Source organism: Macrotis lagotis, chromosome X (assembly GCF_037893015.1).
Source record: "Macrotis lagotis isolate mMagLag1 chromosome X, bilby.v1.9.chrom.fasta, whole genome shotgun sequence".
Taxonomy (NCBI): domain Eukaryota; kingdom Metazoa; phylum Chordata; class Mammalia; order Peramelemorphia; family Peramelidae; genus Macrotis; species Macrotis lagotis.
The window spans coordinates 71,891,305-72,034,763 of NC_133666.1; the positions used below are offsets into that span (position 1 = coordinate 71,891,305).

General features: G+C 44.8%; 2 protein-coding genes across 9 annotated transcripts in view; both read left to right on the top strand.

Moving 5' to 3' along the window:
• The first annotated feature begins 34,270 nt into the window (after window positions 1–34,270).
• On the top strand, window positions 34,271–91,693 carry AMOT (angiomotin). Of its 8 annotated transcripts, none has more exons than XM_074207941.1 (14): window positions 39,595–39,682; window positions 47,847–48,016; window positions 49,676–50,684; window positions 56,512–56,950; window positions 59,805–59,949; window positions 62,093–62,185; window positions 66,571–66,716; window positions 79,406–79,555; window positions 80,345–80,535; window positions 83,012–83,080; window positions 85,799–85,921; window positions 86,507–86,739; window positions 89,431–89,916; window positions 90,365–91,693. In XM_074207941.1, the coding sequence occupies exons 3-14, from the start codon at window positions 49,735–49,737 to the stop codon at window positions 90,463–90,465; spliced, it is 3,126 nt and encodes a 1,041-aa protein (XP_074064042.1). In that variant the 5' UTR covers window positions 39,595–39,682; window positions 47,847–48,016; window positions 49,676–49,734; the 3' UTR covers window positions 90,466–91,693. The 8 variants fall into 8 exon arrangements, with proteins under 8 accessions (XP_074064048.1, XP_074064042.1, XP_074064046.1 ...); XM_074207945.1 differs by having other exon boundaries at window positions 86,507–86,655; XM_074207943.1 differs by having other exon boundaries at window positions 49,676–50,651.
• A 50,801-nt stretch (window positions 91,694–142,494) lies between these two features.
• The window catches only part of LHFPL1 (LHFPL tetraspan subfamily member 1), a 17,387-nt gene continuing 16,422 nt past the window's right edge, over window positions 142,495–143,459 (top strand). The window contains exon 1 of the mRNA XM_074202577.1: window positions 142,495–142,965. Coding sequence (XP_074058678.1) covers window positions 142,584–142,965 — 382 coding nt within the window. The 5' untranslated portion in view covers window positions 142,495–142,583. The remainder of the gene's footprint in view (window positions 142,966–143,459) is intronic.

A 143,459-nucleotide genomic window follows, 5' to 3' on the forward strand; every position in this document is an offset into this window, starting at 1 on the left:
CAAAGGACAATATAACTGTGCATACCCTTTGACCCAAGAGATAATAAGAAAGGAAAAAACCCACATATTAAAAAATTATGCATAGCAGTTCTTTTTGTAGTGGTCTTTGAAATTCAGAAATTGAGGGGATGCCCATCCATTGGGGAATGGCTGAACAAACTGTGGTATATGAATATGATGTAATGTCAGACATCATGAAAGGCAGACTACAGAAAAGCCTGGAAAGACTTGCATGAACTGATGCTTAGTGAAATGAGTCAGAACAAGAACGTTGTACATGTAAAGAGCAACATTGGGTGATGATCAACTTTGATGAACTTACTCTTCTCGGTAGTACAATGATCAAGACAATTCTAAAAGCCTTGTGATAGAAAATACCATCCACATCCGCAGAAGGAACTATGGAGTCTGAATGAAGATCAAAGTAGATCTTTCCATTTTTAAAATCTTTTATGCTTGATTTTCTTTCTCATGATTCTTCCCTTTTGTTCTTATTCTTCTTTCACAACATAAGATGGAAATGTTTCACATAGTTATACATGTACAATCTATATTAAATTATTCTATGTCAAAGGAAAAATGTGGCACTCAAAAACTCACAAAAAAATTGGGGAAAACTATCTTTGCATGACTTGGAAAAAAATACATAAATTTATTTTTAAAAAAGAAATTAACTATATTTGCTTAGGTGTCATTTCCTTATTCCTTCACTGTATAAAACCTATTAAAATAAAAGAAATGGATCTGAAAAAAAATATGAACCCAGAATTCTTACAGATCTTGGAGGCATCCAATTAAGTTCCTTCATTTGATAGATTCAGGAAACCAAGACCCAGAGAGGTAAGTTAACCTGTCTAAGTTTAGGCAGATAAGTGATGGTGGCAAGAAGAAAAAGAAATGGTGGAAAGTGGTGGGGGGAGGCAGAGATAGGCAGATAAATGAAAATTACAAGCAGAATAAAATAGCAAGATGGAAAAAGAGAAGGAAAAGGTAGACAAGAATAGAACAATGAGAAAGGGGAACAGGGAGACAGTTCTTCTATTTTCTCCCTAGCTTGGGTTCCCTCTTTTCTTTTCCACTGATGTCTTGATCTAAGACCTTCCCTTATAAAGAGGTCTCATCTTCATTTTGTGAGTTTATCTTTGTACCTATGGGCTCAGCTAATAGAATGGAAGTTCCCTAAGGGTAGGGAATTTCTGAACTTTAGCCTTTTCATGGTCCCCCTCCCTTTCCCAGGGCTTAGCATGGTACCAAGTACATACAAGAGACTTAAAAAATGTTTTCTCAAAGAAACACACTGAGAGAAAGACAAAGAGGAAAAAGAGTCAGATAAGACAGATAAAGAAGGAACGGAAAAGAGAGATGGGGAAAAAAGAGAGCAAGAAGTCCTTCCAGAATTTTGTAAGTGCCTACTATGTGCCAGAAACTGCATGAAACTTTGAAGCTATCAAGATCAAAGGGAAACAGGATGTGGCCAAACCCTTAAATATGAAAACGCATGTCACACCCCACAGTGGGAGCTGCTTCTTGAGGTAGTGCCAGGTCTTGAGGAAGAAGGTGACCACGGACAGAATGACCCTGAACCCGATGTGCTTAATAAAGCCAAACCTGGCTGCTCAAAAGACCTCAAGCTTCTGAGCCATTCAAGCAGTTCAGGCCAGGATCAATTGCTTTAGGCTATTTTTTGTCATCATAAGCTCATGTATTTTCCGTATATAGGGAGCCTGCTCTGGTTTACTCTTCCAGATACCATTATTCATGTCCAGGAGCTTTTAGAAAGGGAGGTTTACTTTGAAGATATCATGAGGACAATAGTGTAACAACTTCTCCCATAATACTAAGGGGACACACTCTCCCCTATCTCACCTCCATCTCTGGGCAGAGTGGGCTCAGTTCAAGCACAGCTTCCATAATGGCACTGTTCCCACCAAGTTCCTGTTCAAATGTATCATAGCCACATGAGTCCTGGACTCAGCTACCACTGAGCTGAGGCCACTCCTTGCTCTTTGTGGGCAGCAAAGCCAGGCTGCGTACATAGCCCAGTATAGACTAGTGCTCTTGGATTCCTAGAAGTTGATTCTCCCAACCCTTCAAAATTTACAAGATCAGACCCTTCAGAATCATCTCTTTCACCTAAAATGAAAAGGGACAAAATGGCAAGGACAAAGGACAATAGTCTGTTTCTACAAGGCTATATGTCAGCTTCAGAGGGTCAAAAAGGCCCAAGGCTTTTTCTCTTAGTAGCACTGGGAGCCATTAGCAAAGGAGTCAAAACACAAGAATATCTGGAAAAAAAGTTTGAGTTTAACTAAGCACCCCCAGGTTCCAATTCCATAGCTGTAGTCAATCAGAGGCTGCCATTCTCCAAGTGGTTGGAAATTACAACTAGTTATGGACTGTCTACCTGTGTTTATCTATTTCTCCAAGGTATTTCTAGTATTCCACATCATGACTCTACAGAAAGGAGTCTCCCTACTTTCCTTCACATGGGAAGATATCATCATTTGGGCAGATAGTTCTCCTCCTGGCAAGAGGCCATATGCCAGTCCCTACTATATGTCTTCTCAATATATATTTTGTAGTTGAGGAAATAAATAACATCTAATATCTGATATCAATTTTGACCATTCCTTATAATCAATGCTAATTCCTTAAGGGGGATAAGTTTTGTTTAAAAGATTTTCCCCTCAGAGTTCTATTCCAGTAAGGGAGGAAAGAGACAGAGAGCATGAAAAAGATTGCTTTTTAAGGAACAAAATAATACAGATGAATCCAAGACTCTGAGTCCAGATTCAGAATCCCATGAGAAGAGAACACCATGAAGAACCAATGTATGAGAGAGAGAAAAATAAAGAAAAAGAGAAAATGAAATAAGAAAATATAGTCGTATGTTAAAACTTTCCGGATGACAGAGAAAAAGAACTAAAATCCTAAACTGGTATTTGTAGTCTTCAGAGCCTAGGAAGGAACTGGAGCTTCCTCCTTCCCTTCCATCTTCCTTCCTTCCTTCTTAACTTCAGGTCCTGACTCCAGGACTGGTGCTCTATCCACTGCACCACCTAGCCATCCCCCTTCTTAATTTCACCAGTCCTCAGTCAAAATGCCCATCATCATGATGCTGTTGTTATCTTGGCTCCATCTTCTTTTTTTTTCCTTGTCAAAATTCTTTTTTTATTATAAACACATATTAATTATTATTCTTGATTAATCCTCTGCTTAATACTTTCTAAGGCAAGTTACAGTTTTGTTTTGTTTTGTGGATAACAAATCTTGATTTTTTTAAGGCGCTTACAATTTTTATTAAAGATATTATTTGAGTTTTACAGTTTTCTCCCAATCTTGCTTCCCTCCCCCCACCCCCACCCCACAGATAGCACTCTGTTAGTCTTTACTTTGTTTCCATGTTGTACCTCAATCCAAATTGGGTGTGATGAGAGAGAAATCATATCCTTAGAGAGAACAGAATTCTCAGAGGTAACCAGATCAAACCATAAGACATCTAGGTTTTTTTCCCAAATTAAAGGGAATAGTCCTTGTACTTTGTTCATACTCCACAACTCCTTATCTGGATACAGATGGTACTCTCCTTTGCAGACAGCCAAAAATTGTTCCCAATTGTTGCGCTGATGGAATGAGCAAGTCCTTCAAGGTTGAACATCACTCCCATGTTGCTGTTAGGGTGTACAGTGTTTTTCTGGTTCTGCTCATCTCACTCAGCATCAGTTCATGCAAATCCCTCCAGGTTTCCCTGAAATCCCGTCCCTCCTGGTTTCTAATAGAACAACAGTGTTCCATGACATACATATACCACAGTTTGCTAAACCATTCCCCAATTGAAGAACATTTACTGGATTTCTAATTCTTTGCCACCACAAACAGGGCTGCTATAAATATTTTTGTACAAGTAATGTTTTTACCCTTTTTCCTCATCTCTTCAGGGTATAGACCCAGTAGTGGTATTGCTGGGTCAAAGGGTATGCACATTTTTGTTGCCCTTTGGGCATAGTTCCAAATAGCTCTCCAGAAGGGTTAGATGAGTTCACAGCTCCACCAACAGTGCAATAGTGTCCCAGATTTCCCACATCCCTTCCAACAATGATCATTATCCTTCCTGGTCATACTGGAAAATCTGAGAGGTGTGAGGTGGTACCTCAGAGAAGTTTTAATTTGCATTTCTCTAATAATTAATGATTTAGAGCATTTTTTCATATGGCTTTGGATTGCTTTGATCTCCTCATCTGTAAATTGCCTTTGCATATCCTTTGACCATTTGTCAATTGGGGAATGGCTTTTTGTTTTAAAAATATGACTCAGTTCTCTGTATATTTTAGAAATGAATCCTTTGTCAGAATCATTAGTTGTAAAGATTGTTTCCCAATTTACTACTTTTCTTTTGATCTTGATTACATTGGTTTTATCTGTGCAAAAGCTTTTTAATTTAATGTAATCGAAATCATCTAATTGGTTTTTAGTGATGTTCTCCAACTCTTCCTTAGTCATAAACTGTTCCCCTTTCCATAGATCTGACAGGTAGACTAGTCCTTGATCTTCTAATTTGCTTATAGTATTGTTTTTTTATGTCTACGTCCTGTAACCATTTGGATCTTATCTTGGTAAAGGGTGTGAGGTGTTGGTCTAATCTAAGTTTCTTCCATACTAACTTCCAATTATCCCAGCAGTTTTTATCAAAGAGGGAGTTTTTATCCTGGTGGGCTGACTCTTTGGGTTTATCAAACAGCAGATTACCATAATCCTCTCCTGCTTTTACACCTAGTCTATTCCACTGGTCCACCACTCTATTTCTTAGCCAATACCAAACAGTTTTGATGACTGATGCTTTATAATATAATTTTAGATTGGGTAGTGCTAAGCTACCTTCGTTTGCCTTTTTTTTTCATTAAGCTCCTGGCAATTCTTGACTTTTTATTTCTCCATATGAATTTACTTACAATTTTTTCTAGCTCATTAAAGTAATTTTTTGGAATTTTGATTGGTAGAGCACTAAACTGATAGTTTAATTTTGGTAGAATTGTCATTTTTATTATATTAGCTCTGCCTATCCATGAGCAGTTGATATTTGCCCAGTTATTTAAATCTGATTTAATTTGTGTGAGAAGTGTTTTATAATTGTTTTCAAAAAGATTCTGAGTCTGTCTTGGCAAATAGACTCCCAAGTATTTTACACTGTCTGAGGTTACTTTGAATGGAATTTCTCATTCTAGCTCTTCCTGCTGTTTTTTGCTAGTCATATATAGGAAAGTTGAGGATTTATGGGGGTTTATTTTATAACCTGCAACTTTGCTAAAATTGCTAATTGTTTCCAGTAGTTTTTTAGATGATTTCTTGGGATTCGCTAGGTAGACCATCATGTCATCTGCCAATAGTGAGAGTTTTGTCTCTTCCTTCCCAATTCTAATTCATTTAATATCTTTTCTTCTCTAATTGCTGATGCTAACATTTCTAATACAATATTGAATAGTAGTGGTGATAATGGGCACCCATGTTGAACCCCTGATCTTACTGGGAATGCCTCTAGCCTCTCCCCATGTAGTATAATGCTTGTTGCTGGTTTCAGATAGATACTGCTAATTATTTTAAGGAACACTCCATTTATTCCTACACTCTCTAGTGTTTTTAATAGCAATGGATGCTGTATTTTGTCAAAAGCTTTTTCAGCATCTATTGATATGATCATATGGTTTCTGATAGGTTGGTTATTGATATAATTGAGTATACTAAGAGTTTTCCTAATATTGAACCAACCCTGCATTCCTGCAATAAATCCTACTTGATCATAATGTATTATCCTAGTGATGACTTGTTGTAGTCATTTTGCTAAGATTTTATTTAGGATTTTTGCATCTATATTCATCAGGGAAATAGGTCTATAATTTTCTTTCTCTGTTTTAACTCTTCCTGGTTTAGGTAGCAGTACCATATTGGTTTCACAGAAAGAGTTAGGCAGAGTTCCATCTTTCCCTATTTTTCCAAAGGATTGGAACCGATTGTTCCTTAAATGTTTGGTAGAATTCACTTGTGAATCCATCAAGCCCTGGAGATTTTTTTTAGGGAGTTCACTAATGGCTTGTTGAATTTCTTTTTCTGAGATAGGGTTGTTCAGGTATTTAATCTCTTCTTCATTTAACCTGGGCAACTTATATTTTTGTAAATATTCATCCATTTCACTTAGATTATCAAATTTATTGGCATAAATTTGGGCAAAATAATTTTGAATTATTACTTTAATTTCCTCCTCATTGGTGGTGAGTTCACCTTTTTCATTTATAATACTAGCGATTTGGTTTAATTATTTCTTTTTTTTTAATCAAATTGACCAGCGGTTTATCAATTTTATTGGTTTTTTTCATAATACCAACTTTTGGTTTTATTTATTAATTCGATAGTTTTTTTGCTTTCAATTTTCTTAATTTCTCCTTTGATTTTTAAAATTTCTAATTTGGTATTTGATTGGGGATTTTTGATTTGTTCTTTCTCTAATTTTTTTAGTTGCATGTTTAGTTCATTGATTTCCTCTTTCTCCAATTTATTCATATAAGCATTTAGAGCTATAATATATCCCCTGAGAGTTCCTTTGAATGAATCCCATAGGTTTTGGTATGTTGTTTCATTATTATCATTATCTAGGATAAAATGGTTAGTTCTTTCTATAATTTGTTTTTTGGTCCACTCATTTTTTAAGATGAGGTTCTTCAGTTTCCAATTTGCTCTGGGTCTATATCTCCTTGGCCCAGTATTGCATATGACTTTTATTGCATTGTGATCTGAGAAAGATGTATTCACTATTTCTGCCTTTCTGCAGTTGATCATTAGGTTTTTATGTCCTAGTACATGGTCAATTTTTGTATAAGTTCCATGTACTGCAGAGAAAAAGGTATATTCCTTCCTATCCCCATTCAGTTTCCTCCATAAGTCTACCATATCTAATTTTTCTAACAATCTATTTACCTCCCTAATTTCTTTCTTGTTTGTTTTATGATTTGATTTATCTAGATCTGATAGCGGGAGGTTGAGGTCTCCTACTAGTAGAGTTTTGCTGTCTATGTCTTCCTGTAATTCTTTCAGCTTCTCCTCTAAGAATTTGGGTGCTGTCCCACTGGGTGCATATATATATTCAATATTGAAATGACTTTATTGTCTATGGTACCTTTTAGGAAGATAAAGTTTCCTTCCTTATCTCTCTTAACACTATCTATTTTTGCTGCTGCTTTGTCTGAGATAAGGATTGCTACCCCTGCTTTTTTTTACTTCAGCTGAAGCAAAATATATTTTGCTCCAACCTTTTACCTTTACTCTATATGTATCTCTCTACTTCAAATGAGTTTCTTGTAAGCAGCATATTGTAGGATTCTGGTTTTTAATCCACTCTGCTATTTGCTTACGTTTTAAGGGAGAGTTCATCCCATTCACATTCAAGGTTATGATTACTAATTCTTTATTGCCCTCTGTGCTATCTTCCCTCTGTTTGTATTTTTCCCCCTTTCCCCCCCTTTTATCCATATTCCCCAGTATTTTGTTTTTGAATACCACCCCCTTCAGTGTGTTTACCCTCCTATATCACACCCTCCCCTTTCTTTCCCCTTTCCCTGTTCCCTTCCCTTCCTTTTGTTATTTCCCCTTATTTCCTCCACTCCCCTTCCCTTTCTCTGTCCCCCCTCTCCTTTTCCCCTTTTACTTCTTGAAAGGTTAGATGTTTTATAAGTTAACTGAGTATGTGTAGGTTGACTTTAAGCCAAGTCTGATGAGAAGAAGATTCAGGTGTTTCTCCTCTAGTCCCTTCTTCCCCTCTGTTACCATAGGTTTTTGTACCTCTTAGTGTAATGAGATTTGTCCCATTCTATCCCCTCCCTCCTCCCATCTCTTTCCTGTCCCCCCTTTTAGGGAGGTAGTGTATTTTTTTTAGATCATTCTATCTAAGTCATAGAAAATTCTGAGTGTCTGTCCATTCTAGTTCAGTATATTCTGTTGAATAGAGTCCAAATTCCTGAGAGTTATTAGAGTCTTTCTCCCCAGTGGAGTTAAAGCCAGTTACATCCCATTAGTCTCATGGATAGGTCATGGATGTCCATCATTTCTGGCTAGGTATATTCTCTCTGTTAGAGTTACATTTCTCAGGATTTATGAGAGTCTCTACCCCCCCCCCCCCATGCTGGGATATAGCCAGTTTCAACTTGCTGGATTGCATTTTTTTCCTTTTACCACCACCCCCCTTTTTTTTTACCTTTTCATGTGTCTCTTGAACCTCCTGTTTGATATCCAAATTTTCTGTCTAGCTCTGGTCTTTTCATCACAAATTTTTGGAATTCTTCCATTTCGTTAAATGTCCATCATTTCCCTGGAAGAGAAGGCTCAGCTTTGCAGGAAAGTAGATACTTGGCTGCATTCCAAGCTCCCGTGCTCTTCGAAATATCTAGTTCCAGGCCCTTCGATCCCTTAAAGTTGATGTAGCCAGGTCCTGCGTGATCCTTACTGTGGCTCCTTGATATTTAAATTGTTTCTTTCTGGTTGCTTGCAGGATTTTCTCTTTTATCTGATAGTTCTGGAGTTTGGCCACAACATTCCTTGGTGTTTTCATTTTAGGATCTTTTTCTGGTGGGGATCAATGTACTCTTTCAATAACTACTTTGCCCTCCGATTCCATGATGTCAGGGCAGTTTTCCATCACTAGATCCTGTAATATTAAGTCCAGGCTTTTTTTCTCTTCAGTGTTTTCAGGAAGTCCTATAATTTTCAGGTTTCCCCTCCTCGATCTATTCTCGAGGTCAGTGGTTTTGTTGATGAGGTATTTCACATTTGCTTCTATTTTTTCTATTTTTTGATTTTGTTTAACTGACTCTTGCTGTCTCGTGGAGTCATTAGTTTCTGTAGACTCAATTATTTTTTTGGGGGGAGGAGTTTTCTTCATTAACCTTTTCCAATTGGTCAATTCTACTTTTGAAAGAGCTTTCCATTTGACCAACTGAGGTTTTGAAAGAACTAATTTCTTTTTGCATTTGCTCATTTGAAGATCTGAGAGAATTGTTCTCATTTTGTAATTGTCCAATTCTACTTTCTAAGGTTTTGTTTTCTTGTTGCAAAGTATAAATTGTCTCCCCCAAATTTTCCAGTTCATTTTTAAACTCCTTCCTTATTTCTTCAAGGAAGTCTTTAAGTACTGGAGACCAGATTGTATTCTCCTCAGATGTTCCAGGTCTCTCTGGGTTGGGGTCTTTCCCTTCCAGGAATTTTTCTATGGATCCACCTTTCAGCTGACCCTTCTTCATTATGCTAAGACCTTGAGTTGGGTGGGGCTGGTTCACCTGGGCTTGGGATCTCTAAAGGCTTTACTGAGTGCAGTTTCTCTGGCTGGCTAGTAGGAGATGCTGGTTGCCCTCTCTGGGGTGTCTGTGACCTTGGTTGGGAGGCCTTCTCCCTTTGCTTGAGGGAGGGAATTGGAGCTATTGAATTCTTTTACCTTCAATCAATGGTGGGCTTTACCCTGGCCTGAGGTGATTCCTCAGCTGGGCTGGTTCTTTTGCTCACACACCTGGGCCTGAGGCAGAAATAATTTGCATTTGTTTGGGAGGAGGCCTCAGTGCAATGGAAGCGTGGGCTCAGAGTTTCTCAGACCTGAGGAGCCCAGGGATGGTGTCCGCAGCTCTCCTGCACCAGACCTCTCCCCGCAGCCCCTTCCCCAAGCTCCAGGGGGACAGCACCAACACCAGCGCCTCTGCTTCCCCATGGACCCAAGCCCCCTTTGTCCAGCCCCACCGCTGATCCAGCAGGTCCGGCTCTCAGGCCCTCACTCCCGGTTCCGATTCAGCTGTTGGTCTGGCTGATCTTCCCTGGGAGCTCAGACTCACCTGCCGGTACTCAGCCAAGGCTGCTGCGGGAGACAAATCCTGAGGTAGATTTTCCTTTCCTGGCTTTTCTTTCTGGGTTTCCTGGTTCGGATTTCTTTTAAGAGGTTTGTTTCATGTGATAGATGGGGAAGAGATCAGGAGACTTTAGGACTGTACCTGTCTTCTCTCCGCCATCTTGGCCAGAATTCGGCTCCATCTTCTTGAAGCCCCATCCTCTAACTTCAGGCAGACTACTTGACTTTCCTGTCCAATGACAATTCAAAAACTTTTACCACCATGAAAATACTACCAGAATACAACAGTCCTGGAAGACAGAGGTGAAATGACTTGCCCAGAGTCACACAGCTAGTGCATCAGGGGACTGATTTGAGCCTGGGTCTTCTTGTCTCCAAGTCCAGAGTTCTATGCATTTTGGCGCTATCAGTCACTTCCATGGGCATTGACCCAGTTGAAGCTTCCCTTGCCTACTACTTTAACTATTGAAAGAAATGTGGCTGAACTACTTGTCTCTTTCATTAGAGAGGCTTTAGCTCTCTCTCCCTTTCTCCTCTGTTTTATCTCTGTGCACAGAGGGGAAATTTCACATCTAGGTTTCTATGTTAAGTTTATTATAATCTACCTAGCTCTATGAAATCCATGTTCAATCATGACCAATGTGCTTCAGAATCATCTCTTTCACCTAATATTAAAAGGGACAAAATGGCAAGGACAAAGGACAATAGTCTTTGGTAAGTAAATGAAAATGGAAAGAGAAAGTGGCTAGTTTGCAGCAATACCAAGAATTGAGGTAAGACAGAGATTAATAAGATATTCAGATAACTAGGGACTCTGAGAAAGTTATTGTTTTATTAATATTTTCATAATCAATCATGTAATATTTATTATTTCTTGATAATTTACCTCATATAAACTCCTCAAGAGAGAAGTTATAATGATCAGAACAAGGGAGCTTCGGGTAAGCTTCCAATATGAAAGGGGAATTGGAGGACATAGTCCAAGAAGTGACCAAAGGAAAGGTTACGCTTCTGGGTGGCCCAGAGTGAAGAGAAAGGAGTGACTCCTAATGGTAGGATAAAGAGAGCAAGTAAGAACAAGTGTCTTGGTAACCTGGCTATACTCTAACATCTGATGCTTAGGGGAAAAGTATCAGAGAGATGAAGGCAAAGAAATCAAAAGAAACATAGAGAAATAATTAATCTGTTTTCTTTTAGAGAAACATTAAAGAATGTCAAAAAAGAAAGAATGAAAGATTAAGAACATAAAAGAATTTGATAGATTGACAGAGATAGAGAACCATACAAAGAGACAGAGATAGAGGGAGAGATAAAGAGAAAGACAGAGAGATAGAGGGACAGAAACAGAGAGACAAAGAGAGACACAGAAACTTGAGAGGCAGAGAAACAGAGACAGACATAGACAGAAGGTGACAAAAAAGAGCACTAAGAGAAAGGAGCTCTGCATGTTGCTATTTCTCTTAGTGTGAAAGAATGAAAGTCAGTTTGTAGAGGGCAAACTGAACCTAAACTTTCCAGGTCTTTTATCATGAATCTGAGAAGATGACCATCAACACTAGGCCTCATAAACTGGAAGCTCATGTAACACCAGGTAAATTTAAATAATGGGTGAACATTGGTCAAGCTGAAGATTTCTGAGAAATAAAAAGAAATTTCAAAGAGGTAAAGTCTGGGAGCCCCATGTTAGAGAAAGGCTCCCTGGGGGATAAGCAGGCAACTGAAGCAAAATATTTCACTCTTTTCTCAAGGCAAGAAGAACTGAGCACTCCTATGGCACTGGAAATTTAGAAGCTTGTGATGGATGATGAATGGTAATAAAAGAAGCAAAAGTTGGCATCCCAGATCCAAGAGATCATCAGGTCATCAGAAGCATTCTTTCTCCTGTGTTAGAGAAATTGGTGGCTGATGCAATGTGGATGCAGGGACTTTGTGAGAAAACATTTATTTTGGCAATAGTTTACCCTGTCAAATGGTCCATAGCAACACACACACACACACTTATACATAGAGATATACACAAATAGATATGTGTATCTATATTTACCTATAAAATATGTTTCAAAATGATATATATTTCAAAAAAAATCTATGTTTCAAAAACCTGTTTGGGGAGGCAATATTTTACCTACTATGGAAATAGGCTTGTGCTTCCTCCAAGATCACTCCAACTGCCCTTTATCCAAGGAGTGACCTGTCCCCTCATTAAGCCCCTGTTCCACAGAGTCAGCACTTATGGGCTCCACCTACATATTTCAAGTGCATACCCAGAGTTAGTGGAGAGAGTACTGGCATCATCTCTTAATGTGATATATCTAAAGTTGGCAGCCCTACTCAAGTTTCCATGGGCTCAGTTTAGCAAAGCTGGGGGCTCCTTAAGGCTCTGACCTTAGCCATCTCCTCTTAACTCTCTCTCACATGGCTCTCTATAACATCTATAGAAATGTCTCTAGAGAGGCAGCTAGATGGTTCAATGAGTAGGGCACTGGACCTGTAATCAGGAAGACATGAGTTCAAAACTCAGCCTCAGATTATTACCATATATTTGACCCTGAGCAAACAGTTAACTTATGTCTGCATCAGTTTCCTCATCTTTAAAATATGGCTAATAATAGCACCTACTTCCTAAGGGGGTTGTGAGGATTAAGTGAGATCATCTTTGTAAAGGGGTTGCTATATAATTGCTAGCAATTAGGATTATGATCATGGCTCTCAGATCTCAGTCATGAGCCTAGCTATCATATTTCCAACTACAATAATCAATCAATAAGCATCTATCAAGTGCCAACTCCAGGCCAGGAACTAGGGATGCAAAGACCCCACCCCTGAGAAGATTATAGTCTAGGCAGCCCAAGAGAATGTCTGAGAGGAACAGGGCCCAGGCTAAGCAAGACTACATGCCAAGCAAAGACCTTACTGTGATGGAAAGTAAGTGATCTAGAAGTCCAGAGGTGACCACAAAGACTTGGTCAGGTTAGAGTGAGCTTAGTTAAGTGATGGTGGTTGGAGGGTTTGGAAATGGAAGTGAGGAGGAAGAAGCATGTCAACTGTCACTTCTGGCCCTGGAGGTCTAAAGATGGACTGAAGTGGTGAGATGAGCATACTGCAATGGCTCTGGTGTAAGTTGATGAGGGCTCAACCCAGGGTGATCAGAAGTGTTATGGAGATGGAAATGACAGGACTGTCAACATTGGTTGGATCAATGACCATGAGCATGTTGGGTCAAGGATGGCACAGAGGTTTTTTTGGAGTATGTACATTCAGGAGGCTGGTGGTGGCCTTGACAGTAATAGGGAAAATCAGAGAGAGGAAAGAATTGATGGGGGGGGGGAGATATAATGAGCTCAATTTTAGACATGTTGAGTTTAAGACGTATATGAGACATCCAATTCCAGATATCTAAAAGCCAGTTGAAGATGTGAGACTGAAGGCCAGGAGAAAGGTCAGGATTGGATAAGTAGATGTTATAGAGATATTCTATATAGTAGAGATTCATCTACTTAGGAATGATAATTGAATCCATAGAGAGGAAAAAAGGAACAAGGACAGAAACTTAAGGAACCTCCACAATTATTGGCAGCCATGATGTGGATAAAGATCCAATAAAGAAGATAGAGAAGGACCAATCAGAAGTGTAGAAAGCAGACCAGGAGAGAGCAATGTCATGAAAATATAGAGAAAAGAAAGTATCAATACAGCAAAAAAATCAACTGGTACAGGGAGATTAAGAAGGATGAGAACTGAGAAAAGACCACATTCCCATTAGAGCTTTAGAAAGAACAGATTCACTTGAATGATGTCAGAAGCTAAATAGTAAAGAGTTAAGGAGAGAGTGATAGAAGAAGATATGAAGGTGCCACTTGTAAATGGTTTTCTCAATGAGTTTAGCCACAAAAGGGAGGAAAGATATGGGACAAAAGCAGGGATGAAAGGATCAAGTGAGGAATTTTTGAAGATGAGGGAGAAATGAGAATGTAGACAAGAGGAAAGGAGTCAGCAGACAGGGAAAGACTGGAGATAAATGAGAGAGTAAGGAAGAGAAAGGAATCAATATGCTGAAGAAGATGGGATGGAATGGGATCATGTGTTCATATAGTGTAGTATGTCTTGACAAGAAGGGTTGCCCTCTTGATATGAGAAATGGATGAGGAGGAGAGAATGGCAGAAGACATCTGGGAGATATAAGATGAGGAGGGGAGTCAAGGTAGCTTTTGGCAAATGACCCTTAATTTTTTCAGTGAAATAAGAGACCAGATTCTTAACTGAGACAGTGGAAGAGGAGGAGATATGGGAGGTTTGAGGAGAGATGAAAAGGTTTGGAGAAGTCTTTGTAGTGAGTGGGAGAGTGAATAAGTAAGGAAATATAAAAGAATTACCTTGCAGCAATGAGGGCACAGTTGAAGTTATGTAATATAAACTTGTAGTGGATCCAGTCAACCTAATTTTGTGAATTTTCTCCATCTCCATTCAGCAGTAGGTGAACAGAAACAAAATCAAAAGATGGTGGATGATGGGAATGATCCAATGCCAGAGTCCCCTACCTCAATCAGGGAGTCTGAGTGAAAGCAACTATTTCTGGAAAGGGTGACCAGTTAAACTGTGATTTTAGGAGGAAGACAAGCCTTACGAAGTATATCTTAAGATATAGGGATTGTGAAAGGAAAAGATTTCTGTTGAAAACTAGTTTTTTTGCCCCAGGCAGCAATGAACTTTCCCTCTTCAGATGTCAAATGTCAACCAAGTCATCTCTTTCTCATCCATTACATTCTTGACCAGTTGTCAAAAATTTAGGCCCCTCTTCCACTAACTAGACTATAAAATTTCCTGAGGGCAAGATTATCTGCCATGCAATCTATGTATATCAGCAGCAGAGTGTACTGTACCTGTTATATGCTTAATCATTAATGGTTCATGAATTGAATAGAATTTGATTGGCCCCATCCAACTTCTTTCCCCCTGTTAGTTGTTAGAATATATCATGGGGGAGCTGGGGAGGGGGGATGAGGGACAATGGCAAGCTGTTACTACTAAGAGAACTACAGAACAACCACAGGACCATGTGACCAAGACTCCATTTCCCAGAAGACTGAGATCTATGGACAGGAGGCATTTCATCATAAAGGAAAAGATGGTCATTCTAGGAAGAGAAAGAAGAGTGAAGGTGAGGGGGCTGTGTGGAACAAGGGGTTGAGATGCAGTATATGAGGAGTCTTGACTTATCAAGGGTGAAGAACTAAACCTTAGCAAAAGCAAGCATCAACTTCTGGGCAGCCTGCTGGTTCCAAGGTGAGACCACAGGGCAGGCAAGAATACTGGAGTAGCAGCTATAGAGTAGTGATGACCAAGAGCTTTAAGTGATGGCTTCACAGCTGCCAAGAGGTTATTTTCCCTAGTTAGCAGGTTGCAACCTGAATCAGGGTTCCTCTCTACTCTGTGCTGGAGAAGGGTGGAATCGAAATACACTCATTCAAGGAATGGTTACTGAGAAGGTTCCTAGTCTTCGTTTCCTTTTCCATTTCATTTAAATTCTTTGACCATTTTTTGACTGTGGTCTGCCTTGGTTTTTATGAGCTTGGTAATAACTGAGTATCTGGACCCAAGATGACTCAAAAAAGAGGAAGCAAAGCAAACAATCATTAAGCAAACTCCTACAATGTACAAATTCAGAAAATCTACCCCAGGAGTTAATGGCCTATTGATGCCTGATCTGTGGTGGAGCCCTCTAAGTTTGTCATGGTCTGATCAGCCACACTAGACCTTGACCCCAAAACAATGATGCCATGTGGAACCTCTTCAAGAACCAAGAACAACATTGAACCAAACATTATGTGCTAGTCTCTGTGCTAAACACTTTTTACAAATGTGATCTCATTTGATCTTTTCAACAACCCTATGAAATAGATGCTATCACTTTGTCAAGTGTACATTTGAGAAAACTAAAGCAAACAGAGGTTAAGTGACTTGTCCAAGGTCATACAGCTCATACATATCTAAGGCTGAACTTGAACTCTTGTCTTTCTGACTTAAGATCAGCAGTCTATCCACTATACCTCCAACTGCCCAGTTTTACACTGGGGTGGGGGCTTAAGTCATAATTGAATTGTTCTTTTTCCAAACTACCTCCAATTGAATACAACAATCCACAAAAATTTCACAGTGGATTGAAAATGGGCTCTATGATACCTGCAATTTATCTGATCATTCAGAGATAGAAGAGATCTTATAGGTTATCATCTTATCCAGCCCCTCCATTTTACCGATGAGGCAATAGAAACTTTGAGAGAAGAAAAGATTCACCCAAGATTGCCCTGATAGAATATTCCAGACTTGGATCTTGTCACCAAATCCCCTGAAATTACCTTGTCTTTGTTGAACTAGATTTGACCTCCCAAATTCCAAATGCCAAGACATTCCAGGTAAGACTCCAGATTATTGGTGCTTCAGTCAGAAGAGCTGAATACAAACCCTACCTCTGAAGCTTCTTATCTTTGACACCTTGAATGAGTCAATCTACCACCCCTATTTCAATTTGTTCATCTGTAAAATGAGAGCACTGGATTTCAGTAGTCTTTGAGAGTGCTTCCGAATTGATATTTGCTATCCTAAGCTTCTGCCCTAAGACTTAGCTCTAGCAATCAATGGCTTCCAATCAGCAACTTGTCTCGCAAGAACCTTCATTAGCCACCTTGCTACACAGACACCCTTTTCTATCCCCTAATTCTAGAACCATGAACCAAAATCAAATCAACTCTGCCATTGTTCTTGCATAGGGCATGCCAATCTTCTCCTCCCACCCAAAATAACCCTATTCACCATCAATTAATATTTTCCCTTTCTGGACCAAAGTGGCCTTCCCTGGATAATACTCTAGTTTGTGTGTGGTTTCCCTCCTTGAAAATGGAAACCTATCGTGGTTTTTTGCATTTAAATCCCCAGTGCCTAGTAGAGTGTTTTGTCCAAAGTGAGCCCTTCAGAGCTTTTTTATTTATTCATTCATTCATTTGTTCATTCATTCATTCATTCTTACAATTAGCTAGGAAAGGTTGATGAAGAGAGGAAGATGCTTAGTCAAAGTTACACTGGCAGGAAGCAGCCCAATGAAGTGAGGAAGATAAGGCCAGATGGGTGAAGGGTCTTTCCCAAGACTGCACAAGGGCTGGTCAAAAGGGACATACCATTCTAAGGGTCAAAAGGTCAGAGCATGAAAATTACTCTCTGGTTTCCATCAGAGTTTGTAATCAGGGTAAAAACATGCCGCAAATGCATCATACTATTGGGACAAAAACAGATGCATCCAAAAGCCCACATGGTCAGAGCAATTATTTCTGGCCAGCCCCCTTTCCATGTCCCAGTGGCCACAATATAAGATATTACTTTGCTGTCAACGTGTGTGCTCTGAGAAGAGCCAACTCCATTTGCTGATGTGAAAACAGAAGGAAGTGGGGGTGGAGGGGAGAAGTCTTTAAGAAAAATGAGCAAGGAATTTAAGCTACTCTTAAGAGGAAACTTTTTTCCTATTAAAAAAATGGAAGGATATTTGTCAAGCACTAATGACATCCTGCCAGTCAGACCTCCTTCACTTTCCCAGACCTTGTCTTTTTATTGTAAAAGCAGCTTGGAACTATTTCCCAAGCAACAACTTAGCCATCCAGCCGAAGTGTGACAGAAACGCTGACAGGTTGTTGGAGTTTTAATTGCAAGACCTTGGTTATTCCTCTTCCAGCCAACACTCACTTCCAAGTCAATAGAGCCTGGATTCATATAATGTCAAACACATGGTGGGGGCTGGGAAACAATTCCCAATGGCTTCCGTCAGCCAGACCCTAGCTTGACTTGCTTCTAGTTGGGGGGGGGGGGATGGTGAGGGGGGCTGGGGAAAGACTACAAGACTAGCACAACCAATACTGGGTCAAGCTGTTCCCATGGAAGCGGATCTTTGTCTCCCTTCTGCTCCCTATCCCTGTCCTAGGTATCCCAACCTCCCTACACCCTACTGAATCCATGGACAGTACCCAAAGTGACTGCTTAATGAACACATGAAGAGAGGGGTACATCACCAAGCTTCATCACACAAGATCTTTAGAGACCCTGTAAGGGAGACAGAGGTGACAATGTTGTCTTTGTTTTACTAGGAAGGCCATCAAGTCTCTGGGGGGGGGGGTTGCTGAGATTCACACAATTAACGACTGGCAGAGTAAAGGACATGAAGGCAGGCTTCATGACTCCCAACCCTATGCACTATATATACAATACTACCTTTCATGTTAGATATTATAAATTTTTGAGGCAAACAGGGTTAAGTGACATGCCCAGGGTCACACAGCTAGTAAGAGTTTAAGGCTGGATAGGAACTCAGATCCTCCTAACTCCAAGGTCAGTGCTCTAACCAATGTGCCAACTAGCTGCCCCAGCCATTATATTCTAATTTCTCAAGGGAGCAGAATACCATGTTCTCCATGAACAGCCTCTGAAATGGCCCTAGAGCAGGTGTGTCCCACCCCTCCAGTCGCATGCCATCCTCAAAACTCTGCCATGCAGCATTATTACATTTATTACTATACTCATTGATCATATGGGTTATTCTGTAGTCATAAATACATTTTCAATTCTATGTGTGGACCCTGACAAGTTTTGTTGGGTGAAGCAGCCCCAAAAAGCTAAAAGATTGGACATCTGTGTCCTAGAGTCTTCCCAAGCAAAAGAGAACCCTGAGCAATAGCCTTTATTATAGTGATTCAGGCCAAGGGGGAAGAGAAGGAGCCAGCAAATACCATCAAATAATACTGGAGAAAGCATGAACCACACCTACAAATGCATATATCACTTCTCAGTCTATCTTGGTTCTCTTCCTACCTCTCTAACAACTCCTCTGTCTTCTCTGCTGGCTCCTCCTCCACACTATGCCTGCTAACAATGAGGAGGCCCCCAGGACTTGAACCTGGGTCTTCTTTTTCCTTCACCCTGTACTTTCTGGCTTGGTGATCTCATCAGCTCCCCTAGGTTCAGTATCTCTGGTATCTCCTGAAACTCATGCTTGGCCTTCCCACATCTCCCTTCACTCCTCACTCCCATCACTTCTGGTCAGCCTGCTCATTGTTCTCTGCCCTCAAAGAGCTCATATGGGAGAGACAACATGGGAGTCACAATCCACATAGAAGAGATCCATCTCTAGTAGAAAGAGAAACAACACAACCAGCTACAGAGACTGGAAAGGTAGCATTCCAGCTACAAAGCCAGGAGGCAGGAGGCCCAAGTGAGGAAGGAGAACATTCCAAGTGCAGGGCCTGTATGAAGAAACGGAAACAAGAGATGGGATGTCCTCTGTGAGGAAGAACAAGAATGCCCAGAGTTGGATCCTAGAGTATGGGGAGACGAGGAAATGTTTTAAGAAAACTGGAAATGTAGGAAGGGGCTTTAAATGTCTTGGGGGTACTAGGGGATCCACTGGAGTTACTGAATAGCAAAGTGACATGTTTGACAGTCCCAACTATAGAGAGATTGAAAAAGAGGAAAATCCAAAAATGACTACCAGATTGGGCAATTAAGTGATCACTAATGTAGAAAAGGACCAATTATTCAGTACAGTACTGAAGGGGTAGGTGGTCCACAGGAAGCCTTTTTGTTCTGACTTTTTATGGCTTTGGATGCAAGACCTTTGGGTGTCTTTATTAGTGTACATAAAACTCCTCTGTTTCAGAACTTTGGCAAGGCCTAACGGGAACCAGTAGCTCTCTGTGGGAGAATGCTAGACACCCACAGTTCCATTGAGATGAAGTCAATGAGATGAAGAAATGAGAGGTCCCCAGAATTTCTTCAGGCCTTTGGAATGAGAAGGCACCCACCATGGGGGTAGGACCAACCCAGAAAATAAGTGGGCCTCCCATATCATCCCATCCCAACAAACTGACACAAAAGGGATTGGTTCAGTTGCCTGAGTTTTGTCAAATTCCTTTTCATCTCCCAGGTGGAGAATGATAATAATGCTGCACTGAGCATCCATTCCAGCCCTGGGGGTTTTGCCCTCTTAACTGTCCTTGAGCCAAGCATTTCATCTCTCCCCCCTGTCACACAAAGGAGTTGGGACTACATGATCTCCAATTGCCCTCTCAGCCTTGAATCATTGAGTGTTCTATTTACCCCTCCCCCAACCTATGACTGTATTCCCTTCCCACATCATAGGATTGCTCTTCCTGTACTTGTCAGTTGGGCCATTTGTTCCAAATTTCTTCCCATTCCATATTCTTAACTATTAGAGAGATGGAGGAGACTGGGGAGGAGAGGAGGAGGAGGAGAAGGAAGAGGAACTTGGTACCTTGATGAAAGGAAGATCTAATGGTCCAGGCTAGATATCATTGAAAGACCACTGGAGAAATATTTGGGACCAAAAGGAGCTATCCCCTCTCAGTAATCCCAGAAAATGACTATTGCCCAAATACCTAGAGGTTTCTGGGAAATTAAAAGATGCAATATGACTACATAAAAGTTATTTCCTTTAAAGGAGGGAGAAGAAGATGGGGAAGGGAAGGAGGAAGGAGAAAATGAAGGAGATGGAGGGAAAGAGAGACAGAGAGACATAGACACAGACCTAGAAAGATGCCAACCTGTATAACCAAACAAGAATTCCGTCTACATTCAACATCCCAGGAAGTTGAAAGTCAAATTTTCTATTGAAGTAAAGTCCCTTCTAGGCATCTGGGTAGTACATGGGATGGAGCTCCAGCCTTCCCTCCCTCCCTCCTCCCCTCCTCCATAATAAGGTGCTTGAGGGCAGGGACTAATTTCTTTTTTGTCTTTATATTCTCAGCCTCAAACAAGAACTAATATCAAAGGCCTGAACATTAGCAAAGTCCACCTGACTCCTATTAATCTCACTATAACCTCAGAGGTAGATTTGATTCAGTGTTATTATTTCCATTTTACAGATAAGAAAACAGAGGCTGGCAAAGGTTAAGAGATTTGCTCTTAGTCCCAGGGTCAATAAATAACAGAGGCAGAATTTGAACTCAGGACCTCTAAGTTCCAGGTTTCCAGTTCTAGCCATTTGGCCAAAATGCCTCTACTATTCTCCGTTCAACTGGGTTTATTATTTTTCCTATTTTCTACTTACTATTTCATCACTGTCTACTGGACTGAATAGACTGGGGGAATCTCTAAAATGCAGGAAGGAGGTAGCCAGTTCTCTGCCATCCATTCTTAAAGGTAGTAACTGGCTCCAGAGATAAGAGTGAGACTGGTGACCTTACATAGCTCTCCCCCATTTAAATCCAATTCACTTGCAAGTCATGGCATCACCTCCCTATAGTCATGTTCCCCTCGAGAAGGAAGAACAAACAAGAACACCAACAACCACCCTTCCAGGAGCAACCTTTCAATTGATATCTGGAGGTTTGGCCTGTTCTACTTCGTGGGGAAAAGGGGTACCTACCTTTGTGGCTGATGACTATTCTCCCTGAAATATACCCCATAGACAGTTGCCTAGAGATGCTACCTAGAGAAAAGGGTTGGGGGGGGGGGGGGGACAAAAGAGCTAAGGAAGGCCAGAGGACCAAATCCCTAAGATAAGAAGGATCAGAAATTGAAGGGAGCCCACTTACCAGGAGCCAGACATTTGCCACCAAGTGCAGAGAGAGCAATGTGGGAGATAGATGCTTTAAGTATGGAATGTCACATACATTTGCTGGCTTTCCTACTCTGTTTTGGTGCCCTATTTCTTTTGAAATCTGTTACCAGGAATGACTCTCTGGGTAGGAGAGGGACATATTCAGAAATAAATCACATACAAAAATAAAACATACAATTTCTTTCAGAAATAGAAAAGGGTAACCAGCCTTTGCTCCCTTGTGGCAGCATCTTGGGCCTGCCTAGAAGGTGACCAAGGTCCAGTAGAACCTTGGTTTACAAGTAGCCTGGTTTACAAATGCTTCACAGGTTGAGGGAAATTTTTTCACAAAATTTGTCTTGCAAGATAAACCAAAATTTTCAGTATGAGCACCGTGTTTGGACTTGAATGGCTTTTGAAGGGATGATACTCAGCTAGGGCAATGTTTTGTTGTTGTTCTTGTTGGGTTTTTTTTTTTTTGCTTTCATAGGTCAAACAAAGGAATACCGTCGTCTAATTGGCCCTCATTCAGCACTGACTGTACATGAAAGCAGTCTCATTCACTCTTTGTTTTTTTGTTTTTCCTTTTTTTTTGTGAGGCAATGGGGTTAAAGTTACCTGCCCAGGGTCACACAGCTAAGTAATTACAAAGATTTGATCTCAGGTCCTCCTGACTCCAGGGCCGGGGCTCTATCCACTGTGCCACCTTAGTTGCCCCCATCATTCACTTTTTTTTTTTAGATTTTTGCAAGGCAAATGGGGTTAAGTGGCTTGCCCAAGGCCACACAGCTAGGTAATTATTAAGTGTCTGAGACCGGATTTGAACCCAGGTAGTCCTGACTCCAAGGCTGGTGCTTTATCCACTACGCCACCTAGCCGCCCCTCCATCATTCACTCTTAAGAGTACCATTACAAGTATGTTAACATTTGTTTGCATAAAAGTACATTGCATAAAAGTTTACAATAGTGACTGATCTATAATATTTGTAACAATGGCCTCAATGAAGAAAATTGAAAAAGGAAGACACAAGAAGACCATTACATTGGAAATGAAAAAAGAAATCATTGAGAAACATCAACATGGTATGCATGTGATCAACCTTTCATGGTTTTATAACTAGTATGCATCTACAATCTGCACTATTTTGAAGAAGGATAAAATAAAGGCAGTTGATGCAGTGAAAGGGGTCACAAGATGATCAAAGCAATGGCCATGTGTTCTAGAAGATGTTGAAAAGTTGCTTTTCATGTAGAAGCAGTTGGCAGGTGATACTCTAACCAAGAATATTATATGTGAGAAGGCAAGGGCATTGCATGCTGATCTCGTTTCAAAACTGGTTTTCCTGATCTGTTTTGCTGTCTTATTTATTTTGAAATTTCTGTTACCAGGAATGGATAGGAGAAGGACATATTCAGAAACAAATCTCATATAAATAAAACATATAATTTCTTTCAGAAGTAAAACAGGGTAATCAGCCCTTGCTCCCTTTTGTGCTCTCAGGCCCAAGTTAGTCAGAGGTAGGAAGTTTCAAGGCTAGCCAAGGCTGGTTTGATAATTTCTAAAAGAGAAGTGGCATCCAATGTGTTGGACGGCATGATGAAGCCATGGGAGGTTTATCAGATGTGGGGGAAAAGTGCAACATTTTATTGGATGACATCACCCAAATGAGACTGGAGCAATGAGAGCCATGAATATTTTTCATGATAGTGCAATGTCACATTTCAATAACATTCTGAAAAAAACATCAAAAACAAGTATTGTTAGAAAGATTCCTATTCAGAAGCAAACATAACAAAAAAAAAAATCAGTGAGTCAAAACATGATAGTGATTCTAAAAAATGAAAAATAAGTGAAGGCAGTAGTCTTTCTTACTTTGAGTGAAAGTAGACTAAGAGAGAACATTCCAAGTAATAATCCTTCTTCCTTTTCCCTCTCCTCTCCCCACAACTCATCTCAAAGATGAAGTACTGGTTAATTTGTTTTATTTTCAGTTTATATTGTATATTGCTATTATATTTCAGGTGCATTAGGAACAAAAAACTTAAATTATAAATTATATTTATAAATTATAAATAAATTATAAATTATAAATCCATTTTTACATGAATATTTTTGGGGATGTGATCCCAATCATCCAACTTTACATTATTTCCTATGGGAAAAATATTTTGCAATATGAACAAATTACATGATGAACAGAATTTCAGAAAGAATTAAATTCATAAACTGAGATTCTCCTGAATTAGCCTAAGGTATGACTAATCCCCAGGACACTTGTTTTTAAACATGAATTCTTCCAGATAGAAAAATGTCTCAGGACACAAAAGACCCAGATATGACCCGTTTTTGACTGGGGAGTCAGAGCAGAGCCTAGATTCTGACCTTAAGATCTAGCAGGAGTCATTCCACCTCAGTTTCTTCAAGTGTCTGGATTAGTCCTTTTCAGCTCAAAGTACATATGTCTTTGAGGAAGAGGAATGTCAAGGAACTTCACACCCCAAAGGAAGATAGTCCAAAATATTGATAGCAATATCTTTGGTGACAAAAAACCTAGAAGCCAAGTATGTGACTATAGATTGGTCCATTAAATGATGTAAAGAAAGGGATGAATATAGAGAAGCATGGGAAAACCTCTATGAATTGATGCATAGTGAAAGCCAATAGTCAGAAAACAACAACATATCCCTTGATGACAACCATGTAAATGGAAAGAACAGTCACCCAAATAGCAACAGTGAATATTGCAATGTTCCAAAGAACAAACTCCAAAGGAGAAAGGAGAAAGAAGAAGATACTTCAGCAGAACTGGGGGTGGGGGAGGATGGGACAGGGGGGCAATTCATGGCTAGAAAGCCCTGCATAGATTTTCAGATTTTTTTTGAAATATTGATTGGTTTTGCTGGCTTCTTTTTCTCTTCCTTTTTCTTTAAAAATATTCCATGGGGTGACTTCCTTAGGGGGGGCAGGAGGGAAAGAGAGATACTGGGAGAAATTTAGACAATGTGAAACAAAAGGCATCAATTAAAATTTTTTAGAGTCCTAAAGAGGTAGCTGGGCTTTGTAAAGAGACCTGGGAGACTGGAATTCATTGGGGCCTCTTTCCTCCTCTCGGGATAAACCCTTAGAGGGGGGAAAGGGCCCCGTCCTTGACCCAGCCTGGGCACCAGGGAAAATGGAAATCTCTTGTTACCTTGAACTTTGCTGAAAGAGCTTAAGGAGGAGTGGGGGGTGGGGAGGGGCCTCGGATGTCTGGGAACATGAGGGTGAAATCCCAAATACCTGACAATGTTCATTTGTAGAAAGGGAACAAAGGGAGCTGAACTGCTGGGAAAAAAATAGGGCTGGAGGGTAGGGGGAAGGCAAGGCGCCTCTGCCCAAACCTCTAGGTCAACAGCCAGCCACACCCACACAGCTGCAGCCAGCTGTGTCCTGTTCTGAGGATGGGGTCTTGGAATCTGGTAGCCTAAGAAAGAGAAGAATTCAAGATTTCATGTTAAAGGGACTTTCCTATAGCCCAACCTTATTATGTTCCTCAGAGAAGGAAACTAATTCCCAGAGAGATAAAACAAGAGCCACTTGCACCAGTAGGAAAAAGGGGAATGAGTTGGGTTGGGAACCCAGGTAGTCTGATTCCAAAGCTGATAGTCTCCCCTCAAGCTCCTAGAAAAATATCTTGGCAGATAGGCAGGGGTGGCAGAGTAGAAAAGTTACCAGACTAGACCAGTACTAAAGACCTGGGTTCAAGTTGCAGCTTGGATGTTGACTATGTCACTTTGGGGAGGTCACAGGGTCATAGGATTCAGAGCTGAAGTGAACCTTTCCTTTTTTTACCCAGGAGGAAAGTGAGACTCAGTGAAGGAAAAGGATTTGCCCAAGGATTTGTGTGCCAAGCTCACACAGTCAATGCAGTGAGTGGAAAAGCAGGCATTCCACCCCAAGCCCTCATACTACTCCCTTCTCTCTTAGAGCCTAGTTCCTTGACTATCATAATTTCCAAGGTGCTGGTCAGCTCTGCAATACTTAGCCCTGAGTCCAAGTTTGAGTTCCAAAGCTAGGAGCTATTGGTACAGAAAAGACTGTCAGCTGAGTATAATGGAGAAGGTAGCCATAACAAACACCAGAAGAAACTTGCCCCCCTAAATATTTGGCCCCATTAAGTGACTGCTATGTGCTGGCCCTGACCTAGGAACTGGGAATAGAAAGCTCCCAAAGGGGAGCCACCATGATTTGAGAAAGACCTTGGTAATCTTCAGAGCTTCCACAGGAGGACAACAGGACAGTGAAGAGACCTGAGGCAGTGATTGAAGGAACCAGGGGTTCATGGCCAGGAAAAGAGAAAGAGAAGAAAGCAGGTAATAATAGCTGCTCTTAAGAATCTGAAAGATTAGGGGCGGCTAGGTGGCACAGTGGATAAAGCACTGGCCCTGGAGTCAGGAGTACCTGGGTTCAAATCCAGTCTCAGACAATAATTACCTAGCTGTGTGGCCTTGGGCAAGCCACTTAACCCCATTTGCCTTGCAAAAACCTAAAAAGAAGAATCTGACAGATTGTCATAGGCAACAGGAGCCATGGGGGCAAAGTACAAAAGATCCAGATTGTGGCTGGACATTAAGCAGCCTCAGGGAAGAGCCTCAATCAGACCCTGGCTGACTATTGCAAGGGTTCACCCAAAGGGGAATTGCTTTTCGTGAATATGTTGGACTGGGACAACACTACTGAGGTCCCTTCCAAAATGAAGGCTGTCTATTTCCAAAGACAAGCCTGAGAACAATAGGCAAACACAGGCAGAGGGCTTAAGGAAACATTTGAGGGGGAACTAACAAATAGAGGAGCAGAGGCTATGCCCAAGAGCTGCCCTCAGAAGGAAAGGAAGAAACCTGAACCATACAGAGGTCAATTTGGAGGGAGGGTATTCCAGGCCTGGGGGGGGGGGGGAGTTGTAGGATAAGGATCAGCAAAAGCATGGAGATGGTGAAGGCACGTCAAATTCAAAGAACAGCAATTCGGCCAATTCTGCTAGGATATGGAGCATATGGAGGGAATAATGAAAAAAACCCCTGGAAAGTGGGTTGTAACCATATTGTGGGGGGTCTGAAATGTCTGGGGAGCCTGGATTCAACCATGGAGGCAACAACATAGTATTGTCACAGCTGATTTCTGAGCAGAGAAGTGGTGTGGGCAGCCACAGAACCTCAAAAGAGGATTGTATGAAAGAGGGATGGGGAGCAGAAGCAGGAAGAACAATTGGATCCAATGCAACTCAACAGCCCCTATTACAATAGTCTGAGAGGCCATGAAGGTCAGAACAAGAATGGCCGACATGTGAGGGGAAAGTAGATGCATATGGTGGAAGTCACATCCAAAAGACTTTGCAACTTGTTCAAAAGGAGGAGGGCAAAGGCGGAAGGAAGATACCTAGTCTAGGGAGCCATCTGTATTGAAGAGGCCATGGAACTCAGTGGAGGTGATGAGGGTACAAAATGGGAAACTGAATGGTAGAAAAAAGGGCCAGGACAAAGTGGCCCTCGGCTAGCCTACAGGATCAGGAGAATCTAGTAAGGGAGCCTGGGAAAGAGCAGGAAGCCTAGTGGGAGAAAGAAAGAGAAAAGTATGATATCTGGGAAGCCCAGGAGGAAACAGCATCCAAGAGGGGGAAATGGCCAACAGTGAAGAATGTAGTGGAAAAGTCAAGGTCAAAGGTCACAGAGAGGCAGGTGATTTAGCAACCTGGAAAGAGTTGGAAGCAGCCAGTAATGCCAGATTTCAAGATAACCTCTTCTAATGAGGGGCAACAAAATGGAAGAAACCAGTAGAGGCCCTACTTTCTTGATCACAGTCAGGGCGCATGGCTGAACAGAGAATATTCTATTGGCAAAGCTGTGTGAAAAGACCACTTTCTTTTTGAGACTATGGGACAATTTCTTTCTTGGAGCATCTGGAAAAATGGTTTGGGAGCCCCTGCTGACTTGACTTGGAACAAGACTGATAAATGAGTTTGTGGTCAATACCCTTGCCCAGAACTCCAGCTGGTTAAATGACTGAACAATTTGGTGGAACCAAGGGTCACATCACAATCCCAGGGTGACAAAGTTCCACAAGGACTTCCTGAGCATTGGTGGACAGGAAGGTCACCTGTGTGGCAGTAGAACCTATTCTAAAAGCTACCACTTACAGGCCCCCTTGAGACTCCTAACATGGGCATCCTTGTCCCTCAAAGCCAACCTCATGAATCATCTCAAGTACATGAGATCCAGCCCTTCAATCACCTGAGCTGCAGCAAACAGGGCAAATAGTTGCTCAGATTCTACCAGACCTGAAGAGATGAGAGCATCAACTTTATCTCAGGGCAGGCTTTGCCTTAACCACTAAACTGGATCTTTCATCACACACAGTCTAGTATGGCCCTTGCTTTTATATCCTTTTCCTAAACTTTTCCTAAGCTCCTGTACTCTGAGCTCTGAGTTTGGGCCTGCTTTTGAAATCTGACTCTTCTGCTTCCTTCAATAAATCCCTTGGCCTCAGTTTCCTCATCTGTCAAATGAAGTAAGTCCCTTGAGCTACAAAGTAAAAGGGTTGGACTAATTGGCCTCTAAAGTCTCTTCCATAATTTTCTATAATCTGGTTACTTCAGATGATCTCTGAAGTCCTCCTAGCTCTGACTCTAAGTCCCTTCCTCTTTCTAGATCTGTTTCCTTTTCTGAAAAATGAGGCTGTTGGCCTAGTTGGTGGTCAAGTTCACCCATAGCTTAACAGCTCATGACCTTGATCTCCTTGAGAACAGGGACTTCGTCTTCACCTTTGCATTCTCCTCATTTGCTCAGCTTAGCCTTTGCAACACAAATGCAAACATTGAATATTTTATAATGTAGCTTATCATCAGTCCGGATTTCAATACAAGTTACAAAAAAGGGAGCTAGCAACATTGTAAAATAGACTGTGTTTGCCTCCCCTGTTATACGTGTTTTTCCCCTGGCTCCAAGTGCTGACCTATCTAGGCTCTGGCACTCATTAGCTGAAAGACCTTGAGAAGCTGAGCAGCCGCTCTGAAAATCCCAATGGCCACCTGTCAAGTGGACAGGATAAACTTGCCTTCCTTCCCTCCCAGGGCTAGTGTGAGCACGGAACCTTCCGGAGGCCCTATCAAGGAGAGCCCTAGAGCCTCCCTACTAATTGTGTGCATTTCCAGCTTTGAAAGATCCAGGAATTCTGCCCTTCCCCTCTCCCACCTGCAACTCCTTTTAGGGATTTGTTTGGTTTTTTCATCATCATTTATTTCCTGGAGGTGTCCATCCCCTCCCCCCTTCCACCTCAGGGCTAACAGGCTTGGCTGGATGCTCACCTTCCCTACTCTTGCCTGGCTCTGTTTAACCTCAGATTGGGGCAAATAACCCTTCCCCAGAGGCCAGCTAGCCTGGGCCTCCTCAAACTGCCAGAGCAGACATGCTATTTAGGTAAACTGAAGACAGACCCTCTTCCAAGGCAAGTCCTCAGGGACCCACATCACCCAGAGGTGAGCCCAGGTTACTCCTGCAGGTGCTTGGGGACTAGCCTGCAGGCAGCTGCAGCTGTTTTACTTCCAGAGTGGAGGGGGGGCTACCCCCCCCAGGAACTTGGCTAAGCAATATGGCTCAGGAAACACCAATAGAATTCCCACATTGCCATTTTCCACACATGGATCATGCTTCTAGCTTCCTGTGTCTGGACCAGGCGTGTGTTCATGGGAAAGGGGGAAGGGGGCTGGGGCTAGGGAAAGAGATTGAAAAGGAAGACCAATTGAGTCAGTGCTGGGATCCCATGTATCTCTCTTTGTCCTTTTCCTGTCTAAATAAAGCTGTTATTTTCGGGTCAATTGGTCTCAGCATGGGTTGGGCAGGATAACCTGTCCTGGAGAAGTCCTGCTCACACCCCTCCTGGGGTCTATTGGAAGTAGAGGCCGGGGAAGATGCCTCTTCACTGTTGTCTGATTCCCTTGCCTCAGCTTTAGAATGTATTTGAGATTCTTTTGTTCACGAGGCAATTGGAGGAAGATGTGCTAATTTCGGACTCCCTGGCAGCTGGGGGTGGGAGTACCATACAGTCTCAGCCACTGAGATTTGGGTCTTTCTTCACACAGGAAGTAATCCAGGCTGGGAAGCCCCCAATTCAGAGGCTCTGCTTCACAGTTTGCTGAGTTTAGTCTTAGACTGGGCAGGTCCTCAGCCTTTCCCCTATCGAACCTTGCTTTGACTTTACAGGCAGGTGGATAGTAGACTGTTATTTCCCAGAGGGATGGCTATATCTTAAAGCTACAGATATAATGGGGGTGCTGCCCTAATGTACCTGAGAGTACAATTTTTGTTAGGAAACTGTCATCTCCCCTTCGGCAAGGGCTCAAATCACAGCCCCGCCACTTTCCAGAGCCTGGGCATTCTTGGACAAGTTTCTTTCCCTCCCTGTAAGGGGAGGGGGGGGGGGTTGGGGCAGATGAACTTCGAGGTTCCTTCCATTCCCAAGCCCTCAAATTTTGGTTTGTTAACCCAACACAGTCTGGTCCCTGACACCTGGAATCCAGCCCCATCATTTGAGAGCAAAGAAAACAGAGACCCAGAGACAGGAAAAGGTTTGCGGATGGTCTGCCACTAAGGAGTAGAGGAGTCAGATGAAGTACCCCAATTCTCAGGCTCCAAATGGGCCCTGTGCCCATGTTGTCTTATGTTACTAAATCCAAAGAGAGATTGTCAAGCCCATCTCCTAAAGAAGTGGAGAGCTTGGGGAGGGCAAGGGCCAAGTCTGATTGGGCTTTGTATCCATTCTAGCCCTGGGAGGCTCTCAATAAATATGTGCAGGTGATAGACAGGCAGGCAGAGCAGCCCCCTGGATGAGAGACAGGCTGAGTGGAGAAATTCAAGCAGTAATTTAAATACTCAAGTGTTTTCTCTGGGAAAACAAGTTGAGCTTTGAGAGAGGAGAGGGGCCTCAGGGTCCCTGGGCAGAGAGAGCTAAAGAAAGGACTTGAGAGCTTCTGAGGATTGGGAATGCAGAAGATGGGGCTGGGGCCCCGTGGATCCCAGGGACTTTGCTAGATTTACTTCATATTGCTCTCGGTCTAGTCAAACTGGCCTCCTAACTATGCTGGGACTCAACCAGCCATCTCCTACCCTTGGGCTTTCACCCAGATTGTGTCTCTTGCTCTTCACCCCAACCCTGGCCCTCAGAGATTCCCTCCCTCCCTTTCACGCTCAACACCAGTTGGTCAATCTCTTGCTCCCATCGTCACAGAGGATCAGACCCACAGTAACAGTTTCATGAACACCCAATGACAGATGGTTATACCCTCCTCTAGCTAGTGAATTCAATCTCCAGGGGGATGTTGCCTTGCACTTCATTATTTGTATAGACTTGGGTTCCATGGGACATGGAGATTTGCACATCAGGAGACCATTAATAAATGATTGTTAGATTGAAGCAAGAAGGAATTCTGGAAAGTCCTCCAAATAAGTATCATTTTATCTGTAGTCCCAGTGCCCTTGCCTCCTGCATCTGAAGATGCTGTGGAGACCTCAGGGTCAGCCCAGGACTTCCAGACCTCAAGGTTGGTGCAGCACCCAGGTGTCCAAAAAGGAGGTGGGTTGTTGCCCCTTTGCTTGCTTGCCACAAGTCAAAGCTTTAGCAGTCACGGGGATTGCTTCTCCAGGACCACCTTCCTACAGCATTCTCTTTGGATTTTTACCACTGCAGTATGAAGCAGGGATTGTTAGCTTCAGCTGGTACACCAAGCAAGCGACTCCCAAGAAGGAGAGTGACTTACCTTGGGTCACACAGATCCAAGAGGACTAGGGTTGGCCAATTAGAATTCCAGCTGCTGAATGCAAAACCTCTCAAGTCTCTGAACTGGGAAGGAGGGACTAACTGGAGTATGGATCGGAGGAACTCCGATCTCTCTGACTCCCAGAATGCTTTTTCTCACTACTGTTGACAGGGAGGGGCTGTTCCTATATAGTAAAGCATCTGGTTTCATCTGTACCTCAGCTGTGGGCAGGACAGGAGGTAGGGCTGGGTAGAGGAGACCCAGAGAGTCCATATCGGGGATTGGGGGATAGTGCAGGAGGATTTAGACTCTTGCTTTTCCTTAGTTGGGTGGCTAAGTGGACAGAGCACTAGCTTTGGAGTTAGGATGGGAATCTAGCCTCAGACACTTAACTGTCACTAGCTGTGTGACCTTGAGCAAGTCACTTCACTGTGATGGCCTCCTATCCAGGATTATCTCCAGTCTTCCTGATTCCTATCTGGTCACTGGACTCAGATGGCTCTGGAGGAGAAAGTAAGGCACCAACCTGAGACAGCATTCCCTCAATTCAATCCAATCCATATGCTTGTCATGGCATCACTTCCCTGATGTCATGGTCCTCTTTGAGGATGAAGGACAAAAATTCAGCTCTTTTCCTTAACGTGTGCTGCCCAAAGATGGCTATCTCCAAAATAAACTGTCTGTCCTTTACTTCTCTAGTGCTTTCTTCCCTACTTTCTTCCTTCCTTCTGTTTTTTTCCCTTCTGCCCTAGCAAAAGTTTGTGAAATGGAATAGAAAGAAATCAGATTTCTTTGAACAAAACTCACCTCTACTCTGAAGCCTTCCTAGGACAGGGCCAAGGTCAGAGCAGATGCCCTTTTTCCAAATATATTTTGCCTTCGTGTCAGTTGGGGCCTTGAGTTTTACTCAGCTATCTTCCCAGGACTTGCCTCCATGATTAATGGCAGGCTCAGTTCAATAGTTTCTCAGTCAGAGCTGTTACTTGTTATTGGATCTGTGGGTGTTGGGTGGCAGGTTAGTGAGGTAGCAGGATGGCAGGGTAGCAGGGTGGCAGTGGCCTGCTTGCCCATAGCTTTCCTGAGGCCCTGAATTCCATTTTCACCACACTGTTCAGAGGCATTCATCCTTTAGGGACAATTTCCCTTCCATGTTTTAGATGCTTGGTGCAGGAAGAAGCTGGTCACTTGCATGATTCCCTTGGGGCTGAGCTGGCCTTGACTGGGGCTGTTCCTGCCTTGGGGGTCAAGGCATGCTAGCTGCACAATCTCTCCCAGCAGGCCCCTTTGTGGGCCTTTCTGTTTAGATTTTCCTGTTAGATGTGAAATTTTCCAGGTGAGGGGGATCTGTGGAGAAGGGTGGTTTCCATGGTAAATGGTCTCAGCTGTGTTTATTTCCCCAAGTCCCCTCTGAAGGACACTGAATCCCCATGGAAGGTTTGGTAGTTTGTCTTTCCATCCTGGGGGGGGGGGGGCACTTTCATGAGCCTTCTTAGAAAAAGGAGGCAGAGTGCCATGGGAGGTCTGGTAGTCTGACTTTCCATCCTGGGGGGTGGGGGCACCTTCATGAGCCTTCTTAGAAAAAGGAGGCAGAGTGCCATGGAAGGTCTGGTAGTCTGTCTTTCCATCCTGGGGGGTGGGGGAGCCTTCATGACCCTCCTTAAAAAGAGGAGGCAGAGTGCCTTTGGCCAAAAGCAGGAGGCTCCTTTGGGGAGGAGGGAGAGGCTGGTGACCCTTCTGCCCAGCTTGGTCGTTGGGTGCTGTGCCACCAACTCATTGGTTTAGAAGACTTGAGCCACTGCTAAGCAGTTTGTTCCACTAGGAAACCAGGCAACTGAAGTGGGGAGACTGAGGGCCTAGGTGGATGATGTGCAAATTTTACACACAGAAACAGACACACAAGGAAAATGACTGGTTATCTTTTGTTTTCTAACAAGTCACAAAGGATGCCCTCGAGAGAGCTGGGAAGTGAGCAAACTCGTTTGGGCTCCCCCCCCCCCCCCCCCCCCCCCCGCCGGCCAGGAGGGTCAGGGATTGGGGGGGGTTGAAATCCTGCTTCCGGGCCCCTGCTCACTATCTGCTTGGACCTTTGGCTCTTGCTTAATGTCCCTGAGGCCCAGGTTGCCTATCTGGAAGGCGAGGAGGGGGCTGGCCCTAGGGAGGGGGCTGGCCTTAGGGGTGTCCCCGGCCCTTGGACTGGGCTGCAGAGTGGGACCGGTTTCTTTGGGGGAGGGGAGGCTGTGTCCCTCCCCAGGCCCTGGTCCAAACCTAGTGGGAGCTTTCAAGGCCTTGGGGGTGCTTGATTGGGAGCTCCTTCGAGCTGTGATCTTTGGAACCGACATTGCGTCAGTAGCCTGTGAAGGAACGACTGTGCCTCCCTTTGTGCCTCAGTGGGCCCCAGCCGGAGCCCAGCGCCAGGTCTCCTTTGCAAGGCCAGGCTGGCCCCTAGATGGCTCTGAGGGTCTTGTGACGGAGATTTCGGGCTGGGAGAGGATTTCCCCGGGGCGGCCATCCCTCAAAGCACGTGAGGAAACTGAGGCTTGCCTGCTTCTTTCATCCTCATGCCCCAGCCGTTTTTCGGAGTGACTGGGGGGGGGGGTAACTCCCCTTCCCCCGCCCGACGCCGAGCCCCAGAGGAGGGAGGCGGGAGGGAGTTGCCGTCCAGGCCGAGGCCCTCGTCCTGTCGGGCCTCGGCCGCCGGGCCCGGGGGCGCAGGGGCCCAGGGGCGCTGGGGCCCGGACTAGGCCGCCCTCCGCAGGCCGCTGAGCTCCGGGGCAAAGACAATAGCCTCTTGTTTGCCTTTAGTAATTTGGAGGTAGGTGGGGGGGCAGGGGGAGGGGGATGACGGACGACGCGGCGGGCCAATGGGCCGCGGCGCCCGGGCCGCGCCTCGCCAATGGGCAGCGGCAACGGCCGGGGGGGGGGCGGAGCTTCCTCCCGCCCGCCCGCCCCCGGGCCCCGGCCCCGGTCCCCTTCGCCCCTGTCCCCCCGCGGCCCCCCTCCCCTTGCTGCGGCTTGGGCCGGGCCGGGCCGGGATCTGGCTGGGGCCTGGCGGAGGAGCAGCGCGGGCCGGCCGGCCGCAGCGCAGCGCGGGCCCCCGCCACCCCCTTCCTCCTCCTCCTCCTCCTCCTCCTCGTCTTCCTCTTCTTCCTCCCCTCGCCCCTGCCCCCCCCGGCGGCCGGTACCTCTGCCTGCCACGTTTGTGGGTGCGCCGGGAGGTCCCCCCGGAGCCCCGCGGCCCCCGCCCTCCTCCCTCTCCCCATCCAAGGGACCCCGCCGCTCAATTGTTTGAAACTTCCCCGCCCCTCGGCCCCTCCCCTTCCCCCCCCCCCGCCGGCCGGCCGGGTCCCTCCTCTCCTCCCCTGCCCCCTGCCGCCCCCTGCCCCACCCCCCCGGGGGCGGGCCGAGCCGTCCCCCACCACCAGAATAATAGGCAGACACCCCGCGGGCCGCACTCGCTCCCTGCCTTCGGCGCGCCGGGGTGTCCCTGCGGCCGGCCCTGCCCCCGCCCGTGCGCCCCCCGCCCGCCCCGAGGCCCGGCCGGCCAGAGGCGGCGGCCGTGCGGAGCTGGTGCGGGGCCGACTCGAGGTAAGCCGGGAGCCGGGGCGGGGAGGGGGGGGCATCGCGCGCCTGTCACACCTCCGGAACGAACCGCCCGGGCGGGCACCGGCGGGCACCGGGTCCTGCTGACCTGTCGCCAACGGGCCCCTGGCACTTGGGCTGGGCTGAGGGGGGGCAGGCTAAGATGCTCGAGCTTTTCTAGATGTTTCGGGATCGACCGCCCCCCCATCCCCCCTCCAGAAAACTGGGCACGAGGGGTGCCCAGGGTGGCTGCATGGAAGTTGGAATCCCGCTTCAGAAACTTCCTAGCTCTGGGCCATGGGACCAGGCGGTTACCTACTTGGTGCCTCAGTTTCCTCATCCAGGATGGTAGACATACTTACAGTTATTCCCATTTGCCTTCAGGGAGCTTTAAATCGACTGGAGTCCAAGCTCTGTAGGTGTATTGGTGTGTTGGATGAATGTGTGTGGCAGTGTGTGGGTCCATGCCTTTGTGTGTGACTGTGTGTGTATCCAGCCCTGACCGACCAGGCAACCTCCCTCATTCCTGGGGCCAGGGCCACCCCAGGCTAGCCAGCTGGCACACATTTTCGGGGATCCCCCTTTTGAGGGACTGAGACATCCTCTTGGCCAGCCTGCTCGGGCATCCCCCTCATCATGGAGCTGGCCATAAAGTCGTTTGAAGTCTTCACTGGGGCAAAGGAAAGATGGGGAGGGGCTCTTCACCTCTCTGTTATTTTTAGGACTTGGTTAGCACCATGGCCATGGTTGTGGCTTGCCCCCCCCCATGCCCAATCACCTTGTTGAATTTTTTTTGGTGGACTTGGGGGAGAGGAGGGACAAGGGGAGTTTATTGGGTGCCAATTTTAAAGGGGATAGCATTTCAGATCAGCTGGAAGAGAAAACTTGGCCTGCCCCAATTGTGCACTTTATGAGCAGCCCGGGACTCCTTATTGACCAGGCGCTTCAATGGGGTGGTTCCTGTTTCAGCCCAAATTAAGACCCTCATGTGGGATGCCTGCTGGGTGACCTTCACACCCATTTTCTGTACCTCTACTGTCCACAATTCCCTGATTTGGAAGAAACTGGAAGATCAATGGAAAGGCTTAGAGATGCAGGGAGGGAAGGACCCTTAGGAGGGCCCTTATGAAGACATTCAGACTAGCTTCCTCAACTTACACAGAGAGCACAAGACTTGGCCAAGGTCTCCCTTCCATGAATGGCCAAGTTCTTGGTTACATGATTGAAGTATGATCAATTTCAAGACCCCTGCAGAAAGTAACTATTTCCTTTGAAGTGTCTACCCAAGATCAGTCCAGCAAACTTGGGCAGAGGACACACACACACACACACACACACACCTAAAAAGTGCTCTGATTTAATCCAATGGAAAGCATTAATTCCAAATCTTCATGTAGATTTTTCTCTGTTATTAAAAAAAAAGTGTCCTTTAGTGTAGAGAATTGCTGCCATAGACACATACAGGTAAGAAAAATGAAGTGACCTGCAAGCGTGACTGAAGGCCTCAAACCCAGGACTGAATAACTAAGGCAATCCCTGGAGCAGGTAGGGAACAGGCTCTTCTCAGCTCCCTTCCATCTTTTGGAGACATTCCACCTCTCTGTTGGGTAGCCAGCTGTCCTTGTGTCCTTTGACGTTTAGTAGCTTGCCTTCACTGTCTTGGTCTGGCATACGAGGAAAAGTAAGGATGCCAACCCTGGACATCTTGTTTTGGATCCATTCACAGTTGGGTTTGGGGACTGAGCCCTGGCTGCCCTCTTGATCCAGGCCACCTGTGAATCCAATGGCTCTAGCAGGCAGGACCTTTCCAAGGGTGGGTGGCTTTGTAATTGTTCAGCTCTTCTCCTTGCTGTGATTCTTCCTTGTAAGGCATCCCCCCCACCCCAATTGGGATGCAAGATGAGTTTCACACACTCTTCCCTCTCCCAAATCTCTTCTACCCATCCCCCAAGTTCCGACGTTTTATAGCTGGGGGGGGGGGCACAAAGGCAGGAGACCATGAAGAGCCAATCTCAAGGAGGAACAGAATAAAATACCCTCGTTTGTGAAATGTTTGCAGCCAGGTAGCCTAGTCCATGGCGACTCAGCTTTAGGAATGCATGAGAACAGGCCTCCTTGGGGGCTGGCTGCTGAAGAAAGCACCCTTTGCACCCATCAAGCCCAGTTGAAACCCACTGCAGTGTTGGGAGGGGGAGAAAGGTCTTTTAGGATGGTGAATGGACAAATGTGCCCAAGCTGCTGGTTATCTTCCCTCTCTCCCATTCAGCTGCTGCCAAACAAGTGATCTGCTAGGTTACAAGGAGTTCCTGCCTGTTGGGAGTGAAGGCTTCTCCCCCTTCTAACTGGGGTGTGTGTGGCGGGGGGGGGGGGGGGGTTGACCTACCTTTGGCTCCATTCCTCTGGCACACCCCTCTCTCCAAAATCAAGGGATGCATTCTCCAGGCAGGGTCAGCATGATGCCCAAGGGAGACAGATTAGATGAAAAGCGATTGACAAACTTGGGAGCTCCTCTTTGGGAGAGAAGCCAGCAGAGAGCCAGGGTAGCAATTTGGGGGCCATGGCTAGAGCAGCTGGCACCCTGGGTATGAATCCCACTGAAGACACTTAACTCAACCTCAGTTTCTTCATCTGTAAAATGGAGATCCAGATAGCTCCTATCTCCCAGGCAGCCCTGAGGGTCAAAGTAGACAATGTAAGCTTTCCATGCCTCCTAGTGAGGCCTTGAAGCTGTCCCCTCCCCCCACCCATTCCTATTGATTCCTCAGTATCCTGAGAATGAAGGGGAGCCATCTCTCCTGGGAGATCTGGCATTATCTGCTTCCCTCCCCCTTCTGTTTGGGGACTAAAGTGAAGCCCATTAGCACACTAGTGGGAGCTGGCCTTTGTACAGAGGGGCCCTTGAGATGCCCCAAATCTGCACGGAGGGGCCCCTGGCTTTGGGGAAGAATGAGCTGGGGCTTTGTCTGAAATAGCCAGCTCCCTTTGAAAGGGCTTTGCTTTACATCAATTCAATTAAGCAGCAGCAACAGCCAGGCTGCCTTTTCAGGGCCACACCTATTGTGGCCTGGGAGAGGCACCTGGGATGGGGGGCAGGGGGCCTGCTTGGCTCAGTTCCCTCTCTAGAGCTTAGTGGCCTTTTGTGATACCTGGCCTAAAGGCTGGGCTCTGGACCACAGGCCTGCTGCTACCAAGTCAAGGACCAGTGACTTTTGCTCCAGGGGTTCAATCAGGGAAGGAAGGTTCCCTCAACTTTTCTGGAATACAACAGGCTCAGAGAGTTGGGGGAAGCAACTAAGGGGATGGGGGTAGGGGAAGCTGGCAGGGCTGCCTTATTCCTTCTTCATGGAGGCAAGAAATAGCTTTAGACTTCTAGTCCAGGAATGGCAGTTAATGGGTCACAGCAGCTTTTGAACTGATGTCCTTCCCCCAGTTTTTGTGGGAGTGAGCCTAGGAGACGACATGCCCACTGGGATAGAAACAGAGAGAGACAGGCCGTTAGGCAGTATATGTAAGAGGGAGGCCCATTTCTGCCTCTGATTCCCGATGTGACCTTGGGTAAATCCCTTCCCTTCTCAGGGCCTCAGTTTCCTCCTCTGTAAAAAGAAAACATTGGGCTAGGTGACCTCAGAAGATCCCATTGTGACTCTAAAAGTCAGGGGTCGGGGTGGCTAGGTGGCAAAGTGGATAAAGCACTGGCCCTGGAGTCAGGAGGATCTGGGTTCAAATCCGACCTCAGACACTTAATAATTACCTAGCTGTGTGGCCTTGGGCAAGCCACTTAACTCCATTGCCTTGCAAAAACTTCAAAAAAAGTCAGGGGGTGCTTCTCCCCACCCTCACCTCCTCAAGCCTCAGCTTCCTGCTTTGAGGCTGACTGGAAAGGAAGAGGCTGTGTAGCCTGGAAAAGAAGATGGAGCAGGGGGAGAGAAGCAAGGAGAGGCAGTGAGGCAATGCACTACCTTCCTCCAGGGTTCGCTGAATCTCTTTGACCCCAAAGGGAAGAAGCAGGAGCACAATCACCTCGAATTGGTCAGCCCTTCCATTATGCTGCTTCTGGTATGACCGTGTCAGTGCTGATAGTGGAGACACAAAGAAAGCACAATGGGCCACCCCCAGGAGCCCAAGTCAGGATAGAGGGACCAGTGTCTCCGTACGATTCCAAGGAGATCTAGACATCCACAGTAGAGACATAGAAGGGAACCTTGGGGAAAGGCATAAGCAGCTGGGATGGGGTGTAGGGAGAGACTGAGACAGAGACACAGGAAGCAAGATAAGGACAGAGAGATACAGGTATATGGAGACACAGAAAGAAACACAAAAGACAGATACAGGAAGGGGGAAACAGAAGAAGAGAGACAGAGACACACACAGAGATGCACACAAAAAGAGAGATGGAAACACAAAGTGATAGAGACACAGAGAGAGAAGGAGGGAGAGAGAAATGGAGACAGAGAGACACAGAATCAGAGATTGAGACAGAAACACAGAGAAAGAGAAAGACCGAGATGGACAGTCCAAGGAATACAGAGAGGGAGAAAGACAGACACAGAGCGAGACAGAGTCTGAGAGACAGATTGAGGCTTGATATATGGCAGAGTGGACTGGAATTAGTCCAGGAGAGGCAGCTGCCCATTTGTCCAGCCTGTAACGAGGGGGACTTCTTCTGATCTGGGTTGGGCCCTTGGAGTTTTAGGGGCCACCAGAAAGTGCCTTCTGCTGAATGGAGCAAGCCGCTAATGCTATTGCCTTTCACCAACAGGTTCCAAAGGCCTCTGCATGTGTTGGAGCAGGTGAAGTTGGTTCTGTGGATCCTGTGTGGGCCCATTTACGGCAGTTTGTGCTTTGGTGAGTTCACTCGCTCTCTTTCCCAGCTTCAGAGGATGCTGGCATATTCACTAGGCCATCATTTCTAGTTGCCCCGCAAGGAAAGGCAAGGTTTGTGGTTTGCTCCTAAATCATTTGGCAAGGCGGCTTAGAATAGGGTGTCATGACACCCCTGTAAAGACAGCCTCAGCCTGGGTGTGCCAGGAATGCTTCGGGAGTGAGGGAGGCCCAGGAGGAGGAGGGGAAGCACAAATCACTTTCTTTAATGACCTTGAGAATAATGAGTTCTGTCTAAATGGGACTTAGCTACAGGAGGAAGACAAAGAATGAGAAAAACACTGGGAGAAGCTCTGCAGGTAGAGAGGGCCTACCATCAGGGGCCATCTCTGAGAGGGGAGATTCAGGACCTGCTTGCTGTTGGCCTTTGCTACTCATTGCTGCTTTTCAGGAATGTACTTTTTCTGAGCTTCTGGCAGAGAGCTCTAGCTTGTGATCATCAGCTTGGGAGGCTGGGGCAAAGGGCGGCGGTAGCATGGCCTGCCTTAATGGATTGGGATATACCTGAGCCACAAAGTTGCCATGATTGGGCTCCCTGGGATCGGCCAAAGGGAGAAAGAATAGGAGGAACTTCCAGTCAGTGAAAATGCTTCCCATCTTTGGACAGGTGAGCGAGTGACCTGTTACAGCTAGGCTGGACTCCTGACTTTTGTAGGCTGTGTAGCCAAGCCTTCTGGGAATTCCAAACAGACCAGCACTTACTTTTCCTAGCTTTGGCTGCATAAGAGCTCGATAGCAATGAATTTGGGGATTTCCTCTGCTGAAATGGGGAGGCCGGGCTCTGAGATTTCCGAGTCTCAAGCTCTGAAATTTGAGGCCCCTAGTTCTAAACCCTTCTTTGTTACTAGTCGCTGTATGATCTTTGGCAAGTTACCTCAGTTTCCTTTTCTAAAAATGTTCCCGGTTTCTAAGGTCTTTGACATCTCTAACTCTGTAATCTTATGATCATTAGAATAGATGAGTGTATGGAGTGCAGACCTGGAGACAGCTAGTAGCTCAATGGTTCAAGCACTGCCTTTGAAGTCAAGATCTGAATTCAAATCCTACCCTGGATACTTCTTAAAACAGTGGTCCTAGACAACTCACTCAGCCTTTCTCAGCCTCAGTTTTCTGATCTGTAAAGTGATGGTAAAGAATAGTAGCACCTACATCTGGGTCCTGATTAGAACAACTAACGGCCGTATGTGTTCAAATTCACATTATTCAGTTATAATTTTTATAAAATATAGCATTTGATTGTAACCAAATAAAAAGGGCAGTGGAAATTCAAATGACCTCTTCAGGATTAGGAGGAGGGTCGGGAAAGACAAATTACGAAATGTTTCTAAATGGGAGCTATTATTAATCAAAGATCTGGAAATCCATTACTTTGACATAACTGGCTTTGAAATGGTAGGTTGCATGAGGCCATCAAGTCTATGAAGTATTAATGTGGGACCCAGGCAGGGTTTGAGAGTCCATTCCCAGAGTGACTTTGACTTGCTCTGTGACCAGGCTGACTGAAGCTCTCTGGGTCCTGGTTTATCTTTTTATGAGACTTCCAATTCTCTGGGCTTCTTTTGGAAGAAAGGGGTTGACTTGATGACTTCAAAGCCCCCATCCACCTATGAATCTATAATTTTTGATATATATCAGATTAATGATCATTTAAAAAATATAGGATTGCAAATTCAGAGCCAAACCTCAAAGGATTTTGAACCCCACCCTCCCATTTTTCAGAGGAAGAAAATGAGGCTGGAAGAAGAAAGTGACTTACCTACAATCACACAGGTAGCTGGGATTCTAACTCGGGCCCCTTGTACAAAGATAGCACTTGGTGCCAACCAGCCTCACTAGCCTCTGACCCATTGCTCTTTTTAATGTACTTGGCTTTTTTTTCTGATCTTCCACTCCCTTCTTCTGCCCAACGTGCAGCACCCCATGGGTGTTGGTAGCTATGAGTGATTACCTTACCTTTCTCTCTTGCCTAGACCCCCCTCCCCACCTTAAGCAGGGACTTCGAGGTCTCATTCCTTTAGGTGACCATCTCAGCAAAGGTCCTTGAGAAGCATCTGCTGGTGCTGTGGTGAGGAATGGAATATGCCCAAATGGATGTTTCTAAGCTTATTAACCTTGCCCAAAAGATTAAAAAGGGTGTAAGGGGAGGGAGACTTGCCAAGGATGGTGGGAAGGAGCAAAGATTTGCCTTGTGTCACCTGTTGATGATAGCCAGGAACTGAACCAACCTAGCCACAAGTGACTTTTATCAGGGATAGAATATCTGTCTGCCAGACCCTCTAGAGCACCTACCTGGTCATGTGTGGCCAACCTGGAATCCCCTCAAAGGGATGTCCAAATAACATACAATGTCAAGGTGGAAGGGAAGGGATACTGAGTGACTCTTTGCTGTCTCCCCCTCCTCCTAGCAGCCTCTGGCCTGGCTCCTTGGCTGCTATTCTTACACAGCCCTCTACCCTCAGAGCTTGGAGTTTGATTTCTCCCCCCCCCCCCCATTAAGGACAAATGATCTGTCAGAAGCAGTTTGCTTACTCTTCCTAAGGCAGCTGAGACTGAAGCATTGGAGGGGGGATGCCCCCCCCCCAAGGCCCATTTTCCCTGCACATGGTCCTCATTATCCCAGAGGCCTGGACTGTATCAGAGAAGGAGCCGAGAAACCCCAGGCCTTGGGAGGAGGGGGGAGAACATGCTTGGCATATTTGTGGGGAGGGGGTTGCTGACATCACAGAATGTAGCTGGTTGAGTGTTAACAGGGGCAGTGGTGAGAAATCTGATGTTCTGAGCATCTTATGATCGTTTTCCTACTTCTTTGCTTTCTTTAAAAAAAAAGACAAGAGGTCATAAAAATGTTGGCCAGGTTGGACACACTTTAATGAAGTTGTTTGGGGAGAGTCAAGTCTAAGACTAGCCCTGAGAAAGTTCTGATGTGTTCTCCTATCCCCCCCCTCTAATCCACTCCACTTCACTCATCAGGACTATTTTTCAGAGTAGAAATTTGTACCACATTTGTGAGATTTCTTCTCCCCAAAGACCATTCATGATCTAAACCCCAGATTTGGGATCCAGTATTGTGCTATTGGTAGCAGAGATGAGCTATTGAACATGACTATTTAGGAGAAATCTGATTTCCCTGTGAAACATTGGGCCTCTCTCCTCTGGCTTCCTTGTCCTCCCCTCCCTGGCTCTTTACTGATGCCTGGTGGCCACAGTAGATAGTGATCCAGGCTTGTGGTTTGGCTAGCCAGAAGGTATCCAGTCAGTCAGATGGCATTTGAGGTTGATTTTATAAAAGATATGTTTTTGACCAAAGTCATGTCATTGGGTCCTGGCAGTCCAGTGGGAAGGGCCTTTGGTTATCTACTCCCAAATCTGTGTTTAAAGGTAGTTGAGTTGATGCTCAAGGACCTCCAGACCTTTTGGTCATCAGAGGCAGTGGTTTCTCTGAGTTAGTCATTCTGTAGGGGAATCAGGGAAGTTATCCCTCCTGGTAAGGGAGGGATGGGTGACCACTGGAGAAGAGACTGGGTAGGGTCCCCTTGTTCTCCAGGCTAGTGTGGAAGCAACTGAACCTAAGAGTGAGATGGGTTGGGTTCTGGCCAAAGCTTTGTCCCCTTCTCGTTGGATAAGACTGGGCAAGCTTCAAGGGTTTCTTCCATCTCTGTGGTGCATTTGAGCTTCGTTTGGGCCTGAGGTTTGTGGCCAGCTACCTAGGATGACAACCTTTGTTCTCCAGATTCTTTCAGTGCTTCCTGGGATCAGGTGAACATTGGGAGTCACTGGGAGAGGAGACGTTAGCTGGAAGATTTCCCTGTGCTTTAGCTGATTTCCGCCCAAGTCTCTAGGCAGGCCAAGTAGCAGCAGGAGGGAAAAGAAGGGAAAGGAAGGGAAGGGAAGGGGTAGGGTGGGGTGGGAGGAGCCAATTTCCCTTTCCCTAGCCTCTTCTCTCTCCTTTCTCTTCTGCTCTGCACTCATCTCCTTGGGGAGTGACTCAGGTCCTTTGGTATGAATGTCTGGAACGTTGGCTGCCAGCCCTGCACCTGCTCCATGGCACACCTGTGCTCACCCAGCACCTGAGCCAAGGCTTTAGTGTGGCAGAGCAGGCTCCCCAGTGTGTGCCCAACTATCTTTCTCCACCATCCTGGCCCTCAGTTGGCGTTGTGTTGTCGTTCTGTGCTCTTCTTGAGAACCCTTGGGGAGGTGACAAAACTTGGTCTGTTTAGGAAAGACTGCTGGCCCAGAGCCAGGAGCCCCTGCAGTCCTGGGTCACCATACAGACTCTGGTTGATAGGAAGAAAACCCTCTCAGAGGGTCTCTAGGTCCAAAGGGGAAGGGACTTGGCTCACAGTCACTCACGAAGTAGCCTGGGGGCTTGAACCCAGAATTTCCAAATGTGGCACTTCAGCTATTAAATGAGATGGGTTATTGTATCTGGGCCTGGCCTAGCCATGAGTAGCCCCTGGAACCTTGGACTTCTGCCTGCTCCCCCAAACTCCCCCTCCCCCAGCCTCCCATAGCCCCTGTCCTTGGTGTGGGAAACATCTTTGGCCTAGTGCCTTTGTCCCACACCCCTTGTACCAGATCACTCTGATCTGGTTGGCTCAGATCTATAAATTCTCTTCTAAGTTGAAGCAAGGACTAGAATGAAAACTGAAGACAGATTCCGCTTAGTCCTTTGGCATGGTCTTGTGCCCCTAGTTGTGGCTCTGCACACTGTTCTGGGTGCTCATGCTCAGCAGGTGCTTTGGGAACCCAAAGGTGGTGGCTTCTTTCCAGTGCTGTTCTTCCTTGATTGCCATTGCAGCCAGAATCCCTGAGCCCCTGGGTCCATAGGGGACAGGGTCTTCAAGCTGCCCAGCAGAGCCTTCCCAAAGCAGTACTGAAACCCATTTGATTTGCCTCAGTTAGGAACCTGTTCTCACCCACCTACTGCTTTTCCTAATTAACGCCTTGGCTGCCTAGCGATTTGGGACAAGTACCTGCAAGCTGGCTTCACCAGGGAGCCTGAATTCCATTTGTGCCCTCTCAAAAGCCCCAGGGATGCCACCTGGCTCCCCTGGGACTTGGTTTTTTCCCCAAGAAGCAGAAAAGCCTGCTAGGTGTCAGCCCTAGCTGGAAGTAGAGGGGGGCAGGGTAAGGGGGGGATGGCTTCTTTGAAAGGTGGACTGGGTGCAGAAGATAGAGTACTGACTTAGTCCTGTCCATGTTCACAGAGGTTTCTTCTTTTCCTGAGAGCTGGCCAAGAGATCATTTACTGTCTTGACTGAGATAAGGGTTGGAACAAGATGACCTGAAAGAGCAGGGGAAGGGAACCTTTCTGAGGTGGTCTGATGACTCTGGCCTTCCCTGTTGGAAGATTTAGAGCCAGAAAAGATTATTTAGTTCTATTTAGTTCTATGAATTCATTTTAAAGACGAGGAAACTGAGACCCCAAGATGGGAAGTGGTTTGTAGCAGAGCTGAGATGTGAACCCAAGTCCTTAGATTCCCATCAAATGCTTTCTGGCACACCATGCTTCTCCTCTTTGAGCCTTAGTTTCCTCTTCTGTAACGAGAGAGAGAGAGAGAGAGAGAGAGAGAGAGAGAGAGAGAGAGATAAAGAAACTAGGTCTGGCTTTAAATCCCAGAATTGTTACTGAACCCTGGAGGAAGATAGGGGAAATTAAGACCCCTCATTTTATGGAGTAGGAAACTGAAGCCCAAGGAGATGAATTTTTTTGACTTGTTCAGGGATATTGTCTGTGGGACAGCTCATGTCAGAGTGTGCCCAAGGCCTGAAGAAAGGATAGAATAAACACATTGATGCCATCTTGCCGCACGGGTGTGGGTGTGGAGATAGGGGTGCAGTTTTTGCCTGAATTCATGTCCTTGATGCATAGCCTCCTGCAATTTAGCTGGGAGTCCATCTAGATGAGCTAAGCTCACGAGGATTTCACAGGTAGATGAGTTCTCTCAGCCATCCCAGTCAGCTGTTGGGGAGAGACTGTCTGGCCAGGGCATGTTCTGAGGGTGGGAATGTGACTTCTGCTCATGACCATTTTGGCAGGTGGCAGTTCTGGAAGTTGGCCTCTGCCAGGTATGCTGGAAGAGGTCGGACCTTGGTTACCATTTAGCTTGGCCTGGCTGTCTTGTTGTTCTTGCTATTTGGAGAGGGAGAACCCTGGATATCCTTCCAACCCAGGTCTTAGCCCCGGTAGTACCATGCCCGAAGCTGTTTGAAGGTTGCAGAGCTCATTCTATTTTAGTTTCTAAATATGGCCGAACTCCTTTTCCTTTTCTTTCTCTGAAAAGCAAAATAAACAATGTTCCCACCACCACTGCCACCGCCACTGCTACAGTCTATTCCTCTTGACATAGAGCTGACCCATGAGCCTTTGAGCAAATCTGTAAACTAGGAAGGGATACAGAAAGCTTTTCCTCAAACTGATTTCTTTTCCTTTGTTAAATAGCAGTTTAAAAAAGTGGGGGACTGGAGGGGGGCAGGAAGAATTTGCCATGTCCTCCTGACCGAGCTGCTCGAGCTTGGAAAGCATTTGGTAACCATTGCTTACTGAAGACCCAGAAAGGGTTGTTGCTCTGAAGAGATGAGCACCAACCTGAGCAAGGATTTGGCTTGGACACTGCCTCCTCAGCCTGGTCCAGCCCTCTTCTGAGCATACAGTGCCCTTGTATCACTGAGGCTGACCCCTAGGACAGAATTGGACAGTGGTCATCTTCCCTTTGGGGTTCTCCTCAATACAGAATGAAACCTAATTCAAAGCCATCCCCAAGCTGGGAACAATGATGCCCTCGAGTTTGGACTCTGCAGTGGGCCACCATTTTGCCAAAGGCTGTGGTCACACCCAGGGCCAGGCTGAGATGGAGAGACACCTCTGCATGGTTGCCAAGTTCTCGTGAATCTTTTCTTCTTTTTTGCTTGTTGGCAGCGCAGCCAGGAAACTTCCTTTAGTCACTGGGCTTTGTGATTTGGTGTGCTGGTTTTAGGCATGGTGCTGTTTGGGTTATGCCTTTAGAATGTGGGCTGCTTGGCATGGCCCCCGTACTCCTTGGCCCTTGGTTTCCACTTCTAGTTTTTTTTCTGGGAGTGATGTGAGTCACCCACTAAAACTGGGGCTGTGGGAATTGTTGGTCATGTGCATCTCACCAAATATACATATACATACATGCATCTATACATATGCTCACACACACACACACATACATATATCCACAGACACCAAGAGCTTCAGCACTCTTACCGCTGGGCAGAGAGGGCTTTGGAAGGGGACCAGAGTCAGGTTAAATTGAGAAAAAAGAAAGACTTGGGCTTCAGGATGTGGCCCAGCCAGGGGAGAGTCTGGCAGCCTGCCTTGGAATAGGACTGGGGGGGAGGGGGGGAGGACCTGCAATGGTTAAGTCAAACCCCTCCTCCTAGTCCTACAGGGGAGCATGGCCTTTATGTTTTAGACTGCTCTCATCTACTCCAGCTTCTCACATTGGATCCAGGAAAAGTTAAACCCTGCATTAGCTGAGTACCCTTGGGTTAACACCTTGCCTCCCCTCCCTGTGTCTCAGTTTCCTCATCTGCCAGATGATAGAGAATAAGCCTTGAACTGTTGATTTCCCCATGCTGCCAATATCCAGGGAGAGAACCCTACCACCACCATAAATGTAAGGTGGTAACATTGGGCCATCTCAATGAATTGAAGAGGAAGAAGGCTGCCCACTATCAACTCTGTTAATGGGAGACCTTAATGAGCTGTTTTCTGGCTGCCCTGATTGTATCCCCAGGCATCATTGGAGAGGTCCATGCCAGAGATTGAGGCAAGCACTGCCTCTCTCTGCCCCAGGCCTTCCTGTGGGGGCTCCATACACTAGTGCCAGTGATACCTGCAGATACCACCTGTCCCTGCTCACTTCTTAGAGGCTCAGGCAGAAGAAGCAGGCTCCTTCAGTCACACAGCTTGGAACAGGGCTGTTGGACCCGGGGTTTCTTTCTACTCTATTGAAGGCAATCCATGACTCATTAAAAGTCTGGAGTGTAGGAAGAAGCTGGAGTTAGACTCCCAAAGAACTGTTTTGGGTGAGTGTGGTCCAGCTGCTGGTAGTCAAAGAGAATGGGTTCTTTTTTCCCTCCTCCCTTCTGACCATTTCAGAGTGGCCAGTGGTCGGACACCTGGCAGAATCAGATTGGCCTCAGTCAGCCACAGAGGGCCTTGGGGCCAGAGAGTCACAGACCAAGAGGCAAACAGAGCAGGCCAGTGGGTCCTGTTGGAGCAAGAAGCCTCTTCCTTCTCCAAGGTTTCCCAAAGGAGAGCAGAAATAGGTAAGAACAACTTCCATTTGCTTTGTGGAGGGGCGGGGGAGGGGGGTGGTAGCAGAGAAGGAGAAGATACGGCTAAGTGTCCAGAGTCTCTAGCTTTCTTGGTTTGACCCATGGATCTTTGCTGCTAGTTAGGTTTTTTTTTGGGGGGGGGGGTAGAAACAAGTACTTCCAGCTCTCTTGCATTTACTTGGAGGGGTCAGTCTGCACTTGGGACTTTGGAAAAGCCCAAACTGGTCATTAGCACCCAGGGGATGGTGTGGGCTTGCAGCAAAGTGGAGGGGGTTGAAGCAAGTTCAGCTACCTGGAAGCAGGAGACCAGGAGGAAAAACAGCAAGGTTCCCACTTAAGGGACCCATAGGTTCAAGGGAGTACAGGACCAGTGCCATGTGGGGGGGGGGTTCTAGCCAACCTTCAACCTTTGTCCCTGCCTTGGGGCCCCCCGTTCTGTCTACACTGCCATACAAAGTGGAGGAGCTTGTGTTTGAAGAGCTGGGGGGCAGTGAAAGGCAATGGTCAGAGATAAGAGCTGGGGGCCCAAGTACCTGGGTCCCCATCCAGGAACCTAACTCCTGCTGCCTTGATCTTTGACCCTTGTCCACAGGAATGAGAAAGGTCTTAGACTATCTAAGGAGAATTGGTAAGGAGCAGTAAGCCCCACTGGACCAGGCATGGCTCTCTTGGTGGGGGGGAGGGGGGAATCATCTTAGGGGGAAGGGGGAAGGGTTGAGCCCTAGCATTCCATCACTGCCGTACCAAGGCTGCCTATCCTGAAGCTGTTGCCTTTGCTTCTTACCACACTGCTCATGAAAGACTTCTGGCCAGCTCTCAAACTAACTTTGTATAGCAAATCTACCTTATACGTATGGGAGAAGCTATCTGGAGATAATACATTGCAGAGTTTATTTAAAAACAACACCCCCCTCCAGAAAAAAAAATACAACAACATTGTGTTCCCAGAGTATCCTTGAAAAAGTTGTTTATCAAGGGCTTTATCTTATTTGGGAAGCCAAGCTTCCCCTCCCCTTTCTTCTGTGTTCTCCTCCCCCTCCCTTCTCTTTTTCTCTCCTTTCTCCTCTCACTCCCCTCCTTTCCCCTTTTCTCCCTCTTCCCCTCCTTGTTCCCTTCCCTTCTCTTCCCTCTTCTCTCTTCCCCTCCTTTTCCCTGCTCTCTCCTCTCCCCTTTCTCCTCTTTCCCCTCTCCCCCTTCTCCTTTTTCCCCTCTCCTCCCCTCTCCATTCTACCCTCCCCCCCCTTTCCCTTCCCTTCCCCTCTCTTTTTCTCTCCTCTTCCCCCTTTTCATCTGTCTGGGTTTTTTTAGCTTTGCTCTACTAGGTCCCCTGGGTGAATTGCTTTGTGAAGCCTTATTCTCAGCCCCTCATTCCCAAGGTCAGATTGGCATTGGCATCACCCTCTATTAAGAGGCAGAATCCCTGGGGGGCCCAGGCTCACCCAGCCAGGGACTGGCCAAGGACAGAATTTTAACTGCCTCCCAGCCTAGCACTTAGTCACCTCCCCTCCCCCACCCTTGTTCCAGCTCCTTCCCCTTCTCTCCTAGCTGAGCAGTAAAGTGGCTGGGTGGGGGTCAGCCTGAAGTCCCCCCCAGTCCCCCCCAGTTCAACCTTTCCCTGTTGCCCTTCCCCTCCCCTCTTCCCTGCTGCAGGTCAAGGGCAGCCCAAGCAGCCGCTTTCACTCTCCACCCACAAGGCCCCAGCTTTGGAGATGAGGAATTCCGAAGACCCACCAGCCACCCCAACTGTGCTCCAGCGACTGCTTCAGGAGCAGCTGCGCTATGGGAACCCCAATGAGAACCGCAATCTCCTGGCCTTGCACCAACAAGCCACAGGGAATGTCCCACCTTTCCCTGGTGGTGGGGGTGGGAGCCCTGGATCTCAGGGGGAGGGGCTGAACCCCCAGGATCACCAGCACTCCCATCAGCACCAGCACCCACACCAGCACCCTCATGTGCACCAGCATCCCCATGTGCACCCACATTCACATCCACAGCAACTCGGGGCCCATGCTGCCCGCCAAGAGCCCCAGGGCCAGGAGATTCAGGTGGACAACAACGTCATGGAGAAGCAGCTGCCCTCCCGCAGACAAAACAGCGAAGATCTGCCCACCTATGAAGAAGCCAAGGTTCAGTCACAGTACTTCCGAGGCCAACAGCATGCCAGCGTCGGGGCTGCTTTCTATGTCACCGGGGTCACTAATCAGAAGATGAGAACAGAGGGCAGGCCAGCAGTACAGCGGCTTAACCCTGGCAAAGTCCACCAGGATGAAGGACTCCGAGATCTCAAGCAAGGTCATGTCCGGTCCCTGAGTGAGCGCTTGATGCAACTGTCTCTGGCTACCAGTGGGGTCAAGGCTCATGCCCCTGTGACCAGTTCTCCTCACTCTCCACCCCCTCCTGGTGATCTCTATAAAAACCCTACTAGTTCCAGTGACTATTACAAAAACCCAGGACCAGCACCAGCTCAACCCAGCCTGAAGGTCATGGAGCATCGGGGCCCTCCTCCTGACTATCCCTTCAAGGGCATGTCCAACCCATCTTTGGTCTGCAAAGCCCAGGAAGGTGGGCACTTCTTCAGTGAACATCGTCTGAGCCAGCCTGGGAGAATGGAGGGGCCCATGATGAGGTACCAGCACCCCCCTGAGTATGGAGCAAGCAGGTGAGCAGTGTCTCTGCCCTGCACAATTCTGCCTGTCCATACTATCTCCTCTTATAGCTTGGGGCACTTTAACAGATGGGATGGGGAAGAAGCTCAGTAGGGGTGGGGGTGTGGCTCAGTAAAGAGGCTATTTTCTTGTCCTCCCACCCACTATTTATAATTCCAAGTCACTCCTGAACTCCAGTGTTGAACTTTGGATCAGGATTTCAGCATTTTCTTAGTCATAGGCCCCTAGTGAGGGGTACTAGAGTTCAAGGAATCTTCTCTTCCATCTTGTAGAAAGTTGAGGGTGCACTAATGGTCCTTCCTCCTGCTCCCCCCCCCACCCCCCACCCCCCGCTGCCGTTTAGCTGTCTCTCTGTCTCTATCAGTAGTACCTCTGCCTTTGGCTAAGGAAGGTAACTGAAAATAGCAAGCAGAGAGAGCGTGCTGGCTTCATAGAGGTATTCCAGGCCTCACCGAGCTCCATTGAGACAAGAGAGGCCGACCAACCTTGGAGTTAGGCAGACCTGGTGCAAGTGTTGCTAATGACACACATTGGCTTTCCTTGTTTCCACTCCCTGCCATGCGAGAAAACACAGTGTTAGGTTTGAAGGCTCAGGACCTAAACAACCTCAAACTATTGGAGTATCACTTTTGGTAGTGCAAGTAGCAAGAGCACTGGAGTCATGCAGGGAACCTGGACTCTATTCCTGTTTATTCTCTCCATGACCTTACCCTCTCTGAAGCTGAGGTTCTGTTCTAAAGTCAAGGCAATGACCCTTATAGACCAAATCTCACGACACTGAACTCTCATACTTGTCCCATGTTTCTCCTCTTACTGTATCGAGACAGAGCCTTTTGTCCTGAAGTCCTCGAGTTGCCTCTGGAGAAGAGGCCCCTTTAGGATGAAGCAACCCTCGGACTTCTTTAACTCCCATCTAGTCTCTTCAGCAGTATTTTCAAAAGTCAAGTTTCTCTTGAGCCACTGTCTTGAGAAGGTGCTTGGGACAGAGAATGTATCACTGAATGGTACCAGTCTGGGTTAAATGAGGAGACTGACTCCTGGTCATCCCTGTTGTGCCTGATGAAACAGGAGAAGGCAGGAGCTTGTGACTGGGCTAGCCCCATCAATGAGCAGACTGGCATCTGTGCAGCTCAGGGGATGCTGGAGTGGGAGTAGGGGGTCAAGGAGTTTTCTGCTGTTGGTTTAGGAGAGGAGAATTTTGGTATCTTGGGCCAGGGCTGGGGTGGGGGTGGGGCCAATTCTCAAGCCAGCAACTAAGGAGCCCACCCGCCTGCTCAGGAAAGCTATTTTCAGAACTCATTCACCAGTATTGTTTGTGATCTGAAGGGACTCCGGGAGCATTTCAAGTTTGAATCTGGCTGGGGGAAAAGCCCTTTGATCTGCCTAAATAAATAATAAAGAGCCCAGAGAGGGAAATTCCCCCCCCCCTCCATTACTGATTAAGCCACAAGGGAAATTGAACTGCAGAAATTCCTGGGGAATAACTTTTCATTGTCTCTTCCCCCCTCAGCTATCTGCTGATCTCTCCATCCCGGAAAATGCCAATCCGGGAAAATCGGCCTCTTAGCAAGATTTCTTTCCGCGGGTATGACTCGTGTGGCCTTGTATGCTAGGGGCTGGAGGGGGGTCCCCATGAGAAATTGGCCCCTTCGGGGAGGGGGCCAGAATGGGGTGGCTTTGCGCTGAGTGGACTTGGACTGTGAATTTGCAGGGCGTGGTGGGGAAATGAGTTGGACTGCCTCGTGGGTACCTCAGTTTCCTGTGGCCCAGTTAGCTTTACAAGGAAGCCCAACAATTAGAAGTGGAAATTTGGTCCTTAATCCGCAAATGACAGAGCTGGCCGTAGACAGGAACCCTTGAGCAAATTGCTGCTAAATCCTTGGCTGCCAGGGAGGCTCCAAGAAGGTCTGGAGATTAGCTGGGAAGCTGGAGAGGGAAAAAAAAAAAGAATCCCTTTCTTTCCCTCCTCCCCTCAAAGAAAAAGAAAAGAGAGGAAGAATGGGACCGGGAGAACTTGAGATTTGGAAAGCGCTCCAGTGGTCGTTTAGTCTGGGCAGCCGAGAGTGCCCACAGGAGCTGGTCCTCCAGATGGGAGGCCCGGTGAGAGGCCGGAAGCGGTCCAAACCTTTGTCCAAACCTTTGTCGGCCTTGATCTCCCGGCTCTTTCTGCACACTAGAGTTATACATTGATTGAATGCTTTGTTAAGCAAAGAAAAGAAGAAAACCTTTGAAAAAAAAAAGAAAGATTATTTTTGTTTATAAAGAAAGCAGCCACCTCCTTCCCATTGTTGAACTCTTGCCCAGGTCTGAGGTTTCTTTCAATCATTGTTCAGTGGAATTTAAGAGTGACCTTACAGTGCAGCTTGTGCAAGAGAAGGCCGAGCCCTCTCTGTCTGATTCACCCCTGGAGAGGCTGGGAAAGAAAAGACCCCAGTCGGGTTCCAGGCTCCTGGCTTCACCTGTGTCCTTGTGCTAGAGGTCCTGCCCAAACTGTGTGAGAGCTACTGACTGAGGGTACCAAGATGGAGCAGTCCACTGTCTGGCTGCTTTGGGGCCTGGGGTTTCTCAGAGATCAGGGCCCTGCCCTAATCCTGGGATGATATTGTCTGGGCCTGCTTGGCGTGCATGGCTAATGTTGCAATGGGGGAGCTCAGCCAGGTGGGCTGCCTGAGTGGGGGGTGGGGAAGGGGATTGCAGGGCTCCCTCCTGCCACAAAGCTGTGTTAATGCTCCTCAACTTTTCTCATCTGCGTGGCTGCTGGGATCCAGATGGACTTTGGCAAGGAAGTCCATTCCTTTTCACAATAGCCAGTAAGGGGAGATCTGTGTTATAGCTCTTCCCTTCTGTTTACAGCCTGGAGAAACTGAGGCGCAGCTGCTTCCTCTCAGTTTGTCTCTGAGGAGGGACCAGACTCCTTTGCTGAGTGCTGGATCAGCCAGACTGTGTGGTCTGACCGGCAGGCCTAGGGACATGGGGAAGTTGGGGGGGGGGGTGCTGCTGAGGCATAGGTGCCAGAAACTCAGAAGAGTTTATATGGTGAAAGTTGCTTGAATGGGCCCAAGAGAGTCAGAGAGAAGCCTGGTTTTGCTCTTGGGCTAGAGGCCTGAAAGAGAACGCCCCCGTAGGGCATGAGTCCCCTCAGTTCCTGCAGCCTGTTTTGAACCCCAGGAAGATATCGCCTCCCAAGGCCAGTACATGATGTCCTTCAAAGTAGGTCAGTAGCATGAAACCCACACAGAATACGGGTGGACCAATGATGAGGCAATGGCTTCTTAGCCCAAGGACCTAGCTGCCATCTGTCTCCTTGAGCAAGTGGGAGTTTTACAGACTGTACCGGATGCCTCTGGGTTCCCTCCCCTCCCCTTCTAGCTCTAAGCTTCCTGAGGGTAGGGGCTTTTTCTGACCTCTTCTCTTCCCCACCTTCCCAACTTGGCCAGGGCCAATGCTGGGCTATATTTGTTGAATTAAATATTTTTGTCTCATACATAAAAAATTTACATAGAAGTTTGTTTCTTATAATGCTTCCATTCCTCAGCATTCTCTCTGGAAGTCTGTGAGGTAGGTTGAGGTAACTGATATCTTGGGGAGGGGCAGAGAGATAAGGGAGTCAAAATCACAGAAGTTCAGTGACCTGCCCCAAGCCTCAGTCAGTTAGGAGGGGCAGGTTGGGGGGGGGGTGACAAGCTGAATGAGAGGAAATCTGCTTGTCAGGGCTGTTCTTCTGTTTGTGGGAGTCTTTTTTTTCTTACAAGCTGATAAAATGAGCTTTTACTGTAGGCAACCCAAGAACAGAGAAACTCTCTAGCCTATCTAGTAGGGGCAGGAGATAGAGAAAAAACTGGTACAATTCTCAAGAGGAAACTGGGCTAACCACTTGACTAGTAAGGGGGTTTTGCCTGGGGTAAATATTGGATATCTGCAGGAAGGAAGCCTGCATGGCCCTCCAAAGTACAGTAGAACTCTTGGGATCCTTGCTCCCAGTGAAGTGCCGGGTGGCTTAGGCACTCCACACTGATTGGTCAAACCTTTATCAGGTAGGTATGTCTGGCATTAGGAGATTCTAGGAGGATGATGGGCTGCCCAACATGAGTCTTTCAGTTGAAGAAATGGAGCCTGAGGTTCTTTGGGTAGCATATCTGAAGCATCTGTCTAGGTATACTTTCCTCATTTATTCTTAGGAACAACTGTTTACATGGGAGTGGTTCAGTTCTTGCCTAATCACTAGGTCTGGTCCTTGGCCTCACTTGGTCAGGCTGACACATTCCCTAGTCTTCTGCATCACTTCAAGCCAGGAGGGCCTGTCTTGTTGGTTCCATCTTCACTGTGCCTTTATGCTCTGCTTCTTAGGATTCAGGGGCAAGAATTGGAGGGTTGTGCTCCTAGACTACTCCTGAACCCTGGGTCTGGGGAGAAGGAAGATGAGCCCTCATCAGGGGCCCTCCTGATGAGTCCCATGGAAACCAAGTATCTGTGAGTCGTAATGGGTGCCCAGGCCTCCAGATGCAATGCACATGCATGATTTTCCAAGGGAAGACTACTTCTTAGACTTTGAAAGCCGTGCCTGTCATCTTACCCCTGGGTGGCAAGGAGAAATGCAAACTCGTCCCTCCCTCAAGGATCTTATGTTCTTCTAGTCCTGAGACCCCAAGACCCATGGAAAGGAATGGCAGTGGGTCTATCATTGGGTCCAAGATAGCATAGCTCAGAATGTTCAACAATTACAATGGCCAACAGTGGGGTCAGGGGCAAAGGGCCTTAGAATTGGCAGGCAGGCTAATCCCAGCCTGCCACCAACTCCCTATGAAACCCATGCCTGAGGTACATCTCTCTGGACTTCAGTTTCCTTTTTTTGTAAAGTGGGGGACTTGATCTAGCTGATGTTGAAGGACCCTTCTTGCCCTATAGTGCTCTTCCCAATTCTGAAATATAGCACTACATGGTGCCAGGAGGGAGAGCCCTGGATAGTAGTTGTTCAGGGGATCTCCTTTGGAATGACCTTCAGGTTTTGGCCCCAGGGGATTCATAGGAGTAGGGGCACATCATTAGATTTAGTAGACCTTTATTAAATGTTTGGCAAGCCACTGAATGAACATGGATTACCCCTTCTAACGTGATGCTGTCTGAGGTTTGATGCCCATCTGCAGTATGAGGCAAGACTTAGGTTCTTGGGTTGAGGATGGTCAAGAGAGAGAAGGGTGGGCAATGTTGATGATTCCTTAGAAGCCTAAGTCGATGGCAGGGCTGAATTACTCAGCAGTCAGAACTGAGGGGGTCAAAGTGTGGCTTCTTTGGTGACAATTCATTTCTACTGCACACAGAAAAGAGACCAAAGCACATACTAGGACTTTGACCTTTTCTAGACCTTGGGCCTTTGGCAGAGGGGGGCCTGAGTTTTGAGAAGGGAACTTGAGGGAAAATAGAGATACTCTGAAATAGCTGACAGAGATCTGGACTCAGAATCAAGAAAGAACCTGCTTCTGATAGTATTGATTGCTCTGAAGCCCTCTGAACTTTGGTTTCCTCAGTTTGTGCTCCTTGAATACTTGTGTTCCTCTCTCCTAAAGGTTTATGGGGGAAGATGCCTCTATATTAATTTGTATTTGGTCATGGGTTTGACACTAATTCTGACTCTAATCCTGATTGCCAGCATCTTCCTTTCTATCTGGATGACATAGACAGAGAACTGAATGTTTGAAGTGCATGGATTCTCTGGTGGGATTATGACCCTTCCCTGCCCCCCTATCCCCCACATCACTCCCCTTTTCTCTCCCCAACCTCTTTGCTGTTGAGCTGATCATATGTGTTCTTCATGCCTTTCAGGCCAGCCCAGGACATCTCACTGCAGCCAAGGACCCCTCACCATCATAGCCCTACATCTTCCGTGACATCACTGGGGTCCTTGAACCTGCTACAGTCTCCACCACCAAGCAGGCCATCACCTGCCCAGCAATACCCCCTGAATCAGGGAGAGCCCAACTCTCTCCTGCCCAGGCCTCAGCAACTATTCCTGCCTAGTCAGAGTCACCAGGGGGATTCTTACCGCCAGGGCCAGTCCAATCCAAGCCAGCAGCAGCCAGGAGAAGCATACCCAGCCATGCCTCGGGCTCAGCAGTTCCCCTCACCTTACCAGCCCATGCCATCAGACCCTTATGCTATCGTCTTCAGAGCTCAGCAGATGGTGGAGGTTCTCTCTGAGGAAAACCGGTCCCTACGGCAGGAGCTAGACACCTGCTATGAGAAAGTTACGAAACTGCAGAAGGTAAAGACCTCTTCTCGGAAGTTTCAGTTCCAATATAATTTTTTTAAAAGCTTGGGAGAGTCTATTTCCTGCTGCAATCTCTTCTCCCCAACTTAGGAACATGGTTAGGGGAGGGGTTCTGGCAGGGACAGGAGTCTTAGTTTCTCCAAAGCTATACAATGGGTGACAACCTGGGGCTAGTAATCTCTCTGTTTCTGAGGCCCAGTGTTCCTAAGGACAGCCTACAGTCAAAATTCCCTGACTCTTGACTTCTCAAGGAGACCAGTAAATGGAACCAAACTTTTGCCAACTTCACCTCTTTCTCCTTTGGGCACTGGACAGCTCCTATGACTCACTATCTCCACCTCCCATGTGAGCCATCTGGGGAGGAGAGTTTTGTTTGTGTGTGTGTGTGTGTGTGTGTGTGTGTGTGTGTGTGTGTTGGAGGGAGGGTTACATGTGTGTTGAGTGGGTGGATGGGGACTCCAGTGTGTTGTTCTCTGCCTATGTCCTTGGGAGATTCTCAAGAGTAGCAGTGGTTGAGGCCTGATTGTTTAACACCAGATCAGGGTCCTGAAGACAGACCACCAGAGGCCGGCCCTCAAGTGCTAGAGACAGGGAGACAGCAGCAGCCAGTCACTTCAATGAGGTTGTCATCCACAGCCTCTCCCAGTAAATACACAGTGTCTAGTTCCACCTCCGGAGTTGGCTGAGCTGGTTAATGGTTGACATCTTTTTTGAGCTGCAAAATTTCCTTACCTCCAGGAGGAAGTTAGCACCCTCTTCTAGGGGTTGGTAGAGAGAGAGAATGCGCTTGGGAGTGGTTGCCTTGCATTTGTTGGTGGGGACCAGGGAATTACTAGAGTCGGGACTCATGTCTACCTCACCCTTCCCACCCCAGTCCTTCCATGTTCTTGATCTCCTTTTCTAGAGGTATGGTTAGGCTCTCTATTGAGAGGGTGGAAGGATCGGAGTTTGACCTGGGGGCCCAAGGGGGAAGAATCAGTGTGATCCAGTGAAAGGGCCATGGAGAGGTGTATGGTGGATGTGGATCTGTTTCTGTGACTATCATGGAACCATAGATATAGAACAGAGGGGAGTCTCTCTAATCCAACCCCCTCATTACACAAAGGAAGAAGCTGAGGGAGCCAGAGAAGTAACGAAGTCATTTGCAGACCCAGGTCCTGCAACTTTGAAGGGCTGGTAAGGTGGTTGAGATGCTTGTGTGGGACCCATGGATGACCCAGTTCTCCTTGTTGATTGGGTCCCTGACCAGTGAGCCACATGGCCACTTCACTGCCCCACTGGCTTCCCCATAAGGCTTCCAATGCTTTGAAAACGACTCACCTTAAATCTCCAGTGAGTATTGGGCCAAGGGACCAAATTCCTTCCTCACTCCCTAGTCTCAGTCCTTCTCATGGCAGCCTCATCAGTATATTGCTGACCTCTAGGATCCTGGATTCTATAGGAACTTGGTTGTTGGTAAGGACAGTGGTTCTGAAGTGGGTCAAGTTCTATCAGGAACTAAAGGGGGCTAAATCATGACTCTCTTTCTTGATTTCATCCAGACTCTGGATGTTGCCAGATAAGATGCAGATTTATTTCCTAAACTTCTGTTTCATTTTCTGAGTGATGAAGGAATATATCAAGCTGATAGGTGAACTCAGAACCAAGTTTTTATTCCCAGCTCTAGGGTGCTATGTGACTTTAAGTTCCTGTAGTGTAGACAGTAGACAAAGGCCTGTTAACTTGTTGACCAAAGAACCTTCGAGGTCCCTTTTAACTCTGAGATTCTTTATGTAGGACAAATTAGGACCATTTTTTTAAACTGGGCCAAACCAAGGTCATGGTGAACTCCTAACTTAATCTGGCTCTGAATCCTCTGGAATGAAGAGCTCTTCTGGTGGGCACATCAGCACTTACTCTTTTTAAGAAAACTATCCCCCCACCACTTACACGTAAAAACCATTTCAACATTCACTTTTTAAAAAAAATTTGAGTTCTAAATTCCATATTTCCTTCCTTCCTTCCCTTTTTCCCGCCCTAGACAGTAAACAGTCTGCTATAGGTTATATCTATGCACTCATGTAAGAGATATTTCCATATTAGTCATTTTATGAAAGAATACTGGAACAAAAAAATGAAAGAAGGAAAGAAAGAAAGTAAAAAAAGTGCTCTGATCTGTATTCTGACTTCTATCAGTCCTTTCTCTGGAGGCAGAAAGCATTTTTCAACATGAATCCTTTGGGACTGTCTTGGATCATGGTATTGTTGAGAATAACTAAGTCAATTCACAGTTGATCATCTTACAATATTGTGATTACTGTGTACAGTGTTCTCATGGTTCTCATGCTCATTTTACTTTGCATCAGTTTGTGTGAGTTTTTCCAGGTTTTTTCTGAAAGTATCCTGCTTATCATTTCATAGTAATATTCATCAGAATCATATAGCGGGGCGGCTAGGTGGCGCAGTGGATAGAGCACTGGCCCTGGAGTCAGGAGTACCTGAGTTCAAATCCAGCCTCAGACACTTAATACTTACCTAGCCATGTGGCCTTGGGCAAGCCACTTAACCCCATTGCCTTGAAAAATCTAAAAAAAAAGAATCATATAGCACAATATGTTCATCCATTCCCTAATGGCACCAACAAACCGAGTTCCAATCAATAATCTTGTCCATACGGGTCCTTTCCCCTTTTTTATCCCTTTGGAATCCAGACCTAGTAGTGGTATTGTTAGCACTTATTTTTGCTTCCTGAATGTCGGTATTAGACTTGAGGTTCAAACTAGAGACTGACTCATTTCTCTCTCTCTCTCTCTCCCCTGCCCCCAAATATTCTTGCTAAGTCTCTTTCTGGTTTGGATCACCCTTTTAGCTGGAGACAGAAATCCAACGGGTCTCAGAGGCCTATGAAAACCTGGTGAAGACCTCTTCCAAGCGGGAGACCCTGGAGAAGGCTATGAGAAACAAGCTAGAGGGGGAGATTCGGAGACTCCATGACTTTAACCGGGACCTTCGAGGTAGGGTTCTCTGAAGGCTGGGATATCAGAATACCAGGGGATTGGGGGGAAAAGCTGGAGAATGGTACTTGTACAATTGAAACTTGGGCCATCGGGTGCTGGTCAATTTGAAGGCAGGAAAGTCTGGGGATGAAATCAGAGAAGTTAGATTCATATGTTATAAATGGAGGACTTCAGAACCATCATGTTCCCGACCTCTCCCCCTGACACACACAGGGACCCAGAGAGGGACAGAGACTTAATCAAGTAGAACCTGGACCATGCTAGGATTGGAATCTGAGGTTCATGACTCCAAATCCAGAATTGTATCTGCTGTCCCTCCTTTTCTTTCCAGCTTGGCAAGGACCTGCCCAAATATCCCCCTAGTAAAAGGGGACTCAGAAAGGAACTGGAAGAGTTGCAAGGTAGCACACTCTGCTCTTAAGGTGGACCCAGGGAGAACACAAAAACAGTTCTCTGTTATGTGCTCTATAACTCTTGTCTTCCCAGTGAATTGTGCATGTGTGTGTGCATGTGTGTAAGAAAGAGCAGAGGAAGAAGAAGAGATATGAAAGAGATGGGGCAGCCCCTCCTCTGAGAAATTTTCTAACCGCCCAACCCTCCTAATGAGCACAGACAGCTCTCCCCTTACACATCATTTGGTTTCTCTCCAGTGAAAGATGGGTGATATGGCATCTACCAAAAATCTTGGGAAGGTACCTACTTTGAAGTGACAGAGGTGCTCCCCTTGGAAATTGGCACATCTCTAAGCTGCCACTCTCCCTGGCCTACCCTGTTGTGCCCCTTTGCCTATCAGGGTTGACAGGAAGGGCTTAGCCCTAGGTAACTCTAGTAGGTCCTCTCTGCTTTCACCTTTAGCTTAGCATAAAAGTCAGGAGCAAGAGGGAAGGGGAGGCAGGGTTCCTTAAAATCCTGTCTTCTTGAAAATTGAGTATATGAGGCAAGTCACATAAGAGTGGTTTAGAGGACTCTGGGAGTAATTGAGCCTGAGGAGAGGAAGTGTAGGGAAGCCCCACTATCTGTCCTCAAGCATTGAAAGTCTGCCTCAGAGATGGGACAGGGGACACTTTCCTGTGAGCCGGAGAGGCTGAGTGCCCATTGGACGGGCACTTGGGCTTCTGAGACCACAGGCTAGAAGAAACCTCTGGGTCCTCCAGCCTAGCCCCCTCATTTGACCATAGCCCAGGGAGCTTGCCTGAGATTACACAGCCACAATATCTTCCAACTCTGAATTTCAGTACTTCTGCTCTTGGTCTCCTCTCCAGTTTGTTTCCTTCTTTGGAAAATAGGGAAAGGCAGGATTGGGCCAAATTTTCTCTAAGACTTTTTTATGGACTTACAGGGTCACAGCCGGAAGGGAACTCAGAGATCATCCAGGCCAACTTCCCTCATTTTAAAGAGGAAGAAACTGAGGCTGGAATAAGTACTTTGCCCAGGAGCATTCTTAATCCACATTTATTAAGTGCCCACTATGTGCCAGCCCTCCATTAAGAGCTCTCAAGTAAACCCCAAGTTGGCATTTGAGTCTTCTATCTCCCTTCAATCACAGGAAGGTCCAATTTGCCTCTAGTCCCAAGTGTGACTTCAGTCCCTTGTCCCTAATGAGTAACCATACCACCCTTAAAGCTCCCCTTGTAGGTGAACCCATTCAGGGCCTACATCCCCCAGGCAGCCCAGACCTCATTCGGCTGCTCTCGTCGTCAGCAAGTTTTTCCTTCCATGGAGGTAGAATTTGGCTCCCCACACCTTCCCCCTGTTGATGCTGGTTTGGCCCCCCTGAGGCCAAGCTGAATGAGCTGCTGCCAGTTCCAACATTCCAAAAGCTCTGGGCTGTCCTGGGGATGAGCTTCCTGAGACTCCTTGTCTTAGGTCATGGGAGCTGTGGACCCAACTGGCGCTTGGTTGTTTTCACAGGATGGAAGAAGAGGCGGCATCATGTGGCTTTCCACCTCTCACTCCCTGGTGGGCCAACTTCCTTCAGGGGTTCAAGTTTGGGTTCATCTATTTCTAGTTCCCCATTCCTGGGTTTGGCAAGAAGGCCCAAGCTTATCTCAGCTAGGGTCTGTGTCTAAGGGACAAGAAGCATATGTGGTCGGAAGCGTGTGTGTTGCTCCCTGCTGAGTGACCCTCTCCAATCCCACAGAGCGCATGGAGACAGCCAATAAGCAGCTTGCTGAGAAGGAGCACGAGGGTTCAGAGGACACCAGGAAGACCATCTCCCAGCTCTTTGCACAAAGTGAGTGGGCAAGTGGGTCTCTGGTGGTTTGGACCTGGCTCAGGACTGAGGACCTTTCCCCAAAACAGCCTGAAAGTAGACTGACCCAGCTACCTTGCTATGGCCAACTATCCAGAGTATAGTGAGGCCAACCAGAGAGTATCGTGGGGGCTGGGGGGGAGGGTGTGAGCTGAAAGCATACCAGGAAGACTTTGGGAATGAGATTTCCCTACCTCTTCCCCCCTCCCCCGCTGAACAGGAATCCTTCAGGAACCCTTGAGCTGTGTCTGGATGGTGCCAAGGCATTGTGCTGGCTGGAGGCAGGCCCTGCTGTGGCCAGAGTTGGCCTGCAGTTCGGGAGGGAGGAGCCAGGCCTACCTTCTAATAGCCTTTCATTGTCTCTAAAATGCCCTTTGATTGGTAAGAGGGAATTCACCCTCCTCTCTTTGAATCTATTATGGGCTCCGCCCAGTCCTATACAGGGTTTGATTCCTTCCAATTGCCCTAATCACATGGGAGGAGGTGCAAAAGAACCACAGAGAGAAGCCTGTGTGGCCCTACTTGCCCCCCTCTCTGCAGATGCTCCCAAAGATGCCCACGGGCCATTGGGCCATGGAAGAGCAGCCCCAAGCCTTGCTGGCTGGGGCTTGGAGCTGGGTTTCTTCTTGCCCTATTATGGTACCCCCCCTCAACTACCCCACACCCACCTCTTCCCTGAATTGCCTGCTCCTTTGTCAGTAATCTTACTGAAAGGAATGCAGTTTTTCTGGTGTCATCGGGGGCCAGGAGGTGGCTTTCATTCTCTCTCCTGGTTCAGGCTCCAGGCTGGCTCCCTGATGGAGAGAGCACTGAAGACGGAAGTCTCTCTTCCACCAGGGGTGAGGATGGTGCAGGTTTGTGAAGCCCGATTTTATTGACTGGATAAAAGGGTTAGAACAAAGGGCATGAGGGCGGCATCAAGTCCTTCCAGGTTCTTGTCTAGAAATGTCTCCAGATAGGAACAGTGAATGTTTTGGCAGGGTGGGTTTACCTCCTTATACAAATGGGATCAACTGAATTTATTTCTCTCAAGCGCTACTATTGTAGGCTGGAAAATAAGGGGCCCTCCATCCTACAAAACTGGGGGATTCTGACTCCATCCATGAGAATCACTTGGGTTGGGGAGGTCCCATGGGGATTGAACTGTGAAATTTGGAGAAGAGAATCTGTCAGCTAAGGGGAGAGAGGTCTCCAGGTATAGCAACTTTAGAGTCAGAGGAGCTGGCTTCCAGTACTACCTGTGTGTCCTTAAACATGTTACTCTGTAGTCTCATTTTCCTCATCTGCAAAATGAGAGACAATTAAGGTATCTTCTGGCTCTGTGAGGTGAACAAGCAAGAATTACCTTTGGTTTTTTGTTTTGTTTTGGTTTGGTTTTGGTTTTGGTTTTGCAAGGCAGTGGGGTTAAGTGGCTTGCCCAAGACCACACAACTAGGTAATTCTTAAGTGTATGAGGCCAAATTTGAACTCAGATCCTCCTGACTCCAGGGACCCGTACTCTGTCCACAGCATCACCTAGCAACCTCCACCTTTGTTTTAAGGTAAGGGCAACTGAAACCTGGAGAGAAGGAAATCCTGGTCATATCTAGCCTGTTAACTCTCCCAGCAAGTCAGAGCTGAACTGAAATAAGAGCCCAGAGCCCTGCCCCTGCCCCAGGATGAAACCTGGGGTGGCCTCCTTGTACAAAGGAGGAATTGGGGAAGGGACTTGTCTTGTGAGGCTTATCAGAGAATGGAGGAGGATTTGATGGGGGGACAGGGGTGGTTAGAGGGTCACAACATGAGCCAATCCTGTTGGGACTGAACTGGGTACCAGAGCAGGGCCCAGTTAGACCCTGGACACACACACACACACCCACATGTACCAATGAGGACTAGAAATGAAGTCAATAAGCAAGAGGCCAGGAGAGGACCCTTTTCTGGACACTGCATATTCTCCTGTGGAAAATGAGTGATCTCATGCTTTTCTCCCTGGACAGGGCTGTGAGCAAGGAGAAGGGCAAAGCTCCCTGGCATAAGCACCCAAGGAGAGGAGAGCCAGGCCACTATGGTGGGCCATGCCTAGGTGGTCTTGCCTTTCTACCCATATTGCCTTGTACCAGTACTTTGGGCCCTTCAGGAGCATAGGACAAGGCTGTGGCACTCATTAAACCCTCCCAGGATGCTGAGTACCCAAGCAAAGGGCCCTCCCTGCCAGCCAGAACTTGATAGGGGCCTGAATCCAAAGAACTGAGCTCAGACCTCAACTTAGACAACTGTCCGCTGCCCACCTGTTCACACCAGGTTTTTATTAACCTGCTTGGAAAAGGTCTTAGGGCCCTAACAGCGCATGCCTCCAAAAGAATTTTCCACGCTGGACAGAACTTGGGGTGTGTGTGTGTGTGTGTGGTCATTTGACCCACAAATGAGCTCATAAAATAGACTTTGTAAATGATCATGGAGCCATCTACCTAACATGGTCACTTCGAGATAGGGCCAAGGAGCTAAATTGGGAGATAGCCTGGACCACTGTCATTAGCCTTTAGGGGGGATTCACATTCAAAGGATGGCACCCTTTGGCCAAGGAGGCACTGAAGGAGTGATGGTACCCTGGTTTTCATTCTAATTTTTAATCAGTTTACAAGAAGTGATTTTGAACATCAGTCCAATCATTAAAACTTGGACTGTGACTGTTTTTATTTAAGTAAATGAGATGCAGACCAGATGATGTCCTAGTGACTTTGTAGTCCCCCACTCTAAAGTTCCATTCATTTGGATAACTTGATTTTCTCAGTGACTTTGTTTGCAAGGTTGATCTTAAAATTCCAGCTTTTCCTTCATGCTCTTGGGGCAGTCTGGGGGTACCTTCCCTTGCCACTCTGGTGTTCTTGTCCTCTACCCTCCTATTTTGGGGAGTGGGTGAGAGAAGGAATTTACCCAATAAATATTGGAGTGTCTGCTATCTAGGTGCTCCCAAATAGATTTCAATGGAAGCCTTAGAGTGCTGGTACCCTCTTCCCATTCCCTAGGCCCATTTCATCCCATTCCACAGAAAATGAGGGAAGTCATTGGGCACATGCACAGTTCGATTCTTGCTGGGAGAGCTCATGTTTCTCAAGCCCATTTAGCCCATTTGGGGACAAGTTGGGGGAGACCCTCATGCCTTTCTCTAGCCCTTCTTTGGGTGCCTCCCCTCTTCCCCGAGAAGGCAGGAGGGTACCTTCTAATTTTGCCACCAGGCCTTTTGAAAGATGAGTACATTCCCAAGAGAGAAACAGATGCAAAGAGATTGGGGGGTGGAGAGAAGGGGCGGGCCATTAGGCCCAGCAACATCTGGTCTCCAGGGAAAGCCTAATTTCAGCCTTGCTCACAGCTCAGAAATAATGTTCCAGTTGAAAGGGCGGGTTTGGGGGTTCAAGTACATTTTATTGGGTATCATATATACTGATCTATTAGATGTAAGAGTTTGGGGGTGTGGCCTTTTTTGGCTCATTGCCTCTACCCCTGTGCGTTAAGGAAGTGAGATGCAGTGGCCTTAAGCCACCTTCTCTGCCTCTTTGTGCTCTGCCTCCAAGCTCTCTCAATGACTTTAGACTTTGGGGATACAAGGTAGAGTTATTGACAGAGCAGCAGCCCATATTTCTATAGCGCTTTGGGGTTACAGAGTGCCTAATCTCGTTGAAAGGAAAGGATCCCCTATCTACAAAGTAAAGACTCAAACAGGATTGTTTTTTAGCAAGGCAATGGGGTTAAGATCACACAGCTAATCATTAAGTGTCTGAGGTCAAATTTGAACTCAGGTCCTCCTGACTTTAGGGCTGTTGCTCTATCTACTGCACCACCTAGCTGCTAGGTGGCACCGTGGACAGAGCAGTGGCCTTGGAGTCAGGAGAATGGAAGTTTGTATCCAGCCTTAGACACTTGACTCTTACTAGCTGTGTGACCTTGGACAAGTCACTTAACCCTGATTGCCTCATCCAGAGATACCTCCAGTCATCCTGATTCATATCTGGTCACTGAACCCAGATGACTCTGGAGGAGAAAGTGAGACTGGTGACTTAGCACAGCCCCCCCACCCCCAGTCAAATCCAATTCACTTGTTTGTCTTCTTCAAAAATAAAAGACAAACATTATTAATCTCATTGATAATTCATGATCCTGTGAGATTGGCAGAGCCCCAGGCACTGTCCTTTCCCCAACCTGAAGAGGGAAGTATCTGGCCCAGGACCTCGCAGCTATGCCTCCAGACAGCTGTCTCCAATTTGGAGCCATGGGGTGTCCCAAAAGAAACAATGGCACAAGAGCTAGTTGGGTGAGTTTGCTCAGTCAAGAAGTAGGCTCTGGCCCAAAGTCTTAGTGGTAGTGATGACTCTCTCTTGTCCTGACAGATAAAGAGACCCAGCGGGAGAAGGAAAAGCTAGAGATTGAGTTGACAGCTGTGCGTTCCACTAATGAGGACCAGCGGCGCCATATTGAAATCCGGGACCAGGCCCTGAACAATGCCCAGGCCAAGGTGGTGAAACTGGAGGATGAGGTACAGTTTGGTCTGGGGGACAAGTAGAATTGGGGAACTCCATCTCCCATGTCTGTGGCTTCTGGGACCCAGTCACCTGAGAGGATGGTACCTTTGAGTGTGTGACTTCTAAGGGATAGCAGAGTCCATGTAGACCTGGCCTTTTGATTGAGGATACAAGATGTATAAGCACCGAACATCTTGCAAAGAGCCTATGGTATCCTCTGGCTCTGTGCCAATAGATGCCAAAGCATTTGTTAAGTTCTTACTCTGTGCTTTGGCACAGCCTCAAAGCAAAACAGCCCCTGCCATCAGGGAGTTTCCATTCTACTGGGAGAAGATAACCCAGAAAAGAGAGCTGGGAAGAAGAACTAGCAGCATGTTAAGAAGCAGAACAGGAAGTGAGGTGGACATAAAGGCAAAAGGCCATCTCTTGGAGCCAGGGGACACAGGGCCAGAGCCCAGGTTGCTTTGGGGAAGTAGTAGAGATGATGGGCATTGCACTGAGTCTGAAAGTGTCATAGAAGCCTGACCCCTGGCGAGCTAAGGCAAAAGGTGAGAATAGTTCTTGTCTGTCCATGCCTGATGGCCTATCCCTCTGGTGATTTGGTCTACCATGCAGGTGAGGTTACAGATGGGAAAAGTGGAGAATTCCTAAGGCCAGATGGCACCAAAGGCAATGGACTTACTCTTTGGGACAAATGACTGAATTGTCTTGGTGTGGAGAGAAGAGGTGCTTTACCTTTTGACTTGAGGAGGGAGAAGGGGTCTACTGCTTCCTACTGCTTCGGCTGATGAAATGCCCTGACCAGATGGGCTCAGAGGGGATGAGGGTTCAAGAGCCATGAGAGGGGAAGTTGGTAGGAGGGAAAGATGAGCAGTGTTGTTTTGTAGTGAGAAGCTAGGGGGGTTGAAGTGTGACCAAGTTGTCTGTGTTTTGAATCTGCCTGAAGAAGGGTTTGGACTTGACTGAGGCATATATGTAGATGAGGTCCCCTGCCCAGGGTAGACTGAGGAAGACAAAACGGGGAGACCTCAACACACTGAAGAGCCTGCAGGAAGACTTGAGCCTTTGGTGTCCATGCTTCTCTTTGATTTCTGGGATTGTTCTTTTCTAGCTCTCTTTTCCCCTTCCCCTTTTGCTGCCCCAAAGGAAAAGGGAAAGGCAAAGGCTTGCTTGCCTACCTGCCTGCCTGTCTTCCTGACAGGGCTGTGCTCATGACTAGAGAACCATGGAGTTTATGGGGTGAGCATCTGTATTTCCCACTGCTTCTTTGGCTTCAGTAAATGAATTTTGTGAAATCATTTCTTCGTTCCTTCCCAGGACTGTAGCATGGTTACAGTTTTTGAGGCCCTTCCCAGGACGTGGCCAAGTTCTCAGAGTAATCACTTAAATGAGGGGGCCTCCAGATGTCAAGGTGATGGACTTCCATTGGCCGAGCCAGGACGGCCCTTCGAGAACACCACAAAATGAGAAAGAGATGGAGGCCTACAAAGGGGAGGGGACCTTTCCAAGGTCCTGCAGTGAGTCTTCAACCTGAAGTCTCCTGGCCCCCTTCCCAGTATCTCTTCCACTCATATAGACTGCATGATGCTAGCCACTGACTACCAGCTGAATTGGCTTATGTTGATTTTCCTCTACTGGACCTCTGGGCTCTGGGCTCTGTAATTGTCCAGAAGTTCCAAGTTTCTGTTGTAAAAGAGGGTGGAGATGATGAGGCCAATTTTTGGCTGGGAGAGTCGGCTCAGGGCCTGAGGGGGTGTGGTGTGTGTGTGTGTGTGTGTGTGTGTGTGTGTGTGTGTGTCTTTTACATCCTGTCTTTACTTCCTACTCAGCAAAATCTCAGAGGCCCCATAATTTCTTCCAGATTCTCAGGCCTGATGACCGCTAGCATATGCACAGCCTTGAAACCACAGCTTAGGGAAATTCAACTGGCTTTCCTCTCCTGTTCCCCCCATCCCCCTTCTCCCCACCCCCAGCAGCAGACAAGACCTGGGGCTGCTCCTGGGTGGTGGTGGCCTGGTTTCCCTTGTACAGTGTAAGGGAAGCAGACACTGTCTCACTTGCCCTATGACTACTGTTAGTCTAACCCTAATTCCAAGCTTCTGCTTGGGTTCAATCTTCTTAGGTCTGAGTGGATTCAGCAGAATCCTTGCCTCATAGACAGCCCAGGCTTTCTAGGGGTTCTGGGTGTTGACCCGCCATGGTGCTATTGGGCAGAGATCCTTTGCAAGGTGAGTGCCCAAGGTGAAGAGTGGGCAAAGAAACCCTTCCAACTCTATAAGCCTTCCACCACCTGAGCACGCTCCAACCTGGGGCTTTGAGAATGATGGGAAACCCTAAAGAGGAGGGAAAGAGAAAACAAGTTTCAATACTGGCCGATTGTAGCGACTTTTGAATGAATCCCAAGGATTTTGTATTTTACTCTCTCTAGGAAATAGGGAGCCAGTGAAGGCTGTAGTTCAGGAACTTAACCAATCATATGAGAGTTGAGTTGGGGGTGAAGAGTGTGATGAGACCTTTTAGGGAGACTGCTACACATAGTGAGTGTGAGGTGGGAGATAAAGCAGTGAAGGAATATCCAGACAGACCCGAGTAGGGAGAGAACACTGTTATAGCAGCCCAGTGGGGAGAGAGCATCTAGCAGTGACCTGAGCTCTTGAAACTCTCAGAAGGAGGAGGAGGATTGAGCTAAGATCGTAGGGCTTAACCATAAAGGTGCCACTGGCAGTGCCAACTAGAGAGAGCATTGCCATTGAAATGGGGGCCTCAGAAGTGGAAAGAGAGGCAGCAGGTATATACTTCTCTTTTGGGGAGCAAGCTGAAAAGTGGAAGGAGGAGGAGAGCCCTGGTGGGATGACAACCTAAACAGAGAGCAAGGGCAGCAAAGGGTTACCATGGATCTGGGTTGGTTGGTAAGCATGAGGGACAGGATACAGTCATGAAGGGAATGAAGATGAGAAAAGGAGGAATGGGCAGGACACATTCCCAGAAGGGATATAATGGAGGACCCAAGGGGATGGCTTAGCTCTGCCAAGAGCAAAGAGAGGGAGAACGGGAGAGGACCAGACCAAGGGGGAGGGAAGCAAGTTCATGTCCCATGGGTGACTTCCACTCTCTCAGTCCAGATTGAGTGAGTAGAACCTAGCTAGAATCCACTGCAAACGTAAAAGTACGAAAATAACAGTTCAGTTGAGTTCCCGTTGTGACTATCCCAGGAAGGAGGGAGCTGGGGTCCAGTGATCAGCTTCTGTTTGGAGCTTCCTTGAGGCAGAGCAGTATCTTTCTGAGGCTCAGACTCAGGCTGCCTTCTCTAAAGCCTGTTTCTTCTTCCTCATCCCACCAGATTCTTCACTCTCTGAATTCTGGCATGGAGCCCTAGAAGGAGATGCTACTAGGGGCTGACACAGCCCTTTTAGAATTGTTCTGTTGCCTCTCTCTGAGTCCAAGCCAGAGACTGTTGCCAGCCCTCCTCTGTGGATACTTGCCTGAGGAGGAGGTGGCATAGTACTATGGCTAAGACACATGGGGATTTTATCTGGAAGTCCTTGTCAGCCAGGCCTTCCACTAGTGAGCAGCTTATACCACGGGGAGCTGGTGACTTCCGAAATTCAGCTTTGTCTTTTGAGTCACTGAAGTACAAATGAAGAGGGATAGGCTCATTCAGGCCTGGCTTCGAGAAATTTTGTCTTTTGTATGGCCATCCAAATAACCCCCGAGCACCAGCCCTTCAAATCCCCTCCTGGCCCCCCAGCCAAGCTCACAGCAGAGATTCAACAGATGCCTGGCATCTCTGTCCACAAGGCTCAGGATGCCCAGGCTTCTGGCTGACTGCTGTCAAGAGGATCCAGAACCCAGCCGATTCTTGGGTAATTGTCGCCGGGATGGTGGGAAAAAAGGCCTTGGCAGGATCGAAGAGGGAGATGCTGCGGGTGGGCCTTTTGACTGTGTGTGGAGTTCAACAGGAAAGGACAGAGCTGACTGTGGGAGGGCTGGCAGAGAGTGCCAACTATTCCGATTAGTCAGATTCAGGCTGGCATAATAGCCAGGGAGAATCTAGGCAGAGGGAGCTACCTTAACCTTTTTGTAGCTGGTGCTTTTTTGACTATTGGGGCTGGGGAGGGGGATTGGGTGGAGTGGCCTTGCATTTGAGCTTGAATCTTCTGAGCTTTGCTTATTCCCTTCCTCACTGACCTGACCCAAAGGGCTCTTCCCTGTCTGTTCTCCCACCCCTCAGCTGCTGCTTGTTCTATCCTGTTTCCATATCACTTCTTTGGAGTCTAGTTTGGAAGGTGCATGATTGCCATTTAGATGGATGAGTCCTCCCATGGCCAGCTGCTTCCTTTCCCCAAAGAGGTCTTTGAGAAAACAGGAAGAGATCTGACTTTTGAAGCCTTGACTCTGATAGCCAAGAGCACTATAATCTTGGGCAAATCCTCACCCCAGCGAAGGCCTCTGCTTTTCTCTCTAAAAGAGAGACTTTGGATCATTTGAGCTTGGAGAATTCTCCCCAGCTCTGACATCTTGCAATTCTGAGTCCGTTGCCCTATCTGGTTGTCATTTTGGTCCTCTAAAATGGAGAGAGGGGCTTAAAGTCAAATCAGAGAAAGCTCATGGAAAGGATCTGGGGCTATTTAGTTTGACAAAGAAAAGTCTTAGGGAGAACGGAGGAGTTGGCTGCAGTCTTTCCAAGCTCTCCCATGGAAGGGGATCAGCCTTTCCCTGCTTGGCCCTTCAGAGCAGAACTAGAAACACTAGACGAAGGAGAGCCAGTCTTTGGTTTGATGGTAATTAACTCTTAGTGGCAGTTAGAAAGTTTTTCTCTTCCTTTATGCAAAGAACTGTCTCAGGAAGTAGTGGGTTCTCCCTTGCTGGTCCACTACAAGCCATCTTTTCCAATATGGTAGAGCAGAGATCCTTAGTTAGAGATTCACTGGGTTGCCCTGGATGCCCCGTCAAGATTCTCCCAACTCCGATAGCTTTTGCTTCTGACTTGGCTGTGCTCTTGGGACCCTCCCAATCATGATGATTTATGAGAGATCTTGTAAGAGGTTCTAGGTATAAACAGCCCCTCGGTCCAATAACCAACCAGAGCGATTTCAGAGAATCCTCCTAGTCTTTATGAGTTTAGATAAACAAAACAGCCATTTTACAGGGATTGGATTGTGGCTTTGGACCCTTTGGTGAGTCAGAATAACCATCCAGTTCCAGCTGCAGCTACTTGTCTCTGACCTTGGGATTTCTCATTTCTGCCTCTGATGCTGGCCTTGGAAAACCTGTTTCAAATCCCCTGGATCAAAGGTTGCCCCTGGACTACTGACTGCTGCCTAGGAGCTCTTGGGTCCTTTGGTTCCTCGAGGTGATTGCCACTCCACTCTGGCGAGGGCAGGAAGGGACAGGGTAGGACAGTGTCCTGGCATGGGCTTTGGCACTCTACTAATACCAGGATAGTGTTCCTGGGATTACTTAGCCAGAGCTCTTTTTTTGGAGCCTGGAGCCAGAGGATAAATCAAATCCGGCTGAGGTTACAAAAGGCTCCTGGGAGACTGCATTCCCCAGGGGAAGAGGGGCAGGGACACATCTGAAGACTCCTTTGGGGACAGCTGAAAATCAACTTTTGTGTATGGGGTTGGGGTGGTCATAAGGGAATAAGAGAAGGGGGAAAATTTTGCCCCATTTTGTGGTCACTTCTAAATTATTCCCAAACAAAGAGAGCTGGAGAAGAGGCGATAAAATGAAGCAAACCTTTCCTAGGCTCGATCTCTTTGAGTGATGAAGTCTCTCTGAGGTATCATTCCCATTTAACAGAGGAGGAAGCTGAGCTTCAGGTTAAGGTACTTGCCCAAGGACACACAGTCAGCAAGGGTCTGAGTGGGATGTGAACCAAGGCTTTCTCTGCTTCGCCAGCCTGGGTCCAGATCAGGGGTTCTACAATTTTGCTTTAAACAAAAAGCACAACATTTAGACAGCCACATTCCAATATAATTGGTTTCCTTTGTATTTGATTGTTTGTTTAAAAACCTGATTTTGAACAAGGGTCCTAAGTTGTACCAGGGTGACCACCAAAGGGATTTGGGGCATCAAGGACCCTGAGCTAGAAGGGACCTTGGAAACTTTCAAACCAGCCCCCGACTCTTCATGGAGCTTGGGGAGGGGGACAGCCAGAGAAAGAACTTCCTCAGGGGCATGTATTAGCCAGGAGCAGAGCAGGACAGATAACAGGAAGTCCCACAGCAACATCTTCTGAGACCCTGTGCTTGCCTTGGACAAGGAAACAGACCCAGAAGGTCAATTAGGAAGTTTCCTGATTCTCTAGGGTGATAAAAAGAGAAGCCAGGTCTTAGGAGGGCACAGGAGGGCATGTATCTCACACCCAGTTCAAGCAGTTACACACACACACACATACACACACACATTTACACACATGAGTTTAAAAGACACTCCCAGTTGTTGGATAGAGAGAAGAGATGCCACCACATATTCATTTTCATGGATCAAATTTTCCTGAATCAGAAGAGAACCCAAGAGGACTGCCAAATGCTTGGGACCCTAGTCTGATGATTTCAGACAAGCAGTGGAAAGATGGGATTGACTAGTTCTGAGTGTCTGCCTAAACATGGGCCAAACCTCCTCTGGCCCTTCAACTCCTTCCCCAACCCTAGGTTTGAGAGCATTCTGCCCACCAGAGTGCCAGCTTTCCCAAGATCATAGACAGAACATGGGAATGACCTTTGGAATTCAAGCACTTCATCTGATAGTAGAGGAAGCTGAAGCCCACAAAAGCTAAGTGAAGTATTGACTGCTTGGTGCCTCAATTTCCTTCTCTGTAAAATGGGCTTAATAACCCCTATCTCTTAGTATTGTCGTGAGTCTCAGAAAGGAGTTTGGCAAGACTTTGTTCAAAATGCTCTCTAAGCAACAGTTATTATTTCTAATGTTTTCAGCCAATCGGCATTTAGGTGCTGAGCTTTGAAAGGAGACAAGATAATAACAGTAGAAAGAGCACAGTGATTCCTGGGGACCTGGGTTTAGATCCTGCCTCTGATGTTTGCCTTGGGTGTGACCTTGGGCAAATGACTCCCCCTCGAGTGGCAAAGGAGGGAGTTGGAGTAGCTGCCCTTTAGCTTCAGATCAGGGATACTGTGATGCCAGTGGTGGGAAAGCTGCCAGGTCTTGGGGCCCAACCCCAACCCCTGGAAAGGTATGACACTCCCAGTATATATGGGAACAACTCTGGTCAGACAAATGTCAACTTAACATTGCCAGTTGAGTGGAATTGGAGCAGGCAGAGTGAACCAGGCATCAGGAGATGGGGGGTTCAGGAAGGAAGAGCTCCTAGTCAAAATAAAGACTGGTGGCTCATGGAAAAGCATGACTGAGTGTGGAAGGCAGCAAACCTATCTTCTTAGAAGCTGGAACCCAAGCCATCTGAAGCCATTGGGGGATTGATTTGGGGGGGAGCAAGGCCGGACGATGGAGTTGGGCAAGGCCAGCAGAGGAGTTTGGGTTTGACCCTATGTTCCACAAGAAGTAGTTGAAGATTGTTGTTGACAGGAGGAAAGGGAGATTTGGGGCAGATTACCTTAGCCTCCAGGGGTGACTCGAAACAGGTAGCCCAGCGAGGAGGTTGTCACGGCAGTCCAGACATGAAGCCTGGATCATCATGTGTGATCAAAAAGAGAGGGACAGATGGGAGATTGCTTAGAAAGAATGAGCAGGACTTTTAGTGATTGGATTGGGGGCAAGAGGTTGAGCTAGATCTAAGACTGCCTGGAAAGAGAGTGTAGGCAGAAATAATAGAGTTGGGAAGCGGGCTGGTGGACTCATGGGGAAAGGTTCTGCCAAAGGGCTGTCTACATTGGAGTCAGCTAGAGAGACTGGGACCCAAAGAGAATGCATTCTGTGGGAGCAACCTAAGAGAGGAGGCCAAGAGAGGGGGGCAGGAAGAAGCTCTGCTCCTGGAGGAGGTAGAAGAGGTCCAGGGCAGGAGATGGCAATGATGTGTTAGCCAAAGGAGGAGAGAGTGTTTCCAAGATGGTGGGAATCAAGAAGGTCAAAGGGATCAAGTAGATTAAAGAAAAATGCTATTGAACTGGTTGAGGAGGCCAGTCCGGAGTGTGCCCAGAGATCAGTTTCATTGGAGTAGTGGGGACAGGAGCCCAACAGCAGGGGCTTCAGGAGAGAGCTAGGTGGGGGGGGGCACCAGCTGCTGTTTCCAAAACTTTGGGTACCATAAAGAAGGGAGGGCAGTTGTAGCCAGAGACAGCAGCAGAGCTAAGTGATGGAGGGTTGGGGTTTTTTGAAAGGTAGAAGTTTTTGCATCTCTGAAGGACCCAAGGGAGGAGTGAAGAGGGAACATGAATTTAAAGTTACAAGAGATAGAAACTGCTTGAGGGGGCACAGTCCTAAGGACAGCAGCAAGGTGGAGGCAAGGGTGCAGGGTAGAGGGGGTGATCTGAGAAATAAGAATAAATAATGGCCATTGAAGGAGGAAGTTGCACTTCCGAGAGAGAGAGAGAGAGAGAGAGAGAGAGAGAGAGAGAGAGAGAGAGAGAGAGAGAGTTTGTGTTTGTGTGTGAGTGTGTGTGTGTGTGTGTGTGAGAGAGAGAGAGAGAGAGACAGACAGACAGACAGACAGACAGACAGACAGACAGAGTCTGTGATTGCCTCAATGGCCATGGGAAGGTTCCCTCTCCCCAGGCATGGCGTCTGCTATTTCTAATCTTAAGAGACATTTGCCTAGAGCTGTGGTATTAAACCCCAGAGGCTACATATTGACTTCGAAACCAGTCATTAACATTATCTACCCTGCTATGTGTGTATATTTACTTTTTTAAACATTTTCCATTTGACATTTGGCACTGGCTCCTCCTTCTTCAGGGCCTGGGTTTGACTTGATGATGCCTTTGGTGCTGTATGCTTTGTGCCAGTATGTCAGAGGCCTGGCCTTTCTCTCCACTATATCATGAGGAAGCCACACCGCCCAACCAAACCCCTCAAGGGTCCACATACAGAATTCAGTACCCATTCATGTGCAACCCACACCACCAAAAGCAAGAGTGATGACCAGGGCACAGGTTGGATACCCTGATTTGAGTGCAGTCTGATTCTACTGAGGAAGAAACAGAGCCCCAAAGAGAGCAAGGCATTTAGGTTCATGGAAAGTCACAGATGAAGGGAACTTCAACATCATCTCAATAAGCTCCCACCTAGCTTTCCAGACTGATTTCCCTTTACTCATCCCCCCCAATTTCGATGCTCATATTTTGTCTCTAGATTGCACTTATCTCTTTTTAGCCCTCGTGCTTTTACTGAATCTAGTCCAGCTACCTGGATTTTACAGAGTAAACTGAGGTCCAGCCCAGGGAACAAATCAGTCCTGAGTCATCATAGATGTCCAGCTAGAACCCAGGACACCCCCAGGGCCAGACTTCTCCCTGGGGGGCTCCCTGCTCCTTGGCTCTCCACAATGAGCACAAGCAGCTAGAACATACGGGGGTCAGGGAACAGCATGTGCTGTCCTTTGGGTACAAGAGAGCCCTTCCAATTGTAGGCTTAAACCTTTCTATTTCTTTCAATCAGCATCCCTGGAGTGCAGAATGTTTCTTTTTCTTACATGCCTAGCAACTAGCATGGGACCTGGTCAGAGCCCCTGGGCTTACTTAACCTGCCTAACAATACTCCAGTGGCCCAATCTTCAGTCTCTTCACCCAGAGTGGGATGGAGGACATCTATGGGCTCCCAGGAAAATGGCCACAGTCCTCCAAATGGAAACTGAACCAGGACCAAGGTCAGAGGGCTCATCTAGTTTCTCCCGCTCTGCCCGCTCAAGGAGCTTCCGATCTGGCCAACCTCCTTCCCGTCTCTTGCTGTACTTCCTTCCCAGAGAGGTAGAGGCCTGGCCAGTGTAAACAGCTGGCTGCCTCTTTCAGAGGCTGCTTTTGGCTAAGAGATCTTAGATTTGATTTTTCCAACAAAAACAACAGCCAAGGGCTACTGATTATTCCATGCTAAATTTGAATTGTCATCTTTTTTGCCCGTGGAAACTAGACTTGGCTACTGGCTACATTTCTTGCCTTGAAGTATAAACTCCAGGCTTCCTTTAAGTTCCAATTGAAAGCCCCATCTACTCCAGGAGACCTTCCCCACCTCTCCCATCTGAATCCTAGTGCCTTCCTTCTGTTCAGTAGTTATATCTCCAACTTTTAGAACCATGTCTACTGTAGAGTAGGTGCCTATGAAATGTTTATTGACCACCTAGTTGCTGTGAGCCTTTGGGAACAAGGCTTAGGATTCTCTGGATGGATGTGGCACCTCTTCCCTAGCAATCATTCAGTCCCTGAGCATCTCATAGGACTGGGGGGGGGGATGAAGACCTCCCCCCTCCATTCCTACCTCAAATACATTGACACATCCAGTACCAACAATTAAGTACCTTGGCATTCTCCAAGTACCTGCAGCTCTGAAAACTGAGTTAGGGAATGTTCTTGGTTCCTGGGTTGGGTGTGTTTTGGCTTTGCAACCTTGGACAAAGCTCTTCCTCTCTGACCCTCAGTTTCCCCTTCAGTAAAATGAGGGTGTTGGACAGGATGACCTCTGAGGGTCCTTCCAGTTGATCAAACAGAATCTCTGTTTATGAAAGGAGGCAGCTGTTGTTATTGGGGAACCTGCAAAAAAGAATCCAAGTTGATTTGAAATATGTGGCATGGTAAATCTTTGGAACTTGGTTACAAGGCTGGGTTAAACCAGGGCCCAGTGACACAGATCAGCCCTCCTGACTCTTCCTCCATGAGCTGGACTTCTGCTGTGGCTTTGACAGGGTAGTGGCTAAAATGTAACCCCCCCCCCCCCCACTCCAGCCATCTACCTGAATTTCTTGTAGTTTGACACCTGCACTCCTTCCCGTTTAGGGGTTAGCTTGTACCTAGTTTCCATTGACTTTCTGCTGGCCTTTTTTTCTTCTTTTTGGACTCATTTGCATCTAATCATGATGGTGCCTGGTTTCTTAGCATCCCCCAAGAGACCTGATGGCAAATTTTCCCAACTTGAAGGGGAAGGAGTTGGCTCTTCTATGAGAAGCAAAAACCTGAGAGTAGGCCCACAGTTCTGTTAAAAAAAAAAAAAGTTTGGCTAATTTAAAATGTTGTTGTCAGTTCCCATGACCTCCCTTCCCTGAATGCCCCCTCACAGTAAAGATAGGTAGTCAGACAAAAGAGATTCATCTATTTGGCCGTGTCTATGTCTGTCTTAATCCATTTCTGTGGTCTACCACCTCCCTTTATGGCAGTTTTCTTAAATGAGAGTCCCCAACCCCTCAGGTCCTATGGTAGGCAAGGGACTCAGAGCATTCTTGGCCTCCTTATGCCACAGACCTGGGACTCCTTGTTGCCAGTGGTTTGGTTTCTCCCAGGGGCTGCTCAGTTTCCCCCTCTGGAAAGAGAATAAATCTGGCCCAATTCATTGGGGCCCTAGATTCAAGATGTTGTTTTGTACCTCTGGGACCTTTGTGAAGGGTTCAGGACAAAAGCTAAGAGATCACTATCCAGTATTCTCAATGGGGGCCCTGAATGCTTGTCCCGTGACATTGCAGTTTAACCTGAGAGAAGCTGGAGCAGTTTGCCAGGGGACCAGTTGGCTGCCTTAGCCAGCCTCCTGGGCCTACAGCCTCCACCTGGCCTCTCAGGGCCTCAGAAAAGCAGTGCCCTGGGAGGAACTGAGCTCATCTTCCCCTCTTTTGAGATCTCCCATGAAAGGAGCCATCACCTCAACTTCTTATGTCAAATGGAGGAGACTTTGTAGCTGGGGCATCTGAAGCAAGAACATACTCCCCCAGATGCCCAGCCTGGTCAAAGTACAAGTCAGGCCTGTACTTGGGAAAGTCTAGCAAAGTCTGGGCAGAAGAATTTGGAGAAGTGGATTAAATCCCAGCTCCAACATTTCTTAAACTTGGGCGAGCCATTCACCTTCCTGAATGCAAATCTTATGTAAAAAATCAGGAGCTGGTTATCTCAGGGTTTTGTGATAAGAGCACCTTCAAAACCTTAAAAAGAAAAGAGCAGAGAAATGAGGTGTGTGTGTTTGTGTAAGAGAGAGAGGAGAGGAGAGGAGAGGAGAGGAGAGGAGAGGACTATGTGAGCAACATGGAGAATATAGGTATTAGCCTATAGATGCAAGAGGCTTAGATGGGATGAAAAAGGGGGTGAAAGAGCCTGACTTTCTGGGAATGTTGTAAAGGAAAGAGATATCTGATGTAAAGGCCCTAAAACTTTTGACCTAAGAACTTGCCAGGACTTGCAAGAAGCTGCCTTTTGTCCCAGTATTAGCTGAAGCCCTCAGATCCTAGATTCGGGAGTGTCAAGGGCCCTTGGGAGCCATTGAAGCCAACCTGTTGTCTTCCATCCCAGGAAGTAGATTGGCTATGCAAAAGGAGTGTGCCTTTGGGGGAGAGATGAGGGGAGTAAAAAGAACCTTCCTTCTCTTGGAGGGTCTGCACAATCCCATGAGTAGGTTGGGCTCAGGTTTTCCTCAGGTATGTCATGTGAGAGGAAGTAAATCTCTCTCAGAAGTAGTCTAGATATGACTGAAATCACATTCTGACTCTCTCTTCCCCACAAGCATATGCCCTGGGAGAGGCCTAGTTGAATGCCAGAGGCAGAGCTGCCCAACTGAGCCTCTTTCCTCCCTGCCCCTTTCTATCCCTTATCTTCAGCTTAAGAAGAAGCAAGTGTATGTGGAGAAGGTGGAGAAGATGCAGCAAGCTCTGCTGCAGCTTCAGGCTGCATGTGAGAAGCGAGAACAGCTGGAGAATCGCCTTCGGGCCCGTCTGGAGAGAGAACTGGAGTCTCTCCGCATGCAGCAGGTAAGAGTGAGCCAGAGTTACTGGACTCTTTGGGAGTGGTGGCAAGGGGAGGCCTGAGGCACTACTGAACAGCTTGCCTCCTACTATCTGGGTTACTGGGCCATATACACTCACTCTCCTCAGAGTGGGAAGAGGAGTTCAGCCATCTCGCTTTCCTGGGCCCAGAGCCTCAGTAATGGATACCCGGGCAGCAGTTTGAAGGAGCAGCCTTTAGCAGCAGAATTATACTGACTTGTGCCTGGGGCCAACTGTCACCTCTGCATGGGAGAGATGAATGCCCTTGAGGGATCTTTAAGGGTAGCTAGGCTTAAACCCTTCATTTTGCAGAGGGAAACTGAGACCAAGCAAACTTCCCCAAGGTCAGACAGTGAATTATGGAAGAGCTGGATCTAGGCCCCAAACCTGCTCCCTCCCTTCAGTCATTGTTTGTCCATGATCTCACCATGGAATAGTGGTGAGGGGTGAGGGGTAAGCTTGGAAAGAGTTCTAGATTTGAAGTCAGAGGACCCACATTGAAATTCTGATTCTGCCAAGTCCTATCTCCCTTTTCTGGGTCTCATTTTCTCCTTCTAAAATAAGGGGGTTGTGCCAGATGGCCTCTAAAGCCCTTGCATTTCTCAATCTTGGCACATGTGATGAAGGTTTGTTTTCTTCTGAGGGTCCATTTGGATGAGGTTCTGTCAGGGTGGTGGGACCTTGGGCGGTCATCAGTATCCTTGCTCCTGCCCAGAAAAGAGGCATCTTTGCCAAACAAGAGCTGGCCCTGATGTGGGGGATTTGTACCACCAGCGCCAAGGCACCACACAGGCAACTAGCCTCTCTGAGTATAGTGCCTCAGCCCTCATGGAGCTACTTCGGGAGAAGGAAGAACGTATCCTTGCCCTGGAGGCTGACATGACCAAGTGGGAGCAGAAGTATTTGGAGGAGACGGTGATGAGGCAGTTTGCACTGGAGACTGCAGCCACAGTGGCTGCGCAGAGGTAAGAGAGGAAGGGAAGCCATGGGTCACTCCCTGCCACTGCAGCCCCCGGAAGGCCCAGGAGGATTTTTCTGTGGGTGCTTTACACCCCGTTATGTTCACTGGTGCCCTCATACCACCCACCCTGAGCCTCAAATAGGATTCCCCTCTTCTCTCTGCATTCCCATCACACTGGCATTTTGGCTGCTCCAAGCAAGTTGGCATTGTGCTTTCTACCTCCATGTCTTCATGTGGGCTGGCCCTCATGCCCGGAATGCCCTCCGTGCTCACTTTCACGTCCCAGAAGCCTTAGCTCCCTCCCTTAGCACAGGGCTTTCTTGAGCCTACAAGTTGTTAGCGATTGTGGTCTCTTGAAATGACTTTTCATTACTTTGTGTACCTGGAGGGTTGGGGGAAGCACTGTTTAGGCACCCGTTATGTGGTAAGCACTTAACATTTATTATCTCATTTGACCCTCAGTAATCCTGGGAGGGAGGTGTCCTTAATAACCCCATTTTACAGTTGAAGACATTGAGACAAATAGAGATTATGTGACTGTCCAAGGTTAGTGAATGTCTGAGGCTGAATGTAAACTCCTGATTCTAGCCACTGTGCCACCTAGCTACTCCTTTGAGGTCAGGAACTCTCTTTTTTTCCCCAAAGGGGCTTCTAGATGCTTTTGAACTTGAATCCACTATAGACTCTGAGGGGGCCAAGCAGGTGGGAAATTCCAAACCAATTGAATTTTAGGCCAAAATAATCCAAGCTCCACTTTCAAAGAAAACCCAGGGAGCTTAGATCACAGATTGTCTGGCTCCCCTCTCTGGGCTACTCAGATTCTTCAGGCTGATGGAGGGTGGGGGCTAAGAGGGGAACAGTTGCCTGAAATGTCACTCAGTGGACACCATTGCTATTCGATAGCTGAGTAGTGGCTAAGGTATGCTGTGGGGCTGCACTGAACATGAGTCCATTCTTGCCCTTTGGGAAATGACACTTGAAGGCCACGTTCCTAGCCACAAGTAAGTGAGCAGGCACCATGGTCAGTCACGTGCCCATCTCTCTCTCTCTCTCTCTCTCTCTCTCTCTCTCTCTCTCTCTCTCAGAGGAGTGGGGGGAAGGGAAAAGTAGAAAAAAATTTCATTTTCCTTTCCCTTATTGGTTGTCCAGATAATAGGTGAAAGGTTGGGAGTCAGTTGAACCCTGGAAGATAACATGTCCCTCCTTAGCTAGACATCTGAAAGAAGACCCCACACCCCCACCCAGATGGTTAGTCTGTCTCCTGTCTCTTGACTGAAATAAGTGAATTAATTCAAATTCCATAATTCAGAAAGTATTTCCTAAACATCTGTTATGAGAAATGAAAACAACACTGTCCCTTCTGGTACGATTTGGTGAGTTAGGCAGTCTCCAGTCGCTGGACACTTGGCTTCATTTTCTTTGCTACCATGAAAAGTGCTGCTATAAATAATCTAGTGTAAATGGAAGCTTTCCCTCTGTCTTTGACCTTGGGGAGGGGGTGCCTCGTACTGGTGTTTCTGGGTCACAGGTATGGCCAAGTGAGTGATTTTTCTGGTTTATTTTCAAATAATTTTCTTGAACAAATAGAGAAATTCACAGTTCTACCCAAAGTGAATTGTAGTGCCTGCTTTTCCCCAGCCCCTCCAACAATAACCTGTCTAGCTTGCTCAGCTTTTATAGTCTTAGGGATGTGAACTAAAACTTCAGGGCTGTTTAGAGTTATGTTTCCCTTAGTATTACTTATTTGTTACAGTCTTTATTATAGTAGTTGAAATCTTACCTGTTCATATTCTTTGACCTTACGTCTCATTTTTAGTGCTAGTACCTAGGAAATGTTTGAGTCTCACTGGCAATGATCAATTCATAGAGATCTAGAAGTGCAAGGAACCTTACAGGCTTCCAGTCCAATTTTCTCCCTTTATAGAGGAGGAAAATGAGGCAAAGAGATTTTCCCAGGGTCCCCAAAGTAATAAGTGAAAGACCTAGTATTTGAACTCAAGTCCAGTGATTCCCAAGTCCAGGGCTCCTTCCAACAGCTGGCTGCCACATTCAGTGATGGCTCAGTGTTCTAGGGACAGTAAATCATCTCAAATTCTAAGCCACTGCTTCCTCTGCATGCCCCTTGTGTGGGAGGAAGTTGTTCCAAGGAGTGGCTCTGAGCATTTGAAGCGCCTGGCTTCACCTTCATGCTGGGAATGGCTACACAGCTGGAGTAGACATGTGAGGCTTTCAGGCCAATGAGGGGCAGATGCCTAGGCCACGTTCGTTCAGAGACCGATAAAAAACAAGTGGCCTCTCAAGTTCAGATGTTGGCCAAAGCCTTGGGACAGTCAGCCTGCCTTTCAGAAAACTTTTTTCAGCCTGCTTGTTCCAATTGACTCTATTTAAAGAGTGATGACTGTGTTCCCTAACTGGGTTTCCCTGATGTTCTGCTGCCATACTAAGCTTTTTGTTCTCATATACCTTCCTTCTCTCACTAGATCTCACATCAGTGGAGGCTCCACTCAGAAAGGTCTACCTCAAGACTGGTGGAATATTCTTCACAAAAGGTTTCTCTCTTATGTCTGATGCTGCCCTTTCCTTTAATTAACCTCCATATTTCCCTTTTTCCACTTACTCCTTACTCTACAAATCTGTCCACAGTAGTTGTATTGAAATGTTACATTTTTAGAGAGAGGCATGGGCTTGATTCAGTGTACACAAAAGAATAGAGATGAAAGCCAAATTAGAACTTTAAAATTTTGAAGAGCCAGGTCTCCTCACTTACTTTCAAATGCTCGAATCCACAGGAGACAAATTCAGTTTGAGAGCAGAAACTAAGTATCCCATATCCCAAGTATTCCAAGTTTGAGAGCAGAAACTAAGTATCCCATATCCTAAGTATCCCAAGTTTGAGAGCAGAAACTAAGAATCCCATATCCCTCATATCCAGGCTAAACAATGACTACCATTGGATAGAATGTTTGTTTTGTGTTCATTAGGTAAGATCATTTTCCTCCTCCTACCACAAGGCTCAGTCACAATTCCTACAAACTCCCTGTGCCAAACTTTGAAAGGTTATCGACAACATAAGAGAAGTTGTATGGCACAGGGTAGGTCTGGAGCATTTTGATCTCCCTGCCACTTGAATAGCAACTCTCTGTAGAAAAGAGATCCTGCTTGAGGGTAGGAACTACTCCATTTTGGCCCTAACACTCTGCCAGCCACATAATAGGTCATTTAGAAGTGCTAGATGATTTGACTTAAAGCAATGTGATAGAGTAAAGAGTACTGGTCAATTAACTGCATCCGAAGGAGATTCTGGCCACTGAAATGATTTGGGTATGGCTTAGTGGGCAGAGTCAAAAGAACCTGTGTCCAAATCCCACCTTAGACACTTAGCAGCTATGTCTCCATGAGCATGTCACCTAACTTCTATCAATTTCCTCATCTCCACAGCAGGCATAACAGAACTCATACTTCCAACTCTACAGGCTGTTAATGAGCATAGGTCCTTGGACCCCCAGGGGCCTGGAGAAGAAAACCAAGCATCAGGGAGAGGGGAAACTGGGGGAGAGAGAAGCCCCAGAATGGGCACCAGGAAAATACTCCAGAAGGTGCTTTACCTTCATGTGATAGAAAAATCACTGGGAGTATTATTAAAAATAAGACAGGAAGTCCTCAGACATGAATGAGGAAGTCTCAGCAGGCATGCATTCTGGGGCTCAGAAGATCCTAGATATTATCTATGGCTTGCTAAGGCAATGGGCCATTTCTTCTTCAGATGGATTCCTCTGTCTCACAAATGGGGAAACTGATTCTGATCAGAGACCCTGAACTTCCTTATAGTCCCACACATTATGAATCAGCATGTCCCAGTGGATAGAGCTCTGCAGTTGGAGTTAGAAATTCCAAGCTTGAAATCCACCTCGACACATAGCAGCTATAGACCAGTCACTTAGCATCATTCCGATGCAGTGTGCATGTAAATAAGGGACTCTGCAAGTGCAGCATGTCAGAGAGACACTTAAGAGATATAAGGCCCACCACAGTCTTTGCACTGGCCATGCCCCACAGACTGTCCCTTCTCCCCCTGCCCCCAACCTGGTGCTGTGTCTCTAAACCAAGCAGACATGGTGGCCAGTAATGCCTCCCTTTCCATTTCTGGAGATGTCCATTTCTATAGGGATCCAGAGCAGAGAAGAGAAGAGAGCTAGTCTCTGTCTTAGTGAGTAAGCTTTCAGACATCCTGAGCACTTTCCCTGTGTCCAGCCTGGACTTTCCCTGTCTCATTTCTGTGTCTTTGTCTCTGTCTCTCCATGTCTGTCTCATTCTCTCCCACTCTCCCACTTTCCTCTCCCTGTATGGCCTAGTTTTTCTCTCCAGGCCCGAGACTCCAAAACACACTAGGGGACTCAGTTTTTGGCAGTGGAGTCCTCCTTTATCTCAAGAGAGGCCTGAGAAGTCCAGAGTTGTATTCAGTGCCAATAGCAACCAATGCTGGCCTGTGTGTATGTGCTTCAAGCTAGTCCTGGAGCCTATGCATGACTTGCTTCCCCAAACCCTTCCCCTAACAGTCCATAGGCCAGACTGTAGCTTCAGGCTGGGAGCCCATGCTGCTTTGCTTTCTGCTAATCAGAGTGCGAGTCAGGATAACTGGGGTTAGCTTGGCCAGAGCAGTAGGAATGTGACACTCCTTTCTCAGTTGGGTATCTGACAGCTTTGGGATAACCACATATGGTGGGCACTAGAGGGGAATTGTCTTTTGTGGGGCCTTGGGACCTCTATCCTGCTTGGGCTTTGTTGCTGTGTTCCCCTTGCTCCTCATGCTCCGCGATTTTGCCTGATTCATACCGAATTAGCAGGCTGGCACCATTACCCTTAGCTTAGCCACAGAATGGAGGGTCTTTCATGATGGTGAAATGAAGAGAGGGCTTAGAGGGAAGGGGAAAGCTAGACTTTTGGGTACGTAGACCCAAGCTGAGGATCTGTGGATTTGGAATGGGGAGGAGGGCCACCCTCTGAAGAGATTGAGCAAAGGCACCTTGACCTGCTTCCTGAGGATAGTTACTAGCTCGTAGAGACTTTCTCCAGTCATCTAGTCCAAGTTACTGTGCCTATAAATCTTCTTTTGACCTAAGATATGAAACTTTGGTGTGTGTCACTCTGTATAACCATCCTGAAATAGATTGGCCCCTGTTTAGAACTTTCTAGAAATTCCCCTAAGGAAGAGAGTCCACCAGGAATTGGTAGGCCTCTCAATATCCTTTGATCATTTTCTCATCTAGAGACACAACCAGCAGCAGCCACTCTCCTAACACCAGCTATGACAAGTCCCTGGAAGCACGTATCCAGAAGGAGGAGGAAGAGATCCTGCTGGCCAACAGGAGATGTCTTGATATGGAGGGCAGGTAATGGAGGCAGCAGCAGCAGTGTGGACTCCAAGCTTTACCTGATGGAACCATAGTATTAGCCACAGCTGTGAAATCAGACAAACTATAGTCTTTCCTCTCTCTTCTCCTCTTATACCCCCACCAAGGCTCCCTGAACCCCAGGATCTAAAAACTAGGAAAACTGACCTGGGCTGTTCCTTGAAATTTGTTTTATGTCTTTTTACCTGGCCTCATCCAAACTGAAATTCTCTATTCTTCTGGGTCTTGTGGTTAGAGGGAAGAAAACTGACCAAAGTGAGAGTCAGAACTCATCACTCCTCTTCCTAAGCCTGGAGCAGATTCTTCTGAGCTAGTGTCCCTCCTCAGATGCTGTCTGCTCTCCAGTGTCTCCTTGGCATATCTGAAGATCTCTTTCCCATTACCCTCACAAATAGCCCCCAGTTGCTCATTTCCAATTTAGCCATAGCTTGCCCAAGCAAGGGGGCATTTCTTCCTCACCTGGACTCCTCTGCCTCCCAAGTGATGCTCACTTCCTCTACCCCTCCACTCTGCCCCAGTACTGCCCAATGTTGAAAGACTATTTTCCCATGCTTTCTCTAACAGGATTAAGACCCTCCATGCCCAGATTATTGAAAAGGACGCCATGATTAAAGTTCTCCAGCAGCGCTCTCGGAAGGAGCCCAGCAAGACTGAACAGCTAACACCCATGCGTCCAGCCAAGTCCCTGATGTCCATTTCTAACACCAGCTCAGGTTTGATCCCTCACTCCTCCACCCTCAGCAGCACCCCCATCCTGGAAGAGAAACAAGAGAACAAGAGCTGGAAGGGGAGTTTAGGTAATGAATAGGGAGCTGCTGGGAGAAATGACTCATCAGAAAGGGAGTGCTGAGGTTCCCCAGTGAGGCTGCCACTCAGCAAGGGGAAGGGAGCTGTCCAGCAGCTAGTAGTAGCCTACAACCTCAGCAAACAGTGGTCTTGCAGGAATGCCTCCTGTGGCAGAGAACAGGTAGTATCTCTCAGTGCTTGAGGTCACAGCCTGGGGTGGACTGCTGGGCTGCCTGGAAAGGAGGAAGAAAGAAAACTGGGCAGGTCACTGCCACTGCCATCCAGTCAAGACCTGACCCCACCTTAACCATGAGGTCTTTCCTGAACTGAGGCCACTGCAGTTTGCTCCCATGTGCCAAGAGCTCTTGATACTCCTTACATGTGACAAGGTAGGGCCTATGGTGCTTTTGAGGTCAAGGGTAGAAGATGCTTCTGACTCACCTCCCATGGCCAGAGACAGCAACAAGCCCAATCACTAGGAAAAGGACCATGATTCCATGGACTCACCAAACTCTGTAGGAAAGCCTCTGATGTGAAAGCAGCCCAGGAGGCAGGGAACCTCTTAAGGGCAGGGACTGTTGTTAACTTGATGTTGTGACCTTAGGCTGTTTTACATGGTAACAGTCATTGAACATTTATTTGAACTGAATTGAATCTGAATGATTTTATTAAAATAGTATATAACTCTTGTGAACCAAAAAGTAATGTATTTACATTGTTTCACCTCAGAATGTACCCCACACCCCATTGTAGTGATCATTGGGGGTGAGATGGGGGGCATGCTATTTTTGTATTGGCAAATGGCAATCGGTAACTTATTTGAAACTTTTAGTTTTAGAGACTTACTTGCCCAGGATATTGAGAGATCTAAGTGACTTGTGGAGAATCACACTCTGAGGGTAGATGCCTCCCAACTCTCTCCACAACTCCCAAAGTCAATGAAAATCTCTCCAATCCAAATGGTTACCTGAGCCGAAGTCTTGGAAATGCCCCTGGAACCTGCCTTCTGTTAATGACCTCTGCTTGTGCAGAGCTGGCAGGATGGATGGGTCGCCTCTGGAATGGCCAGAGCTCTGAGCTTAGCAAGAAACGTGCTTTGCCTTCCTGGGTCTGGGTCTTTTCAACTGGCGTGAATTCAAAGGCATTTCTTCTTTTACCTGAAAGAGTAGGATTTGCAGATGCAACTCTAGAAGGCCTAGGTGTTTTTTTCAAGCAAGCCTCAGTAAGCCATCTCCCTTTGTCTGCACAGCCCACTGGCCCAAGGGCATTTTGTTCTTGTCCTAGTCCAGAATCTCATTGCTGGGGAGAACCTCTTGGTGTGGAAGGTCCCTCTATCCTTGCAAACTAGTGACTCATCTTCACTGGGCCAGAGCACAGGGAGGTTATACAGCTAGTATGTGCCCTAGCAGGACTGGGACCTGGGTGTTCTTGACTCCCAGTCTAACCTCAGACTCACTCAGGGGCACAAGTGAGCTCTCCTTCTCCCTCTCTTCTTTTCCTCCTTTTCTCTGTCCCCCTCCCCTCTTTTTCTCTTTTCTTCCTCTCATATACACAGAAGATACTTTTTGAATAGTTTTTGAGAGAAAGGCATTTTTGAAAAAGCTGCAGAATTGCAAAATGAAACCCTTCTATTCAACACATTAAAGCTGCTCTCTCTCTCTCTCTCTCTCTCCTGTGCTTCCTTCATTTCTCTTCTTCCTTCCCACTCTTCCTTTATCTCTCCTTCTCTCTCCTTCCTATTCTTTCTTCATCTCTCCCCCTTCTTTCCCTTTTCTTCCCACTCTTCTTTCATCTCCCTATCCCTCCTTCCTCCTCTTCCCTTCCTGCTCTCCCTTTCTCCTTCCTTCTCTACCTCCCCACCTAGAGTTAGCTGGTGAAGAATTGAGAATAATTTGCTAGACTGGAACAGAGAATCCCATTGCCTCAGTGATCTGATGATCTGAGCCACAAATATTTAGATACAGACAATTCTCCAGCCAAGACAGCAGATTTCTATTTTATATGCTGAGCAGGCTTAGACTTTTCAACAGTATTGTAGCTGTTGTTTTCTGCTTTGGGGAAAAATGGGCTCATCTGAGCTCTAAAGGGAAATTTGTCTTCCCTTCCTTTTATCCATCCAGAGACCTTGGCAGGCCTTGGCCTAGCTGCCCTTCAGCTAAGTGATGCTATTACCTTTACTTTGCATGTGAAAACACTAAATGGATGGTGCTGGCCTTGGTCAGAAAGATCTTAAATCAAACTCTTAATTGCAAATCACTTTAGTGCAAGTTGCCTCAGTTTCCTCAGGTATAAAATGTGGCTAGTTATAAAGGTATTTGCCTTCTAAAGTTGTGAGATTCAATGGGAGAATGGAGGTACGCAGATACACAAAAGAAATGGCAGTGAATAGCATTATTGTTATTGTTATCCTTAAATATCCCAATCTTTCCTCAGCACTGGGGAAATTATGCCACAGGTTAAACCAGACAATTCCTAGTGAAGCCCCTTGTTCTGTTGAACCTTCCTGATCCTCTATCCCTCTGTGTCTCCCTATCGCCTAGCAGCTGCAGGGCTGAGATGAGGCCTCAAAGTTCTCCCTGTTAGGGGAGAAGCCAGAGTCCTGGGGCACTGGAGAAGCAGAGCTAGGTCACCTAGGGAGCATAGTCAATAGATGGTTTTCCATCCCCTCTACTGTGCCCTCATCTTCTCCTCTTCCTTCACAGGTGTCCTCCTGGGCACAGAATGCCACTCTGAGTCATCCATCCCTTCTACCCCATCTTCCCCACCACTTTCAGCTCACTCCAAGACAGGCAGCCGTGACTGCAGCACCCAGACAGATCGGGGAGTGGATCCAGCCAAAACTGTTGCTGCTGCCACTGCGAATGCCATTGCAGCCACTGCCACCATCGCCACTGCCACTGCTGCTGCCACCACCACCACCACTGGGCCTGAGACAGCAGCCGCAGCTGCAGCTGCAGCTCCTGTCACTTCTGCACCTCCCACTTTTGCCACGGTTTCTGCTGCCATCACCACCACTGCCACCACCACCAACAACACCGCTGTTGCTGCTCCTACTGCTGCTGGGGCCACCACTGGGGCTGCTGCTGGGGCCGCTGCTGGGGCCACTGCTCCTTCTCTCCATCCACCAACGAGCTCTGGACCAGCTCATTTCCCTACTTCAAATCTGGCCTATAATTCAGACAAGACAGGTAAATAATTTAAATTCTGGGGAGTTTCTGGACCTTATTCATTTGTTCTTTTGGGTTCTGTTTGGTTTCTGGTAGGCCTAACATGACTCAGGGTGACTTTAAGTGGACATTCTTAGGGAGGCTGCTGATAACAATGAGCACATCCTTCATAGATCCTCCAAGGGAAATGGATAGAGAGGAAAGTTTGGAAATATTACCACTAGCATCAAGTCTGAAGAGATTTTAAGAGGAATTAGACCCCCAAAAGAGCCATGGGTAGTAAATGCAGGGAAGGACTGTCTGCATTTACAGTTTCTCTCATCCCACTAGTGTCTTAAAGGATTCCCTGAGCTTATCTTTCTGACCCAAGAAACTGATATGAATTCGTGTGTGTGTGTGTGTGTGTGTGTGTGCGCGCGCGTGCGTGCATGTGCGTGCGTGCATGCCTGTTCTCTCTGCTTCCTTTCAGATGGGCCAGTTGTTCGCTCTGGTGCTGTAGAAAGAAAAGTGAGCATTCGTTCGCCAGGACAAGACCGTCCAGATGTGGAACTCATAGAATATCTCATCTAGACTGGCCACCGAAGAGATGTAGTCAGTCACCAAGACCATGCTTTATCTTTTGTTGTTTTCTTTTTTTTTTCAGAAAGTCATTTTGTTTGGAAACAGGGTGATCCTTGAGTTTTGAGGAATTGTCACTCCCTCCCAGTCTAGTGATAAGACCTGAAAAGGCAGAGTCATTAGAATGTCCCTTCAGTTAGGTTTGGGGTTTTTTGTTTTGCTTGAGTACTGGAACTAGGCATATCTAGATAGAAATGCACCAAGTTTGGTTGTCAATTGCAGCCTTTTAATCCTATCATTGACAAATATGGAGATGGGAGGCTTGGACATGTGCTTGGGCCACTGACCATCACTACATCTGCTAGCATGCAGAGGAAATTCTATTTGTTGGCTTAGGGAAAGGGGGACTGGGGACTGGGGCTCTGCCTAGCACTTGCTCCCCCTCCTCCACCTCCTTCCCTCAGCTTTCCTGCACTAAAAATGGAGCCCACCTTGATAGTTGAGGATCCAACAACTAGCTCTTTGTCAAAACAGATCCTCTGTCTCCAAGAAAATTGCTCAGAGTGGGTGTCATAACTTCTTGCATCTTCTGCAAGATCTGAGCAGAATGTTGCCTCCAGTGGGCTCTTTCCAAAGACCAAAGGATGTGTTCTGGTAGCAGATAGTATCTTTTGGAATGCTACTCATGGTCTGGAAACCACCCATTTCATCTCCCATTTTCCTCAGGTCTGTCTTACTTGGCCTTTGTGGTCATTACCTTATCAGCAAGGGCATTGAACACAGAACCCTAGGGTGCAGTGAGGGGAGGATGTGGGAGATGGGCCATCCCCAACCATTTATTCTCATCAACAATTATCATCACTCTTGGAGGGGGAAGCCTTAACAGACCTTTTAGAAAGCAACAAGGAGATGGGTGTGAGGGTAGGAACCAAAGACATTCTAGGGCAACATCTCTAAATAACTCAACAGATAGAAGTGGTTTAGTAGACTGGAAAGCTGGAGACCTGGCTTTAAATTCTAGCTCCCACACTTACTGTCTCTGTGACTGTGAGCAAACTGCTTTTCCTCTCTGAGCCTCAGTTTCCTTATCTGTAAAAGGGAGAAAATAATCTTGCACAACCTACCTCACAGGGTTGTGGTGGGGCAGGTGCTTTGTCAATCTTAAAGAGTCATAGAAATGTGAGTTGTAAGAGGGCCATCCTGTTCACTGCAGCAGGTTCCTGCCCTGTGAAAGAAGAGTCCCTGGGGGTGGGGTGGGGTGGGGTGGGGTGGAAAAATCTGCAGGAGCAATGGGGGATGGGCAAAGGAACTTGATGATTGAATCCCAACAGATAAAAGAATAATCATGCTCCTTAGACCAGAGCAATGATAACGATCATACATAAAATACACTTAGAGCCAAGAGGGACCCTAGACACTAGTTTATCCCCCTCTTTTTTTTTTTAAATGGAGAAGACAAAGATTCAGGAGAGTGGAAATGATGAGTCCAAGGTCATACAGACAACCCATGGTAGAGTGCAAATGGGAGTAGAGGCCAATGCTCTTTCCACTGGACCACACTGCTCCATTTGTTCTTCTGATGAGCCAGGGCTGGAAGAGGAGATGAGTGGATGTGGCCAACTGCCAGTCCTACAGCTCCCCATGGGTTTGCTGTAATTGCCATATCTTCCTCACTTCCTGTTTCCCAAAGTGAGCCCCCTTCTCCACCTGCACCCTGAATCCCTGTCCAGGTGGGCCTTTCCATGGCTCCTAGTGGAACTCTTATCATCGGTTACAACTGTTCAGCGGCCCAACAGGCTGACCCAGATGCACAGCACCCCATGGTCATGTGCTCCAATAACCACCATAATGTAGCTGCTCTTCTTGTTCCTAATGTCCCAGAGCCCAGTGATGGCAGTTCAAGGACAGTCATCCTCTCTCCTCAGCTCTCCACACAGAAGTGTCTTCTTTTCTTTCCTACATTTTCTCTGAAGCTCTCAGAATCATATAGGGATTCTGCTGACTTAGACACTGGTCAACCAGGGAGGACATTCCTCAGAATTTCAATGCAGCCTCCATGACTCCCCACTCCATACCCCAGTTTGTCACCAGCAGCTGTCTAAATCAACCCAAATACTACTCTTTCAAAAGATCTGGAAATGGGTCTCACTTTCTTCTGACATCAGGTATATGGGAGTAACCTCAAGTTTCTTGTTAGTGGCCACTTGGGGCCCTCTCTCTGGCCCCTAACTATCTATGCATTTCTCTGGCACCTTCACTAGGAGGGAGTCCTTGTTTTACTTACTGGGGATTGGGATTTTGTGGGGGGAGGGAGGGGGGAGGAGGGAAGTGTTAAGGCAATGTTAACCTATGGACCAGGCACCTTCATTGGTCCAAAGTAGCTCAGTACAAAATGCTTATCAGTAATGTTTCTATCAAATTGATTTCTATCCAATAGATGTATTGTAGGGTTTTGGTTTTTTTTCTTTTCTTTTCTTTTCTTTTTTCTTTTCTTTACTTTTCTTTTCTTTTCTTTCTTTCTTTCTTTTCCTTTTTTTAAACAAAGTGCATATTTTGAATTTGGTATTGTGTTGATGAAGGCTTTACTTTTAATGCTGCTTTTTTTGAGTTTCAGGGTAAGAGGGTGGGAAGGGAGGGGGGGCACAAAGCCAGGGCTTGTGGGAAACACCACTGGACACAACCCAAGGGTTAAGTCTTGTTAGAAAAGTTGGGTGGATGTTGGCTGCCTTTTGGGTGGGGGGAGGGGAAAGAGGGGAAGGGAGAGGGAAAGGGAAGGGGAGGGTGGTTATTTTTGCTTTCTAAAGGGTCCTTAGAAACTCTGCAGATGAATGAGGCAGCTTTAATTCTGAAAGTGTGTAAATATGCACTAGTTTATAAATTATATCATCCTATCTAGTAGCCATAAAATATCAAATTTAAAAAATCTCGTGATTTTGTGTGTGTGTGTGTATGTGTGTGTGTGTTTGAGGGTGTTTATTTAAAATGTCTGCCTTCTTACTGCCAATGTTTTCTGATGGAGGGATTTGGGTGGTGGGCTGATCCCTAACACTGGCTCCCATCCTGGCCATCCTTCACCACCTCTAGTCCTCTAGTCCTACGTCCTGTTCTGTCCTGGTAACACCATCCAATAAAACCTTTCTCTAGAGTTATTGGCTTGTGGTCTGTTTTGGGTATCCCTTAGATAGAGTTCTTTCTTCAGTGGCTTAGCCACCTCCACAAACAAGACCTCAGTGGCCCATGCCTTCCAGATTTCATTCAGATCAGTAATGAGCCAGCCCCTTAAGGCCAAGACTTATAGTCCCCATAAAGTTCTGCAGCCAAACTGTGGCTACAACATGAGAACCAGGTGTGCCCCTTGCCCTCCCCAGTTGGGCATTTTCTTCTTGCCCTCCCCAGTTGGGCATTATGTCCAACTGGTTTTTATCCCCAGGCCTGCTTGGTGAATTGATGAGATAAATGGAGAAGGGCCTGTTTTGGACAAACTCTTCAAATACCCTTCTGTGCCCTGGTTCTCATGCCAACTTAGAAGCTTTGCTTCTAAGAACCCAGAATACAAAGCAAATCAGCCCTCCCTAACACACACAAACACACACCACACAACAAGTTAGCTCTTCACACTGGAAAAGCTGGCTGACTCCTGGGGCTTTCTCCCTATGAAGTTGACTGGGTAGGCAGCTAGCAACTTCCTTGGGCCAGTTTGTAAGAGAAGTATGGGTGACCAAAAAACCCAATAGAATTCCTTGTGAATTACAATTCCCATCAGAAACACTCTTGTGCAGGGGAAAGGCTGAATTTGGAGCCTAAGGGCCTGGATCCAAATCCCAGATCCACAACAAAAAAATGGAGGTGTTACAGTAGCTGATCTCAAAAGTTTTACTGAACTATCTCTAATGTTCTGGCCACTTCTAAGAGCTTTCCCCCTCTCCTGAACTTGTGTCCCTCTTGGTTACACTCAGTATCTGTAAGGTTTTGCTCAGCCTTGACAACCCATGCTTGCTCCCTGTAAGAGGAAGGGGGAACTTTCACCCATGATAACTGGTAATTCTAAACCATTTCCCCTCTCTGTGCCTCAGTTCCCCACCTTTAAAATGAGGGAATTGGAATCAGTAGTCTCTGAAATCCCTCTCAACCTTCTAGCATCCCATGATTCTGTCCTATACTTCCCTCCCTAAACATCTGTTTCCTCTCTGAGTCTCAGTTTCTACCCTCTGCTCCACAAAAGGGTTGGACTTGGTGGTCCCAAAGGTCCCAGCCAGTCTGTGATTCCCATAGTTTCTCTCTGTGCAATGAGGGTTTGGATTGAATGATCTCTATGGGCCTGTACAACTTTTGACCTCAAGAGCTCTCCATAAAAACATGTCTTCAAGGTCCAAAATGCTAGCAATACCTGGCTGGGGATGTGAAGACCTGGCACCTCCCCACAACTCTTCCCTGAGCTCATAAACAATTTCAGAGGAACTTTTGAGAGTGAAAAGTGCTTGGCACTGGCTGACCCCTGTCCCATAGCCCAGCCCAGTCCTTCCCTATGCAGAGGGAAGAAGACCCGGGCTGAAGGGCCTTCTAAGGCAGTAGCTCTTAGGAAGTCTTCCAGGATTTCTGGAACCTTGGACTGAAAAAAAATGACATCTTTATTTTCACTAACTTTGGGTGTTCTTTGGAATCCTTTTATTTTTTTTTTTCATTTAAAAACCTGATTCTAAGACAGGGGTCCATAAGCCTCTGCCTACTCAACCCCCCCCCCCCCCCTCCAAGAAGGATCAGGGCTCTAAGGTGCTGGAGAAACCATGGGTTAAATCCTGGGAAGTGACCCAATTAATGAGCATCCTCTCAGTTTCTAGCCCTTCGCCACTACAAATATTTTATGCACATAAAGTTTCTTGTTGTCTTTCTATGATTTCTTTAGGGTATAGGCCTAGCAACAGTATCACAGGCTTAAAGAGTATGCACAATTCACCAACTATGGGGCCATAGTTCCAAACTACTCTGAAGAATGGCCACAACTTATACAACAGTGCATTGTTGTTGTCTTTCATTCTCTAAGAGGACCAATAACATTATGAGGCTGATATCTTGACTTGAGTGTGAATTGGGTTTTGAGTGAGGCAAAACGGCACAGATATTCAGCCTCATGCTCTCCTCCAGTCATTGAAGTCCAGTAGCAGGACAGTGGTCAAGATATGCATGGCCTGGGATGAAGTGGAAATCCACTGAAGATCTCTGAGAAAAGGGGAAGTGATTAAAACAACACATTGGAAAGATTCATTCAGAAATTGGAGCTTGTAGACTTGTAAGAAAAAGAAACAAGGTGGGAGAGTGGAATCCCACGATAGAATGCATTCTTTTTTGTTGTATCAAAGAAAAGCAACGATGGCTCCATGTTTCTTTCTGAAACTACTGGGTTAGGTAAAATAAACAGAAACCTCATAAACAATCACTTTGTAAAGGCAAGACAAGCTATAAGGCAGAAACCAGAGGTGTCCTCCCTCATAAATAAAGTAGACAACTTTATTTGCATGATTTCAGGAACTTCCCAAGTTTTCCTCCTCTCCCACTCCTGCCTAAATTCAGTGCTCGACTCTTCAAGCCCACATTTCTGGAGTAGGAGATAAAATTGGTCATTCTGAGACCAAATTTAAGAATTACAATGCAATGAACTGATGCTGAGTGAAGTGAGCAGAACCAAAAGCATAGTCTACATTAACAGTAACAGTGGGCCATGCTCTTCTCGGCATACAATAAGCAAGGACATTTTGAAGGGTCTTGTGATAGAAAATACCATCCACATTTAGAAAAGAAACTATGCAGTCTGAATGTAAACCAAAGCAGATTTTTCAGTTTTCAAAATTGGTTTTCTGTTTTCTTTTTCTTTCTCATGGGTTTTTTGCCCTTTTTCTATGATTCTTCTTTTACGTGATTAATATGAAAATATGTTTAACCCAGTTCTGTATGTACAACCTGTATTAGATTGATTGTTCTCAAGGGGGGGGGGGGGGGAGGAAAGGGAGGAAGGGAGAAAAATGTTGAATTCAAAAACTAACCAAAAATGAATGTTGGAAATTATCTTTGCATGCAGTTAGAAAAATAAATAAATGAATATATATATATATATTTTTTAAAAAAGAAGCACAGTGCAAACTTAAAAAGGATTGGGTAAGCTTGTGTTTCTGCAAAAGGTAAGGAACACAAAGTATGTACTAATTGTGGGTTGATCTTCTTAGGTTAAAAAAAGTACTGGATGAAGAGCTCTTGGATCTCCAAGTTACAAGTGAAAATTTTATTAGATGTCAAGTTCATATATGACTGGCTTATCAGTAGAATTCACTTAACATCCTAGTTCCCACAATAGTAAGCTTTATCCCCACCTATATGCCAAAAGGATACTGGAGCTAGGCCATATAACAACTTGCTATACAGTGTGAAATGCTGATGTATACCTAGTTTCTGCCCAACACAATGTTTTATAAACCCCAGAACTCTAGCTAGTGGGGTAAGAACCTATGATGTAGCAAAAAAAATCTGCTAGGAAAACAAATTGGCAGCAACTAGGTATAGATCAGCATCTCACACTATATCAAGTTGTTTAGAGAGTCAAATGAGATATATGGCCTATCATTTGAAATATTTTGAGACCTGTTTCTATCCTTCTACCATCCTGAAATGGGTAATACCAAGTACTGATTTCTAAGGTCACCCTGCTTGGGCTTAACACACAAACACACATGTGTTTGAAAACCTAGAGACAAACTGCTTCAGAGTCACTATCATGGGGGCTGGGGGAGATGAATAGGGAGAGTCAGCATTAAGGGGAGTTTCTCTGCTTTCATAACCCTTTCCTCCAAAAGCTCCCGAAGACCCAGAAAGGATGGACACCATTACATGGGTCCTTGAAAGAGATGAAACCAAGTGTTACTCCATGGTGTAGGGAGCCCCATGAAAGTGGGTGTAGTTCTCTAGGCTCTGACCAGAGCCCTTTCTTTGTTCTCAGTTCTACTAAGAAAAATAAAATGATCTCATCTATGCAGATGCCACGCAATCTTACCTAACTAGTCCCTGGCTCTCCCAGGAGCTTCAGTCCAACATCACCATCTATGCATTGACCATTTCAAACTGGACATGCCCTAGGCAACCCACAACAGAACTCCCTCTTCCAACCTTCTCTGTTTCACCCAAATGCCTTACTATCCTGTCAGTCCTCCAGGATCATCACCTTGGCATAATCTCAGAATCAGAGATTTGATCTTAGAGACAACTGATTGTCTACAACTTCCTCACTTTACAGATGAGTAAACTGAGGCACTAAGACTTCAAGCAATCTGTCTAATGTAACACAGCCAGTAAGTGTCTGAGGCAGAATTCAAACTTGAACCTTCCTCACTCCAACACTATCCATTGGGCCTCCTAACTTCCTCTCTGATTACTCTCCTTCATTTCCACCTCATACAACTACTCAAATGCCAACTCTTGCCCTTTCTAACTTCACAATATCTGGCATCCCCTCACCTCCTCCCCCACTCTCAGTCTCTCACACAGCTACTAACCTAATTCACAGGTCCTTTCCAATTTCAATAAGATCAGGGGTGAAAAAGGATGCCCACTATCACCACTACTATCCAATATTGTATTAGAAATGTTAGCTTCAGCAATTAGAGAAGAAAAAGAAATTGAAGTAATTAGAATTGGGAAGGAAGAGACAAAACTCTTACTCTTTCCAGATGATATGATGGTCTACCTAGAAAATCCCAAGAAATCATCCAAAAAACTACTGGAAACAATTAGCAATTTTAGCAGAGTTGCAGGATATAGAAGAAACCCTCATAAATCCTCAACTTTTCTGTATATGACTAGCAAGATACAGCAGGAAGAGCTAGAAAGAGAAATCCTATTCGAAGTAACCTCAGACAATATAAAATACCTGGGAGTCTATTTGCCAAGGGAGACTCAGAAACTTTTTGAAAACAATTACAAAACACTTCTCACACAGATTAAATCAGATTTAAATAACTGAGCAAACATCAACTGCTCATGGATAGGTCGAGCTAATATAATAAAAATGACAATTATACCAAAACTAAACTATCTGTTTAGTGACCTCCCAATCAAATGCCAAAAAATTACTTTAATGGGTTAGAAAAAGTTCTAAGTAAATTCAAATGGAGAAATAAAAAGTTAAGAATTTCCAGGGATTTAATGAAAAAAAGTGCAAAAGAAGGTGGCTTAGCCCTACTTGATCTAAAATTATGCTATAAAGCATCAGTCATCAAAATTGTCTGTTATTGGCTAAGAAATAGAGTGATGGACCAGTGGAATAGACTAGGTGCAATATCAGGAAACTATTATAGTAATCTGCTGTTTGATAAACCCAAAGAGTTCAGCTATTGGGATAAAAACTCTCTGTTTGATAAAAACTGCTGGGAAAATTGGAAGTTCGTATGGAAGAAACTTAGATTAGATCAACACTTCACACCCTATACCAAGATAAGATCCAAATGGATACATTGTTTAGTCATAAAAAAACAATATTATAAACAAACTAGAAGATCAAGGACTAGTTTACCTGTCAGATCTATGGAAAGGGAGCAGTTTATAACAAAGGAAGAGATAGAGAACATCACTAAAAACCAACTAGATGATTTCAATTACATTAAATTAAAAAGCTTTTGCACAGAAAAAAACCACGGTAACCAAGATCAAAAGAAATGTAGTAAACTGGGAAACAATCTTTATAACTAATGCTTCTGACAAAGGACTCATTTCTAAAATATATAGAGAACTGAGTCCAATTTTTAAAAAAGCCATTCCCCAATTGACAAATGGTCAAAGGATATGCAAAGACAAATTACAGATGAGGAGATCAAAGCAATCCATAGTCATATGAAAAATTGCCCTAAATCATTACTTATTAGCGAAATGCAAAGGAAAGTTTCTCTGAGGTACCACCTCACACTTCTCAGACTGGCCAATATGACCAGAAAGGATAATGATCATTGTTGGAATGGTTGTGGGAAATCTGGGACACTATTACATTGGTGGTGGAGCTGTGAACTCATCCAACCTTTCTGGAGAGAAATTTGGAACTACGCCCAAAGGGCAACAAAAATATGCATACCCTTTGATCCAGCAATACCACTACTGGGTCTATACTCTGAAGAGATGATGAAAAAGGGTAAAAACATCAGTTATACAAAAATATTCATAGCAGCCCTGTTCGTGGTGGCAAAGAATTGGAAATCAAGTAAATGTCCTTCAATTGGGGAATGGTTTAGCAAACTGTGGTCTATGTATGTGATGGAACACTATTATTCTATTAGAAACCAGGAGGGATGGGAATTCAGGGAAGCCTGGAGAGATTTGCATGAACTGATGCTGAGCGAGATGAGCAGAACCAGAAGAACACTGTACACCCTAACAGCCTCATGGGGGTGATGATGATCAATCTTGATGGACTCGCTCATTCCATCAGTGAAACTATCAGGGACCATTTGGGGCTATCTGTGATGAAGAATATCATCTGTATCCAGAGAAAGAACTGTGCAGTTTGAACACAGACCAAGGACTATTCCCTTTAATTTAGAAAAAACCTGATATCTTATTGTCTGATCTTGCTCTCTCTTATACTTTGTGTTTCTTCCTTAAGTATATGATTTCTCTGTAGTCACACTCAATTTGTATCAATGTACAACATGGAAACAATGTAAAGACTGACAGATTGCCTTCTGTGGGGGGGTGGGGGGAGGTAAGTAAGATTAGGGGGAAAACTGTAAAACTAAAAATAAATAAAATCTTAAAAAAAGACTGACCTAAGCATGCCCCTAAATATGGAGGGAATGGAAAGGCCAGAGGAGGGGAGGAGGAGGAGGAGGAGGAGGAGGAGGAAGTCAGTGTCCAGGCTGGGGAGCAGGATAGGCACTGCTCTCTCATTGTCACGTGGATTATCTACATGACCAATTATCTTGTAGCTGGGATCTGAAAGTCCCCTGCTGCCAAAGTCTATCATTGGATTTTTTACTCAAAGAACCTAAAATTAGAATGCAACTTAAAGGTCATCTGGTCCTTTCTCTCCAGTTTTCAGATGAGGAAACTGAGGTCCAGTGGTAGTTGATTTGTCCAAAGTCACCTAGCTAGTTAGGAAGAGGGAGGATTGGAATACAGAAACGTATGACTCCTGTGTTCCACACTATCCCTTCCTCCCCACCCCACCCCCAGGACAGGAATTTTTTTCCTGGGACCCAGAGTAGGAATTCACCCATAGAGAGCCTGTTTCAAAGAATATTGAAATCTATTATTTATGACTTCAGACTTTCTACAGGTTCATTACTAGCCTGATAACTTAACCTCCATTTATGACCCTTTTTCTATGGGAAAATACCTTTTGACTTCTAATGCATGGATTCAGAAACCCCTCCAGTGCATGCCCTAACCCTGGGACCACAGGCAGCAGGTGGGCAGGCACAGGAGGCCTGCTTCCTGGGATAGAGAACAGGTACTGATTGGCACTCTTTCACATCTTGAGTCTAACCCAGTATTGGGTAGATTGGCTAGGCAGGAAGGATGTATGTGCCTTACATCCCCATTTTATAACAGGGGAAACTGAGACCCAGAGACATTTTCTGAGTTGCCCAAAGTCATATAGGTGTTAAAATCAGAGGTGGGCAGAGACCTATGGGGAGTAAGGGGGTATTCCCTTCAGCTGAGCTGAGGGGCCTCCCTCTTATCAGAGTTTGTTGGATGAATGAGTTAATGAAGTCATAGATTTAAGGCAGACATCATTGACTTTCTGAAGGGGAGGAGGTAAAGTGGATGCCTGTTCAGATGAAGCCAGTATCCTTCCTAAAAGGAGGGAGAGGGACTAAGACTGCTGTGGGTGGAGGGAGGAATTCAAGATTGTGGAAAGCCCCAGACACTGAGCCCATCTGTAGGCTACCAGCCTGCCTAGTGCTTTCCCCCCCACCCAGGAACAAGTCATCCCACCCTACCCCCCAGCTAGGCCTGGCTGGGATGGGGAGGGGGTCATGCAGATGCAAGGGATAGAGGAGGGGAAGGCTGCTGAGGGAAGAACAGGAACTATGCCAATAAAATATTTCAAGTTAACCAAAAACAAGACTTTGCTGCAATTTTTCCCTGGGCTCCTTCCCAGAGCATCTGGTTTCAGTTCCCCTCCTTGAAAAAGCCCACAACTCATATGGTTTCAATAGCCCCCCTGCTCCCTGGACAGATAGCTGGGAGCTGTGGGTCTGAGGCTGAGCTCCTAGCTCCTGCAGACCCCCCAGCCCCAGGCACAGACTTCCAGGGTAGGGCCCCAGGACCTTAGGTCCTGCTCCCCTGAGGACTTGCTGTGTGACTTTGGGCAAGTCTCTTCCCCTCTGGAGCCTGTTTCCCCTCAGATTTGAGGATTTGAGGAAAAAGGCATAAGCCCTTCCTCTCCTGCAGTTCAGGTTAAGAATGAAGACAGTAGGGATGGCTGCATTTGTCTGAGGGATGCCCATTCTCATGAGTCTCCAGTTTCAGTTCCAGTTGAAGACTGGCACACAGTACTCCCGGTTTATAATTGAACCCCCCTCATTTCATAGAGAAGGAAACTGAGAGGCAGGGAAGGGAGGGCAAGGGACTTGCCCAAGGTCACACAGATAATAAACTACTGAGTCATTCCCAGTGGAGACTGTGTGATTCCAGATATTTACACTATAGCATGTCTTCTGTGGAACTCTGATTTCTTTAACTATGGAGGGGATACTATGGGGTCCTGGGGATTTCTAACCCTCCTGCCCCCACGGGTGGCTGGTTCAGTCCTAGAAAAAGAGGCAACCTTAAGAAACCCCTACTTGGTGCTTCTGGAAGGAAGGGAGGCCAAACACAAGATATCTGGGGGGAAGATGGTATTTGGCAGCTGGGCCACAAGGTACCAATGGGCTGGTCAATGTGGAAGGGGCTCCAACAGCAGCAGTAGCTCCCCAGCTGGCTTCTCCAAAGCCTAGCATGGGAAGGCAGACACTTGGCCATCCCACAGTGCCATTGCACATGGCTGCAGAACCCTCTGATGATGGCCTGTGTCCTCAAGGAGTTTGCAGGCCCCATAGCAGGTGAATAAATCAATACCAAATAAAGATAAGGAGTAAATGGATGCTTTCAAGGAACCTACAACTGTCTGGGGTGAGAGCAGGGGTGGAGGAAGGAAATCACTCCCAGATTTAGTGGAGTGGCCCAGGAATCAGGGAGGGCTTCTTAGAGGAGGAGGGTCCTGAGCTGGATCTGGGAGGATTTCCCAGGTCTGGGATCGGGAAGGGCATTCCAAGTGGCAGGGCTGCTGAGGAAAAGGAGCAAGAGAGCTCAGGAGATTTTAGACAATGGTGAGTAGTTCTTATGAGAAGAGTTGGGAGCAAGGCTGGAGGCAGAGAATGGAGGGCTTTGAATGGTAGGCACAGAAGGTTGGATCCTGTTCTGGGGGCTGGGGGAGAACTTCTCTTCCATTGCCAACCAAAGGAATAGATACACAAGAGAAGCTGGAATTAGGTCTGGGGGGGAACGAAACAAGGGCTGGGTGGGGCTCAGGAGTGAAGGGAACCTCCCCCCTTCCTCACATGAACTCATTCAGACACCTTGAACTAGTCTCCTCTTTCTGGTCAGCTGTTTTTCCTGTCTATAAAACAGAGGTGACTCAGACAATCATTCATCATTCCTGGGACCCAGTGGCAGACACTTGATATTGCTCCTGGTGGTTCAAACTCGGGTCTGACCAGACCCAGACAGGAACAGTGACCTGGGTGCTTCTTATACACTCATTACCATGGGATCCATGAACTTTGGGAAATGGGCATACTTCCTGGAACAGCTTCTTCTATGGCCATTGGTCACCTCCCCTTTTCCCAAAAGCACCTCCTGGAGAATTCAGGGGAGTCAGATGGTCAGGTCAGGATGAGATCCTATGAAGACCTCCTGGGAGAGCAGGGAAAAGCTGGGGGAATAGATGGGAGGAAGCCCCTTGGCCCATTTAGAGCTTCCAGGAGAGATGGTGAGGATCTTCATCCTTTCTAGGTAAATACCAGGAAGATATGTGGTGAGGGATAGGTAAAAAGTAAGGGGGATTCCAATCAGTTGCCCAGAAAAAAAGGGAAACTCCAAGGCAAAGTACCCCTATTTTCTTTGCCTACATGGTGCAGAAGATACAATTCTTCACTTGGAGTCAGAGGGTCTTGGTTCAAATCTTGGCCCTGGTAACTTTGGGCAAGTCACTTTACTTCTCCTGATCTCTGTTTCCCCTTACCACATAAAATAAGAGATTAGACTACTTGCTCTTTGAGTTTCTTCCCATCTCTCTGTCTATTATCCCATGATCCCAGCCAATATCCAATTAGAATGTAAGCTTCCTGAGAACAGAGACTTTGATTTTGTTTTTGTATCTCCCAGGTCTAGAATTGGGCTCTTCATAACTGATGGAAGTGAATTGAATATAGTCCTCCTCCCTTCTGATTGTCCCATCCCATCACAAGTAAACTTTTCCTCTTCTGCCCATAGTTTCCATCCTCTGGGCACAATCTCTTGAACTGGTTAGGACGCTGGGGAGGGGAGGGGGAAGGGGGTGGCATCCCTTCCGGGCTGTCTTGATCCTGGAACACTGAAGTCAGTATAAACGCCGACACTCAGAGGCAGGAGAACTGCTAGGGCTGTCAGCTCTCACCAAAATGGGGCCTGGCTCATTGAAAGCCAGCTTTTCAGACTTTTGTTGGCCTTTTCTTGGCACACAAGGGGGTGAAAGACAAAGAGAAAAGAACGGGCAAGTTGCTGCCCCTCCACTGATTCCAACATGGCCCAGGCTGATCATAGTTGCTGCACAGCAGCTCCCCTGAGTTGGTGGGATGTGCCTTGAATGCCAGAGTGGCTCCTGATGGGCCACTGGGACTGGATCATGTGGTCATCGCCTTTCTCTCCTGATGGTTTCGAGACCCCAGTGCTGGGGGGTTGTCTCGGAAGCCAACTCCATTGACCAGACTGGAGGCCAATTCAGCTGCTTCCCCTGGACTTGGCCTCCATTCAGCAGGAGAACCTGACTAGCTGCTTTAATCCACTCCATCATAGAAGTCAAGGAAAAGAGGATGCCCTGGACAAAATAGGCATATATAGGAGTGAAAGAAAGAGTTGCCGTGTAGGACATTCATATGGGTCAATGGAAATGGTGCCTCCCTGACCTGACATGAAGGATTGTTTGATGAAGAAACACCTCTATAATCCTGAGCAAAGATGAGATCCCCACCCTCCTCTCCTCTGAGAGGGGCAAGCAAAATGGCACCTCCTCTGGTAAAGACAGTCTCTCCATTGGTGGATTTCTCTTCATTATTTTTCTTTGTTCTGAAAAAAGGCTCCCTGGAGTCCAGGGTTATAACTTAAAAAGTCAAATAAATTAAAATTTCAAATTGAAGACCCTATGCCCATGTGAACTACAGGCAGAGGAGAAAAAGTTGATTTCTTAATGAAACAGGAAAATGACAGTGGAGAAATTATATCAAATTCAATTTCATAATTTATGAAGAACACAATTCTAGGTTTGGGGGCTATAAAAACCTTATGATAATTTATATTCTTACAGTACTTTAAACTTTCCAAAGCCCTGTGAGTTAAGGAGTACAAATAGTTTTTTAATTGTCAGAAGGGGAAACTGAGGCTTTCAGAAGTAAATGTCTTTCCTTGGATCTCACAGCTAATGAGAGTTAAGAGCAGTGCTTGAACCTCAGGCTTCTGAAATTATGTCCAATGTTCTTTTCACTTTATGGGAGCACTAAGCTACTTTGATTTCTTTGGGAGTCAGGGGGCTCAGCTCTAGCATGTTCTGTTGTGTGACCCTGGACAAGTCTCATCTCTTCTTCTGGCTTCAGCTTCCTCCACAATAAAATGAAAGAATTGGGCCCAATGAGCTATGATGTACTCCCCAGCCTCAAAGAAAGAATCTGAAGTCTGTATAATTCTAATGTCTGACATTCACATAGTGTTTTGAGGTTTGCAAAGTGACTCACACACAATCCATTGAATATTCACAGTTGCCCTGGGAAATCCAGTCATGCCATTATCTCCATTTCCCAGATGAGGAAAGAAAGCAAAGTTGACAGATAGGGTCACATGACTAACAGAGGTCTCTAAAGTGAGATACCAGCCAACCCAAGCCTTCTGGTCACCAGACTGAACCCTCTATCTAGCACCTCCCACTGCTCTATGTAATCTCTGGGTAGTCCTGGCAAAAAAGAAGAGTGCTGAAGGTGGGCAGGCTTACTGCTCTTCTTTGTTTTTACAAAATAAATTTACATGTGGGCAGCTAGGTGGCGCAGTAGACAGAGCACTGGTCCTGGAGTCAGGAGGACCTGAGTTCAAATTCAGCCTCAGACACTTCATCATTACCTAGCTGTGTGACCTTGGACAAGTCACTTAACCCCATTATCCTGCAAAAAAAAATTACATTGATAACTTTGGTTTATATATCACCTAAAATTTTCACTGATTCTCCCTCCTATTCCCTTTCAGAGACATCTAACAGTGAATATATTTAAAGACAAAAGAGGAAAGAGGAAAATAAATCAGTAAATCAATCAATACATGAAAAAAATCTGAAAATATATGCAATATTTCACATCTGTGGACTCCTACAAAACACACACATACATGCTCTCTGTCTCTCTTGTCACCCCCCCCCCCTTACTCAATAAACTCCAGTGGCTCCCTACTACCTTCAGGTTCAAATAGAAAACCAGTCATGCCATTATCCCCACCAGAGGTTTTCATCTCTTCCTGCCTTCCTGGCCTTCTTACCAGTACTCCCCACCTCTCCTCCCCTATTCTCTGTGATGCAATGACTACTCTTGAGTCTCACAATTCCTGGAATAGGGCACTCCATTTTCAATTCCAGGCATTTTTCCCTGACTGTTCATCAGACTTAGAATTCTCTCTCATCTCTGATACCCAGTTTCCTTCAAATCCTAGCTAAAAACTCACCTTCTGAAAAAAGTCTTTTCTGCTAGGTCCTTCCTTCTGGTGAAGTTTTAACTTATTTACTTATATCTTGTTTGTACAGTTGATTGATTGCATGTTATCTCCTCTATTAGACCATGAGCTCCCTGGGGACAGAGATTTTTATCTCTCTTGGTATTTCTAGTGCTTAGCAGAGGATCTGATCAATAGTAGAAGTTGAAAAATGTTTGTTTATAGTTTTGCATCATTCACTTCTGATTTTTTTTCTAGTGGTTATCTTTTCTAGTCATTGGATATATTGTTTTCTTAGCTAGGAATGTTTTACTCTTCATCAGATCATGTAAATTTTTTCCATTCTTCTCCACATTCATTATATTCATTATTTCTTATGGCACAATCCACTAACTCGACATTGATAGACTATGATCTGTTTGGGCATTGCCCAGTTAACGGGCATTTACTTTATTTTCTGTTTTTGCTACTACCAAGAAGTGCTATTCTAAATATTTTTGGTGTACATGGAAGATTGTCATTTTTCTCAATGACCTCTTGTACTTGATGCCTACTAGTTAAATTTCTGTGTCAGAGTATGAACATCTAAGTCACTGTATTTACACAAGTCCAAGTTGCTTTACAAAATTACTGTACTAATTCACAGCTCCACCAACAATGCACCAGTGTCCCTAACTTCAGCAGCTTCTCCACATTCATTATTGCCATTTTTGTCATCTTTTCCAATTTCTAAAATGTGAGGTGAAACTTAAGGATTTTTTATTTGCATTTCCATTATTATTATTATTATTATTACTATCAAAGCATTTTTTCAAATGGTTGTTGATACCTTACAGTTCTTTTGAGAACTTCTCATATCCTTTGAAAACTTATGGGGAATGACTTTTGGCATATTTATCTATTAATTCTTTATATAACTTAGATACCTAACCCTCTTTGAAGAAAGTAAACACCAAGTTTTTTCCCATTTTACTACTTTCCTTCTTATCCCAGATTCATTAATATTATCTGAACAGAAAGATTTTCAGCTTCATGTAATAAAATTATCTATTTTCTCTTTTATGATTGTCTCTATCCCTTATTTGGTTAAGAGTACATCTCCTACTATATCTGTGCTTCTCTTTGAATTTTTTATATTATATTTAATATTTAGGCCACATATTCATTTAGAATATATTGTGTAATATCATGTAATATGTGGATATAAACCTAATTCTGGCCACAAAAATTATATTTTTAATTTCTGCTTTCCAAGTTTCTCAGTAGTTTTCTTAAAAAACATCAAATAGGAATTCCTTCCTAAGAGTATGTTTTCTGGTTTATTGAACACTAGGTTATTGAGTTCCATTGCTTGTCATTCTTCTTTGTTTAGTCTGCACCATTGATGTACTTCTCAATTTTTTAACCTATACCAGATGGCTTTGATGACTGCTGCTTTATAATATAATTTGAGGTCTGGAAGTGGTATTCCCCATTTGTCTCTATCCCTTTTCAAAATTTTCCTTGAAATTCTAGAGTTCTTATTTTTTCCAAGTGAATTTTGTGATTATTTACTAATTTCTGTAAAATATTCCTTTCACAATTTTATTTATATATAATTAAAATGAAAATTAATTTAGAAAGTACCATCATTTTTATTATATCAGCACAACCCAACCACAAGCACTGAATATTCCTTCAGTTTAAGTTGTTCTTTATTTCATTCTGGACAACTTTGGATTTTTAAGTGTGTTATGTGCTTTGGTAATTGATTCCAATACTTTATGCATTTTGTACTAATTTGGATGGGAATTTCACTATTATTGACTCTTGGTTTTTGTTATTATTATATACAAACAGTTAAACAGATATTAATTCTCAATTGGTATTTTTGCTGATTCCCCAGGATTTTCAAAGTAAAGTATGTTATCTTAAGCAAATATGGATAGTTTTTTCCTCCTTTTTATCTATCTTAACACCATTAGTGGCTTTATTTTCTTTCTTTTTTTTTTTTGCAAGGCAAATGGGGTTAAGTGGCTTGCCCAAGGCCACACAGCTAGGTAATTATTAAGTGTCTGAGAACAGATTTGAACCCAGGTACTTCTGACTCCAAGGCCAGTGCTTTATCCACTATGCCACCTAGCCGCCCCATGGCTTTATTTTCTTATTGCTGAAACTACTCTTTCCAGAACTATATAAAATAATGGTGGGGAGGATAGGTATCTTTGCGTTACTTCCATAATTTTGAAGAAAGGCTCTAATATTTTCCTATTGCACAAGATGCAAATCATATTTGGAAAACTTTTGTTTATCTTTCTACTAGACTTGTCCAAAACTGTGAAAGGGACATAGAAATCTCTTGGTACTATTGTCTGTGTCTACTGTTTATTGCATTTATCTGTTGTCTAATATTATTATCCTTTTCTCCTTTTAACTCCATTAATATTTCCTTTCTGAAATTTACATTCTATTTGGAGCATATAAATTTAATATTTACATTGACAACCAGTCTGTTTCCTTTCAGCATAATTTAATCTTCTTGTTTATCTTTTTTTTTAATATTTCTTAATGCTTTTCCTGATAGCATGATTGCAATACTTGCTTTTTTGGCTCCATTTGAGGCAAAATAATTTTTTTTCCTAGCCCCACATTTGAATTCTATGTATGTTCTCTTTTTTTGAATGTATTTCTTATAAGTAACAGATTGTGGGTGTTGGTTTTCCTTTTCAATCTGTCACTCTTTTCCATTTTATTGGATTGTTTAATCCTTTCACATTTCAAGCTAGTTAGGTTTGTATTTTCTCCATTTATCTCTATTATTGTTTTGTTTTTCCAAAATAGGTTCTTTTCTCTTCTTCCTCTGTAAACAGGATATTTTGTTGTTTAGTTATTTTACCTTAATCTATTTTAAAGCAACTTTTTTTTCCTATCAGTTTTCTTCCCCTCACCCTCAAGTCTTACTCTCTCCTGTTTCTTACTTCTTTCTTAGTTTGGTAGTTTTACTCCTTAGTTCTTTTTTTAACTTATTTTTGCCTACTTATTAATTCTTACCCTTTCCCCCTTCTCAATTAAGAAGTCAAGTAGAATCTCTTTTCTTCTTCTCCCATTCAACTTTGCTTGTTCATTAGTTTTTAAATTTTCATTTTCTGTGCCTTTTTTTCTAAAAAGGATTTCTTTGCTCATCCTCTTCATTATTTCTCTTTATTTTCTGTCTAGTCTAAACTTCTATTCTTTGATTCAAGGCTCTTATATTTATTTACTTTTTAGTCTCTATTTTCTTCCTGGAATTATAACTTTTGCAGTATCTGTTTTGGGTTCCCTATTCTAAAATTTCTGTTATTTCCTTGTACATCTTTCCTTCCCTTGCCAGTCTCCTTTTTCTCTCACTCTTGGAGATAACCATTCCTACAGAGAGGATATTGCCCGATGGTAGGAGTCTTCCTATCTCCCTGATTGTGCAATTCATTTATGACCTTTGCTCTCCCTTTTGTATTTTTCCATTTGTTTCAAAATCTCCTTCTTAGATCTATGCCCTCCCACTCTTCAGGGTGTCAGTTGTCCCCGGGACCTCTGATTCCCTTTCTTGGAAAGTAGGATGAGTAGTTTCTCAGTATCAAAATCCTTGCAGATAATACCCTTTGTAAAGTCTCTAGCTCCCTTTATAGTTTATCTCACTTGTCTCATAGAAGCATTCATCTATGATACCCCCTCTAACCACTAAAACAAAATCTCCCCTTCTTTTCCATCCCTCCCTTTACTTTCTTTTCATTCTTGAGTAATATTTATTGCTAAGACATTAGCATAGTTATTTTCCCTTCATTGTCAGTCTTTAACTTGATTAAAATAGATCACATATTTCTCTTGTTCTTCCTCCTCCCGTTTTATAATTTAGTCCCACAAAACACATTGATTCACCTATAGGTAGGGGATATTAAGGCTTAGTCCATGATGCTTTTGGACTTGTTTCTCTACCCCCATTTCTGTAAGACTTCTGCTTTCACTCTTGTCTTTTTAAGTGCATTTAAAAAGAAGTCTCTTAATTATACCACTGTGATTGTTTTATTGTTGTCATCCTTGATTGCTGTATTTGTTTATTTTTCTTGTATACTTCTTTAGTCTGAAGTGTTTGAAATTTCTTCAGGTCTGGTTTTCTTTCAATGAATGTTTCTAAATACCTCATTTTGATTGAATGTATCCTTTTTTCATTTATACTTAGGCTCAGATTTGCAAGTTAAGTTACCTAGGACTGCATTTTGAAATCCAATGCTCTTGGGAACACGTTATTCCATTTCCTCCTGAGGTTTTTGATGGGTGCAGATTAGTCTTGTGCTATTCCAGTTTCCTTTATATTTGAAAGTCTTTCTCCTAGACCTTTGCAAAATTTGTTGTTTGTTAGTGGAATTGTTAAATTTAACCAATATGTGTCTTAGAGTTTCCATGCAGCATTAGGTATTTGTTTAATTTGTTTTTCTGGAAGCAATCTATGGGTTCTTTCAGCTGGCACTTTGTTATATGTGTTCAGAAGTTCTGAACAATTTTCACAATTATTTCTTGCATTGTATATTTGGGCTTTTTGACTTCTCATGTTCTTCTGGGAAATCTAGAATCTTAAAGTTATCTCTGTGAGATTAATATTTTTTCTTGTATGAAGAAAACACTTTCTTTTTACTGGATTGTTGTTTACTTCTCTTCTTTGGAATTGTCCTTCACTTCTATGTATTTGCATTCCCAATTAGTTATTCTCTTTTTCTTTCTTTGGTATGATTTGCCACATCAAATTCAAGTTTTTATTTCTGCCTCTTATTTCTGTTTTTCCTCTTGAATTATTCAGGAACATCCTGCTGTCATTTCATGTTTTCTCTGGAATTTATGGGATTCTCTATCTCATTTGTTGTTGCTTCTCTCACCTTGGTCTTACCATATTTACTCTAGATGTTGAACTCTTTCCCTGATTTGGAGGCCATATTTGTTTGTGCTATTTTTATCCTCGCAGTTAGTTTATCTACATATGCTCAAGTTCTTTCACTGAGTTTTCTTTTCCTGAAATCTTAGGTAATTTCAAACTTTTTCCATTATGTTTCCTTGCTATTCACTTTCTGACTCCTTTCCCTTGGATTTGCTGTTTCCCTGGGGACTAGATCTAAGAGTCCTCAGCCTCTTCCAATGCTGGATAAATAGTTTACCTGCCTTCATGGCCCTGGGAAGGGTCTAGAGTTGAGTTCTGTTATAAATCAGGCTAACTTCCTGCTCAGGTTCCCTCTATTCTCCTGCTCAACCATGGCACAGGATACTACTACTCCTTCTGTTGTTGCTATTACAGCCTAAGCAAATGGTTGCTATTTGCCTCTCCTCAACACTGGAAGTGGGGAAGATGGGGTTGTGGTGGAGGTAGTTGAATTCTTTTACATTCTCTTGGATCAGTTTTGTAACCCTGCTGCCAAGATTGTGGTAGGTGCTGGGTGAAGGGGTGATGAGTAAGTCATTAGGGGTTAAGAGATAGATTTCTCTGTTATTAGTTTGAGATTTTTACCTAATTTTGGATTCTTGATGTCCTAGATTACAGAGACAGTGGAAATAACTTTTATGTCTGGAAAAACTTTCTATTTTGGAAAGGTCACAAGGATCAGTTAAAATGTGTAATCCTCCATCTTGTTTGCAAAGTTGTTTTAATTTATCAATAAATCAATGAATATTTATTACACAACTATGGTGAGACAGACCCTCTGCTAGGCAGGCACAATCATTCAGACCTCCAAAGAATTTCTAATTTAGGATCATGAACTTCTCTCAAAAATGAAGTTCCAGTCTTTTTTTGTTTGCTTGTTTTGCAAGGCAAAGGGTTTAAGTGACTTGCCCAAGGTCACACAGCTAGGTAATTATTAAGTATCTGAGTTCAGATTTGAACTTGGATTCTCTTGACTCTGTCCCCCCCCCCCTTTTTATATGTTTTTGCAAGGCAAATGGGGTTAAGTGGCTTGCCCAAGGCCACACAGCTAGGTAATTATTAAGTGTCTGAGACCAGATTTGAATCCAGGTACTCCTGACTCCAGGGCCAGTGTTCTATCCACTGAGACACCTAGCCACCCCCCCTCTTTTGCTTTTTGTTTGCTGTTTGGTCTAAGCTATTTTAATGCTAATATTGATGTTTGTGAATAGAAACAATCTAGTAAACTAAGCTTTAAAACAAATTCAGAATTCTTAACAAAAGAGCATGGAAAAGTGAATTAAGTATTAAGTATATGGAATTAAGTATTAAATAAAGAATAGTGAATTGAATATTAAGTTTGTGGAATCAAAAATACCTGAGCTCAAATTCTTCATCTGATACTAGCTTTGTGACTCTGAAACCTTTCTGGGTCTCAATTTCTTCATCTGTAGAATTGTGGAGAATATTAACACTTTGCCAATAGGATTATTATGAGGGTCAGATGAAGTAATGTATTAAAAACACTTTGAAAATCTTTTTAAAAATTAATTAATTTATATTCATCCATATGCACATGTATATTTTTAAGTTACAAAATTTCCTTCCACCTTCCCTTCCCACCCCCCTTCCCCTCAGTGGTGAGCAGCCAGGTTAACATTGTACATACATATTTTATATAAACATGGTATCATATTAGTCATTTTCGGTATGAGGAAATAGGATTAAGGGAAAGATACATGAGAGAATTTTAATAAAGTATTTAATAAATGTTAATTTAATATCTAATATTTAATTAAAATAGTTAATAAAATAAATAGTAATAAATAAACATTAAAATAATTTAATAAATAAAATTTAATAAATCAGATTCTAATGGGTTGGTTTTTCTTTTTTGTTTTATTTTGTTTTTCTTTCTCTGGATGGGAATAACATTGTCCGTAGCCAGTCTAATGCAGTTGTCCTAGCTCTCTGAACTGCTTAGAAGAGTTGCTTCCATTAAGGATGATCATCTCACAATGTTGTTGTTAATGAGTACATTGTTCTTTTAGTTCTATCCCATTCTCTCAGCATCAGATCCCGTAAGTCATTTCACGCTTCTCTAGAGTATGGCCATTTATGGTTTCTTATACAACAATAATATTCCATCATATTCATGTACCATAACTAGTTTAGCCATTCCCCAGTGAATGGGCATCCCCTCAATTTCCAATTTTTGCCACTACAAAAAGAGCTGCTATGAATGTTTTGGAATATGTGGAACTTTTCCCATTTTTTTATAATTTCTTCTGGATATAGACCTAGAATTGGAATTGCTGGGTCAAGGAGTATGAACAGCTCTTTCGACATAGTTACATATTGCTCTCCAGAAAGGTCGAATCCATTCACAACTCCACCACAATGCATCAATGTCCCAATCTTCCCACAACCTCTCCAACATTAATCATTTTCCTTTTTTCTCATCTTGGTCAATCTGATAGGTGTAAAGTGATACCTCGTTTTAATTTGTATTTTTCTAATCAATAAAGATTTGGAACATTTTTTCATATGATTATATCTAGCTTTAATTTCTTCATTTGAAAACTGTCTATTCACATTGTCCATTCTTTATTTGGGGAATGACTTGTAACCTTATAAAGTTGATGCAATTCTTTATATATTTTAGAAATGAGACCTTTATCAGAACTCCTAGTTGTGATTATTGTTTCCCAGCTTTCTGCTTTCCTTTGAATTTTGGCAGCATTGATTTTATTAGTGCAAAACCTTTTTAATTTAGTTAAGTCAAAATCACTTATTTGCAATTTATAATATACTCTATTTCTTGATTGATCATAAATTTGTGCCCTTTCCATAGATCTGAAAGAGTATTCCTCGGTCTATTAATTTATCTATGGTGTCACCCTTTATGTCTAAATCCTGTATCCATTTTGTCCTTATTTTGGTATAGGGTGTGAGGTGTGAGCTTATGCCAAGTTTCTACCATACTATTTTCCTGTTTTCCCAACAATTTTTGTCAAATAGACAGTTCTTATCTCAGAAGCTGATATATTTGGGTTTGTCAAATAGTAGATTGCTGTAGTCATTTATTATGGTTTCTTTTGAACCTCTCCTCATCCACTGATCCACTACTCTATTTTCTCACCAGTACCAGGCAGTTTTGATGACTGCTGCTTTATAATATAATTTTAGATTTGGTAGAGCTAGGACACCTTCCTTTATATTTTTTATCAGTTCCTTTGCTATTGTTGACCTTTTGTTCTTCCAGATGAATTTTGTTACTATTTTTTTCTAGCTTAGTAAAACAGTTATTTGGTAGTTTGATTGGTATGGCATTGAAAAAGTAATTTAATTTGGGTAGAATTGTCATTTTTATTATTTTAGTTCCACATAATCAAGTGCAATTGACATTTCCCCAATTATTTAAATCTGACTTGATTTGGATGAGAAGTGCTTTATAATTGTGTTCATATAGTTTCTGGGTTTGTTTTGGGAGATAGATTCCCAAGTATTTAATGGTGTATATAGTTACTTTAAATAGAATTTCTCTTTCTATCTCTTGCTTTTGGGCTTTATTCATATATATATATATATATATATATATATGTATATATGTAGAAATGCCAATGATTTATGTGGGTTTATTTTATATCTTGCTACTTTGCTGAATTTGCTCATCATTTCAAGGAGTTTTTTTAGATTATTTTCTTGGGTTTTCTAAATATACCATCATATCAAATGCAAAGAGTGAAAGCTTTGATTCTTCATTGCCAGTTCTGATTCTTTCAATTTTTTTTCTTTTCTTATTGCTACAGCTAGCATTTCTAATACTATATTGAATAGTAATGATGATAATGGACATACTTGTTTCACCCCTGATTTTATTGGAAATGCTCCGAGTTTATTCCCATTGCATATATTTGTTGATGGTTTTAGATCTATACAATTTATTATTTTAAGGAAAACTCCATTTGTTCCTAAACTTTCTAGTGTTGTTAATAGGAATGGATGTTGTATTTTATCAAAAGCTTTTTCAGCATCTATTGAGATAATCATATGATTTCTGTTGGTTTTGTTATTGATATGTTCAATTATGTTGAGTGTTTTCCTAATATTGAACCATCCCTGCCTACCTGGTATAAATCCTACCTGATCATGGTGTATTATCCTAGTAATAACTTCCTGTAGTCTCATTGCTAAAATTTTGTTTAAGATTTTTTGCATCAATATTCATTAAGGAGATTGGTCTATAATTTTCTTTGTCTGTCTTTGTTCCTCCTGGTTTAGGTATCAGCACTGTGTTGGTGTCATAAAAGTAGTTTGGCAGAACTCCTTCTCCTATTTTTAAAAATAGTTTATATAGAATAGGAATTAATTGTTCCTTAAATATTTGGTAGAATCCACTTGTAAATCCATCTGGACCTGGATACTTTTTCCTGTGGAATTTATTTATGGTTTCTTCAATTTCTTTTTCTGAAATGGGATTATTTAAGTAATTCGTTTCCTCTTCTGTTAATCTGGGCACCTTGTATTTTTGTAAATATTCATCCATTTCACTCAAGCTATCCAATTTATTGGCATACAATTTGACAAAGTAGCTCCAAATTATGTGTTTAATTTCTACTTCATTGGTGGTTAATTCACCCTTTTCATTTTTGATACTGGTAATTTAGTTACCTTCTTTTTTTAAACAAAAATCAAATTAAAATCAAATTTTTTTAAACAAAATCAAATTAACCATTAACAAAATCAAATTATTGTTTTTTTTCCATAAAATCAACTCTTAGTTTTATTTATGGGATCAATATTTTCTTGCTTTCACTTTTACTAATCTCTCCCTTGATTTTCAGAATTTCCAATTTGATATTTAATTGAGGATCTTTAATTTGTTCTTTTTTCTAGCTTTTTTAATTGCATACCCAATTCATTGATCTCCTCTTTCTCTATAAATTCATATAGGCATTTAGAGATAAAAAGTTTCCCCTCAAAAATGCCAAAAATTTTGGAATGATAGCTCATTAGTGTCATTTTCTTGGATATAATTATTTATTATTTCTATTATTTTCTGTTTGATCCACCCACCCATTGTTTAAGATGAAGTTATTTAATTTCCTATTAGTTTTTGGTTTATCTTTCCATGACCATTTATTATATGTAATTTTTATTGCATCATGGTCTGAGAAGTGTATATTTATTATTTCTTCCTTTCTGCATTTGATTAAAAGGTTTTTGTGCCCTAGCTCATGGTCAATTTTGGTATAGATGCCATGAGAAAAAGGTATATTCTTTTCTATCACCATTAAGTTTTCTCCAGAGGTCTATCATATCTAAGTTTTCCAAGATTTCATTCACCTTCTTAACTTCCTTCTTGTTTATTTTGTGGTTAGATTTATCTAGTTGTGAGAGAGAGAGATTGAGGTAGCCCATTATTAAAGTTTTGCTGTCTATGTCTCCTTGTAATTCACTCAGCTTTTCCTCTAGGAATCTGGATGCTATACCACTAGGTGTATACACATTTAGTAATGACATAGCTTCATTACCAAAATTGTGCCTTTTAAGAAGATGTAGTCTCCTTCCTTATCCCTTTTAATGAGATAGATTTTTGCTTTTACTATATATCTGAGATTGGGATCACTACCCCTGCTTATTTTTAATTCAGCTGTGGCATAATGTATTTTTCTCCATTCTTTTACTTTTACTTTTACCCTGAGTGTTTCTGCTTCAAATGTGTTTCTTGTAAACATCATATTGTAGAATTCTGCTTTTTAATCCATTCTGCTATCTACTTTTGTATTATAGGACAATTCATCCCATTCACATTTACAGTTAAGATTACTAATTCTGCATTTCCCTTTGCTACATTTCTCCATTTATAATTTTCTCTTTTTTTCTTCTTATTCCTTCTCACCACAATTTTACACACTTTCCCTTTTGACTTTTCTTTTAAAATTTAAGTTTCAGTTTATTATCATTTTTACCTTCACCTTCCCTTCTATCAGTCCCTTCTTCCTTTATCTTTTCCTTTCCCCAGCTCCCCCTTCCCTGTAGAATAGGACAGATTTTTACACACAAGTGGGAATGTATCTTATTCCCTCTCTGGGCCAAATCTATTGAATACAATTTACTCAGAGTTCACACTCTCCCTTCATTCCCTCTAAAATTATAAACCTTTCTGCCTCTTCACCTGGTGTTATTTATCAATCTAGTACTATTTTTTATTTTAATTTTTTAGGTTTTTTTGCAAGGCAGTGGGGTTAAGTGACTTGCCCAAGGCCACACAGCTAGGTAATCATTATGTGTCTGAGGCCGGATTTGAACTCAGGTACTACTGACTCCAGGGCCAGTGCTCTATCCACTGCCACCTAGCAGCCTCAAGTCTAGTACTATTAATCAAGTATTATCAACCACGATTTGATTATTTGATTTCTTGATAAGCTCATATTGTTAGCAAAGTATCATCACAGATTACTTGCTTGATTGCTTTATAAACAGCATTATCTAAAATTACATCCAATTATATTTATAATTTTTAACCTTACCCCCTTTTCAAGTACCCTTCAAGGACACACAGTCTTCCACATGAGCCAAAATATCATCAAAAACCAAATCACTTCTTGAACTATTTGTGCCCCTCCCCCAAGTTTATTTTCTCTCACACTTTAACCCCCACCCCCACCCCCATCCAGGGTACCTAACCCCTTGTTAAGTGAAGCACAGCTTACTTTCACACTTTATACCCCCCCCACACACACACACAGGATACTTAACCCCTACTTAAGTGAAGCAAGGGCTATTTTCTCTCTCACATTTTACCCCCTCCCCCCACCCAGGATACTTAATCTCTTGTTAATTGAAATGTGGATTAGGTTAAACCCTGATCTAATTAACTGAAAGAATTTTTTTTAGGTTCTTTTTTTTTGCAGGGCAAATGGGGTTAAGTGGCTTGCACAAGGTCACACAGTTAGGTCATTATTACTGGTCTGAGGCTGGATTTGGACTCAGGTACTCCTGACTCTAGGGCTGGTGCTCTATCCACTGTACCACCTAGCTGCCCCCTATCTGCAAGAATCTTAAAGATCTCTAAGTATTGGGAGGCTCTGGAGGTCTCACCTGAAAGCTTTTCAATTGATTGTAACTTATGGGAGACACTGTCTCAGGACCATCCAGGTTTATGATGCCCTCATTAGACAAGGTGCTAAGTTTTTGTCAGCACAACAGAATTAAAGTGGGTCAAAGGATAAAGAGACACTTAAATTTCAAGTTAACACCCCTGCTTTTCATCAGGACTTTTTGTCTCAAACATAGTGAAGCCATCTTTGACCTCTTCAATGGACAGACATGACCCAGCTATAACCATATCCTTTAAAGTTCTATCTCTTCAATTATATTCTTCCCTTTTATTATCTTAAGAGAAGTAAAGTTTTCAGGAATTAGAAGTGTTATTTCTCCCCTTTTAGGGTTGTATTCAATTTGATGGTCTTGAGTAACATTTGTTTTGTTTTGTTTTTTTTTCCTTTTCCTTCTCATTTACCTTTTTATGCAACTCTTGAGTCCTGTATTTGGTGATTGAATTCTCTGTTCACTTCTGGTCTACGTGTCAGGAAATTCTGGAAGTCCTCTATTTTGTTGAACATCCACCTTTTTCCTTGACAATAAATGCTGAATTTTACAGAGTAGTACATTGTGGGTTGTAATCCCAGGTCCTTAGCTTTTGTGCTTCCTTTTCCACTTGACTATTTTTATTTTTAATGGAGTTGATTTCTTTGGTCCATTTTTCATAATTTTCCTGCCTGATTCTCATTTCTTTTTTCCAGTTTTTCTTCTTCCTCTCTTCTTTGGTTTTTAAATTCTTTTTTAAACTCTGATGAACTTTTATATTTGACTCCAATTTATAGACTGCTTTGTTACTTTCCATGTGAGTGATTTTTCATTGTTTTCTTCTTCAGACATGGCAGTGCTGTCATCTTTGTCTATAAGGTAGTTTTCTATAGTGAGCACTCTTTTAGCTATTCTGCTCATCTTTGTTGTTTTAATTCTGTTCCTGGGGTATAGGGAGTAAAGATCCAAGCTTTTTTTTTTCAGATCCCTGGTTTGTCATTTTCCGAAGTGTTGCCCATGCAGTCCAGGTCTTGCCTTTGCAGAGGTTTGTTTCCTCCTTTATGTCCAGGTTCTGACTTAGTAGTGGTTTGTTCCCTACCCAGTCCTGTCTTTTACCTCAGTGTTCCCAGTATTCAGACTTGGTTTGGGGTTGGGATCCTCCTGGCTGGCTTGCTGGGACCTCTGTTGTTGTCAAACTGTCAGGACCTTGATTGCACTGTGGCTACAAGCCTCCTCCTGGCTTTCCCTGCTCTCCTGTCTTCCCCTATTCCCCCCAAAGAGACAGACCTTCACTGAAGATCCTCAACAATATCTAGAGTTGAAAACTTCTTTGAATCTTCTCTTTTTCATGGTGGGATCTATAGCTTGAATGTCAGAGCAGAGGCTTCATTTATCTTTGATAGGGGAAAACTCCAGGAACATGTTAGCTTCACACCACGATCTAGGCCTCACCTCAGAAGTTGCACTTTGAAAATCTTAAAATTCTAGGTAAGTGTGAGATATTCACACGGTTATTATGTTCATGATCAACTGCATCAATATAAGATAAAGGCAAGGTGTATGTGAAACAGTTTTCAGGGTCACAGTGTGGTGGAGGCTCAATGTGGCCCAAGAGGGTGATGTGGCTCCCAAAAGGGTCAATGTGAATTTTGTCTGCAACCAGGGAGGTAGCACTTTTTCTGACTTCCTTAACCCTCAGTAGGAGTATCATGTTAAGATCTTGGTGCCACATTTAAAGATGGTGATTCTAAAGGTCAAAGGTCTGGAAATCTTGCATCCACAAACCAGGCTGGCTTCTTGACTGGTCCCATGAGGGCATCACACACAATTCCCTGTTTGTCTGAGCTTTGAAACTTGATAAGCTGTTAGGATCCTCATCTGGGAAACTCATGGAACAGTGAAGGCTTAAGCTTTGTTCATCTTTCTAGTTGGGTCTTTGCAATGTAACACTGAATTTGGGAGAGAGAGTCTGGATATATGTTATATAAATAAAGTCTTCCTTCTTTCTCACTACCAAGTCATCCTCCTTTTTGGTCACATGAGGGAGCTATTGGCTAAAATAAAAATCCCTATGGTTTCAGTAAGGCTCACCATTTTTCCCTTTTCTCCAACAAAACTTTCAACTAAATAATATTAGTATTTAAAATGTTCCCTTATTGGTAGAAGGGGTTCATTGTGAAAAGGAGAATTGGAGCTGAACTTAGAGGATCTGGCTTCCAATCCTTTCTCAGCTATTTACTATCTGTGTGATTTGGGACTCAGTTTTTTCCTCTGTAAAATGAGGACTAGATGATCTCTAAGGTCCCTTCCATGTCTAACTCTATGATCCTATGAATCAATGGTCAGAGCATGTCAGAGATTAAAGGGTCTTCTGAAACCATCTAGTTCAGCTCCCTCATTCTACAGAAGAGGGAATGAAGCCCAGAAGGCGGGGAGGCTCACACATCACAGTATATCAACAAACCATCTAGTCTAGATAGGGATAGACTAGCCAGAGGTCCCACCTGGGCGCTCTGAGGACTAGGAAGGTCTCATTCTGAGCCACAAAAGGAAAATAATTCAAAAAAAATATCCCAGAATGAAAGGACCTATACAAGCAGAGTTGCCAGTAAAAAGGGGGGGGGGGGAGAAAAGAGAATTTTGGAATCCCTAACCTTGAACAACACCACTAAAATATTCCTCCTACCTCCAATTAATCCTGGAAGGAAATAAGGCAATCGGGCAAAGAGGGACTCCAGAGGCATTGATTGGGGTGAGTCCCCACTCCTGCCAAGAGGCCAAGCAGCAGACAAGTGCAAGTTCTCACAACAGAAGAGGTTTCAGTCACCAAAGATTGATCAGATCCCCAACTTAACCTTGCCCTGACTGTTTCCACAACCCTCACTGGACTAGAGTTGAGAGAAAGTTTTGGAGAATTCATAGCTCTTATTGTGAATAGTTTTCTTTGTAAAAGTTGGCAAGAGAGCCAAATCAGTGACCTCAGGAGTTGTCAAATATTATAGATTTAATGTAGCCTTGGATTCCACATTGACAATCAGTCTTAAAGACCTTTAGACTGACAATCAGCCCAAGACCAAGTGTTAGATCTGCCATTAATTCATTGTGGGACCTTGGACAAACTCATTCTCCTCTCCAGAGCTCAGTTGACCCACTTACAAAATAAGAAGATCGAGTTAAATCATATTTTAGGGCCCTTCCAGCCCTGGCATTCTCTGTTCTGTGATCCAAATTAGATATTCTAAGATGCCTTTTGTCATTGATAATCTGTGGACTAGAAAACTTTCTTTTTCAAGTGTTTCTTTAAATTAACATTTATTTTTGTTTTAAAATTTACTTTTCATTTTCCGTAGAGCAAGCATTTACTCTCTCTCCCTTCCATCTTTCCCTGCCCCATCTCTAGCACAAAAAAACCCAAAACCTTATAACACAATATGAAAAGTCAGGCAAAATGAATTCTCACATTCAAGTCTAAAAATGTTTACCTCATTCTGCTTCTTGAGGCCATCAACTTTCTTTCTCAGAAGAGAAGTAGCCTGCTTCATCATCTGCCCTCTGGAATTATGGCTGCTTTCTGTATTGATCATAGCTATTAAGGCTTGCAAAGTTGTTTGTCTATACTATGTTGTTGTTATTGTATAACTGTACTCCTGATTTCACTCCTTCTAAGTTTTGACCATTGATCAAATAAATGCTCAAATAACGACTCTTCTAATGAACTTGAATCAGTTATTAATAAATCTCATATATGAAACTTTTATCAGCAAAACTTACTGCAGAGATTCTTTCTCCAGTCACTTGCTTCTGTTCTAATTTTAGCTTCATTGGTTTTGATTGTGCAAGAACTTTTTCAATTTTATGCTATCCACATTGTTCATTTATCTTCTTTGATCCTTTCTAACCCTTGGTCATGAACTCTTCCCTTCTCCATAGATCCAACAGGAAATTTCTTCCTTCAGTCTATATTTTGTTTATGATGTAATCTTATATCTACATCACATATCCATTTTGAACTTATCTTGATGTATCATGTGAGATGTTGGGTTAATCCTAATTTTTGCCACACACTTTTCCAGTTTTCCCTAGTGGTTTTTGTCAGATAGTGAGTTTTACCCCATAGTTACGATCTTTAAATTTATTGAACTTTGTTCCCTTGCTTTTGTATGTTCTATCTCTGACCTAGTCCATTGATTGATGTCTATGTTTTGTAACTGTACCAAGCCATTTTGATGACCTCTTTTGGTAGTATAGTTTGAGATCTGGTACTATGGGGCCCCTTTCCTATCCATTCATCTGATTCTCAGTCAACAGGCAATCATCTTTGGTACAATTCCTAGCCATTAATGGACCAAGCAGGACTTCCTATTCTTTCATCATTCTTCTTTCATCTCTGCCTTAAGAGATGAAAGGACCTTCTGAAACCCTGGTTTTTACCATCATTAGGGTCTATTCCTCCCCTCAGGTTTTTCCAGGCCATTCCCCTGCATTAGCTACACTCTCCTCCCTTTTCTATCTTGACTTTTTGAAGAACCAGTTCTTCTCTATTCTAGTGCTCTACTCAAATCTCCCCCACCCAGTTCTATCACCAATCCCAGCTTGCCAAATCCCAACCTTAGGTTACTTCCACCAGGCTCCTCCTTTGCTCTTAGTCACATGATGCTCAATGGAGCTAGAGGAAATCCTGAAATCTTTGTGCTTACTGGGTAAACTACAAACTGATGCTATATAACATCCATCAGACCCTCACCATAGCAAGCCAATCCTTTAGCATCTCTCTAATCAATTCATTCTCCCATTCTCCAAACTGTTCCAAAACTCATCTCACCTCAGGATTCCTACTGTACCCTCTCAAACAAAAAAAGTTATGGCTATTTACTGACAGTTCCTCCTTTTTATATCACATCAGTTAGGTATTCTCCCCCACTATAACTTCTTTTACCCCTCTTTATGAATTGGAATGCTAAGGCAGAGCATATACTTTTATTACTGGTATCTGTTTATTTTCTAGTCTTCCTGTCAGCCTATATTCTTTCCTTGTTTATCTCTTTTAAATTCTTGAATGCTTTTTTTGCTTTTTCTGATAACATAATGACAACTTCTGATTTTTTGGATTCACTTGCTGCATAGTAAATATGTTTTCATCCCCTTAGTTTTATTTTGTGTATGTCTTTGTTTTTTAAACAGGTTTCTTGTAAACAACAAGTTGTAGGATTTTCTTAATCAATCTGTCACTCTTTTTCATTTTATTGAATTGCTTAATCCATTGATATTTAACATTTCAAAGTTGGATTTAGATTTTCCTCCAGCTCTAAAATAATTTTTACAAATTATTATTTTCTCCCCTCTTCTGCTATAAACATAGTATCATGCTCCTTTAATTATTTTTCTTAATTTTTTTTTTACGATGGCTCTATTCCCATTGGCTCTCTTCCCCTCCTCTCCTCTGATTCCCTTTTGTCATTCATTACCTTTTTCTCTGTAGAGTTTCACTGATTTGTTTTCTCTCTCTTACTTTTGTCTGGTTATAAATTTCTTCCTCTTCTCTCATCAAATAGATTTCCCCTTTCATGTTTTTCCTTTCATTCAGTCCTGCTCATTACTCTTTCAATTTCATTTTTTTACCCCTTTCCATAAAGAATTTCTCACCCTTGCTCATCCATCTTTTTCTATTTACTCCAGAACATCATTTTCTGATTCGTGACACCTGTAATCATCTGGTTTCTCTCCTTTCTTTTTATCCTTTATACAATCAAAACTTCCAAAGTATCAATCCTAGACTCTACTTTCATCAAGTGTTGAATCATTTCCCTTTGTTTGGAAGTATTTATTTATAAATGCTTGAGCTCATTTACTCTGTTTAGGTCCAAGCTCTTTGAGATTCTTCTTGAAATCTTTGACAATTTCAATCTTTCCCCCTTACCTCTTGTTTTCTTTATTACTCACTTCCTGGCTTCTTCTGTTTGTTTTTAATAGGCTAAATCTCAAAGAGTCTCATCTTCCTCTCACCTTCAACAATTCATGGTTCATCAGCCTAAGCCTCTGCCCAAATAGACTGTTGTGGGGCCAGAAATGGTCCCAGCTGGATGCTGTGCTCTTTCCCTCAGGTTTGGTAGAGTGATGCAGAGCTATCCACATGCATAGCTTTCTGTTCTCATGACCTGCCCTTTGTTCCTTAGTTCTCTGGCCTGCTTTTCCCAGCACCAGTAGTTGAGAGCTCTTCAGTGCTAGTGCTTCTGGGGTGTAGCCCTCAACAGGCTTTTTACTCTTGAAGATCTGTGGCTGTTGAAGTTCAAGAAGACTTGTGAAGCATGAAACCCATGTTTCATGGCACTGGAAAGAAGGAGAAAGGAAAAGGGTACAGGGGGTGGTTTTGATGAAAGCTTGTGTTGTGTTCTTGGGTCTGCTAGTGAAGCCTCACGTCCAATAGCAAGGGAGGTGGGGAGAGTAATGTTGATGTATTTAGGATCTGTTGGTGTCAGTTCTTTGGTTTGGATTATTTTAAATCGTCTTTTGGATTCTACGTGTTCTAGTTCATGGAAGTAGTTCAATTTGCTTTATCTTTGGTACATAATTTCTGTTTGGAAGAGGTTTAACAGTTCATGGAAATCGGAGAAAATAGTGAAACCACTATCTTATTGTGCATGTGGTCCAAGAGTCTGAGCAAAATAATTTCCACTAATTTTATTTTTTTATTAGCTTGTGTGAATTCTCCTTTTTTTTAGTTTTAATTTTGAAATTTTTCTTTTATCTTTTTGAAAATCAAATTAAATAATGGGTTGTCTTTTAAAAAAGGAATTAATGAAAAAATGCAAAAGAAGGTGGCCTAGCCATGCCAGATCTAAAACTATATTATAAAGTAGCCATTATGAAAACTATCTGGTACTAGTTAAGAAACAGAGAAGAATCAGTGGGATAGATTAGGGACAAAAGAAAGAGTAGGAAATGACTATAAGAATCTACTGTTTGATCTATCCAGAGACTTTCACTTCTGAGATAAGAACTATTTGACAAAAACTGTTGGAAAAACTGGAAGATAGCATAACAGAAATTAGGCCATGATCCACAACTCATACCCTATACCAAGATAAGGTCAAAATGGGCACATGGTCTAGACATAAAAGTTGATACCATAAGCCAAAGAGGAAGACAAGGAATTGTCTATCTGTCAGATTTATGGAAAGGGGAGCAGTTCATGCCAAATAAAAGACAGAGAATATTATAAATTGCAAAATGGGCCTTGGAGCACTGGCCTTGGAGTCAGGAGTACCTGGGTTCGAATCCGGTCTCAGACACTTAATAATTACCTAGCATGTGGTCTTGGGCAAGCCACTTAACCTCATTTGCCTTGCAAAAAACCTAAAAAGAAAAATAAATGGCAAAATGAATAGTTTCTTAAACATTAAATTTAAAAGGATTTGTATAAATAAAACCTATGCAACCCCAATTAGAAGGAATGCAAAAAGCTGGGAAACAATTTTTCACAGCTACCGTTTCTAATAAAAGACTCATTTCTAAAATATATCGAGAACTGAGTCAAATTTATAAGAATATAAATCATTCTCCAGTTGATAAATGGTCAAAGGATATGAACAGACAGTTTTCAGATGAAGAAATTAAAGCTATCTATAATCATATAAAAATCCTCCAAATCATTATTGATTAGAGAAATATTAAATAAAACAACTCTGATGTACCACCTCATACCTATCAGATTGGCTAAAATGATAAAAAAAAGGAAAATGATCGATATTGGAAAGGATGTGGGAAAACTGGGACACTGATGCATTGCTGGCAGACTTGTGAACTGGTCCAACTTTTTTGAAAAGCAATTTGGAACTATGCCCAAAGGGCAATAAAACCGTGCATGTTCTTTGAACTAATAATACTGATACTAGGTCTGTATCCTAAAGAGAACATAAAAAGGGGGAAAGACCCACATATGCAAAACTATTCACAGTAGCTCTTTTTGTAGTGAAAATCGAGGGGATTCCCATCAATTAGGGAATGACAGAACAATATATAGTATATGATTGTTCTGTAAGAAATCATGAGTGGCCAAATCTTTAAAAAGCCTAATGTTGAATGAAGTGAACAGAATTAGGAGAAAATAAGACACATTAACAGAAACATTGTGAGATGATCAACCATGATGGATGCAGATACTCTCAGCAGTTGTGATGTAAGACAAACCTGAGAGATCTATTATAAAAAATGCCATCCTCCTCCAGAGGAAAAAATTATGAAGTCTTAATAGAAAGAAAGAAAGAAAGAAAGAAAGAAAGAAAGAAAGAAAGAAAGAAAGAAGAGAGAGAAAAAGGAAGGCAGGAAAGAAAGGAAGGAAGGAAGAAAGAAAGAGAAAAAAGAAAAGAGAGAGAGAAAAAAGGAAGGAAGGAAGAAAGGAAGAAAGAAAGAAAGAAAGAAAGAAGGAAGGAAGATAGGAAACAAACAAGGAAAAAGGAGAAGGGAGGGAGAGAGAGGGGAGGAAGGGAGAGGGAGAAGGAGAGGAAGGAAGGAAGAACAGGAAAGTCCTGCTGCACCCGTTGACTGAGAATCAGAAGAATGGATCCTTGTCAGAAGCAACCATCCCCTCTTGGAATTCTAAGAACTGATTGGGGAACTGATTCTAGCCTTCTGTTTTGAGACAACCTGTAAGTTATCTCCTGCTATACTCAACAAGTCAAGTAAATGTCCATTTATTAAGGAATTTTCCTAGGGTCCCACATGGCCCACACAAAGAAAGGAAACAATCGTCCCTGCCCTCCAGCAGTTCCCAATCTGACATGAGAGACAACATGGAAACAAGGACATGCCTAGACGATGCCTGCAGAGTAAATTGAAGGCAATTTAGGAGGGCAGGTCCTACCCTAGAAAGGGACTGTGGAAAAGCCCATAAAATTCCATCATCTTGGTCCATAGTTGCCAACCATCTTTGGTTAGCATTTTGCTTAGCAAGAAGCCAGGGGCCAAGTCTGCTGCCTTGGGAGGTGTATCTGAATCCACCTGAACCTATAGCATCTATAACTCCATTTCCCTTGGAGAGATTTACTTTGGAAAATCCTCATCGTCCCACCAGGTTCCAGCTGTGACCCAGATGTTCCCGAAATTGAAGCTGGCACACAATTATCTATCTCCTAAAGATAAAAATTCCTTATTAATGGGGCCTTAAAAAGGCTTGGATCATAAAATGTAGAGCTACAAGGGACTGCTGAGATAATTTGATCCCAATTAAAGATGAAGACCTTGATATCCAGAGAGAGGAAAATACTTCCCTAGGGTCCTAGTTCATCAGTGTAAGATCTGGAACTGGAAAGCTCTCTTCTGACCCCAACTACCCTCATTCTACTGTGTCTTCTCTAGGTTTCCAGGTGACAATGCCAGACTGCCCCGGAGTTGGAAGTGACTTTGAGATCACTGAACTAAGCCTCTTCCTTTACAAGTGAGGACATTGATGAGATCAAGTGACTTGCCTGGAAGTACGTCTGTGATGAAAAGTAGACACAGGAAGCATTATTGAACAAGAGTAGCACCTCTCTTGGGGATGTGGGTGGGGTGCTTCTCAGCCTATTCTCCTTTCCATTGTCCTCTCATCACCTTCTGCTTTGTGTGGAAGGAATGAGAAACATTGTAAAATTCAGGGGTGTCCAGCTGATGTAGTCACCATCATGCTTTAAAGGAGACCTGAGGCAAGTGTGGCATTCACTCCACACTTGGGTTCTGAGTTTGGAGCCCCCCTGGCTGTTGCCTACTTATTTCCTATCTTCCAGGTCCTCAAGGGTGCTACATATGTTCAGATAGTATGTTGAGTCCTCACCTTGGGATGAGAGGGATCAAGGAGCAACTGAGAATTGAAGGGTCAATCTGTTGTCTTCAGACCTCAGCCAAAGCCTATGACCTTCCTTCAGGACAGCTGAGCCATTAATCAGTGGTACTCCACGACTGTGTGGAGATATTGGTTTAGCTCTCTACTTTCACACAATCCTCTGCTCTATTCTTAGCCTTTTGCTTATGTCAAAAGCCACAAGGCATGCATCCAGGCCCGGACATTGTTAGGGGAAGTCAGCAACCCACCAGCTTGAGGGATGGAGGGATGGGGGAATGTCATTGGGAGATCTTCCTCTGACCTAGTCCTGGGAAGATGAGATCCAGTTGGGGCGAGGATTTCAAGAAACTGGAAGGGGTTTCTATGAACAAAAAGAAAATGGGTTGCTTTTCTCTGTATTTTCATGCTTTCATTATATAAGTCTATTCCTATCTCAGGGGAGGCCTCCTTGGAATCAGGAAAAGCTTAGTCCTGTCTTGAATGCACACTCTGTGACCCTGGGTAACTCACTTGACTTCTTGGAGCTCTCGGCAGAGAAGTCTGTGCCTTGTATTGATTCTCAGGCCAGAATTCTAGGTGCTGAACTACCTGAACATCTCTCAGTTGGGAGAAGACCCCACCTAAATGTTCGTGTTATGACCAACTCAATCTCCACCAATGGCATGTGGAATATAATCTCCTCTGCCTGACAGAATACTTCAGTACCAGCTGATCCCTCCTCATCTGTCAAGGCCTCTTCTACCTTGCTCCCAGTCATCTAAAGTAAAGTCACACTGGCCTGCAGGATGCGGTAAATCTCCCCTCCACCATAATCCTGGCTATTCCCAATGCCTGAAGGGCTCTCCTTCCTCAACTCTGCCTCTAAGAACTTCTGGTTTCCTTCCAGGACCCCCTTCTCCCTGAAGTTTTCCTTGGTTCCCCCCTGACTTCTGCAGTGCCAACTTCCCTGCATATACTTTGTATACATTCTCGACTTACTTCTGTATGGACCTCATCTCCTCTAAGGAATTGAAAGTTCCTCAAGGGGCTCTTTTGGTCTTTTCTTGGTATTTCCAGTGCTTCACACAGCATTATTCATACAGTAGATTCTTAATTAATATTTAGTGGCTGATTGATTGGCTGATTCCCTCTCTCTCCCTTCCCCTAACATGCCACTCAGATCCTGAGTAGGTCCTGGGAGGATGGCAATGCCTCACATGAAGGGAAAGCCAGAGTTCAATGGCCAATCATCAGGGCCCTCCTGGACCCTCACTGATAGGAGAGCTTGAGAGAAAACACAAACTAAGCAATATATTAGCCAGCAGCAAGATAAATGAGTGACCCAGAGGTTGTTCACAGACTCATCAAATCTCAGAGGTGAAAGCAATGTTAGTGGCCCCAATCCAGTCTGAACCTTAATCTAAATTCTCTTTGCTAAATGACTAGTCATGGTCTTCTAGCCTCCACTGAAGACTTCTACTCAGAGAAAATGCACAGTGGGTCCCAGGTTCCATAATCCTCCCCCCTCCACTTCCCCCAGTCCCCATCTAGCTCCTTCCACTTTAAAGTAGCCCTGATCACTAAGTGTTCCTTGAAATTCTCCCAAAATCTGCCACTCTGCACTTGTCCCCCTCTCATCCCCTCTTCTCACACTCTGGCCCAAGTAGAACAATCTAATAATCCCTCTTGTATGCCCTTCAAATACTTAAAGGAGAGCTCTTATGTCCCCACTCCATCTTTTTATCCCTAGTCCTTCAAACAGTCTGATCTAATGGCTCTTCACCATCCTAATCTCCAGCCTTGATGCTTGCCTGCTCATCCATGACCCTTCAAATGCCCGCATCTTTCCCCCACCCAAGATCACTGCATTCACTTTTGTAAATCTGTTATAGATCCAAGGGCAGCCTGCACCCAATCAGACTTCTTGAGTGGGGGAAGCTGACTGTTTTGAACCCAACTGGAAGATTTAGGCAATCTTGAGGTGTTGAACAGATCGGGTTTGATTTGGCTCAGAGTTCTCACCTTGCAAGATTTGGGGGGATGTTTTCATGTAAAATCTCAGCTCTCCTCTCTAGCTTTGTGTCATATGTAGATTTGTGAAACACATTATCTATGCCCTTAATTATAATGAAATTGGTCAATGGCACAAGGCCAGAGACAGATCCCTTAAGGCAGGGGCTGCCAAACTGTTTGATTATATATTCCCATTGGGAAATATTTTTGAACATGTATACCCAATATATCAAACTCTGTTATTTACAAATATTATACACATTCTATTATATGAATAATTATAAATTCTGAAGCTTACACAAAAATAGAAGCTAGAAACAATGAAATAAAAGATGAAATACTATTTGATGTTAGAGTCGATGGGAAGCTACAGGAGCTCATTGAGTAGGGGAGTGATGTAGTCAGATCTGGGCTTTAGGAAATTGGAACTGAGTAGGGAAAGACTAGAAGCAAGGGAGTCTAGTTGATAGTCCAGGCAAGAGACAATGAATGTTCAAAGTGAAGGAGAGGGTGGTTATGTAAGTGTAGAGAAGAGGACTTATCATAGAGGTATGAAGGAAAAGAGATTTGTGAAAGATGTGGAAGACTGGAGTGAAAGAGGAGTCAGGAGGGACACTGAGGTTGAGAGCCAGTCTGGGCTTCTGGAAGGACAGAAATAGAAAAGAGAGTAGCATTTGGGGAAAAGAGTCTACTGGGAGCTCCAATATGGGCTAGTCAATATACCCATGCCTGCTTATCATGGGTATGTGAAGAGGCAGAGACAGACTCTCATTCACTTGGCCACTGCCAGGAGCAGAGAACCTGGGGTGTTGAGATGATCTGGGGGATTGCCTCCTGGGATCAGGGGGAGCTGAGTTCAAATCTGATCTCACACACTTAATACTTATTTAGCTGTGTGACCTTGGGCAAGTCACTTAACCCCATTACCTTACAAGAAAAAAAATTTTTAAGTGCTGGAGACTCCACCAGTCAGTCACTCAGCAAGCATTCATTAAAGGCCTTGTTAGGTACTAGGCATTGTGGGGATATAGAGAAAGGCAAAGCCAGGTCCTCTACCCTCAGAAAGCTTACATTCTAATAGGGAAACAACATTCAATTGACACTATGTATACAAACTGTAAAGAGTCTATATGAAAAGTAGTCCCAGAGAGAAGGCAATGGAAGTAAGAAGGGCCTGGAAAGGTCTCTTGGAAAAGGGAGAATTGGTACTACTGGGAGTGTCTGGCTGGGCTTAGGCTCTAATTGTCCTCAGGGGTCAACACTATAAGAAGCCAGTGATGAGAGAGCAAAGTAGAACACCATCGTGTGAAAGTTGGTTAAGGTTCTATTGGAGATAAGTTTAGAATTGGTTTTCAAGGAGGAATATATTCCTTCTCTCAGTTGGGTAGTCCCTTGGAGTCATGCCATGACCCTCTGGGATAAAGGCCCCTACCTTGAAGACCATTGCCCTGAGGAAAGTTGACATCTACCCATTAATAGCTACCCTTGTGCTATTGCTGCTTAGTCCATTATGCCCAACTTTCCATGATCCTATTTGGGGGTTTTCTTGGTTAAGATGCTGGTGTAGATAGCCATTTTTTCTCCAGCTCATTTTACAGATGAGGAAATTGAGGCAAACTGGGTGAAGTGACTTATTCAAGGTGGCAAAGCTAATATAAGTATCTGAGGCTGAGGCTGAATTCATATCTTCTTGACTCCAGACCTCTCACACTATCCACTGGGCCACCAAGCTGCCCCAGCTACCCTGTGGGTCTGTCCATTTAACCAATTAGAATCTACCTAAGTGTTTCTTTCCTATAACAAAAGTAAATCATGTAACCTAGATAACAAGCACTTATTAAACACCTACTATTTGCTGGGCAGTGTGCCAAGAGCTAGAGATACAAAGAAAAGCAAAAGGCAATCCTTATCCTCAGGGAGTTCCCAGTCTAAGGAAGGAGGAAAAATCCAAACAACTTGCTATATCCAGAGTATAAATAGGGCAACTGGAAGGTAAGCTCAGAGGGAAAGCCTGGGGAAGGAGAACTTGGTAAGGCTTCTTAAAGAAAGTAGAATCAGAGCTGCGATTGGTCTGGAGGACATCCCTTTCTCAGCGCTCACTAACTGCTGTCCTTTGAATCATTTAACCTAAAGTTTGTCCAGAAATAATAACAGCAGTTCATCTACCTAGGGTTCATACAGGATCCCATACCATTTTAAAGACATTGCCTCATTGGTGACCATCGGTTTTTCTCAGCTCCTTGGTCTCGAGTTTGGAGACCCTGTTCTTGGTCTGGTTTTCAAATCTGAGGCGATCCCTCTCCTGTAGGAGGGCTGTGCCCTTCCCACTCCCCTGGAGCTCCTTCCAAGATCAAGGTCTTTGAGTGAGTCACTTGGTGAGCCGGTTCTTTGGCCCTGATGAGTGGGGCCCCTCAAGGACAGTTGGGAACTCTCATTTTGTTCTTGCTTATCTGTCCTATTTCATACATCAGCTGCCTATAAGCCATGGTCTGTTCTATCCTTTACAGCTCAAAGATAATTCTCCTTGGTAGAGAAAACCAAAGTTGAAGGTCCACATCAATGATCTCTTGTGTCTTATTCACTGTCCATCTCCTCCAAGCAGGGGTACTGGCCTCTCTTTCGTCTTCTTTTCCATATAGCATTTCTAAAATACCGATTTATTAATATTATAATATTGACCTGTTTTGTGAATAAACTTGAAAATGAAAGTTCTCCTTGAATGCAACCCCTCCCAACAAAATTGGTTTGTTTTCATTTATTCCTAATGAGAGTTCTCTTTAAGGTAGTAGATCCTCTCCTGCTCTAACATCCATGAACCCAGAGAACAGCTATGGGGTTCAGATGACCTAAGCTCTACCAAGATTCCTGCTCCTCATTCAGGTGCTGCTCTCCCTGCTGTTACCATTACTGCTTGGGCTGGGGGCTATTAGAGGGCCTGATCTTGGAAGGAACCTTCCAGTTCATTGAGCAAAATCCTGAGGAGGGATTATGAGAAGAATCCTATAAAAGGGTATCAAGTCCCATGATTCTATGGACACTGTAAAAGGGAAGAGTAGGGCCAACATGACCTCCCAAAAGAGTGGAAAAGATCCAGAGTTGCCAAAGTTACAACAGGGCAAATTGACCCACCAGAGTCTATAAGAAAGGACAAAGTTGAGATAAGAATTTAACCCCCATTACAAAGCTTAGATAGAGATTAGACAGAAGAGCAGTCACATTTCTCTAGCTTTGCTCCAGGCCCACTATTTCCCTAGTTATATGGAAAATACTATGGCCTGAATAGAGCAGCATAAGGGATTAGAGGAAGACTTTAAGGGAAGGGAAAGCATAGGAGAGGGAAACAAATGCTTGACTTGGAGTCAGATGACTTGAGTTCAAATCCAGGTTCTGTCACTTACTACTTGATGTCTCTGTGCCTTGGTTTCCTCATCTTGGGTCTGAAGGGTTTGAACTAGATGACTTTTAAATTCTAGTATAGTCCTACATATGTAATCTCTGATCCTAATCCATGACCACCTATTCTTGGTCCTTCCTGGGGAAATTGGAAAATCCAATGAGATTATGGACAGGAAAGTACTTTGAAGCCCTGGAGGTACTGTTGGAAGGTCCATTCCAACAAGTAGTAAGTGTCTACCATGTGCTATACAGAGACCCAAATAAGTTTTGCCTTCAAGGAACTTTCATTCTACTGGGAAGATAGTGTATGTAAAGAGAAGCATGAAATTTAGGGACTAGACATGTGATCTGTTTGGTATCAGGCACTTCTAGAGGCATCTAGGTGGCACAGTGGGTAGAGCGCCTGCCCTGGAGTCAGGAGGACCTGAGTTCAAATCCAGCCTCAGACACTTTATAATGACCCAGCTGTGTGGCCTTGGGCAAGTCACTTACCCTCATTTGCCTTGCAAAATCCTTAAAAAAGAGAAAAAATAAGAGAAGTGTGAGTTGATGGCAGAAGTGTGAGTTGGTATGATTGTTCTAGAAAACAAATTGGAATTGTACTGGGAAAGTCCCTAAAATTGTCCATTCCCCTTGACCAAGTGATTTCACCACTAGCCATATATGCCCAAGGAGGTCAAAACAGCAGGAAATGTTCCATATCCACCAAAATATTTCTAGCAGCACTTTTTATGGTAGGAAAGAATTGTAAACAAAGGTGACCATTGGGAATGGTTCATGGATGGAAAGGAATATTATTGCAATAGAATTCAGAGAAATTTAGGAAAGGCTGTATGAACTAAAGCAAAATGATAGGAGCAGAACCAGGAGTACAATTTGCATAATTATCATATTTCTCTATCAGAGAGTTCTATCTGTTGTGGGGACAGGTGGAAGCAAGGAGTCACTGGGAAATAATTCCTCCAAGACAGTACTGATATCAAATCACAAAAGAGAAAGGGAAATTATATGGAAGCCAGATTTGGAAGGGCTGTAAATGCAAAGCAGAGGAGTCTGTATTGAATCTCAGAAACCACGGGGAGCCACAAAACTTCCTGAGTGCTCTGATCAGAGTCATGCTTTAGAAAAGTGTTAGTAACTGTATGGAGACCAAAAGTGAGAGAAGGGGGTCTGGAGGCAGAGAGGCCATGGAGGAGGCTGTGACAGTTACCTAGATAAGGAGAAATGAGGGCTTGACTGAATTTGGAGATTATGTGAATGGAGAGAAGGGGAAAAGAAGGGAAGAAGCATTTGCTAAAACCTCTACTATGTGGCAGACAGTGTACACATAGTGATGAACAAATCTGGTCTCATTTGCTCTTCCTTGAAGGCAGGGACTGTCTTTTCCCTCTTTCCTTCAGAGCTTATGAATACTTCATACATGTTTACTGAAAGGATGAACAACAACTCTGGGTGAGATATCCTATTATTATTCTCATTTTACACTTGAGGTAACTGAATCAGATAGAGGGTTCAGTAACTTGTCCAGAGTGACCAGCTAGGAAGTGTGTCTGAGGTTAAATTTGAACTCAGCTCTTCCTGATTCCCAGTGCCAAAGCTCTATCCACTGTGCTACCTAACTGCCCTGAGAGAAGATTTTGGGAGGGAGAATCAATAACTTTTCAACTTAGTAAATCAGTTTGGTAAGGGAAGAAATTAAGCCCAGAGAGGCACATACTCAGTTTGTCACACAGGTTAGCTGGGGGCTGGCAGTACCCAGAAGTCAAGGAGCAAATGGAGGGAGGGGCAGCCCCTGGCAAACAGAGAGGCCTGAACATTTGATCTACCAAATTCCAATGAAATAGGCCATTAGTTCAACCTGACCCTGATTTCTGAGATGTCTCAAGGAGCCATTGTGCCAAAGAGGGCCTCCAGCTACACTAGTGAAATTCATTGAACTTTTTGACCCAGGCTAAGGTAACCGAAATTGGAAGATGGAATCTCTTAGGACATCAGGCACCTTTTCCAGCCAGTAATCACAAGCTCGGTTTGTTCAATATGAGCCACAGAAAGAGTGGGCCTATCTGGAGATGGCATCCTAGGTCAGGGCAGACTGGTTCACAGGAAGCGCTGGAAAAAGCAAACGAAGACTCCTCAGACTAAGCCCCTGCCTCTCAGGCCCACAGGGGGCTTGGAACCTTGGTCTGACTTCAGTCAGCAAGGCCTGGGTTCAGATCCCAGACATGTCAATAACTGTGTGACCGAGCAAGTCATTCAATTCTCTGAAAAATGGGAATAATCAAAAACCTCCCAAAGGCATTGCCAACCTTGAAGCACCATTTGAACATCAGTTATTCCAGGCTCACAACTCCTATGCCCAGTTTGGATTCAGGACTGTGCTGGGAGAACAGGAGGAGGCTGGGCCACAGCTTTCTCCTTGTGGAGCCTGTTGTCTCACACGTGGCTGAAAAAGACTGAAATGAAGCTGTATGAGACTGTCCTTCATTGCTGCTGATGTCATGGGCATCGGCCACATAATGCTGGTAGGACCCTTAAAGATCTGTAAATGAGGATCCTGGGGCCTAGAGAGGGAAGAGTAATGGAGTTGATCCCCAGACCCTGATTTAGATTCTGCCTCTGTCCGTTACTATCTTGGGTAAAGCTGTTCTCTCTCTAGGCCTTGAGGGGATGACTTTCCCTGCAGCCTCTGACTGAGATCTTCTGCTCTGATGACTCTGGTTCCACCAGACTTGCACACAACTCATTTCTTTGTGCCAAAAGACAGATTTCCTTCTGCCCTGACCGACCCCCTATCCTGGACTCAACCTTGTGCCTAGGTGCTAGCACATGACTTGTTAGGACAAGCAGAGGTTCCAGGAACCAGGGTGGGACTTCAACCCCTATCTGGGGAGTGGGTCAGGAGACTGGCCTCTGCCCCTCACTCAAGTCCTGGCCAAACCCAATAGCTACTGGGTATCAAATATTGACCTAAGTAACCTCTGAGACCCTACCAGACTGAGTCCCAGACTCACTTTGGGAAACTGATCAGTTCCTGTTCCAAAGTTTTGTATGCCAGCTTTGGGAAGATATATGAAAGGACCTGAGTTTGAATGCAGACTCAGCCACTTACTAGAAGTGTGATCCTCTCTGGGTCTCAATTTCCTCCCTTGTAAAATAGAGAAAATAAGTCTTGTACTTCCTGCTTCCCAAGAAATAAACTTCTCTGAAAAGCATGTGGCACAGTGGAAAGAATGTTGGATGCTGAAATCAGGAAGCTTTGGGTTCAAATCCCTGCCTCTACCACTTATGAGCAGAGATTTAGAATTGTTAGGCACCTTAGTGGTCCTTGGATTCAGATAAAAAAATGAAGGCCCGGGGACATTAAGAAAATTACACACAGTCACACAGAGCAGTAGTAGCATTTCAACCCAGAGTCCCTTCCAGTTCTTAGAATTGGAGACTGTCATTTATGAAACCTAGTTTGGTCACTTTCTTTCCTGGTCCTCAGTTTCTTCCTCTGTAAAATGAGAGTGAAAAACAAGATGATCTCAGAGTTCCTTTCCATCTCTGGAGCTATGGATTGTTAGAGAAAATATGATTGCCTCCAACAGGATAAAGAATGTAGGCAGGGTGGTACTAGGTGACCTTTAGGGGCTGTCCTAAGTCTACCCTTTTGACACTAGGAAACCTGAGTTCCTATTCTGCCCCTTCATTTACTCTGTCTGACTTTGGGCAAGGCATTTCCCTTCTCTTGGCCTCAGTTTCCTCCTCTGCCAAATGAGTGGGATGGTCTCTTCCGGCTCCAGATCGATAGACTGTCATCGAAACCATTCTTGTCGAGGCAGCGGGTTGGGCTTCAGAGCCCAGAGAGCCTGGAGTTGAGGGGGAGGGGAGAGAAAGGGGGAAGCGGGGCAGGGAGGCCACCCCACCCCAGGCTGGCGGACGTGGGAGGAGGCGGGAGGAGCCTGCGTCAATGCCCCCTCAGGAGGTGGGCGGACTCTTCCCCTCTCAGCTAAAAGAGCAGCTTGGCCAGCCCCCCGGTGGTCAGTGGCGGAGAGCAGCCCAGCCCGGAGAACTTGGCCTCGGAGCTCTCAGTGCGTAGACCGAGCCCAGACGGACCCCCGACAGGCCGAGCCCCGGCGGCCAGGCGCCAGCTCGGAGTCTGCCCAGTCCACCCCTTCTCGTGGAGCCTCAGGACAGCGAGGCTTCCTGCCAGCCTTCAGGGTAAGAGGCGCCCGACGGGAGTGCCGCCCACCCCCATGCTCACCCCACGGGCCCACGTCGGAGGCTCCTCTCTTCCCCCCGCCCCGGCGCCCCAGACTCGCACTAGACGGTACCCCGTCTACTTAGTGGCTCCCATCCAGCGGCTCGTCGGGCGCCCGGGCGCCCCTGCCCCTGCCTTGCCCTACCCAGCCTCAGCCTCCTTCTCCCCCTCCCGCCCCCCCCCCCCCATTCTCTTTCTCCTGAGACTCCATTGGAAAAAAAGAGTCCCAGGTTCAACTCTTTGCCCTGAAGGAAAAGAGGAAAGCTAGAGAGGAGGGAAGAAAGATGCGGGCGTGGAGAGAGGGGGAGCGGAGCAGGGAGATTCCAGGATGAGAGACTCAAAGCTGGAAGGGACCTTAGACACTTTCTAGTTCAAACTCCCCATTTGGCAGATAAGGAAACTGAGTCACCCAGCGTCAGTGGCCGAGTCCTCAGGGAAAGCCAGCTCCTTCGACTCCTGATCTGGTACTGAGAAACTGAAGGGAGGAAGGGACCTCTTTAGTGGCCATCTGCTTTGGTTTTGCCTGAATGTCCCCAAGAAGTCTCTCAGGACACCTGGTAACTAGAGGTATGTAAGAGAGCCGGCTACACAGGTAGCCTGGCAGGCTTCCCAGGGAGAGGGAAGTCCTCAGTTTTGGACAGCTCCAGAGGTGAGAAAATGTTAAGGCTAACCCAGTGTCTGCTCCCAATCTTCCTTCCACCAGAGAGGGCAGGGGAAGGGGCAAGGAAGAGGTTGTTTGGCTTTTGCCTTTGCCACCCCTCTACCCCTTCCCAACTCATCCCCCCCCCCTCCAGCCCTTAGAACAGGGCAAGAGAATTAAACTGAGCCATATAAACTTTTAGGAAGAGGGAAAAAGATGGAAGCAGTTTGGAGGAGAAGGACATTCTTGGAAACTGAGGTGCAGGGGGAGAGGTTGACCCTCTGGATCTGTAGGGAAGTGACCTTTGAATCAGGTTGTCATTGGTGGAGATGAAATGGAAGTAGACTAAGAAGCAAGTCATTTTGGTAGAGTAAGGGGGAGAGGCCAAGTTCTAGCTCCGGTTTTCATTCCTTTGAGGGCCTGGACTGCTCTCTTTCCTTCTCTGAGCCTCAACTGGTAAAAATGGTGGCAACATGTACTAATATAGAAAAACAGTTGATACCTAGGGAGAAAGTGTTTTCAATATATTTTGTCATTTGAGGCTCACCACAATTCTATGAGATTGGTGTTATTATCCCTATTTTATAGATGGAAAACTGAGTCTAAGAGATGTGAAGTGACTTGTCAAGGGTCACTAAGGGAGCATTAGAGGTGAGATTGGAATGGCTCTAGTTCCATAACAAAGATGGATTCTTCTCAATTTAACAAACCAAAGCAGCAGCCTCTTGGCCTTATTTCTAGTTTCTTTCTCTTGGGTTGTCTCTTCCAAAGCAAACATAATTTTTATTTTATTTCACATATTTTTAAGAAAGATTTTATTCATTTTGAGCTTTATAATTTTTCCCCTAATCTTGCTTCCCTCCCCCCACCGCCATGGTATGTTGCAAGGTTCCACATTGATCCAAGTTGAATGTGATGAGAGAGAAATCCTATCCTTGAGGAAGAAACAAAGTATAAGAGACAGCAAAATAACATAATAAGAAATGGTTTCAAACATAACTTCTAAGTTCCCAGGTTTCATTGTATGTACCCATGGAAGAGATAGGAAGTTACAAAATGGGGGACGAAACCTCCCAGACCTTGACTGTAACATTAGGGTAGGCTTCTTCTGTGGACACAGCCTTCTCAAGCTCAAGGCCATCCCCACACTGTGGGAGTTCAATGAGGCATCACAGGAGGGGAGGTGGAAGGGAGCCTACCAAGCATGAGAAAATAACTCTTTTAAAGACATGTGAACATAAGTATCTTCCTGTCCCCCCTGAATCTGTAGATCTAATAGTTTGCACTGAGCGTCAGTAAAAGTGACCTGCTCAGATAAGCACCACATTCAAATTTGCAAACTTTTGTTTGTCCAGAGTGAATCAAAGGTCTCCTTTAAGGGAGGCTAGAATGGTGAAATAGAGAGAACCTAGAACTGACTAGGCATTAGGAGATGCAGTTTCTAATCATAGTTAACATCACTATAGTGTCTTCCTAGACCTTGGGTTAAGCCCTTTTACAATTAAGATTTCCTTGATCCCCACAAGAATAATGGGAGATAGGTAGTATTAGTATCTCCATTTTTACAGTGACTTGCCCAGGGTCATACAGCTGGTTACTATCTGAGATTAAATCTGAACTCATGTCTTCTCAACTCCAGGTACAATTTTCTATCCAGGACCACCTAGCAACCCCTAATTCTACTTTGTAGTTCTGCCATGTACCAGCTGTGGGACCTTGGGCAAGTAAATCATATTCCCTCTCCTGGTCTTAGTTTCCCCTTCTATTAAATAAGGGAGTACCCACCTAGCTCTGCTACTCTACAGATCCCTGGCTAGGGTCACTTCCAGTTTTCACATTCCCTGATTCCTTGGGTACCTTCATTTGCTCCACCAGTCTTGAGTGGGTGGCCACTGGGCCTGTCACACTCCCCTCAAAGACACTGTTCATTGGTGGTAGCCTTTCATTGCAACTGAAAATGAGGGTGGGGGGCGGACAAAAGGGAGAGAGCCAGCTGTGGTAGGGGCCACCAGGCTGAGAGTTGGGAATCTGACTAGGGGCAGAGAATCCTGCAGGAGATGCCATGACTTTGGACTCCAGAGGCAGGGAGGAGCAAGAGGGGTAGAAGAGGGAAGGGGAGAGTGCAGTTACATTATGAAAATAGAGTTGTGGATGAAGTGAAAGGGCTGGGAAAGGACCAAGGAGTCATGCCTTGACTACATTGATTATAGGATCTTAGTTCAAGAGCTGGAAGGGACCTTAGAGATCATCTGACTCAACCTCCTTATTTACAGAAGAGGAAACTGAGGCCCATAGAAATGAAACGACTGCTCCAAGGTCACATAATTAGTGGGGTTCTTCCCTCAAGTAGCATGCAAATGGTGACCAAGTCTCCACAACATGATGTGTATGAAATGGGAGAGGAGACAGGAGGAGATTGATTGACTGGGAAGAGTCCAAAGTGGAGAGATCTCCATGAACGCTATTCTCTTACAAAGGGCATTTGATACCATCCTGGATGTCTTGTGGGCAGAAGAGTTAAAGGGCAGAACTAGGAAGTCCTGTTGAGAGAAATAAGAAAGAGTAGTGTCTTGGAAATTCTTCCCAGACAGCTTTGCAGGGAGTACAGGCATGACTGTCTACATCCAGAGCAGGAGATAACTGAAAGACAAGAGACCTCTACTCCCAACAGTGTAATTGGCAGAATAAGCCTCAGTTTACTTATCTGAAAAAGAAAATGTACACTTCAGTCAATTCTTAGGAAAAGGCAAGGAGAAGAATGACCTATTCCCAGTTTCTTCTGAGTCACAGACAATTCAATAAAGGCTGGCTCTTCCCTTATGGGTGCCGCCCTGCTTGAAGGCCCATTCCAACAGAGCAAGATTCTAGCCCTTTTTGAAAGCAACTGTTGGACAAGAGAATCCCCTTCTTAGCACAGCGCCAATCTTCTTCAGAACTGTCTCCCTGCTCCACTCTCCACTCTTATTAGAGTGGGGATCTTTTTGTGGGAAAAGTCCCTCTACCAAGGCAGATCTGTAGTTAAGAGTTTGTGACTTGCCCACAGTCACAAGGTCAATCTCAGAGGCAAGACTAGAATGTGAGCACCTCAGAAGTGGGGTTAGACCACTAGCCAAGTGTCCTTGATTAAAGGTAGAGACCACTGAAAGTTTGTTCCTCTTAGAGAAAGAATGCCCAAGGAGCCCATCAACTGGCTCCCAGAGGTCAAAGCTCTGGTGAACAAGCAGATCAATCATTAGTATTATTATTAAGGACCTACTCTGTATACACTCTGCATAAGGTCAGGGAGAAACCAAAATTTAAAAAAAAGACCCTGCCGATTAGCATCCAGCTTTCATTCTATTAGATGTTACAGCAACTTTATTGAACTCAAGTCAGAAAATGCAAAGTAATGCTAGGTCCTTGCAAGGAGGAGGGGATACTAATGGCCTTGTGTAAAAGATGGAGGATAGTAGTTCTTCTGAGAAGGATCTGGTGGTCTGAGTGTCCTGCAAGCTCCATAAGACAATGGGGAGATAGGGAAGCCTTCCCTCCCCTGACCTTCTAGGTCATTTTATCTTGGGCTGTATTAAAAGGAATAAGGAGGTGATCAATGGTGGGCAGTTCTGGGCACGTCACTTTAGGAAGGACACTCTGAGGGGTGAGGGGCGAATGGGATGGAGAAAGGTCCTGAGTCCCTGCTCTCTAATTGGTTAAAGGCCCGGGGAGGACATGTGAGTTGTGGGAGTAGTGGAAGAAGGCTTGACTGGACAAATGAAAAAGTCGGCCAGCCCCTGCCCCCAGCTCTGGATTTGAGTTGGTGGATGGGGGCAACTACTAACACAGTTCTGCACCTCTCCCATTCCAGTGCCAGTGAGAAACTGCCCTGCCACAGGAGCCACAGAAGAGGAAACCACAAAAGGCCTTGGGCCTCAGACCAGACAGAATTCTACTCCAGAGGAGAGGGGCCAGAGGAGGGGGCCAGCTGGATCCTGGGTTGCTCTCAGGATCAGCCTCCTCATCAGGCCTCAGCAGGCAGGTGGGGTCTTTGTGTGACTGTTTCCAGTCCTCTCTAATCTTTGGTGGTACTGCCCGGCCTTCAGAAAGCATGAAGGGCAGCCTGACCCTGATTGGCATCCTCTGGGCTGTGCTCTCCCTGCTCACCGCCGTGGCTAGCACCACCAGTTATTTCCTGCCCTATTGGCTCTTTGGCTCCCAGCTCGGGAAGCCAGTGTCCTTCAGCATGTTCCGGCGCTGTAACTACCCTGTCCGAGGTGAAGGGCAAACCTTGGTGATGGTGGAAGAGTGTGGCCGCTACGCCAACTTCAGCGCTATCCCCAGTCTGGCCTGGCAGCTGTGTACTGTGGTGACCGGTACAGGCTGTGCCCTACTGCTCCTGGTGGCCCTGGGGGCCATCCTGGGATGCTGCATGGATGAGCTCATCTCCAGGATCATGGGCCGATGTATGGGAGCAGCCCAGTTTGTGGGAGGTAAGACTCGGGGCTAAAGAGTGGGTGGGCTGCTGCCCCTCGTACTGCTCTTCTCCCCTATCTGCTGCCTTCCTGAAGGTACCCAGTCTTCCCTGTAGGCCTCCATCCCTCAACAACAATCTCTGTTCCAACCAAAGACCTCATCTGCCATCTATCCAGCCTCTCTGCCACAGCCCTTTTTCCATCTACTCCCACAACTCACATGCCCATCCCCCAATCAGAGAGCAGGGACTCAGGACCTTTCTCCATCCCATTTGCCCCTCACCCCTCAGAATGTCCTTCCTAAAGAGTGGTGCCCAGAACTGCCCACCATCAATCACCTCCTTATTCCTTTTAATACAGCCCAAGATAAAATGATCTAGAAGGTCGGGGAGGGAAGGTTTCCCTATCTATCTCCCTCTTGCCTTATGGAATTATGGTCTTATCAGACCCCCAGATCCTTCTCATTTATCTCCAAGAAATTCCTGTAGCACAGGGTATGACTCTTAGCTGCA

Bases quoted from the DNA above. Each gene is read 5' to 3' on its own strand.
- AMOT (XM_074207941.1), top strand. From the start codon at position 49,735: ATGAGGAATTCCGAAGACCCACCAGCCACCCCAACTGTGCTCCAGCGA. The intron at 83,081-85,798 runs GTTTCTCTCTTA...TTTCTCATCTAG, and splicing joins TGGAATATTCTTCACAAAAG to AGACACAACCAGCAGCAGCC. The intron at 86,740-89,430 runs GTAATGAATAGG...CTTCCTTCACAG, and splicing joins GAGCTGGAAGGGGAGTTTAG to GTGTCCTCCTGGGCACAGAA.